This window comes from Mytilus californianus, unplaced genomic scaffold, assembly GCF_021869535.1.
Source record: "Mytilus californianus isolate M0D057914Y unplaced genomic scaffold, xbMytCali1.0.p SCAF_1, whole genome shotgun sequence".
Taxonomy (NCBI): Eukaryota; Metazoa; Mollusca; class Bivalvia; order Mytilida; family Mytilidae; genus Mytilus; species Mytilus californianus.
In genome coordinates this window covers 26668376-26796208 of record NW_026262581.1, presented here as the reverse complement: position 1 = coordinate 26796208, position 127833 = coordinate 26668376, and the positions used below count along the sequence as shown (strand labels likewise).

Here is a 127833-nt window from a genome sequence, read left to right as displayed (position 1 = left end):
AGACTGATCCAAGCAGCCAAGCAGGTCTGGAGTATGACTTAATCATCCAGGTTCTCAGTGGGAATGTATTATCTCCTATCATGAAATATTGAGTTTTTTTGTCATCGCCGGGCAGTGGGTCCGGTTACGGCGCGGAATATCAAGGTTGTTTTCCTCAATCAAAGTCCTTAATTCAGATCGGACGCATTTTCATTAGCACTAACAATGACCTATATAAACTTGTAGTCTGCGTCGATGAGGGCCAGTAGAATGATTGAGAAAAATCCGTTGTAGCTGTAGTACAGTGTACCAGAATCCTTTGGGTACTTTATCTTCACGTGTTTGCCAACCAGTGCTCCACATGCATGAGGAAAGTTTCACTTGGCTCGGAAGTCATCGGAAATCTGTTGCCACTGTACGGGTATAACGACGGCTGGCATCACCTCTTCCGAGTACTCATGTATTACAGCTTCCAAAACTTCCGGAACGAATCGGGTTGAGATCGAGTATAGTTGATTTAGTCTAGCTAGTCGAGTAAAGATCGTGTAGAGATCGTGAATATGTCTGGATCATCGAATAGATATTTAATTAGTGGTCGGGTTGAAGTCGTTAAGAATTCGTTAAGGAGTCGTAAATGGTCGAATTGGAGTCGTGTGCGGTGTGATAGCGGTCGGATAGAAGTCGTAAACAGGCCCGAACAAGGATTTAGTCACGTTCGGTCGTGGAAATGTGTGCAATTGGGATCATCGAGTTGATCTGATCGGCAGTGTGAACCTAGCTTTAGCGCTGTCTGATCACAAACGGGATCCATAATCGGCACTGTGTGAACGCCACATAAAGGGGCATTTGCTGTCAAATTCGTCTTATTTATAACATACTAAAACGTCTACCCAAAATGCAAAAAGTCTTGAATAAACAATTAACAATGAATTGACTCGATAATATGTATCAGCATTTCGAGTGTATTTTAGTCTAGACGCCATCTAATCAAACATCGAGATGACCTCCGAAGACTGCCGAAGACTGTCGACGGTCATATAATCCGATATAAACATAAATATAAATAGATAGGGAGCACGTGCAATTAGATTTTTCTAGGTCTGTTTGATTTCATAGTATAGTTTGAAAAAATATATAACTCATGGTTTTACCTGTATAAGAATGATTTTTTGTGAATCGAATCAGTGAACAAAATGGTTCAACCTTGTTTCTCTTTATTTGTTGGCACTCGTTTCCTTTTAATAGCTGAACACGCTTAGTACTTGCGTAACTCATCTTCAGCTAAGGGGTTAAATTGAAAGTGACATGAATACGGATTGAATGAGGTTAAATTATTGACTTGCAAGTGAATAATACACCAGCAATGTTTTTGAGCTTATTTTGACAAATTTGGACCAAACTGACTGCTTATTACGAAATACTATTTCTCTTTTATTAATACTTGAATCAATCAGAATCGTAATTCAATTCTTTGTCAAAATCGTAGCTAATGTCCTTTTAAGCGATATTGATTTTAAAATTTTCAAATGGAGAAGAAGGATACATGGTATATGAAAAAATCTGTACATGCCAATGAAAAGCAAAAGCGCTTTTGTTGTAGTTCTTTATCTGAAAGTCACATGTCAAATTGAGGCCTTCAACACGGAATCAAAGCACACACATCACTGATAATTGAAGACCTGACTCCTAGTGCCGGTTAAACTGTATGTCTGTTCATTAAACAAATACTATGGGTGTTTGGCGGTGCCTAATAGTGCACGCAACCTTTAATTTTAAGCAGATTAATTTTGGAAATCATATTGAAGATTGCCTGTTATAAGACTGACATGCTTCTTTTTTTTTTAAATTATTATCATTCATAAAAAAAGATAAGAGATCAACTTAGTAACTGTACTTTGTACTTTTCTCCATACTTTTAAGTCAATAAACAACGCGATGTGACAGGCTGTTTAATGAAAGTAATTTGTCGATAAAAGGTTTTGAGACTGAAATGTTAGATGATTTATGACTTTAAAAGGAAAGTCATTAATCATTGAACATTTAAGGATTTTTTTAAGTTTAAAAATTGAACGACAGGGCCTCATTTCAATGGAGGCTTGGCGAATGCCAAAGTGGCGAGTCACTGAGTAACTGACTTATTGCATAAAACATTTTAAACGGACAACATTAATACAAAATGCAAATGTACGTGGTCAATTGCAACGTTAACACTAAAGAAACTAATGTTTAATGCATATTATCGCCACAGCTCAGTGTCAGAGTTCCTGGCCCACAACATGCACCCAATTTGTGCCACAAAGTATATAAATAAGCTCATATATTTTAATTGTAAGAGTTCACTTCAAGATAACCTATCGTTAGCCTAGCCTGAGATTACTGGAAAAAAATAATCAACCATGAATAAACTGAAAATGCCAAAATATGTTTCTCCTACAAAAAATGTCCTATTTGAAATTGAACTATGAAAATTATACCAAGCGTATTTGAATCCTGTTAGACACACCGTACGTCCTTCAACAATGAGCAAGCCTCATATATTATAGTTAGCTATAAAACTTTAAGACCAAGCTTGACAAAAAGAGCAACAATTCAAAAGAGAAAATCAACGTTGTATGATAAAAATAAAAGAAAAAAAACCAAATAACAGCAACCAACGACAACCACGGCATTTCAGGCCCCTGACTTGGGAAATATAGAAATGCACATACAGAATGTGACGGAGTTAACCATTTTTGTAGGAAACTTAACCCTATAAGAACATACTGTAAAAACCAGTTAAAAAGGATCCACTCTTCGTGCAGATTGGCAAAAAAAAAAATGATTTGTTTGTAGTCTAGTAGAACATTGTTAATTTATTACATCAAATTGGGCCTTTAACTAGCTTAAAGATACTGCAAGTATACTCTGAGATCGGTAGTGTGTGTCTGTTGCCATTTTGTTAGAGGTTTTGTGATTGGTACCGATCTGAGGAGTCAAGCCTGTTTTTCTGATCTTTATAGTTTGTTGTAATGTTGTGCTTTAACATCTCGGTCCTAGGTAAGCGGAGGCTCGGACTAACACGTCACATCCTTTATGTGTATGTAGTCAGGTGGTTGTCGACAGTCTTGATTTAATATATAAAAAAGATGTGTGGTATGATTGCCAAAGTTTTCATTTGTTTATTAATATCGGGAAGTTGTATTTGCGTATTTTTCATGATAGAAACAAGTGTTTTCTTTGTTTCACCAGCAAACCGGAAGATGACTTGATAAGTTCGGGTCAAACTTATCAACGTCGGTTCATTCATTATGACGTCGGTGATATGTCCGAGTCAAAGTTATTAAGGCCGGGTCAACGTAGATGACATATAGAATCATGTGCAAAACAGTGTAGCCGAGACCATTGATTGGCGCGCTAAAATATCCCATTGACTGGGTCAGATTAGGTGAACGTTCGTCTGTAACGCCCACAACTCACGACGTATTTATTATAAACATTTAAACTGTGGGGTTGCCAAAGGGTCTCAGTATATATACGAACTACAGTGCACAGTATATTATATACATATTTTATTTGCGATCATAAAATGTACGAAGTCGTCCATTACTATGTAAATTGGGTCGATTAAAAAAAAAGCTGAATATGTTTCTGTTGCCAAGGGTTTTTCACAAGTATAGTAATTAGCAGAAAAGATCATCAAACTATACATTTTATACTGAACTGCGGCCAAGCTTAGCGAAAGGTCGTGCAACATAATCAGTCAAACAAACTTTATTAGATTAACTCGTTAAGGAACGATCGTTTTCATTGGTCAATTCAAACCTTCGACCTCACACCTGCGAAAATAGAACACGCGTACTATAAAGCTGAATGGACTGATCAGTATTCACGTAGCCGGTCAAGGTCGTTAAAAACTTCCATCGTCGTATTCACGTACTTTATTGTGTTCTTGATTATCCCATGGCAATTCTAGCTTTTATACATGTGCATGTAAAATTTTAAACTTTAATCTTAACAGTCACGTCGAAATATTTAATTCAACTGTCTCCTCTCAATTGGTTCTGGACTAAGGGAGCTACCATTTTATTTTGATTGGGGGTGGGGAACTTGGATGAAACATTTTGTCCTGCATTTTTTTTTAGTTGTTATCTCTGTCCTGTCTTTCTATTTTTCAGTCTGTTAGGTCCTGACTATATTTATTAGTTTATCCTGATTTTTTTACATAAATCGTCATCCTGCCTTTTTTTTGTCAAGTTGCTCACCCTGCCTTATCTTTTATTCAATGGACTTGATGAGTTATCGTTGTACTTGAAATGAAACCGTACTTAACTACAAAAATAACCAAATTACATACTAAAGATATTGCTCGATTTTTATAGTAAATGGGTTTGTGTTATAAACTGTCATGTTCATTATTCATATTCTTTCATAAGTTTTAGGATAGTGTGATTTTTTTTCTGATTTAGTTTACTTGATTTTGAAAAAAAAATCCTGAAATTCTAAGTAAATTCAGAACATGTAAACAGCCATGCTTTGTTTAGAGAAAAAATGGAGATTGCAAACCATGGCACAGTGGAAGGAAATGTACTTTATAAACTCCAGCGATATACTTTCTTAATTTATAATTAACTGTTTTGCTATCCTCGGTTGAAAATTATATATTGTAAATATTTAAACAGTTGCATAGAAAACAATCAGTTTTAAACAGTGTGGTTATTCACTAAATGTATTGATAAAAGGTGACTCCATTTTTGTACATACTTTTACAGTAGTCATCCTTAATTTCTTAATATTTCGTTTATAAGTTTATCATACATGTATGATTTTGTATTTCATTTTAATACGCACGCATGCCACACGTTACTTTGGCGGATAGTTCAACAATGTTATGCAAAGCTCTATTCTTACGGTATGAAATTAAAGGATAAATTTTCAACCAATTAAAATCGAAAACAGTACATTTATATAGTTCCTTATAAACTACGACATTTCTCACAAGTATTTATTTATTTTTTAGTTCCACACATGCAAAAATAAAATCTTCGCCGATGAAACATTTCAAACCTTTTTACACCAACATGCCTTCACTGAATTCATTTGAATTTCGTGGTGACCATGATAGTACATTGCATAGTACATCTATATTCACGTGCACACATGATACGATCTTTCGGGGACAATTTGCTCGTTTATGACACGTCATTTCTGAATGACCAAACGCTTAGCTACTTTATTTTCGTCTTATAGCATGAAAACAATAAAAGAGGAATGCGCAACCCATCACAAATTTGAAATGGATCAGTATTATGAGATCCTTATTATAAGTAACTACGACATTGTCAGGATAATAACCTAGCGTCAATATGAAAGAAATTAAAGTGGTTCATACATTCATCCGTATAAAAGCGGCACATGTATTTTATTTTATCCTTATATTTTTCATAGTGCGGTACAAGCGCTGCATGCATAAAGAATATTACTTAACACAAATTATTAGTATAATATTTCGACCCCACTCTTTGAAATTCACAAAATACTTATTTAATTATTTCGACCAAAAATCATTGTTTTTTACGTTCGTAGTAACGTAGTACATTCCATTGTCGGTCACCTGTATCAATTCACGTGCACACTACAATTGTTGTTGTATTTAAATCTTTCGGCCAATGAAATGAGACGTTACAAGTTGTTTGTTTGTGATACGCCAGAATGTTATCAATGAATTATCAATCGCTAAACTTGACTGCATTTCAGTGACCTATTCAAAAACGTAAATGCAAATTTCATAAGGCTTGATCCAAATAGCCTTTTTACTGTCTAATAACTTGCAAGTACGAAAAAGACAGGAAAGAAGTATATTTTGTCTATATGTTTTGTGTTTGCACACTTTTTAAAGTTGATCATGCATTCGTTCTAAAATAAAATTTTGACCTGATAAAAGTTAAAAGATGACATAATTGGACAACCGCAATTGTCAAATCGCTTTGACGTCCAAAAAAAAAGATAATAATCAACACATCCATTGTAACTTTTAAAGCCAGTTAAATCCTTTTTTTGCTGAAAGAACGTCCGACATCATAAAAATTGATTATCAAAACATAACAAAAACACAAGTAAAGAACGTTTAAGTATTCAATTTAAATCAAAACACAAAGGTTATTCCTGATTAGTTTTTCGAATTATTTTATTTAGGCGTTGAGACCCTTTGGTGACCCCACAGTTTAAATGTTTATTATAAATATGTCGTGAGTTGTGGGCGTTACAGACGAACGTTCACCTAATCTGACCCAGTCAATGGGATATTTTAGCGCGCCAATCAATGGTCTTGGCTACACTGTTTTGCACATGATTCTAGTAACGTCTTGAAACTCAAATAGGGAACCATGTATTTTAGGTTTTAAGGATATTGCTTATGTGCGGATTTGGTATAATTTTAGAGATAGGATTAATTGAGTATAGCGCTATAAGGTTTGGGTCCAATAAAATAGATGAAGGTCCTTCGTTTATTCAAATTTGCGTCTTTTTTATAAGATGTTATTTTAGCCCGTTGATTTCTTCTCAGATTTATTTGAGTACTCAACCACCAATGCTTCTTTACTTATTTGACATATATCATTGACAGTTCATACTCACTGAATTTGCAATATAACATTCAAAGTTGGTGACCAACTACTAACTTTAAAGTAAACGTTTGAAAAAAATGTTTAATGACAATTTAGATAATAACGCAACAAGTGTCATAGAGTTGTGGTCTGTTATCTATTTCCCGTACAAAGAGTTCGACTATAAACGTAGAATGATTACAGGTATGTGTTAATTTGTTGGCCTGAAACAAATTGATTATTCAGAAAGCTCGTTCATTATCATATTTAGATTGAATAACTCCAGTTGAAATCAAGCGATATCCACCACTCACTCGTAATGAAACCTATAATCCCAAAGGGTGTTGATGCAATAATTTGTAACGTTATAAATTCATGCCATGACATACCAGTCAAAGTCAGTTGTGAAGCCTTTATTTTGAATTCAGGTTTTACACATTATGGATAATTATACACAATGATTTGAGCTTAAGGATGTTCGCTACTCTGTTTCAAAATAACAAGCTTTTTAAAAGACTGTTACAAATTTAAAGTATATGAATAAAGAAACTAAAAAAGCACAAAAAATTGAAGGGTCCGTGTGCTTGTTTCCGAGATATAAGCCATTGAAAATTTGGCGGGAAATGATTCTCTCTAGACTTTTCATACATTTAACATTGAAACCTTTTTTCTTTCAAATACTATGAAAAAATAACAAGGATTTTATAAGATTTTAAAATATTGCTTTTTTTTAACTATATGCAATAAAATAATGAAAAGAAAAGTAGGGGTTATCGGGCAAAATTTTTATTGGCATTACATGGATAAAACTAGAGGATTTCGAATATCTGACAAAAAATCAAAAAAATGAGTAGCAAACATCCTTAAAAAGAGGTGGAAGATACCAAGGGGACATTCAAAACTCCCAATTCGAAAAAAAACTGACAACGTCATTGCAATAAAATAAAAAAAACGACGAAAAAAAAGAACAAATCAACAAAACACCACATAGAAGACTTAAGATTGAGCAACACGAACCCAACCAAAAAACGGGGGGTAAGCAGTTCCCGCTCCACATGTGGCATCATTCGTGTCGTAAAAATGCTATTGATTACCAGTTTGTGTGATATATATAGCTTTATCAGTAATCAGTCGTAAAATATCTCAAAACTATATGCATATAGTAGCAAATACTGAAAGATCCTTTTGATTATGAGGTCACTAGTCGTAGGTCAAAACCAGCTCAATGTTTGTGATCTTTAAATAAAAAAATCAACCAATCGTCCTATTAGTTGTATAAGAAATTCAAATCAGGTAGTCCTAGGGAAATTTTGCACATCTTAGCATTTTGATTGATCGAGATTTGATGGTTTAGAAGTCATAGTAAGAATGTTTTCTTCATCGCGAAATACATTTTATATAAAAAATAAATAGATATGGTGTGATTGCAAATGAGATAGCTATTCACTTAAGACCAAGAAACGGGTGTAGTCAGCTATAGGTCACCACACGGCCTTCAACAATAAGTAAACCCCATACCGAATTTTTAACTATAAAAGGCACCAGTATGAAAAATGTAAAAATAATGCAAACGAGGAAACCAACGGCCTTTTCTTTGCTGAAACACAAACGAAAAACAAATATGACAGACAACTACTGATTTACAGGCTCATGACTTGTCAAAAAGAGAACAATAACACTTTTTATATTTTAATAATACTCAAATCGTCGATCTATCTATTAACCGCCGCATTTTTGACTAGGACATTTACTTTTCAAGCATTTTGCCCAAGGATAATACATTGGCTGGTCTCGACATAATTGATAGCAATCGCTACAATTCCGTCGAGGTGGTGGTTGGTATCGGCAGCAACTTTTGTAACAGCTCCAAAACGCATTAAACATAGGTCGACCCCGGCACTTCTGGCTGCATCCGGTACAACTTGAAGACCTGCTTATGTCAATTACTGCAATAATCAATACAAGAACCAAGCTTGCATGCAGTTTCATCTGAAAAGTAGTACGAACTTCTCTTAAAACATTTTAAATAACAAAATTAATACAGGATAAATATTACAAGAAAATGATCTGAGAAGTTTCTAGTTCACAGTCCCGTCATGTTAACATCTTTGTCTTGTCTAGTGTAAGTGTTGACGATGTTACATATAGGATATTTTTTAAAAAAAACATGCAAATTTTATATGAAATATGGTTGGAGTTTTTTAAATCAAAAGTCTAGCACAAGGATTATAATAACTTCTGTTCTTGCCCTGCATTAGTAATGTTGAAATTACAGCTGCCTTGGATATATTTTTAATTTGTTAAATGTAACGAAATGATAAAAAAAAAACTCTCTTACCATTACAATTCAAACTTCCAATAGTGACAACTGTTGTTAGATGGAATGGATATATTGTTTCGTGACATGTCACATATTTTATTAAAATTAAAATTGTATCAGATAGCAGATGAAAAATTAATAAACATGTATTGGTATACTAAAACGGTTACTACAATGATTATAATATTAAAGAAAGATAGAAAATGACTGACATCAACATTATGTTTAAGTGTGGACACGTATCAGTGTGGATAAGGACTGTTGGTGGGTTTGAGTAATGGTACATTTGAACTTCACACTGCATTTGGCATTATATGAATAGTAATAGTAGATTCATGATATAGTTGAAATCTCCGAAATGCGTATCTCTTTAGAGCAGGACCAACAGTTTTTTTTTAAGTGTTGGCTAAACTTGACTACAATATTTATTTAGTAAGGTTCATCACCTTAGTATCATTTGTACATGATTTGATTTTAATGTGAAATATTGTTCATGAGAAGGAGCTTCGTGGATGTATTTCTCATTGGATAGGTAACCATAAAAGAGCTCACCTTGAGTTACAGTTTTGGAACACAAACTCATTATTTGTATATGATCGGCCTTGTATCATGTGTTCGAGATTATGTTTAAACGTTTGTGGGGGTTATTAAGAAGAAGCTATTTCATTTGCAAGTTTCCAAGACAGTTCTATTTTAAATTTTGTTCCGATGTAGTGGCTAGCTTTGTTTCGGATAGGCGCTAAATCAAAACAAGTAGAGGGACATACTAGGTTCATTAATTTGAGCATGCATGTTGTTTTTTAAATAAACCATGAAATTGTTGTCAATGTGAGTTGAACCTTTTCATACGCAAATACACATCTTACAATCTTTCTTAGCATCAAATATACCTGACCTATAATTTATAGTTCCTTGGGAAACTGACATCATCTCGAAAATGTAAACCTTTTAGTTTAAAATAAGGTCAATGTCAGATGAAGTTTGTAAAGCCATAAAAACCTTACAACCAATCTATAGACCGAATTAAGTTATAGTCCCTAAGAAACTGACATACTAGTAATCATGGAAAACTTAACGTTGACCACGACTAAACCATGACACGAAGTGAAAGTCAGATGAATTGTGTGATGGAAGTCTTGAGACCAAGGTCTTCCCACAGGTATCACATAAACATAACATAATCAATGATCCGTGAAAGTGAGGTCAAGGTCTAAAGAACCCTGCACAAGAGAGGCGGAATATACCAAAGAAATATTCAAACTCATAAATCGAAAACGAACCGACAGTGCCAAGGCAAAAAAAAAAAACCAACAAAACAAAAACAAAAACGACCTAAGACAAACAATTCAACAAAACACAACGTAGAAAACTAAACTGAGCAACAAGAACCCAAGTGACAAAAACCGGGGGTGATCTTAGATGCCCCGAAAGGGTGAGAAGATACTGCTCCACATGTGGTACCCGTCGTGTTGCTCTTGTAAGTACAAACCCGATGACAAGTCTAATTCTTTGGGTCACATTCGAGAGAGAGGACGGGATTGTTATTACAACAAATTGGACATGTCCGTCGTCATCTGTGTAACCGATATTCCAAAATGGTCAACCATTAAACTCAACGTTGATCAATGGATCGTGAAATTATGTCGTCAGATCTGAGACTACTATAACAAAATATAGTACAGCTGAATTACTTACAGTATCTGAAAAACATTGACCGAATCACGAAAACTCGAGGAAAAGAACCATGAAAATGATGTTAAGGACAATGGTTGTATGTCAGAGGAAAAATTCAGACCATAATACACTTTTAAATACGATATGGATTACCAAGCCCTAGCCTTCTACATTCTTCACATGAAAATTTAACCAAAAAAGCCAACTGCCAATTAGCACTCCTGTCTTGCATTTAGTAAGTTTCGTGGCAGGCAAGACAACAAAATTTCTGGTTGTTTTTAAGCAGACATTGAACCATACAAATCATTTCAAGATCAACAGACGTATTCCTGACAGAAACTTCAAATCATACGGCATCTGTTTGTCAGCTATGGTTATCTAGCTCTTCTCCAATATGAAGATTTAAAACTAAAAGACAAAGACCACCTCCTGACCTATATTAACAGCTCAATTGCTGGCATTCTGCAACAGGACCAAAACAAAATCCACTAAATGTTTGTGTATCTGACCGGTCTTATAGGTTTTGTCAATTTAGACAATTTGGAATGGATGACATATCTTTGATCATCTCAATTAAATGTATTCACTACTTTTCTTGACTACGGGCTAATTAGAGCTTGACAAATTGTATAGACACGTGTCTATTGTTATGTTGACCTTTAGAGGTCTTCTCGATCTTTTGTGTTGTAGTTGTTAGGTTGCTATTTCAAAGAAATATATACCCCAAACCTCATTTTAGTCATATTAGCAACTAAGATAGTTTCTTTTAAGTTTACTTAACAATAAACAAATGGTGATTCTGTTTATAATCACTCTTTGTGTTGATTTTTTTTCACAAACATATCTCGCTTTGTGTTCGACACTATTAATACTTTACAATGTTGTAAATCAGAGGATCACTCTAAACCACCAGCAATCATCCCTTTTCTCTTTGACTTAATCAACATTATCATCTGTGTGGGTGACTTTCAACTAACTCACCAAATGTGTACTGTACTTCAAAAATCAAGAGTGTACACACTGAAATGTCTCGCCTGTTGTACTGACCATGATTGATTAAATGTTGAAATTCTTAAAAATAAAGTTTTTACTGCAAGTATCACATAAACTTAACACTATTAATGGTCGATGACAATAAGGTCAAGGTCCGGTTTACCCCGGCAGACATACATATATGTGTACTGTACTTCAAAACTCAAGAGTGTACACACTGGAATGCCTCGCCTGTTGTACTGACCATGATTGATTAAATGTTGAAATTCTTAAAAATAAAGGTTTTACTGCAAGTATCACATAAGCTTAACACTATTAATGGTCGATGAAAATAAGGTCAAGGTCCGGTTTACCCCGGCATATACATATACACCTTTTATTCTTTCCATACACCAAATATAGTTGACCTTTTGCTTATAGCATCAAAGAAACAAACCAAGCTGTGAAAATTTAATATTAACCAATGAACGGTTATGAACCATGAAAATGAGGTCAAGGTCAGATAATACATGACAGACAGACATGTAAACCTTACAATCATTCCATACATGTACACCTTTTTAATCTTTCCATACACCAAATATAGTTCACCTATTGCTTAAAATATCTAAATAAACAGTTAACACAGGGACATGTTTTGCCTATTTGTTATTTTGATAGTAAAATGCAAATGTTGAAATTAAAATAGCAATTATTATACTTTAACATGTAAGTTATGCAAAATGTCCAACGTCAACGAACCATGACCGAAGGAACAGGACCAAGCAATCTCCATGGAAATGAGATGTGCCAATGCTAATACATCTGCAGACTAAATATCATTGACCAACCACTAGTGGTTCCCTATAAACTGACCTAATCACAATCTAATACAAATAAACTGAGCAAAAGTTCAGTCAATAGACCATGAATGAGGGGCAGGGCCAAATAATCTCCGTGGAAATGAGATGTGCCAATGCTGATACAACTGCATACCAAATATTATTGACTTACCACTTGTGGTTTCCCATAAACTGACCTCATCACACACTAATACATTGTTGACGCCGCCGCCGCCATTGCAGGATAACAGCATACCTATGTCTCGCTTTTTGACTCTGTCAAGGTGAGACAAATAACCAGGCTTAACAAGGAGTACTGAATATTGACCAACGAACCATGAAAATGATGTCAAGGACAAATGATACCTGCCAAACAGACATGAACACTTTACAATTATTCCATACACCAAATATAGTTAATATATTGCTTATAGTATTTGTAAAACAGACCAAAACACAATACTGTGACTTAACATAGACCAATGAAAATGAGGTCAAGGTCAGATGAAACCAGCCAGACTGACAATTACCAATTACAATCATTCTATACACCACATATATCTCTCAACTCTATACATGATGTAGTTGACCTACTGCTTATAGTATCTGAGATACATGTACAGACCTAATCATGTAGCTTGAACCTTGATCACTGATACATGAATTGAGGTTGTTGTCAGGTGAACCCTGTCTGGCAGACATGTAGACATGGCAAGGAACCCATATACCAAATATAGTTATCACATTGCTCATAGTCAGTCAGAAATTCACATTACAAAATAAAAGAAGAATGTGTCCATGGGATACAGATGACCGTGCATGTAAATTCAGCTATTTTCAATTTTTAAAGGGACATAACTTGTGAACGGTGAAAGTGACGCCACCAAATGTATCTGGTGGTAATAAGCATTGTGAATAACATATAATTGAGGCAAACTAAATTTAGAGTGCGGAAACAGCAAATTTAGCAATTTTACTCCAGAACGGTGAAAGTGACTCCAACAGATTTCAATCTTGATATGTATTTGGTGGTAATAAGCATTGTGTATAAGATTCATAATATTTGGTTGAGGCAAAATATAAAGGAGTTATAATATCTAGAATTTTTGAAATTAGAAAAATATACCATGGCAGGGTGGTCAAAATACCATGGCTAAGTAAAATTTTCAAAACATCTTTTCAAGCATGTAAAATACATACAAACAACTTATTGGAGTATTATTACTATGTAAAGGAGTTAGAATAGCTAGATTTTTTGAAATTAGAGGTGTAAAAGGGGGGTCAATATACCATGCCAGGGGGTCAAAATACCATGGCTAAGTAAAATTTTCAAAACATCTTTTGCAGCATGTAAAATACATACAAAATACTTATTGGAGTATTATTACTATGTAAAGGAATTATAATAGCTAGAATTTTGAAATTGGAGGTTAAAAAAAATATAAATATAGTATGTATTTAACATGCTTGAAAAGATGTTTTGAACATTTTACTTAGCCATGGTATTTTGACCCCCCTGCCATGGTATATTGACCCCCCCTTTTCACCTCCAATTTAAAAAAATCAGGCTATTTTAACTCCTTTACATAGTAATAATACTACAATAAGTAGTTTGTATGTAGTTGACATGCTGGAAAAGATGTTTTGAAAATTTTACTTAGCCATGGTATTTTGACCACCCTGTCATGGTATATTTTTCTAATTTCAAAAATTCTAGATATTATAACTCCTTTATCATGTTTATATAGTAATAATACTCCAATAAGTAGTTTGTATGTATTCAACATGCTGGATAAGGTGTTTTGAAAATTTTACTTAGCCATGGTATTTTGACCCCCATGCTATGGTATATTGAACCCCCTACTATACACCTCTAATTTCAAAAATTCTAACTATTCTAACTCCTTTATATAGTAATAATACTCCAATAAGTAGTTTGTAAGTATTTAACATGCTGGAAAAGATGTTTTGAAAATTTTACTTAGCCATAGTATTTTGACCCCCTGCCATAGTATTGATGCATTAACCCCCTCCCCCCCCCCCCCCCCCACTTTACATCTCAAATTTCAAAAATCATATCTATTCAAACTATTTTACATAGTTATAATGTTGTAAATAGTATTTGGTATATATGAAACATGATGGACAAGATTTTTTTTAATTTTTTCTTAGATACAGTGTTTTTACCTACTCCCCCACCCCCTTGCCATGAACCCCCCTTTCTATACACCTCCAATTTCAAAAATCAAATTATTTCAAAATACTTTTCAAAGTTTTAATACTCTAATTAATATATGTTACATATAAGTCATATTGTTTAGATGTTACAATTTTACTGAGCCATGGTAATTTGAACCCTCCCCCTTTTTCACCAAGGGAAATTTAACTCCCTTTATATGTTAGGATTTCAAATAATCAAAGCATTCAGGGTACATGGTCTAGTCATAATACTTCAATAAGTATTTTGATTGAAATTTTGTTGGTAAAGACTTCAGCATGTTCAGAGCACTTATACCAAGCCATGGTATATTTTTTTCCTACCATGAAAATTTACCTCCCCTCTTGATATGTCTGATTTTCAATCTGTAATAAGCTATAAAATAATGTATAATGCTCTAATAATTATCTAGAATGAAAAAAACAGGGGGGTTCAATATACCATGGGGGTCAATTTTCCATACGGGGGGGGGGGGGGGGGGGGGGTATCATTTTACCATAGCAGAATTTTGACCGGAAATACAAGGTTAGAACCCCCAAAAATTAAAGACTTTATATTAATCCCATTGAAATTGGATATAAGATTTGTATTTATTTTCAATTGAAGATTTCTTGCTATTGGGCAATACTTAATTAATCTGTTAAATATAATAATTTACACATCCTGTTTGGTGTGTATCTCCTGCCATATCAGTATTTGTTGCTTTTATATATAAATCAGAAATAATCAATGTAAAAATGGAAAATTTGGGGGAAAAAAACATAAAAATTATGAAAAAAAAATTCCCCCAAAAAATTTGTTTTTGGTCTTTTTTTGCCCCTAATTCCTGAATGTTTGAGACAATAACCCCCAAACTCAATCCCAGCCTTCCCTTTGTGATATATGGAACCTTGTGGTACAATTTCAGAGAGATTCATACTCTAACACACAAGTTATTGTCCGGAAACTACAAAAATGCTTGTTTTTGGCCCCTTTATCCTAAACTGTTGGTACCATAACCCCCCAAAATCAATCCCAACCTTCCTTTTGTGGTATTGAACCTTCTGGTAAAATTTCATAGATATCCATTCACTTAAACTAAAGTTATTGTACAGAAACCAAATGTGTCTTTGGACGACGACACTGATGACATGATAGCTTTATACGAACGCAAATTTCTTACAAGTAAAAGTACTGGACATGCTGGTAGGTCCTGAACATTTCAGTGTAAAGTCAGATTAATGTTTGACTATTTTTTGGGGGAAAAGAGTCCCAAAAGGTGCAGAAAAGGGACTTGGATTGTACTTTTTTTTTCACAAGGCCCTAGTAAACCAAAGTCCTGGATCTGCCTGTGACTGCCTGCATCTATATATATTACACATACAAATGTCATTAATTATTTATAATTTTAATAGGAAGGAAAATACATCAAGATTTTGCAACTTCCTGTTGTACTTGAGGACTTGAACGTTTATTTCTTGATGCCTGCTTTGCTGCTTTTTTAGCCACTTTTTCTTCATTTCTTTTCATTTCCATAAATTTGATAAACTCTGGACTTCTAGGCTTAACAGCATAGCCGTAATATTCTTCAGCCAGTTCCATCATTTCTTTTCTCTTGATCTCGGCTTCTTCTTCTTTTTCTAATTCTTTCTGCTGTCTGGCATTGAAATCTTTGATTAAAGTGTCCATTTTAGCCATACCTTTTTCTACTTTTGTTAATCTGTAATAAATACAAAACAGAATTGAATGTTAGTCTTGTAATCGTTAGTACTTATTTATTTAATATTTTCATAGTTGAACCCCGTTCTAAAGACATGTAGACCTTGCAAGGATCCCATGTCATATACCACAAAACGGCACAATATATAATAAGTGAGAAATTCACATGACAGCTAAACTAAACATTTTTAAAGTCAGTCGCTGAACCATGAAAATGAGGTGAGGACAATTGGCACTTTCATAACATAATGCATCTGTATACAACAGGTACATGTAAAATGTACATGTATGAAGCATCCAGGTCTTTTACCCCCTGAAATATATAATTTTAAACAAGCAAGCAGTAGCTGCTGCAGACAAAAACTGTGAGTGAATCCTTGAAAGACCCTTAACTGGCAAAAAAGGCACATAGGAGGTGCACAATATATATGAAATACATGTATACCATTAATACATTATTGTACATTGAAATAATTCTCTAGGTTTCATTGAAATCCTGATGGTCCATGTACGTGTACTAGTTTAAGACGTGTTCGGGAAATAAAGTGTCAAGTACATGTAAGAATGAGCAAGTAAACAAAATAACATTAACAGGAGATACATCAAATTAAATAAGCCTTAGTGGCAGTATAATCAATTCAATTCATTTTAGGGGAATTTTGTCATGTCAATTAGGTACAGTGCATGGCCATATGTATTCCTCACTTGTGATTTTTCACAACATATTTCATATAATTATGTGTATTCATACATGTATTAAGAGAAAACAAAAATAATTGATGAAAAAAATACGACCAAATAAACAAATATACTTTAAACAATTCTGTGTCTTTTAGACTTTAAACAATTGGTTTGTAAAACATTGTAAAAGTTCAACAATAAATGCCTTCATAATAAAATTTGAAAGAATTTATTTTAGATGTTTTATATAAAAAAAATTACAATGTTATAGGATTAAACACATTTTTTCTAGAGGTTATAATTATTGATGTGTAAACTGGGGGGATTAACTCACAAACTGAATAAACATGATAAAAGTTGAAGGACTTTTATGTAAAATATGTGAGTCAGCGACCCAGTTTACACATCAATAATCTCTAGAAAAAATGTGTTTAATCCTTATAACTCTTAACCCCAAACATTTGCAATTTTTTATTAATTTTTGGTACATTAATTGGCTACTATTTACCATCAAATGCACAATTGACATTTCATAACTAAGGAGTACGCCACCATATTGACTTTCTGAAATCCATAAATGTTCGATTAATGCAATAGAATCTAAAATGAAATAACATCTACCTCAAAAACTTCATTTTAATGAGATATTATTTAAATTTGAAACATACAAGAAACGGAATAATCTTCATCTTTTAAGAGTTTTCATTCCCATGATGTCAAGTTTTCCCATGCCGTTAATGTGCCAAGCTCATTCATGAAATTTTGCGGAATTTTATATTATTGTAAATTTATACATTTTCCAACATGTCCAAGCTTTAATGCGTTATTTCTTTTTATTATTCATTAGAATAGAAATAACAGTTATGTATTTGTTTTTTCAATCTCAATTTGCTTGAACACCTTGATCCCATGCATTTGTATCGCACATGAATAGATCACAATGAAGGTAAATGTACAAAAATAGTTTCGGCAACATGGTCTATTGAAGTGTATACCAAGGGAAAAAATGCTAAGGAACCAATCCAATTCAAGTATTTGTAGATACATGTATGCAAATCATATAAGAATTATATAGTAATCAAAGTAGCCCTGTGACAAATCATACAAAAAGATAACTTTCGAATTTATGCACTTCTCTTTCCTGTAAATTTCCTATGTCACAATACTTATGTTATTACATCACAGTAAGAACTGATTGTTGATGACATCATTTACGCCAATTGACCTTGGGTGAACCGGTGTAATTCATTAAAAATAAAACTTGAGATTGGTGTATACTTTTGGCCCAAGAATCCGGGTCCGTTCGCCCTGATTTGTGTTTGCCCTAGTACCTGTTCGCCCTAATACTCGTTCGCCCTGAGTCCGTTCGCACTTGAATTTTTATTTTATTTTGTTGTCTTGTTGTACATGTATATTATTATTTGAAAAGAGTATGTTAAAGTTTGTTGAAAATTTTGCTGAATATTTATGCTGTATTACTGCTACCAAAATAATATTTTCCTTTGATCTGCACTGTAGCGTACCAGGAATTCAAGGTATTTGATATAAAACAACTGAAGACCATGTTATCTGCATATATTTATCTCTATTGATAAATGTTAACAATTTCAGAACTATCATTAACAGTCATAACAAAATCCAATTCGAACTTCACATCACAAACCAGTTATGTCCTTAATTTTTTACACTATTATTTTTAAAGAGCACATATTTTTTATATCGGAAATGTGTCAAAACGAACTTGAGATCAAAGAACCCAAGATGTGTGCGAATCAAAAATCCCTTTTATGGTTGTACTTCGTACATCGTTGTTTTTACTCATTCCAAGCTGACTAGTTTATTTTTAAAAAAAATTACTTTCATTATTAATCCAACAAAGATAATTAGTATAAAAATAAGTGAGCTCAAAAACATCATGATTATACCTAATCAGCATTCTAAATAATTAAAAGTGGGAGAAACAGATATCATATGTCACCCTAAATTACAATCGACAGCCATTAAAATTAATTCTAAAAAAAATAAATTTAAGAATGAAGCCCATTAACAATGATTAATGCTCCAAAACAAGCCATTCATTTTTAAACATTTCCATGTTTTTTCATAATTTCGAGAATATATATTTTCTGTAATATTGATCATGATCATATAAATATCTGAATATGTTTATTAAACCTTAATACCACTATATTAATTTTGTTTAAAAGTAGGGCGAACGAACCCAGGGCAAACAGACTCTATGGGCGAATGGACTCAGGGTGAACGGACCCAGGGTGAACATGTAATCAGGGCGAACAGACCCAATACCCTTTTGGCCAAGCACTGTATGTACTTGTACAAAAATGTACACTGACAGTTCTATGTCTCATGTCATGAAAATCAAATGCTTACACATTCATATTGAATTCAGCTTCCTTCCTCTTTTCTTCTTTAAGATCTGCTAACATCTGTTGAAATGATGGTTCAAAAAACTTATCATCTTCTTTGATCTCTTCGAGCTCCTCTTTTGAAGGCCAACAAACCCCGGCATCAATGTCAATAGCACTACCATACTTAGCATAGAGTTTTCTCAGAAATATTTTTCTTTTAGTGTTATCTTTAAAAGTCATTTGTTCAAGTCGTTCCCGATCTGGTAATTTTCCATGTTCCTTGTCTTGAAGGTATTGTGGCAAATTTGAAAAATTTCTCAACCTTTCTATCACGGACTCTTTTTCTTCGAATGTTTCTAATTCATCTGGGAGTGCTTGTGGTTCTGGTGCCTCTGCGGAACTGATATGTCGACAATATTGTTTGTTCCTATATATTTTTTGCAGTAACCGAGTGCTATTACTTTTTGTCAAGAAATTAGTTAGCGAACTAATTTTCACCATGGAAGCTGCCATTTTTAATATGGGAGACAATCCATTTTCATATGAACGATAAGTTAAAAGCGCGCGGAATTTAAATCACAAGAACAAAGTAATAAAAGTCGTTGCATGCCTGTATATTGATAAATCTGATCGATTTTGGACTTTGAAGATGTTATTGTTCTCTGTCGATTTCGAACGACTAATAACAAATTGTCTATTGAAACAGGAAGGTGGCAAAACGTATCAAGAGAAAACCGTTTTTGTCTCCGCTGTAACAATCGACAAATTGGAGACGAATATCATTATATATTCCAATGTACTATTTTTCGAACAAAAACCGTGAAGAGCATGTACGGTACCTCATATTTTGTAAAACGTCATAATACAGTTGAATTCACTGAACGTACGTCGAGTACGCGAAAACCCGCAGTCCTGAACATGCTGGCTTGAAAAGCTTTGTTCATTTATGAGGGTAGGAATGCCCTTTACCGTCAGGCTTCAAACGGCCATGTTCGGCTACCGTTAGCGTCAATTTGGTTAAAAATTTTACCGTGATTCGTCAAAATATCCTTATCGTGATTCGTCAGAGGTCTCAAATTATTATCGTTACCGATATTTTTGTAAAAATATTAACGTGATTCGTCAAAATTAGTCAATTTTTTTATCGTCTCAAAGAAAGTGTACATTTTATCGTCATGCATCAAAAATTACCGTTTACGTCATTTGGCAAGAAATTTTACCGTCATTCGTTATGAAGATGCCCCCATTACGATCCTCATTTATGAAAAAGTATTAATACTTGTGGTTGTCCTTCTGGCTAGTGACTTTTGTAACTACTCTCCCTTGTTTTGTATATATTGTAAATAGTTATTGTTGTTATCTCTGTACTGATGTAATGTATTGGCTTTATGAGAATAAAGATATATATATATCGATATAGCATAGATATAAAGACAAGGGACAGCACTCGTCAGTCTAGGTTTATGATTTTCTTAAACTAATTAATTATTTTATTAATATCGTTTTTTTAGTAACCTTTGACTTGGGACTATTATACTAACAATATATTATGTCCCAGATTTGACGAACAGAAAAATGAATGAAATATGTGAAATATATTCTTATAATTTTCTTGGTTGCTATCCTTGCAAAATAAAGAAAAGACATAGAAATAAAGGCAAGTAACATATACCTACCGATCACAGAGTATCAAAGCACCGTCAGTTGCAGGCAAGCACTGTTACAGTATAAAATTATAAAAAAGCAGAAACAAGAGACACCGAAGAGCCTGTGTTGCTCACCTGCATGAGTCTTATGTGTATCTTAAAAAAATGGCCACACTTCAATATCATGGAATAAAATATAATTCATGTCTAAAATTCTCTTTTCTTGTTAATAATTTTTGTTTAGTTTCCCCTAATATAGTTTTGCCAAAAAATGGAAATATGGTAAAAAAAATCATCATCTTGTTTGGAGAACAACTCCGAATTTAAAAGGAGTAAACTAATAATTTCAGCTATGTGAAATATTTGTAGATTATGTCTTGTCTTGCTGATCATTTTTATTATTTAAAGTTCTCTCTAACTATTATAATTCTCAAGATAATTTGCAAAAAACGCAACAAAAAATGGGGAAAAAATCGTCATTAAAGGGCAATAATTCCTATAAGGAGTCGAAGGACAATTCCGGCGATGTTGGGTTATATGTAGATCTTATCAGACTTGTTGATCATTTTAGACATTTAAAGGTTTTCTCTTTTTATTTTAGTTTTCAAGATAATATTCAAAAACACAAAAAATGGTAAAAAAAAAAAATCGTCATTTGAGGGCAATAACTCGTCTAAGGAGTCGACTGAAAATTTCGGCCAGTTTAATTTGTAGATTTTTGTCTTTCTGATAAGTTCTGTTATTAAAAGTTTCTTTTTATCCATTATTGTTCTCATGGAAATAAAATTGATCCTGATAACTTCAGAGCAATAACGTTAATTAGCTGTCTAGGAAAATTTTCACATCAATTATTAATTCTGGGTTAATTTTTTTTGTCAACGAAATTTTCATAATTCCATATAATCAAACAGGATTTCGAAAAAGGTCACTCTACAGCTGATAATTTGTTCGTATTTGTTCGTATATCACTTCATCAGTCTTTTGGAAAAAAAATATTTTGCACATTTGTCGACTTCCGCAAGGCCTTCGACACTGTATGGAGGAGTGGTTTGTGGAAAAAAAATTGCAGAAGAGTGGCATAAAGGGCAATTTTTTTACTGTTATATGTTCATTATGTATATTAATATAAAATCATGTGTTCAATATAACAACGACCAGTAAGAATATTTTCAATGTCTTACTAGTGTTAGACAGGGTGAAAATTTGTCCCCTCCCTCTTTTCTATTTTTCTAAATGACATAGAACAGCTCTTTACTGATCATGAATTAGGTTAATATTTTTCAAAATTACTGTGAATTATGGAAACTGGAAATGAATGTTACAAAAACGAAAAAAAAATGATATTTAGCAAACGCAAAGTGTGACGAAAATTTGAATTTAAATTACAGGGCAAACATATAGAAATAGTCGATACCTACTCATATCTTGGTCTAATATTTAAATGTAATTGAAATTTTTTAGAAGCACAGAAAAGACTTATTAACCAAGCACAAAAAAGCCTTAAACAGCTTGTATAGAAATATAAGAAATCATTCCATTAGATCTACAGCTAAAACATTTTGATGCCATGGTGAGAGTCTATTTTATTATATGGTTGTGAGATTTGGGGGTTCGAAAACTTGAAAACTTTAGAACAAATTCACTTAGGTTTTTGTAAACGAATTTTAAAAGTAAGGTCTACACATCGCATTATATGTTCTATGGAGCATTAGTCGGATTTCCATTAGAAATAAATTTAAAGTTAAAATAAGAATGGTATCATTTTGGAGAAAAATATTGCAGGGTAAATAAGTAAATGTAGTAATATGTATAGATTATTATTTTAGTTTAAAGCAAAATTGTAGTCAGTCCTTCAAATGGTTGAATTTTATTGTATCAATATTAAATGATACAGGATTAGGATATTTATTTGTCAATCAAGATAGTTCTGACTATAAAGATCTTATAAAACAGGTTTTACAAGACCAATATATTCAAAAATGTTATTCTAAAATTATATTAAGATGTTCAATTATCTTCCCGTGGTGTATTTTATTCATGTTTTAAAGAACTTTTAAGTTTTGAAAATTATTTAATAAAGATGCCGGAAAACGAAAGAATCTGGAAATAAAATTAAGAACATCTAACTTAAAAAATCCCATTCAAACTGGGCGTTGGCATAATCCAATCATTTGATTCCTTGCCTTACGTTATATAGTAGCACCAGATTGCTGTGTCTTATATATTCTGCCATTCTATGAATTTCTCAGATTTCTAAATGGTAAAAAATAACTTTCTTTTCAAAGTAGCCAGTCAGGCGATCATTCGATATGTTTTAGCTAAAAGTTTATAAAAAGTTTCGTAGATTTTTGTTTCTATCTACGGAAAATGAGAAAGTTGATTTTTTTGTGTTTAATTTGAATTAGATAAGGCTAAACAAAGTCACTGACCGACTCTCTTTTAACTGCGTGCATATGCTTCTAGTAATGTCATTATCTTGTATGTCAACAACATGAGTTCACAGAAGTGTTTTGTCATGTGGATGTAGGTATGGAAAGCGGACTTCAGGAGTTTTTTTGTTATTTGTTCGTCCCAAAATTTCTTAAAATGAGCATTTTTGGGTTACGCAAACTGAAGCAGCACAGAGGGCCAATTTTGTTTAGTTGCGTGCCTTTGAGCCAACATCAAAGAAACAAAATTTAGACATCTCAACTGTTGCTTTTCATAGGTTATTCAACAAAACGTCAAACATAATCATTTTTGTCTGTGTTTACACATTTTCAACGATCACCATGTAGCACAGATCAGGACCAATGCACCAGCACAAATCAGGACCAATGCATGCGCACCAGCACAGAATATTCTTTCCAGGACAACCTTATCAACCATGGTGTTGCTCAGTCTATAATTTGCTATGTTGTGTTTTGTAAACTTTTTTTGTCTTTTGTACGTTTATCCGAGGTTTTTTTGCCGACATGCCGTTGTAAGCTTGTCTGACATATGAGTTTGAATATCCCTTTGTTATCTTCCGTGTCTTTCGAATTAGGTTAAGGCTTTTCAAATATTTCGACGTCGGGCATCAGAGAAGATACATTAATTGTCGAAATGGACATCTGGCGCAGTAAAATTCGTACTGTTAATGCTATTATTTATATATTTATGCAAAATTTCTTTAGAAAAAAACTTTGACAGTCTGTTTTCATTATAAAAAAAGTTTGGGAGGGAAAATGTTGCACAACTAACTCATGATGTACTATCAAACCAAACTACGAAAATCGCCCCAACCAGGCAGTAGAAAAAAGACGTCCCGTGGTTAAGCGACGAAAACTTGGAAGAGATAACAAGGACTTGATATCAGTCGCCAATGTAGTTGAAACAAAATACAAATTGATATTCTTTTGGAACGAAAAGTGTGGCTGCACGTACTAGAAAAAACTCCTTCAAGTTATACCAGGACTTAAAAATTATAAGAGATACATAATCCTCATACTAATGGTCTTAGTTATCTTATCAATTTCAAAACAATGAAATAACAGAGATGATGTTTGATGACTCCTGGACAAAATCGGTATTTGTGAGAGAACCGAGAGAGCGAATATTGTCATGTTATCTAGAGAAAGGATAAGACAATTTTCATATGATATATAATTGTGATCGCACCGAGAAATCATTTTTAGAGGTTCTAAAAATTGGTAAGACCTGCAACGATCCCCATTGGGAGTCGCAGGTAAGGGTCCCGAAGTATTTCTATAAGAATATGATGATTGGCAAAATACCTGATATTTTAACCTTTACTGAAAAACTTGTAAAAATAGGAGCTTGGAATGAAAGCGTTAAAATTTGGATATATTCAAAAGACGGTAAAAAGAAAACAAGGTATCATGCGAAAAAAGCTAATGATAAATTGTTTCAATACTACAATGATAATAAATATTCAAAATATGATTTTTAAAAGGTATGCAGATGATTATGAGGTGTTTAACTTTAAAAAGAAATACTTTAAATTTGACGAAAATCTTCAGAAAAATTAAAACACTATCGAACATTGACATATGATGGACAATTATTTTGTTTATTCTGTTGAAAAATAAGTTGCACATTTCTCATGTTATTGGATTTCATTTCAAATTGCCTTTTTTATATAATGAAAACGGACTATCAAAGGTTTTCTTCTAAAGAAATTTTGCATAAATATATAAATCATAGCATTAAAAGTACGAATTTTACTGCGCCAGATGTCCATTTTGACAATTAATGTCTCTTCTGTGATGCCCGAGGTCGAAATATTTGAAAAGCGTACACCTAATTCGAAAGACACGGAAGATAACAAAAGGATATTCAAACTCATATGTCAAAGACAAGCTTACAACGGCATGTCGGCAAAAAAAAACGTAGATAAACGTGCAAAAGACAAAATAAGTTTACAATACACAACATAGAAAATAAAAGACTGAGCCAATGAAAAGCAACAGTTGAGATGTCTAAATTTTGTTTCTTAAATGTTGGTTCAAAGGTACGCAACTAAAAAAAAAATGGCCCTCTGTGCTGCTTCAGTATATATGTTTGATTAAGGAAATGGATAGGAGGTACAAGAAGACAAAAGATTCCGGACAAGAAGGATAACGAACAGACCTCTTTCAACTGATTTTTATAGTTCGTTCTTTTGTTGTACTGTTACACTACTGTCCCAGGTTAAGGGAGGGTTGGGATCCCGCTAACATGTTTAACCCCGCCACATTCTGTATGTATGTGCCTGTCCCAAGTCAGGAGCCTGTAATTCAGTGGTTGTCGTTTGTTTATGTGTTACATATTTGTTTTTCGTTCATTTTTTGTACATAAATTGGGCCGTTAGTTTTCTCGTTTGAATTGTTTTACATTGTCATTTAGGGGCCATTTATAGCTGACTGTGCGGTATGGGCTTTGCTCATTGTTGAAGGCCGTACGGTGACCTATAGTTGTTAATTTCTGTGTTATTTGGTCTCTTGTGGAGAGTTGTATCATTGGCAATCATACCACATCTTCTTTTTTATAGATAAAAGATGATGTGACAGCTGGTTTAATCAATATTCAATTTTCGACTTGCTCAATATTGATTTGAATGTTAAGGAATATGGTGAGGATTTGAAAAGCGAGTTGACCAAATTTCGAGGACGTTTCGGTAAGTTTTATATTCTTCTTAAAAACTTTACATCAGTCATATTGGATATCAGTATATGACTGTATTATTGGCCTCGTCCTATCGATAAGCGGAGCGAAGCTTCCTTGTGGGAACTAAACGACGATAAACAAATGCCAAACTGGATACAGCCTATTTGGCCATGTAGTCAAGTCGCTAGGCAAACTGTATACTGGGTAGCGATTGAAGTCTCAGAAGCTTATGGAACGATACTTACATGTAAAAATAAAGAGATGTGGTATGATTCCAAATGAGACAACAATCCACAAGAGACCAAAGGATGTGGATGTATAAGTAACTATAGGTCACTGCACGGTATAAAAGGACTCGGCATTACAAAAAGTAAAATATATAAAGTATCTGTAAATTGACGATGAGAAAAAGACGGAGAAAATAAATATTTGTTTATTAAGAATATTACCAGTGTGGGGCTAGTTTTGCTTTAAGAAATCCGATTTTAATTTAGTCAGCATATATTTAGCTCAATAAATTCGGAGTATGTATGTGTACAACTTCAAAATAAATGTGTTACGTTTATATAAAAAAAATAATTGAGGAAAGACTTTAAAGACTGAACAAAGTTAAGTGTGTTGTGTCTAGTATCATAATAACTATTGATAAAAAAAAAAAACAAAGACGCAACTTAACAATACGAATAATTGATGAATACTCGCAGGAAATACAGAGTCCCTAAATGAGGGTCTGGTTGGGGGTTTACAGAATAGAGAATAAATGGCAAAAAATATAAAGAATAGAGAAAAAAGGACCGAAAAAAAGAGAAAAATGGGGTGCTAAAGTATAAAAAAAAAAATAGAGAATAATGGGCAAAGAGTATAAAGAATAGAAAAATGGCCTAAAAATTAAAGAATACAGAAATGAAGGATCCCCCATCCAGACCCTTCTAAATGTCATTATCGTATTATCGGTAGGAGTATACGTTTTTTTTCAATGCACGTAGACGATTAACTGACCTGTGGTATATGTGGACTAACCGACAAATTAATTTTGTTCTCGTATCTACTAATACATCTTAAGTATCCTTACTTTTTGCCAGAACATACTTGTTTTATTCTATTGTGTCAATAGGAAAATTAATTGCAATAACAACGGGGTCTTAATTGTATGCACTACATGTAGCATAACTCTTCTAATATTTTAAGAATCCACACTTGTTTCACAACAGTCCTTCAACATTAACTTGGGCAGAGATGTCAAGGAAAAATAACAAATCTAGCGACAAACCATTATTTTTATGGACTTTTATGTAAATTTGGATTTTCGTTAGAGACAAAAAAAAAATCATTCTTCATCATATTTTTTTTCTTTTTTTATCATATTTTTAGCATTAATATGATAGTTTTAGTACATATGTAACTAGCGGATCCGGAAGTAAACTAGCCATATATTCACACCCAGGCTTCTGTGTCATTTGGTCTCTGGTTGAAAGTTGTCTCATCAACAAATGGAAGTTTTTAACAACCTTGACTGGCTATACAGCCCTTGCACGGTCGGTGTTGTCTCATTGGCAATCATACCACATCTTATTTCATATGATAACCCATTTCAGCCCTATGTGACGTCCCTTGGTCGGGCTGATATGGGATTATCAGCCTGGGTGCGTTCGAACATCGGAAGTATATGATAAAGATATTTTAAATTATACATGTCCTTTTCCATATCGACCCGAGTATCATCCCTCAACTAACGCCCCAGGTTTATATTGGGGTCTCGGGACGATACCCGGGCCGATATGAAAAGGGCCGTGTATCAATTTTTATGTAATATTCGGGCGATTTTATTTTACAAAATAAGATACATGTATGCTCGTCCTAAATCAAGATAATTTTTTTAACTCGTTTGGCTTTTCTTTTCCAATAAGCAAAATTGTACTAATTCTACTAATCTGTCTAAGTTTAAAGCGAGGAATAATTCTGTATTAGAGACTTTATCTGTTGTCTTGTCATATAACTTAACCTAAAGTTAAACTCTCATTCTTCTGATGTAGTTGTTGATGATTGCTGCACAATCCCTCCTTCAGTCTTTTCTTATTCATTGTTTATCGTTGGAAATTTAATGTCTGTGTATGTTTTGGTTTATTTTCTTTTTTATCCAACATAACTATGTTAATTATTTGGGTGATTTTATCATCTTTTGATCAGTAGTTTTTATTTTTTCATCCCGTGACTCTTTCTATTCTAGTTGTAGGCCTACTGCAATATAAAATAAGGAGAAGTGATATGCTAGCCAATGAGAAAACTATCCACAAGGAACGAAAACGTGCTCGTTCAGATCCTCAATCTGTACTCCTTTGTTATCATCTGTATATCAAAAAAGTAATATAACAATCTTCCAGAGTGATGAATTTTATAAAATTAAGGAGATGTGGTATGATTGCTAATGAGACGACTATCCACCAAAGTACAAATGAAGTGGACATGGTGGATGTAAGCAATTAAAGGCAACCGTATAGCCTTCAATAATTATAAAAACCCATACCGTATAGTCGGCTATAAAAGGCCCCGACATGAAAATATGAAACATTTCAATTGAGAAATTTACTCTATTTTTGTTATGTAAAGATCGGAATTTTAGAATTCCCTGGGCATTATGGAAACGACCATAAGATATATTCAAGAGTGTAGGAGGGGATGAGGGAGGGGGATTTTTAAAATGACTTTTCTGCTATTTTGTCCTAGTAAGAACTGAAAAAGAAAGTCGAAAGATACCAAAGGAACATTCAAACTCATAAGTCGAAAATAAACTGTTTTAACACCATGTCAAAATAGAAAAAAATAACAAAAGACGAACAACATTATACAAAACACAACATAGAAAAATAAGACTCAGCAACACGAACCCCGCCAAAAACCGGGGTGATCTCAGGTGCTACGGAAGGGAAAGCAGATCCTGCTCCACATGTGGAACCCGTCGTGTTGCTCATTCAAGTACAAACCCATTAACGTCTAATTCGGTAGGTCACATTCGGGGGAAAGAGGACAGTATTTTGGTTACGACAATTGGAGTATCCGTCGTCATCTGTGAAACAGATATTCCTTAAACGGTCAACCAACTCGTGATTTACGTTCGAAAATATATAACTTGGACAAAAACATGAGGAACATATTTTTCCAAACAAAATGTTGGAAATAAATGTGTATACAAAAATGAAAAAAAAAAGTCTTCGCAAAGCTGCGCAAAAAAGCGACACTCGCAAAAACTGAGAACGAGCATTTTGTTAGAAGAAAATCCTCCTGCCTCCCCTCTCCCACTCATTCATATCACATGATCGTCACCTAAAGATAAGAGTACCCTTTATAAAACTATCATAGATTGCTTTTTAACAAAAAACCAAGAGTAGGAATCAGCGAGGTCGTTGATACAAATTAGAATTTTAAAACTTAACGGGTTTATGAATACTCATGCTACCTATATATATGCAGATGTTTAACGGCACATGGCAATTATAAAGTTTTTGGTAGGATTTTATGCACTCACGGCAAGCCCGCTTCCAGTAGACCACCAGAATGAACAAAAAACATTAGAGAAACAATTAAAAGATGAAAAACTGTATATACTGAAAATTAAAAAAAAAAAAAAATTCCATTAAAATGAACTATTTTATCAAATAATTTTAATGTATATATACTTAGAACTAATACATAAGTGGAATGAGTAAACACATTACAAACCGGATTTGTTTCAACATATCACTTTCTGAACTATTGTATAAAATAATTATTATATATATAAATATATACTTATGACTAATTTATAATAAGTCTGATGCATAGTAAATAAATTGTCAACCGGATTCTTTTGTCTGATACAGATCACCTATATTATGCCAATGATAAACAACCTAGCAGTGATATGTGACACAACACTGCTCAAAATCTCTCATTTGTCACATGTATTTAATGTGTATGACTTAAAATTTTGTGTTTTCTTCACTTAAACTTGTATCCGAGTCATTATCATTTTGTTCACTTTTCGGAGATTGTTCTTCTGTTTCTCCTACACTATTAGTTTCCTCTATCGATGATTCTTTTTCAATGTCATCATCATTGACGTGTTCGTCATTTTTGTGTTCATTTTTATCACTTTTTGAATTTATTGACGAACTATCCGAAACTAGTTTATTTTCTGAACTTGCCCCTGATCCATTATCCGTAACTTTATCAAGGTCAGTATAATGTTTTTCTACACTGTCTTTAACCTCAACACTTTCAGCTCGATTGCGACCATGATGTTCATCATCACTAATACATAACTCGTCTTTTTCGCATATACTTTCTAAGTTTTGATTACTGATATTATTATCTGCTGTAGTATCTGGAACCACAATATTTATACCACCATTTTCCTCTTTTAGGTTGTCAGATAGATCTATCGTCACGAAGCCATCTTGTTTGTCGGGTAATTCAGCAAATACATTCTTATTACATTCCTCTGAATCTGAGTATCTCGGGGATTTTATCACATCTCCTGTAACTACCTAAAAATAAAAGAAAATATTTTCACCCAATAATTATTATAAGTTTACATATTAATAATATTTCCATATGACGGCTCTATGACGCCAAATAGTTGCATTACATAAACTCATTCGTCTTTGTGTTTTTTGTTTTTTTGTTTTCTTTTGTTTTGTTTTTCTTTTTTTGGGGGGGGGGGGGGGGGGGTGTTTACAGGTATTTTTTAAATAGATTGTTTAACTCTTAATTTCTTGAAAAAAATAATGATTTGTTTCTGACGAGAAGTTAAAATTTGAATAGTTTTTTATCTATTGAAAAAAGCAACATTGATCTTTAAACAAGTTCTGCTTCCTGTATGCTATTGAAAAATGGTTTTTGTCATTATTAAAATTGAAAAAAGGTGCTTCCCGACAACAACAAAAACCAATACCCCTCCCTCCCCTCCACACACAAAACTTGTGTGGTCGGTGCCCAAAATGTCGCATATTGGTGAGCTGGTTTTAGTCAATCCGTACTGCACGAGTATTCATACCAAATCTAAATACATGATGAATTATAATTGGAAAACTTTATGTGAAAAATAAATAAATGTGAAAGTTAGAATGCGCCTTTCTTGGAGATAACTAACCCAAAAGTTTTGGTTATTTTTTTTTTAAATCTTATTGGTCAAGTCTCAAATTGTATTTTGGACATTATTTAAGACTAGCGACACTTGTGCATATCTGAGTCCGTAAGATTTATGAAATTTGGATCGTTTGCAACAAGTTACGACTCTCAAGCTATTTTTTTTTATCAATGAGTCAATATCACTGTAGGTGAACTTATAGTTCACAAGGAAAGACACCACATAATAGTTATAACTTCAGCACTTATGTCCTATATTGATTGGAATTTACACTTCGTGAGAATGTAAAGCTTAAAATTGATGTAAAAGTAGAAAAAATCTGAATGGTTAATATGTTCAGTTTCATCTTTGACGCTCTTTTAAACCATCCACCTGTATATAATTATGAATAAAAATACGGAGATGTGGTGTGATACCAAAATCTTCCAGAGACCACATGAACTGGCTGTAGTTCACCATACGACATGCGCCAATGAGCAAAACCCATATCGTATAGTAAGGCACATAAGGCCCCGACATGACAAAATATAAAACAGTCCAAACAAGAAAAACAACGATTTGTTCTTTTCTTTTCCGAACTTTTGTCAAACTAAAACACGATAAACTCGGGCAGCATTGCTTGAAAGTAAATACCTTGCCATTGATAAATGTTTATCATGCTTGAAAAATAGTGTATAAAGTTCAATGTTCTAAACTTCACGACGTGATACAGAAAAATCCTCATTTGTTCTGTTGCATGCCGGTATAATAAATGTGTCTACTTTCACAACAGGTGTAATTTGTATGTAATGTCTAGTATTTATACCCTTTAGCAACTGGTTGGATATACCGGTATACTTTTACTATAGGTGTATATATTCGTCATGTAATACGATTGTATAATTAAATCGAACAACGCAAAAAAAGGCAAAGTGCAATTCCTTGATTTGCCGAAGGCCGTACGGTAACCTATAGTTGCCCGCATCTGCGTCATTTAGTCTCTGGTAGGTATTAGTCTCATATTACATTGACATGATGCCACATATTCTTATTTTTATATTGACTGGATTCTTGGATTTAACTTGTGACCTGGACAAATTCAATTTATATAAAATAAATAGCGCACCCAAGGGCCAAGAGAAATAAACAGCGCACTCAAGGACCAAGAGAAATAAACAGCGCACCCATGGACCAAGAGAATGAAGACGAAGAAAAATTTAGCAGTCCACTATTAAAACACTAAACAAAAAACTAAGGAAATGAGCTCAACTTAATATTTAGAACCCTTGGTGCAACAATTTCGTTATAAACACCAACCCTCTGTCACATGACCCTGATAGAAATCAAAAGCCTTGGAATATCTTAATAACTCGCAGTTGTAACTTATGCAAAGTATAAGTGTTGTTTATACAGGCGGATTGGTTTCTTCCATGAGATGGGGCAGTTTATCCCATTATAAGGTCAAAGGTCGTGCCTAATTTGGTCTGCCTGATTATCAGGGATTATGTTCTTAAATTACATTTGCAGGCTGCCGGCTTCTCAGTTTTGATTTAGCTGTTGAATACAAAGGACGTTAACTCTATATATATATATATATATATATATTGTAATAACTCGCAGGTATATAATAAGATATTTATGATATGCTATGTAGCAATGCGTTAGAAGAATAGAAATATCACAATCGTAATGTTTAAGTCATTCTTTTGAGTTAAAGTTTAGTTCTCATCCAATCCTCACTGTCAATGTCTCGGTTATAGTGAAAAAATACCTAACTCTGCTTTTGTTATATTTTATTGCAGGCCTAAAAGATAGCTACAACTATCATAGTCACCAAATGTGTATTAATTTGATTTTTAGTTGTTAATTTTGAAACTCGAGTAACAATGTTGAAATTTGAGTTTTAAGAAATGTGCCAAAAGATAAAAAATAAAAAAAATATAAACAAAGAAGGTTTAAATTGGTCATTTGGGTCTTTGATTTCAGTAGAAGTTAAAATATCAAAAACCCAAATTTATTTTGAAAAATTGTTAAGCGTTACACGAAAAGCTAGACAAAGCGATATAATTATTCACTATCTCAGTTTCAGTCATAACTGACTACTGTTACAGATTATTTTTTTGTAAGATTTTGTCTATAAACCATTAAAAACTAATTATGTATTTCATACAACCTTCATATGAAATAGTTTCAACCTATTTTTGACATACCATTGTCGTTAATTACAAATGAAGAATTTAATAAAAATTGTTTTAAATATGATTTATTGAAATATGATTTTTCACTGAGTTCTATTTTTTAAACACGTGCAAGTAGATGGAATCATTATTAAGACTAGTTTTTCAATAAATTTGTTAAAACATTAAATTGTTAATTGTATTAAAGAATCGCTATTGTTTGTATTTATCTATTTATTGGGATAATTTTCCATTGCTTTGTTTTGATTTTTTTTAAGCAAGAGGTCTGATTTGTATTGAATTATTAAGAATAACAACAAACGGGAAAAATTTATTGCATCCATAATGCATCTCATTTAGTACGGAAATTTGGATATTACTTACCGGATTATCATTAAAACTGACTTTTCCTCTTTCTTTCCTCCTCTTTTTATAGCTTCTCCTACAAATAGAAATACAAATTTGATATAATGTACCCCGGTCAAGTACAAATTAATCAATGCAGAATAAAAAGGGGGAACAAAAACTTGATTTTAACCCCGCAACATATGCATGTGCCTGTCCCAAATTAGAAACCACGTCAGCAGTAGTTGCTCTTTGGTATGTTTTAACAAAATGTTTTTCATTTGTAGAATTTGTAGTTGATGGCAGATATTTAATAGTCTCTAATAAATCAATACTCTCCTTTCTATATGTTCTAGTGATTTAGAGCTTGACTAGCATCTAAACTTGTTTGTTATTTAAACTGTATGTGGACCTGTAGTGGTTTCTTCCTGAGTTACTCGATAGATGTCTCATTGACTCATATCTAACATTTCATTTTATCAATATTGTGTTGATAGAAATAAGAAGATGTGATATGAGTGCCAATAAGACAACTCTCCATCCAAGTCACAATGTGTAAAAAGTAAACAATTATAGGTCAAAGTACGGCATTCAACACGGAGCCTTGACTCACACCGAACAACAAGCTATAAAGGGCCCCAAAATGACGCTGTTTGTTCAGTGCACGAATTTCAAGGGTTTCTGATCTCTGTATATCGGTCCACAAGCCTCGTTTTCAAGTGGAGAAGAGTAGAGAACCTTTTTCCTATCACTTTCACGGTGGGTATATAGTTCGCTTTCTTAAATTATAAAGAATAATAGGTTATACTGTTAGAAAAAAACATGAGAAAAAAAAAAGAAAAGTAAAGACGTCTGTGCTTTTGGTAAATGTTTTTTCCTTTGTATCGATCTGATGAGTTAAGCTCTTTTCTACTTGGAAATCATACCACATCTCCTTATTTTTATAATGAGAAAAAGAAAAAGGAGAAGAAGAAAAGCAAGTCAACTGTTGAAAATACATTCTTTAGAAAGTTGTTTTCTTGTCAAAAGTTTCGTTTTGAAAAAAAAAAACTGTTGTAGAAAGCTTCAGATTTTGAAATAGCTAATTAAATACATTTGAATATCTGTAAATATCCCTTTTTCGGCTTTTGCTCCAAATGGTTTATATATATCGGCTTTCCAAAACATCTTGCCATGTGCATATAAAAGATAAAACAACCAAGAGATACTAAAACATAAAGATAAAAAGATGAAAACTGACCCATTTTTCAAACCTCAGATGTGTCCATGAAGGAATAAGTAGAGACAAAATAAAATAGAAATAAAAACGTCGAGACTAAATGAGGTCAGGGCAATCATTATATTTATTTTTAACACTGACTGAGTATGACAATGATTTTCTCAATAAGGCGAGGGTCGAGATCGTATTAACCATTTTAATATAGAAATTATCTTTTTCAAAAACTTAAGTACTAAAAAAGCCCATACCTAATTCGCCGTTTCAGAATAAATAAATTAAGTAATCTCAATTGAATTGTTACCAACCGACCGTGCAAGACCCTCATGGGTAGTCAAGGTCGTTAAAAAACCCCGCGTCGTCGAATATTAACATAATAATTGTAGCTTGTGACAAATATAAATCATGAACGAGCATAAACCGGATTTGAATCCCCCCCACCCTATCCTCAGACCCAAATAATGTTTAATAAAGGATCTGATCTTTTCATTTTATGCAGAGTTTAGGGATTTACCAGGTCTAGGACACATAGTTTTTCATTATCAGAAAAATTTCGATAAATAGGATTCTCTTTAGTAATTTCATTAAGATATTTACATGATTTACACGTAATAATATTAACGGTACCAACTTTATTGCACCAGATGCGCATTTCGACAATAAATATCTCTTCGGTGATGCTCGATGACAAAATATTTGAAAGTCCAATACCTAATACAAACACTGAAGAGCTGATAAAAAAAAGACCAAAAGTAATAGCCAAACCCGGACAAAATGTTTCTTTGACAGTATATATGGCACGCCTGAACCACTTTTATAGATAATCCTAGATTATCTCAGATAAACTAGGATTATCTCAGATAAACTAGCATTATCTCACTATTTTACATTAAGCTCAGATAAACCGGGATTATCACGATTTTTTTCAGATAATCCCGATTTATCTCAGAATTTTAAGATAAACCGAGATTTTCTCAGCTTAATGCATATTTGAGATAATTCATTATATTCCTCACAAAATTAGATAAATAATTAACTGGAGAAAATCCGGGATTATCTGAAAATTCTGAGATAATCCGGGATTATCTGAGAATTTTGAGAAAATCGATTAACTGAAAAAAAGTAGCCAATAGAAAGCCACGACACATTGGAGGAAAATTTCATGGTCATAAGGGATAAGATATAGATACAATGGTGCATCTATACAGATAGAGAAGATTGAAAGATTACGCTCTTACGGGAAACGTTTTAGAAGTTTTAAATTTCCAAATTTGATAAAAATAACAATTGATTTATTCAGGATGTACATGTATGACAAGTGTATCGATAATAATGAAGATCAGAGGGATCTAGAATTTAGAAGTTTGTCTTGAGAGGTTTTTTTTAAGAGAATTTGAATGTTATATCCGTATTTGTCTTTATGAAGATAGTGAAATATGTTACATAAATCTGGTATCCGCATAATTAACTAGGACAAATAACTAAAATGTTGAAATAAGTTAAGCAAAGTTGAAATACACCATTTCGAAGTTCTAATGAGTTTTCTTTTAGAAAGTTATAATCTTTAAAAAAAAAAAATCACGCGCCGTTTTTCTTTCCTTAATTTTCCCTATTAAAAGAGTAAAATATGATGCAGGAATTTATCATCCATTTATTGCAAAGTGTTACATTTTAGTACTTACTTGGTAAGTTGTATAAACTGTTTGTTGTCAATTAGATAATCTAATCATGATAATGACAAATGCCCAATACCTGAAATATTTATTACCTTACAACTCTATTATATTGTTAATCAGTTTGTTTTTTAACGACACGTGGCCAATGCATAATTAACCTTTAAACAAACGCTGTTAAAACGGGGTTTTGATCCCTGAAGGACGCCACACTTTGCAATGAATTAGATCTATATTTGTTAACGTTTTCAAATTAAATAAACTGAATGGATTTCTTAAAATTCCCAAATGGCTTTAATATTAATAGTATTACAAACAAAACGAAACGTTTATTTAACATTTTTTGCAACTTTTATCTTTATTTTTGTTCTAAGAAAACCTTTCTTGCTTGGTTAACTAGTATGTGTTGATTACCTTCACTAATTACTAAAGATCAGACGACCTAATTAAGTATTTGTATAGACCTAATCAACATGATAATTGGTATCGAATATGATCATCGGTCATGCATGACATATTCCAAATAACGGCGCGTGTTAATAAACACTTCAATAACTTCTGAAATATTCAATTAATTTTATTCAAACAAAAATATTAAGATAAAAAAATAAATAATTTATCGGACGCATACCCTCAACGCCCACTAAAATATCTATTACATGTCCTGAGTGCACTCAGGAGGCCCTGAGCGGTTTTAAAACGTACCGCAAAATTATTACTTAAAATAATTTTTGTTGACTGTTAAATGAAATACATTTCAATTCATGGAGTGTCAGTGAGTTATAATATATTTTACAAATGAGGGCCCCACTTTGGTAGTCCAACTTGAACACATTGAGCGATCGTATATATGCAATCAGGAACAGATGTATCCACGAAATTATATTAACATTTTATGAACTTGCCTGCTTAAATAAATCATGTTTTAGTTATAACATACACTTTTAATGTACTATTATTTATAAATCAATGTTTAAAATTCACATATATGTGCTTAGATTAAAACTTCATGTAATATTTTAATACTTTATTCTTGTAAAATTTTTCCTTAATAAATACTGTTTAAACTAAGATTAAAATTTCATGTGTCATACGGTCATTCCAAGTGTCATTCGGTCATTCGTGTTACGTATCTCCAGTACTTCTCTATGGATAAGAGCTAAAACTACCAAAAACAAGTTCACCAGAATTAATCGAAAACTTCCAGAAAAAGCTACTAATAAGCTTATACTCTCATTACCAACTTATGTAGCAGATGTTACTATCAACATCCTAAACGGAATAATACCAGTAGAAGCCCAACTACATATACGAGTACTTGGACTATTGAACAACATCTGTAATCAGCCCGAAAAAAGAATAGATAAATTGCTAGCTGACGACAACTTAAACTGAAAAATAGCCAAAGTTCTAGTTGCGTGTCGCTATAAAACATATGCCCAAGAAGTACGATCTACAAAATGGTACATGGACAACACCGTCAAAAAAATATTATAGACCTCCAACATCAAGAAAACAGTACAGAGCTACTAGTCTAAGAGTAACTTCAGTAAACAGCAACACTGTATTCTAGCTTCGAAGGTCGTACGGTGACCTTTAGTTGTTAGTTTAAACATATTTTATTGTTCAAAAATGACAAATGGATTAGACACACGTTTTTCAACTTAGTAACGTCTTCTCCTATTGTTGTCAATTTCTGTGTCATATGGTCTCTTGTGGAGAGTTGTCTCATTGGCAATCATACCACATCTTCTTTTTAATTTCCAAAACGACGAGTGTAAAAAAAAAAAGCAAATATGCAAACATACAGCCTGATTTAAATTTACAACAAAAACAAAATGAAATACAGGAACAAAGACTCAATGACACAATATGTCATGACGGAGGAAGGCACATGCATATTTGGAAGGGGCTAAAAAAAGGTCTAGTGCCAAACCATACCTTAAACTGAAACTGTACACATGGGATAAGACCGAAGTCAGAACTTAAAGTAAAAATTTGTTGAAAAAGGTCCAGGGTACCGTTTCACAAAGCCTTCGTAAGTCTACGTGTCAACATACGTAAATAAATCGTAGGTTTTACAGCCGTTTCACAAAGCCGTCGTAAGTTAAGATGAGCGTAAATAATACGTAAATCCTGGCGTAACTTACTACAGCTATACCCAGTCGTATCTCGATCATAGTTTGTCCGCGAATACGAATTAAACCATATCTAAGATGGCTTTATTCTCGATCAAGATGCCGCAAATGTTAGAAGACGAAGAAGAATCTTCAATATTAGAACCACACTTTCTTCGTTTGATCATTTTGAAAATGAAATGGATATTATATCCAGATACAGACTGGATAGACACAGTATCAATTAAATAACATTGGCAATAGAACCAGATATAAAACATGATACAAATAGGTCCCATGCACTTACTCCTGAAACGCAGGTTTTGTTAGCTTTGCGCTACTCACTGGTTCTCCGGTAAAGCGCCCATTTTATTTTGTCCCACCGTAACAAAGCAAAACTAACGACTTCGAGTTATATACCCGTAGCTTGTTATACTTATATCTGAGATTTTTAAATGTTGTATCATGATTTTGACATGATAAGATCTTTTTGTCTGTATCAACGACATATAAATATTTGAATCTACATTTTAAATTGATACAAAAAATCAAAATTCTCTGATCTATAGATTTTCATAAATGGAGTCTAAAATATATCCATAATAAATGCACTGTATCAAATGCATATATGAGAACAACTACTTATAAACTGCTACGCGTCGCATACTATGTATAGAGACATGCATCATAAATCTAAGTTAAAAGACAAATTGAAAAAAAGGAACTTTAAAAGCTTTCTTTGACAAATTTTATACTAACTTCATTTTAACAAGTTTAAATTACATTTTCTAAAATAGAGCCAAGAACTGTTTGTAATGTTGTAAATTTAATTCGTTTGAAATTTTTATTCAAATACGCTATTGAAGATAACTAAGCGCCAATAGAATACAATAATTTTGTATTTTATAAATTAGTGTCTTCGATAATGAAAAATTCTTCATCGAACAGTCTCATTATCATGTCGGTATTCGAAATGACTCGTTTCATTGTTATTACAAAAAATAGTTCATAATAACATGACAGAGTTTTTTTTGCTTCAGAATGTTCTAGATAAATATACAAAAAGCAAAGTTTAGACAATGTACCCTCATAAGCCTGGAAGTGGCTAGTCAAATATAGTTAACAGCGTTTTTCTCACAATGATGTTCTACCTCCATAAGCCTGGAAATGTCGTGGCGGGTCACATATAATCAATCCTTCTGACTTCATAAATTTTGTTAGAGAGTCGGCTGAATTAAGACGTTATATGATGAAAATTAATTAATTTCCTTCCGTGAAAATGCATCGCATGTACAATAGAAATGAATCTCCCCTACAGTGAAAATTAAAGTCTAGTATCATTATTCGACAGTAAACATGAATCGCATAATGAAAACAGCATAGTGGAATTTAATTCAATATCAACAAACTGAATAACAAAACCTGTTTTAAGTTATATAACATTAATAATTATGTTAAAAGGTACATTTTTCTGCAAATGAAACTTAACTGCTGCTTTTAAATCTCTTGCGCGCTCTGTTCGTGAACTATTCTTAATATTTATCTATTTGTGTATCAATTTTACACCTGGATGGCTGTAGGCGCGATGAAAACCCGTCCGCATCTCATACCTATATCATGAATTTATAAAAACAGTACACATTATATCTTATTTCTTATTCTATTCAAAAATCATGAATTTGTCGTCTGTTTATTTATCATTCTACATTAGAAATTCATAACGGATACAGTGAAAATGGTATTTCAGGATTCGCACATTATATACACTGGTTTTGTTTATTTTTATTGGACTTTCATTTAATTCTTTTCAACGACAACGCATGCAACTTCTTATTTCTCGTTTGAAAATTCTTCTCTTGCTCATAAATCTGCATGAAATATTTGCCACTGTACGTTCAGAAAACAGCAATCAATCAATCATATCTCCTCTAAAATTGCAGTACTATAATAACTTTAGACATTATCAAATAATTGTTAAAAAAATCGTTTAATTCTTTGATCAGATATAAACACGTCTCGTCACTCTCCTATATATTATTTCAAATTTCCGATACAAAGAAAAAAAGTATTATTGAATATCAAAGGAAGTAACCCATCAAAGATACAAGGCTTGTGTTTCGTCTACAAATGAAAAACATACGAACACACCCACTCACCTGATTCACTCGTCCTCACAAATATAAAAAAATCAAAATAAAGAAACAATTATATACAAAATAAAGGATAAGGTCACCCCGGATGCCGCACAAATGTCAAGGCAACGAACGAGAAACCGGAAAGGACATACTTGGATTCCAAACCGATACCGCTAAATGCCCAGCTGTATTCCTGGTAGAGGAAAGACGAAAATCCTACAATAAAGCATCTCGGAAAGAAGCTACCGATCCATTAGGGGAACAACAGCTAAAACCCTCAGACATCAAATAGATTGGTCTGATAGTTTCCCACATGGAAACTTCTTATGGATTCCATCTGACCACATGACTCAAACAAACCTGAAAATATCTGCAGAAACTTTCCTCAACAAAAAAATATAATCCAAAACATAAAATATAAGATGTAAGGATAACAATATTTATCCATGAAACCAATTTGGCAAAACAATTTCAATGATGTTGAAGGATTCTCTCTGCAAACATTTTCACGTCCGCTCTCATCGGCATGCTCGACTCATCGATCTGTGAAAGAAGAGTGTGCCATATTCCGATGTAAATAAACTACGATTCACACCTCCTGTTTACAGCTAGAGTTCCGTTTTACGATACACTTACGATGATACACAGTGCGTAACTTGCGATCAACTTAGTAGTCCTTTACGATGCCTTTGTGAAACACACGTAACGGGAACGTAGAACCACACGTAAACGGATCGTAAAATGATACGGTGATCGTAAGTTAAGAAGGCTTTGTGAAACGGTGGCCAGATCAACACAATACAGACAAAAAAAAGTATACCAATAAATAGGACACAAAAGAACGATCTGATAGTACTAGCATTTTATAACCTAGTTCAACATGTTCAAAGTCAGTAAACTTTGAAAGATCATACAGAGTGGTGATAGATATGCAGAGTGGTGGTAGATGTACAGAATGGTGATGTATAAACGAAGTGGTGATAGATATACAGAACGGTGATAGATATACAGAGTGGTAGTAGATATACAGAGTGTTGATAGATATAAAGAGTGGTGGTATATATACAGAGTGGTGATAGATATACAGAGTAGTGATAGATATACATATTGGAGATAGATATGCAGAAAGGTGGTAGATATACAGAGTGGTGATATCTATACAAAGTGGTGATAGATATAAAGAATGGTGATATATAAACGAAGTGGTGATAGATATACAGAAAGGTGATAGATATACAGAGTGGTAATATATATACACAGGGTGGTGGTAGATATACAGGATGGGGATAGATACACAGAGTTGTGATATATATACACAGTGGTGATAGATATACAGAGTGGAGATAGATATGCAGAGTGGTGATAGATATACAGAGTGGTGACAAATATACAGAGTGGTGATAGATATACAGAGTGGGGTTAGATATACAGAGTGTTGGTAGATATACAGAGTGGTGATAGATATACAAAATGGTGATAGATATATAAATTGGTGATATATATGCAGAGTGGTGGTAGATATACAGAGGGTTGAAAGATATACAGAGTGGTGATATATATACAGAGTAGTGATAGATGTACAGAGTGGTGATAGATATGCAGAGTAGTGGTAGATATATAGAGTGGTGATAGATATACAGAGTGGTGATAGATATACAGAGTGGTGGTAGATATACAGAGTGGTGATAGATAAACAAAGTGGTGGTAGATATATAAAGTTGTGATGGATATGCAGAGTGGTGGTAGATATACAGAGTGGTGGAAGATATACAGAGGGGTGATAGATATACAGAGTGGTGATAGGTATACAGAGTGGTGATAGATATACAGATTGGTTGTAGATATACAGAGTGGTGGTAGATATAAAGAGGGATGGTAGATATACAGAGTGGTGATAGGTATACAAAGTGGTGATAGATATACAGTGTGGTGATAGATATACAGAGTAGTGGTAGATTAACAAAGTGGCGATATATATACAGAGTATTGATAGATATACAAACGAGAGATAGATATTGTGGAAATAGATATACAGAGTGGTGGTAGATATACAGAGTGATGGAAGATATATACAGATTGATGATAGATATGCGGAGTGGTGATAGAAATTCAGAGTGGTGATAGATATACAGAGTGGTGATAGATATACAGAGTAGTGATAGATATACTGAGTGGTGATGGATATACAGAGTGGTAATAGATATACAGAGTGGGGGTAGATATACAGAGTGGTGGTAGATATACAGAGTGGTGATAGATATACAAAATGGTGATAGATATATAAATTGGTGATAGATATGCAGAGTGGTGGTAGATATAAAGAGTGGTGGTAGATATACAGAGTGGTGATAGATATACAGAGTGGTGATAGATATACATAGTGGAGATAGATATGCAGAAAGGTGGTAGATATACAGAGTGGTGATAGATATACAGAGTGGTGATAGATATACAGAGTGGTGATATCTATACAAAGTGGTGATAGATATACAGAATAGTGATTTATAAGCGAAGTGGTGACAGATATACAGAAAGGTGATAGATATACAGAGTGGTGATATATATACAGGGTGGTGGTAGATATACAGGACGGGGATAGATATACAGAGTTTTGATATAAATACACAGTGGTGATTGATATACAGAGTGGAGATAGATAAACAGAGTGGTGATAAATATACAGAGTGGCGATAGATATACAGAGTGGGGGTAGATATACAGAGTCGTGGTAGATATACAGAGTGGTGATAGATATACAAAATGGTGATAGATATATAAATTGGTGAAAGATATGCAGAGTGTTGGTAGATATACAGAGTGTTGAAAGATATACAGAGTGGTGATATATATACAGAGTAGTGATAGATATACAGAGTGGTAATATATATGCAGAGTAGTGGTAGATATATAGAGTGGTGATAGATATACAGAGTGGTGATAGATATACAGAATAGTGATTTATAAGCGAAGTGGTGACAGATATACAGAAAGGTGATAGATATACAGAGTGGTGATATATATACAGGGTGGTGGTAGATATACAGGACGGGGATAGATATACAGAGTTTTGATATAAATACACAGTGGTGATTGATATACAGAGTGGAGATAGATAAACAGAGTGGTGATAAATATACAGAGTGGCGATAGATATACAGAGTGGGGGTAGATATACAGAGTCGTGGTAGATATACAGAGTGGTGATAGATATACAAAATGGTGATAGATATATAAATTGGTGAAAGATATGCAGAGTGTTGGTAGATATACAGAGTGTTGAAAGATATACAGAGTGGTGATATATATACAGAGTAGTGATAGATATACAGAGTGGTAATATATATGCAGAGTAGTGGTAGATATATAGAGTGGTGATAGATATACAGAGTGGTGATAGATATACAGAGTGGTGGTAGATATACAGAGTGGTAGTAGATAAACAAAGTTGTGATAGATATATAAAGTTGTGATATATATGCAGAGTGGTGGTAGATATACAGAGTGGTGGAAGATATACAGAGTGGTGATAGATATACAGAGTAGTGATAGATATACAGAGTGGTGATATATATACAAAGTGGAGATATATAACGTGGTGAGAGATATGCAGAGTGGTTGTAGATATACAGAGTGGTGGTAGAAATAAAGAGGGATGGTAGATATACAGAGTGGTGATAGATATACAAAGTGGTGGTATATATACAGAGTGGTGATAGATATACAGTGTGGTGATAGATATACAAAGTGGTGATAGATATACAGAAAAGTGATATATAAACGAAGTGGTGATAGATATACAGAATGGTGATATATATACAGAGTGGTAGTAGATATACAGAGTGTTGATAGATATACAGAGTGGTGGTAGATATACAGAGTAGTGATAAATATACAAAGTGGTGATAGATATACAGAGTGAAGATAGATATGCAGAGTGGTGATAGATATACAGAGTGGTAATAGATATACAGAGTGGTGATAGATATACAAAGTGGTGATAGATATACAGAATGTTGGTAGATATACAGAGTGGAGACAGATATACAGAGTGGTGGTAGATATACAAAGTGAGGATATATATACAAAGTGGTGATAGATATACAGAGTGGTGGTAGATTAACAAAGTGGCGATATATATACAGAGTATTGATAGATATACAAACGAGAAAAAGATATTGTGGAAATAGATATACAGAGTGGTGGTAGATATACAGAGTGATGGAAGATATATACAGATTAGTGATAGATATGCAGAGTGGTGATAGATATACAGAGTGGTGATAGATATACAGAGTAGTGATAGATATACTGAGTGGTGATAGATAAACAGAGTGGTGATAAATATACAGAGTGGCGATAGATATACAGAGTGGGGGTAGATATAGAGAGTCGTGGTAGATATACAGAGTGGTGATAGATATACAAAATGGTGATAGATATATAAATTGGTGAAAGATATGCAGAGTGGTGGTAGATATACAGAGTGTTGAAAGATATACAGAGTGGTGATATATATACAGAGTAAAGATAGATATACAGAGTGGTAATATATATGCAGAGTAGTGGTAGATATATAGAGTGGTGATAGATATACAGAGTGGTGATAGATATACAGAGTGGTGGTAGATATACAGAATGGTAGTAAATAAACAAAGTTGTGATAGATATATAAAGTTGTGATAGATATGCAGAGTGGTGGTAGATATACAGAGTGGTGGAAGATATACAGAGGGGTGATAGATATACAGAGTAGTGATAGATATACAGAGTGGTGATATATATACAAAGTGGAGATATATAACGTGGTGAGAGATATGCAGAGTGGTTGTAGATATACAGAGTGGTGGTAGATATACAGAGTGGGGGTAGATATACAAAGTGGTGGTAGATATACAGAGTGGTGATAGATATACAGTGTGGTGATAGATATACAAAGTGGTGATAGATATACAGAAAAGTGATATATAAACGAAGTGGTGATAGATATACAGAATGGTGATATATATACAGAGTGGTAGTAGATATACAGAGTGTTGATAGATATACAGAGTGGTGGTAGATATACAGAGTAGTGATAAATATACAAAGTGGTGATAGATATACAGAGTGAAGATAGATATGCAGAGTGGTGATAGATATACAGAGTGGTAATAGATATACAGAGTGGTGATAGATATACAAAGTGGTGATAGATATACAGAATGTTGGTAGATATACAGAGTGGAGACAGATATACAGAGTGGTGGTAGATATACAAAGTGAGGATATATATACAAAGTGGTGATAGATATACAGAGTGGTGGTAGATTAACAAAGTGGCGATATATATACAGAGTATTGATAGATATACAAACGAGAGAAAGATATTGTGGAAATAGATATACAGAGTGGTGGTAGATATACAGAGTGATGGAAGGTATATACAGATTGGTGATAGATATGCAGAGTGGTGATAGATATACAGAGTGGTGATAGATATACAGAGTAGTGATAGATATACTGAGTGGTGATAGATATACAGAGTAGATATAGTTATAGTAGGAACTTGCTGAATGTCTTATAGTAATGGCAAATACATGTTGAATGTCCTATATCTAAAGCAGGTACTTGTTGAATATCCTATTGGTATAGTAGGTACTTGTTGAATGTTCTATATAGTAGTATATAACAGGTACGTGTTGAATTCCTATTGTTATACTAGGAACTTGTTGAATGTCCTATAGTTATAGCAGTTCCTTGGTGAATGTCCCAAAGCTATAGCAGGTACTTGTTGAATGTCCTATAGTCATAGATGGTACTCGATGAATGAGTGGAGATAGATATGTGTGTAATGCAGAGTAGTGGTAGATATACAGAGTGGTGATAGATATACAGATTGGTGATAGATATACAGAGTGGTGATGAAAATACAAAGTGGTGATAGATATATATAAAGTGGTGATAGATATGAAGAGTGGTGGTAGATATACAAATGGGTGATAGATATAGAAAATGGTAATAGATATATAAAGTTGTGATAGATATGCAGAGTGGTGGTAGATATACAAAGTGGTGATAGATATACAGAGTAGAGATAGATATGCAGAGTGGTGATAGATATACAGAGTGGTGACAAATATACAGAGTGGTGATAGATATACAGAGTGGGGTTAGATATACAGAGTGTTGGTAGATATACAGAGTGGTGATAGATATACAAAATGGTGATAAATATATAAATTGGTGATATATATGCAGAGTGGTGGTAGATATACAGAGGGTTGAAAGATATACAGAGTGGTGATATATATACAGAGTAGTGATAGATGTACAGAGTGGTGATAGATATGCAGAGTAGTGGTAGATATATAGAGTGGTGATAGATATACAGAGTGGTGATAGATATACAGAGTGGTGGTAGATATACAGAGTGGTGATAGATAAACAAAGTGGTGGTAGATATATAAAGTTGTGATAGATATGCAGAGTGGTGGTAGATATACAGAGTGGTGGAAGATATACAGAGGGGTGATAGATATACAGAGTAGTGATAGGTATACAGATTGGTGATAGATATACAGATTGGTTGTAGATATACAGAGTGGTGGTAGATATAAAGAGGGATGGTAGATATACAGAGTGGTGATAGATATACAAAGTGGTGATAGATATACAGTGTGGTGATAGATATACAGAGTAGTGGTAGATTAACAGAGTGGCGATATATATACAGAGTATTGATAGATATACAAACGAGAGATAGATATTGTGGAAATAGATATACAGAGTGGTGGTAGATATACAGAGTGATGGAAGATATATACAGATTGATGATAGATATGCGGAGTGGTGATAGAAATTCAGAGTGGTGATAGATATACAGAGTGGTGATATATATACAGAGTAGTGATAGATATACTGAGTGGTGATGGATATACAGAGTGGTGATAGATATACAGAGTGGGGGTAGATATACAGAGTGGTGGTAGATATACAGAGTGGTGATAGATATACAGAGTGGTGGTAGATATACAGAGTGGTGATAGATATACAAAATGGTGATAGATATATAAATTGGTGATAGATATGCAGAGTGGTGGTAGATATAAAGAGTGGTGGTAGATATACAGAGTGGTGATAGATATACAGAGTGGTGATAGATATACATAGTGGAGATAGATATGCAGAAAGGTGGTAGATATACAGAGTGGTGATAGATATACAGAGTGGTGATATCTATACAAAGTGGTGATAGATATACAGAATGGTGATTTATAAGCGAAGTGGTGACAGATATACAGAAAGGTGATAGATATACAGAGTGGTGATATATATACAGGGTGGTGGTAGATATACAGGACGGGGATAGATATACAGAGTTTTGATATAAATACACAGTGGTGATTGATATACAGAGTGGAGATAGATAAACAGAGTGGTAATAAATATACAGAGTGGCGATAGATATACAGAGTGGGGGTAGATATACAGGGTCGTGGTAGATATACAGAGTGGTGATAGATATACAAAATGGTGATAGATATATAAATTGGTGAAAGATATGCAGAGTGGTGGTAGATATACAGAGTGTTGAAAGATATACAGAGTGGTGATATATATACAGAGTAGTGATAGATATACAGAGTGGTAATATATATGCAGAGTAGTGGTAGATATATAGAGTGGTGATAGATATACAGAGTGGTGATAGGTATACAGAGTGGTAGTAGATAAACAAAGTTGTGATAGATATATAAAGTTGTGATAGATATGCAGAGTGGTGGTAGATATACAGAGTGGTGGAAGATATACAGAGGGGTGATAGATATACAGAGTAGTGATAGATATACAGAGTGGTGATATATATACAAAGTGGAGATATATAACGTGGTAAGAAATATGCAGAGTGGTTGTAGATATACAGAGTGGTGGTAGAAATAAAGAGGGATGGTAGATATACAGAGTGGTGATAGATATACAAAGTGGTGGTAGATATACAGAGTGGTGATAGATATACAGTGTGGTGATAGATATACAAAGTGGTGATAGATATACAGAAAAGTGATATATAAACGAAGTGGTGATAGATATACAGAATGGTGATATATATACAGAGTGGTAGTAGATATACAGAGTGTTGATAGATATACAGAGTGGTGGTAGATATACAGAGTAGTGATAAATATATAAAGTGGTGATAGATATACAGAGTGAAGATAGATATGCAGAGTGGTGATAGATATACAGAGTGGTAATAGATATACAGAGTGGTGATAGATATACAAAGTGGTGATAGATATACAGAATGTTGGTAGATATACAGAGTGGAGACAGATATACAGAGTGGTGGTAGATATACAAAGTGAGGATATATATACAAAGTGGTGATAGATATACAGAGTGGTGGTAGATTAACAAAGTGGCGATATATATACAGAGTATTGATAGATATACAAACGAGAGAAAGATATTGTGGAAATAGATATACAGAGTGGTGGTAGATATACAGAGTGATGGAAGATATATACAGATTGGTGATAGATATGCAGAGTGGTGATAGATATACAGAGTGGTGATAGATATACAGAGTAGTGATAGATATACTGAGTGGTGATAGATATACAGAGTAGATATAGTTATAGTAGGAACTTGCTGAATGTCTTATAGTAATTGCAAATACATGTTGAATGTCCTATATCTAAAGCAGGTACTTGTTGAATATCCTATTGGTATAGTAGGTACTTGTTGAATGTTCTATATAGTAGTATATAACAGGTACGTGTTGAATTCCTATTGTTATACTAGGAACTTGTTGAATGTCCTATAGTTATAGCAGTTCCTTGGTGAATGTCCCAAAGCTATAGCAGGTACTTGTTGAATGTCCTATAGTCATAGATGGTACTCGATGAATGAGTGGAGATAGATATGTGTGTAATGCAGAGAAGTGGTAGATATACAGAGTGGTGATAGATATACAGATTGGTGATAGATATACAGAGTGGTGATAAAAATACAAAGTGGTGATAGATATATATAAAGTGGTGATAGATATGAAGAGTGGTGGTAGATATACAGATGGGTGATAGATATAGAAAATGGTAATAGATATATAAAGTTGTGATAGATATGCAGAGTGGTGGTAGATATACAAAGTGGTGATAGATATACAGAGTAGAGATAGATATGCAGAGTGGTGGTAGATATACAGCGTGGGGAAATATATATACAGAATGGTGATAGATATACAGAGTGATGATATATATACAGGGTAGTGGTAGATATACAGGATGGGGATAGATATACAGAGTTGTGATATATATACACAGTGGTGATAGATATACAGAGTGGAGATAGATATGCAGAGTGGTGATAGATATACAGAGTGGTGATAGATATACAGAGTGGGGTAGATATACAGAGTGGTGGTATATATACAGAGTGGTGATAGATATACAAAATGGTGATAGATATATAAATTGGTGATAGATATGCAGAGTGGTTGTAGATATACAGAGTGTTGAAAGATATACAGAGTGGTGATATATATACAGAGTAGTGATAGATATACAGAGTGGTGATAGATATGCAGAGTAGTGGTAGATATACAGAGTGGTGATAGATATACAGAGTGGTGGTAGATATACAGAGTGGTGGTAGATATACAGAGTGGTGGTAGATATACAGAGTGGTGGTAAATATACAGAAGGGTGATAGATATACAGAGTAGTGATAGATATACAGAGTGGTGATAGATATACAGAGTGGAGATATATAACGTGGTGAGAGATATGCAGAGTGGTGGTAGATATACAGAGTAGTGGTAGATATAAAGAGGGATGGTAGATATACAGAGTGGTGATAGATATACAAAGTGGTGATAGATATACAGAGTGGAGATAGATATGCAGAGTGGTGGTAGATATACAGAGTGGTGATAGATATATAGAGTGGTGATAGATATACAAAGTGGTGATAGATATACAGAATGGTGATATATAAACGAAGTGGTGATAGATATACAGAATGGTGATAGATATACAGAGTGGTAGTAGATATACAGAGTGTTGATAGATATACAGAGTGGTGGTAGATATACAGAGTGGTGATAGATATACAAAGTGGTGATAGATATACAGAGTGAAGATAGATATGCAGAGTGGTGATATATATACAGAGTGGTGATAGATATACAGATTGGTGATAGATATACAAAGTGGTTATAGATATACAGAGTGGTGATATATATACAATATGTTGGTAGATATACAGGTTTGGGACAGATATACAGAGTGGTGGTATATATATACAAAGTGAGGATAGATATACAAAGTGGTGATAGGTATACAGAGTGGTGATAGATATACAGAGTGGTGGTAGATTAACAGAGTTGCGATATATATACAGAGTATTGATAGATGAACAAACGAGAGATAGATATAGTGGAAATAGATATACAGAGTGGTGATAGATATACAGAGTAGTGATAGATATACAGAGTGGTGATAGATATACAGAGTAGTAATAGTTATAGTAGGAACTTGTTGAATGTCTTATAGTGATGGCAAATACATGTTGAATGTCCTATATCTAAAGCAGGTACTTGTTGAATATCCTATTGGTATAGTAGGTACTTGTTGAATGTTCTATATAGTAGTATATAACAGGTACGTGTTGAATTCCTATTGTTATACTAGGAACTTGTTGAATGTCCTATACTTATAGCAGTTCCTTGGTGAATGTCCCAAAGCTATAGCAGGTACTTGTTGAATGTCCTATAGTCATAGATGGTACTCGATGAATGTCCTATTGATTTCCCGTGTGGGTTATGGTTACCAGAAGTAGAGGTATGCATGGTATCTAAAATTACCCTTAGCACTAGACCAGTAAACGTTTTGAAGCATTAAGGTAGAAGGTGTCTGGTTTGTCACAACGACCACTATTACTATTACCGGCTGTCGGCCATGATAATAGAGGTAGAGATAGAGTTAGGCATTGACCTCTAAAATGGACCAAATCATTTATACATTTTAAATTATAAACCAAATTCATGAAAGAATCCCACACAGTGATTTTTTTCTGAGACTTATTTTTCGACATTCCAATACACTATGACAGCATGTTTTTTTTGGTCTCGTAAACACCACAAAGGACCTACTTTGAGCACAATGTAGCAGAAAGGACCTACTTTGAACACAATGTAGCAGAAAGGACCACAAAGGAGTTTATAAGAGCACAAAGGACCTTATAATCACTGTTTTGTAAGGAAATAGTATTTTTTTTAAATCTGTGTTTCAGAAATGTCAATATATGCTTTGCTTTATCAAATTTCATTTTGGACAAAAACAAAGAATCTACAGAAATGTTCTTACTTTGTGAATCTTAATTTGTTGTGAGGAACAAAAAGTGCACATGGTGCAATAAAAAAAAAGGTGCAATAAAAAAAGGACTGCACAGCTGTCTTTTGGGTATATGTTTCGTTGGGCTGTTTGATGAAACAGATAATATACCTGTCTAGATAACCTCGATATGTAATTGTAATAAAAGTTTATCATCATTCCGTGAAATATATGGCCGTGAAGAATATATTTATGAAAAACTCTCTGAACTTTATACCTTCTAATAAAAAATTTGACAAAATGGTTTCTATTTCTCCCTTTTTTACATCAACAAACGATGAACGATGTCTTTGGTCGTCGCTTGTGTAAATGTTTATTAAATAAATATTATTGTATTTGATAAAGTTTATATGTTTTTAAAGACTATATTTTTTAACACCGAAATTTTGAAAATGTCATGTTTTAAATACTATCATTCAATACACTAAATATAGTTGACCTATTGCTGATAAATTCTAAAAAACAGACTTATTGCATATAGTATTAGTAAAATTAAAAAAGAAAACATTATTTTGTGCATTCGTCGACTTTGAAAAAGCGTTTGACACGATTTGGCGAGACGCAATGCTTTTGAATAATATGAATGGATGTATGTATAATGTTATTGTAAATATGTATCAAGGTACTAAGTCATGTATGTATTTCATATAACAATTCCGTGTCTGATTTTTTCCCATGTAATAATGGGGTTAGACAAGGCGAAAATTTATCGCCATTTCTTTTTTCTCTTTTTTTGAATGATCTTGATTCATTTTTCCAAACCTGTAATATAGAGGGCCTAAAATCAGTCTCAACAGAGCTTGAAGAAAAACTTGACATATTTTTAAAACTTTTTATTATTCTGTATGCTGATGATACTGTGTTGATGGCCGAATCCGCAACTGAACTCCAAAAACTATTAGATTGTTTTCTAGATTACTAATACACAGATGTATGGAGGCTAAAAGTAAATGTTGATAAAACAAAAGTCGTGGTTTTTTCAAGGAGACGACCATCATGTAATTTTCAATGTTTCTTTAATGAAAAAAAAACTGGATATCGTTGATGAATTTAGCTATTTGGGCATAATTCTAACAAGAACAGGTAATTTTAATAAAACGAAGCAATCAATGTAGAAAAGGCTACTAAGGCTTTTTACGAAGTGTTAAGACTAGGTCGTCTACATAATCTTTCTATATGTAGTCAGTTGGACTTATTTGATAAAATGGTGAAATCAATATTACTGTACGGTTGTGAATTATGGGGTATTGGAAATAATGAGATAATTGAAAAGGTACAACTAAAATTTTGTAAATTATTATTAGGTCGGAAAACATCAACACCCTCTTACATGATTTATGGGGAGTTTGGAAGATATCCTATAGACTTGGACATAAAAACTAGATTGATCTCATTTTGGGGGGAATTAAATTCTGGTAAAGAGACAAAACTATCATATACCCTATATGAATTGTGTTATCACATGTCTATTAATGACAATGTGCATTTTTCATGGTTAAACAGAGTAAAGACTATTTTAAATGAATGTGGTATCCCCAATGTGTGGGAAACGCAATCTTTTATGAATTGTAAATGGTTAGTTTCATTCATCAAGGTCAGACCTAAAGATCAGTTTGTACAAGTCTGGCATTCTTTGCTTGAAAACTCACCAAAAGCACTTAATTATAAACTTTTTAAAGATTTTTTTGGAAAAGAAGATTATTTTGAAATTCTTGGGAACAAACTGTCTATTGATTTTTGTAGATTTAGGACCACAAACCACAAGCTCCCTATTGAACAGGGTAGATGGAATAATATAGTTAGAAGTAATAGATTGTGTCTTCTATGTAATAAAAATAACATTGGTGATGAATTTCATTACATATTAGAATGCAAATACTTTGAAGAAAACAGGAAACATTGTATGTCACATTATTATTTTAAAAATGCAAATACTGTTAAATACAAGCAGATTATGTCTTCAAAACACAAATCAGAACTGATTTAAACTTTGTAAATTTATAAAGATTATCAACACAGGTATATGTGCTCCTGGCTAAAATGTACTTCATATATTGTCTGAGCAATAGTTCTGTTTGTTCTGTCTTATTGTAAATATTGTACATAAATGTCTTCTCTATACCTATGTACATGTATATAGTTTATTGAGAATAAAGAAAAAGTATGAGAAAAAAAGACCAAAACTCAGAAACTTAATTTTGACAACTGAACCATGAAAATGAGGCCAAGGTTAGATGACACCTGCAAGCTAGGCATGTACACCTTACAATCATTCCATACACCAAATATAGTAGACATCTTGCATACAGTATAAGAAAAACAGACCAAAACACAAAACCTTATCTATAACCACTGAACCATGAAAATGAGGTCAAGGTCACATGACACCTACCAGTTGGACATGTACACCTTACAGTCCTTCCATATACCGAATATACTTGACCTATTGCTTATAGTATCTGAGATATAGACTTGACCACCAAAACTTAACCTTGTTCACTGATCCATGAAATGAGGTCGAGGTCAAGTGAAAACTGTCTGACGGACATGAGGACCTTGCAAGGTACGCAAATACAAAACATAGTTATCATGTTACTCATAATAAGAGAGAAATTATCATTACAAAAAATCTTAACTTTTTTTTCAAGTAGTCACTGAACCATGAAAATGAGGTAAAGGACAATGGACATGTGACAGACGGAAACTTCGTAACATGAGGCTTCTATATACAAAGTTTGAAGCATCCAAGTCTTCCACCTTCTAAAATATAAAGCTTTTAAGAAGTTAGCTAACGGCCCCCTATGTCGAGCTTTCTGCGACAAAAGTCGCAGGCTCGACAAAAATTCAACTGGTTGTCTAAAAAGATAAGTCCTTCCTTAAATATATGCTAGTTTTCGAGTCAAAAGATATTATTAGAATAAAATATTTGAGAAAAAGATTGAACAGAAACCATAAGAATATAAATCTTTCAAAATTTCTTTTTCGTGCCTGAATTAAAATATTGTTTTGAACAGTCTTAAACAAACTTTTATTACTTTTTTCCTGTTACTGTGGATTCATTTATTTTCGTGGGTATCAATTTTCGTGGATAGAGAAAAAAAGACGTTTCGTGGTATACGTAAATTCGTGGATCGCTGATTACAAAAAAAATAATAAAAAAAATACGTAATTCGTGGATTTCTTTTTGATTTTGGAGATCATATTACCTCCTTGGTTTGATCAATAATAAAACAAATCAAAGTACTGAAGTACTGAACATCGGATGACCACAAGTTCTTGAGGATGGTCAAAAGCACTTGTCTCAGAAAAAAAACAACATATCTCTTTACCTGAAACTGAGGTTAATGTACAGAGATATATTTTTTTCTAGACAAGTGCGTGCGAGTATGATGAATAAATGACAGGAAATTCAACTTCACCGTAATAACTATTATATTGTAGTGATACAAATCAGTATACACTGATTTGTTGTTATATATTATATTAAAATAACAGTTACATATATATATGATTTGCATCCGTTTGTATATCATTCTATTCTACTGTTCTAATAATAGTGCAATGCAAGTGCATGGTGGACACTTTTCTGTAAAAATTCGATACGAGTAGGCATTCATATTTTCCCGCAAAAACAATTACAGAGTTACCGGTCCTGTCGCAAAACGTTCTTCGAGATATTCTTCCGCATGCTTTAACACAATTTTTCGGTACGTGTGCATTGATATTATCAATGATTTTTTACTTATATATATATATCTAACTACAAAACATTTTCACATTATTAATTTATGTTGTAAACAAAAATATTTTTATCAGTATTCATTGAAGAGATGTATTTATATCAAATGACAAGGAATGTTATTTTGCACTCGTTTATGTGCGCATATTTATCATGTTTATAGATCGGTTACAAACCCAAAACTAATTTACATAATGGAAATCTAGGCGATAGCAATACATCGGAGTGACCTCAAGGTCATCGCGATGTAACAAAAAAGAAGGAATTCATTGAAAAAGTTTTGAATTGTCAAAATCCTCGCTTGGTCATTCTAGGTTAAAGTGTTCATTGAAAACTTCTATTACAATAATGGACAGAGACAACTAGTTATTTGTTTGTTTTACAAATTATAAATTCTTGTCGTAATTTTATAAGGCATTCAAAACTCTATGATTGAAAGCTCATTTCCCTTATCACGATATAATAAACAGTCATATAAGTAAAAGGTGTGAAAATAAATGTTCCTGTCATAAACAATATTACCTACGGGCAATATCCCCGTACTTAATCCTATTGATTTTCAATCACCAGTAAACCAAACTATGACACGGTAATTAACAACTTGCAGTTATTTTCCATGAATACTTTGAATCAATTTTAAAAAGTAAATTATCACTGATATTCGATATATTTATTATTGATTTAATCAAAATACTTGTATCTTCTTTCAATAAAAACACGTGTTATGTTACAATGTTTATCGCTAGTCAACACTATACTAGAACTGCATAACATAACCGGAAATAAACATCCGACTCCATACACATTTCTTGGGATTATTCTTCGTTGAATTCTTAAATTCGTGGTTCGCTGTGACCCACGAAACCCACGAAAATTGGTATACCACGAATAAAAATGAATCCACAGTATGTGAACATTTATTGGGGGCAGTTGTTATATATTAGCACTATAACAGGTAAAGCTTTGACAATCTTGTCACCTGTAATTACATTTACCTGTAAGAATAAAACGTTTTGGTTCAAGATTTAGAAACAGAACGAAGAGGTTTTCTCCTGTTTCTTGCCACGGGTGTCATTCGGTTTATCGAGAGAAATGATAGTGAAAGAATATTTTACGGTGGTCAAGTATTGCGAGACGATCGTGGAATCTCTGGTACCGGATCGTGAATGTAATTAAATGTAAATTCTACTTCAGAATGTGTGAAAAAATCGCTGAATTTTCAAAATGCGGAACAAATCCGAACAAAAAATATGTCTGTCAAAATGATTCAACTTCCTCAACATTACTGTGCAATAAGATAAAGAAAATATGCAGTACTTTATGAAAAAACATAAAAGGCACAATGCATGTCTATGGGATTAATTAAAAAAACACGTTTTATGTACCTATAATGGTCATATTTCAATATATCATGATATATTTGAAATTTAATCTTTGTTGTGTCCGAAAGTACAGTAAAATAAAAGTATGCTCTTCCCTTAAAATCGTTCATTTGTTTATGAAAACCTTGAATTTTGTAGATTTTTCATCAAACTTGATCGTGATAGATCAGGCAACGCATTATTTTGATCGTGAAAGATAATGCGTGACCAGACTTAATACTCAAAAATCAATATTTCTTTTACCATTTGATATACCTGCAACTGGTTGAAGCCAGTAACTTTTTTGATAAGAACGAACATGAAAGCTATCATTTGTTTTTTAAATTCAACACTTTACCTCTAAAGTTAAAAAAATTTAACTTAAAACGTGTCTAAATCAGTGTGAAAAATTCAGCTCTGAGAATCGGACTAGTACAAATCAGGCAGACCGCCATTATTTAGCCAATAATATGGGTATGCAACGTTCAAACCAAAAAGTTAACCATCAACCAAAAACTTATAGCAAAAACAGCATCTTTCATGAAAAATTTGAGATTGAACGATAACCAACATTTTGTTATATGTATCTTTGTATACAACGTAGCAGATGTGGATTGATTTCCAATGAGACAACTATATATTACAGAATAAAGAATACCAGAGCGCAAATGCTGAAATGTCTCGTCTGCTTTACTTATGATAGTATATTTGTTGAACTTCTGTAATATTAAGGGTTTTACTAGAAGTGTCACATACTCTTAAAATTGTCAATGATTCATAAAAAGAGGTCAAGGTCAGATGAACCATGACATACAGATATCTACAAAAATCCCGTACACCAAATATAGGTGTTCCGATGCTTACAGTACCTTAGAAACTGACAAATGTAAAAGTTATGTTTGGCCAATTAATTCGGAACATGAGGTCGAAAGTATATGAACCCTGACCGACAGTCAGACACAGACATCTTACTATCATTCAATATATCAAATACAATTGACGTCATATATGAAACATGCAGACAGACATGTACACCATACATCAAATACCGTGGCCCTATAGCATACAGGTATGCAAGCTTTATAAATATAATGGGCATAAAGATGAGAATTCAAAGTTATAAATACAAAATAAAACATCTTAATGTATAAAAAAAACAATACTTAGGAAGGACGGACAAATGGACTGGTATTGATACAATTTACCCTAGTCTGTGTGGTATTATAAGATATTAGATCCAATGGCATTGCACGATTATAGCCCTATTCACCAGCAAAAGAGACCCGGGTCAGTCATGCCAATCTAGTTTTTTTTAATACCAATAACAAATATTAATTATCATATAATTGAAGAATAATATGAACGTCTTCGTAGCATTAAATCTTTTACGATCCTTTTCACGATCTTCATAAACCAGTACGTGATCTTTCACGATCCGAAATATCAGTTTTGTGTAAATATTTCTTTTTTTACCAAGTTTCAGATTATGTTTATACAAAATAACTATGAGAACCATTTGATGCATTCAAATAGAATGCCCTTTTTCGAAGAAAAATAGTTTATTTTATTGGAATTTGTGAAAAAATCATGTTTGTTTACATTTTTGATGTCACTGAAATGTCGAGGAGCAATATGCCTTTTGTTGTTTTGTAAAAACTATGTACTTTTAGAAGTGGATTTTCTCACATACTGATCATAATGTTCGACCATTTTGACAGACAGTTTTATTTTGTTGTAAATTTGTCCGTGTAATTAATTAAATTAGATTATTTAATAACTTTTCATATAATTTCTTTCACGATCCGGTACCAGAGCTTTCACGATCGTCTCGCAATACTTGACCTCCGTTAGATATTCTTTCACGATCATTTCTCTCGATAAACCGAATGACACCTGTGTTAGCGAGTACACACACATTTTGTATTCAGACAATGTACATTTATTGTTTATATCCTACAATTAATAACTGGCGCTTTAAGGTTCGTGGCATATAAACTCTTATGTATTTAATTATTTTGAAAACAAAATGAAAATTATGTCTAATGAATAACCATGATGAAATAATTGTTTTTTCCATAATTGAATCGTGCATTTGTGTATTGGATTACTTAGTTGCCTTCTTTCTAGTGCTATTTATTTTGTTTACTGACAAATGACGAAATAACGCAATAGTTAAAATTAAATATTTTACAAAACTTTGTCACGATTAAAAAATTAAAACCGACTGAATGAATTAAAATATGAGAATTCAATGATTATCGATGTCGAAATTAGCCGTCGGTAATAAACAGTCAGTTTGTGTAAAAGAAATAGCTACCAAATTTGTTAATTACGTATGTACAAAGTATATGTATATTGTATATAATCAGCCCTTCTGTATATTACTTGTTTTTATAATTGATTCAACAAATTTCGCTTGTCCAGGTGTCAATAACGGTGATGTTCACACCACGAGTAGTGATAAATGACACAATAACAGCGATCGATCAGTAAAAATTGCGTGCCGTATGCTGACTGTCGCCCCTCCTCTGAAAAGGACGCTAATTTTTATATAAAGTCTCGCAAAATTATGACCCATATTTTGGCACATCCCCGTTCACCCAATAATAGGAAGTAAATTCGTCACCATCATGGTTTCAAAGAGAAAGTAAAACGTTAATTATAAACGCCGGATTCAGTGGCGTCCAATTAAAACACTCGTTACATTGTTCTTTTGTATATTTAGAATCCGAGATAAACCTAGATTTTCTCGAGAAATGAGATAATTCATTATCTGAAATTGAGAAAATTAATTATCTGGAGATAAATTAGGATTATCTGAAAATCGATCAGAAAAACCTAGATTTTCTTAATATTTTGAGATAAATCGGGATTTTCTCCAGATAATGAATTTTCTGTATTTTCTGAGATAAACTAGGATTTTCTCGAATTTGAATTAAGCTGAGATAATCTTAGTTTATCTGAGATAAACCGGGATTATCTGAGATAATCCTAGTTTATCTGAGATAATCTAAGATTAATTAATAAAAGTGGTTCAGGCGTGCCATAAGTATAGCTGATATGATAAAATTTCTTTTCATATTGTAAGTTTTCACAGGTAGGCAAGAAACCTTCTTTGGTTTCGAACTAAATTGATATAACCACTAATTCTAAATTTGTTAAAACTGCGTCTAATTTTAAACTTCGGATATATAAGATAAAATTCTTGAACATTATTGATAATTATGAATATCTTACGATGAGGCTGAGATGTATATATAGTTGATGTTTATGTGTTTTATATTATGATATTCATATCTGGCATAGTAAGGTTAGCTGTTAGTAGCTCTTTGAGTGGATGGATGGATGGTTATTTAATATCCAGTGGCAAAACTAAATGCATAATCAGGACGAGAACATAATAATGTGATATAAATATAAAACCTGATTTGTACTAGACCGACACACTTGAGCAAGATTTTTAACGTGCTAGTTCACAAAGTAACAGTCCACAGAAAGACATGTCCCTTACCCGGACACATTATTCCGACTCTGAGCCGACCAGTCTTTGTTCTTTGTTCTTACTCCTTAATGCCCTTTGAACAGGTTTATATAAGCTGGAGATCTTAGTACAGAAAAGTCCCATTTGGTGTCAATATGACGTCATAAACAGGTCGAAATTTACATATTTTGCATAAAACTGGCAATTTCACGCATAGTTTATGGTCGAAATATATATGAGCAACATTCCCAGCCCCCCCCCCCCCCCCCCCCCCCCCCCCCCCCCAAAACAAAAAAATATGTTTTACCTTCATTAACTTCTTAGTAAAATACATATTCTGTAGCAAAATATCTCTTTGGGTAAAGCTGTTGCTCATAATGAAATATGAATGACATTATCTCATAATGAGGCTATTTTGACAGATTTTTGCTGTTTTGCACTATACATAAGAAGTTTGAAGCACTAATGCCAATCTATAAAATAAAATTCAAAAATATAAATACTGATGTCCGACAGCCTAATGTCTTATGAACATCTGAAAGATTAATAAATCTTTGATTTTCGAAATCAGGAGGCCAAAAATGTATCCTTATCATTCCACCGTTCCTTCGTTTTATTTTATAACTATAATTCCCCGAGAAAAGTAAAACTTATATAAGTTTTGGCTTCTCTTTATAGGGACATCTTTTAGTTTTCCTTGGACCATCCTTGACCTCTCTTGCAATCTTTTATGTTTTGAGTAAGTTTTATGAGTAAACTCTTACTATTGAGATAAAAATGTTGCGGCTAACTATTGTTGTGTTGTAAAAAAAAAAATAACAGTATTTACTAGACCTAACCAGTTGATTGTTTTTTAAAACTTGAAATCAGAATTTTAAAATAAATAATCTCCAAACATGGTTTTAATGAATAATACATTTGTACATAGAAAGGTCAACAGGAATATTAAAAAATATTGGACAGTACAATAAACCACACAAACAACAGACTCCTCCGGAAAAAAAAGTTGTACAAATAAAGAACAACGCATGGTTAAGATAGCCTTACTCGGTACAGGCAACAGTTGAAAAAAGGGGGGTTAAAATAGTTTTATGTTTTAGATTTACTTCATATTTCCATTCTCATTTTGCTCTGAATATCTCTATTATATTCATGTTTCAAGGCGTTAGGACGAAGTCGTCTTAAATATCAACATAAGATAACTTCGGATGGAGATGAACATACAGTATCATGGTCACCTTATAGCCTCCGTTTTATAATGTTTAGCTAATATTTTAATAAATGTTTATCAGATTCAAGGACAACTTTGAAATTCACAAAACTTTTAGGAGCAACATAACTGTTAACAAAGTTTCATTTTGTGCAGGGAGGGTGAGATGTAAAGAGGAACTCATAAGATGCCTTAACATTGCTCCTTATTTTAGTTCATTTTAGTATATATCTTTTAAGAGGGTCTGGATTGGGGTTTTTCATTTCTGTATTTTTATGTCGTTTCTCTCTATTCTTTATATCTTTTGGCCATTATTCTCTATTCTTTATATTTTGTGGCCATTATTCTATATTCTTTATATTTTAGCACCCAATTCTTTCCCATTCTTTATTTTTTCAAACTATTTTTCTTTATTCTTTATAATTTTTGTTCTCTATTCTGCACCAGTTGCCCATTATTCTCTACTCTGTAAACCATTTCTAGACCCTCATACAAAATACTTACTTTCTCCAGTATTTTTGATAACAAACACATATTCCGACCATAATGGCCACAAGCACTATAGGCACAAGAATTCCGATAACAATCGTCAAATCATCCGAACGTTCCGTATAAGTAAACGGCGTAGATGTCTGTAATTTTGATGTTATATCCCGAATATCCGTGTCATTAGTTCTTGATTTAAATTTCACAGTACTTGAAGAAAGATTTCCAGTTGTATTAGTTAATTCTGTTACTGATACTCCTTCGGTAACATTTAAATTGTATGACGATGTTGTTTCATTTAAATCGGTAACATTTAAATTGTATGACGATGTTGTTTTGGTAAAATCGGTAACATTTGAAAGGTATGACGATGTTGTTTCAGTTACATTCGTCAGAATTGTTGTTATCGATGTCGATGTTGAAAATGTGTTGTTGGTGGCAATTGCAGCATCGGTAATATTCTTTTCAGTGGACGTTACTGATATTGTTGATGTTGAAGTTGTTGTCGTTGAAGCCATTTTAAGAGGATTTTATCAAAGTTGGAACCATTTTCACCTGAAAGAGTTCAAAATGAAGATTACAGTTTTACAGTAAAATTGAGATAAGAAGGAACATGAAGTGTATGTACATGACAAATCAAGTGACAATACATGTTCGTTAATATATAAGAAGGAACACGAAACAATTGAATTGTTTCATATTTTTCAAGTCGGGGCCTATTATAGCTGACTATACGGTATGGGTTTTTCTCATTGTTGATAGCCGTACGGTTGCCTATAATTACTTACATCCACTTCATTTAAACACAGGTTGATACTTGTCTCATTTGCAATCATATCACATCTCCTTGTTTTTATATGGTGTGTATTTCTATTAGACACCATAGAAAATGAAGTGTATGTACATAAGATTACATCGGACATCGATTGTATATACATGAGATATTGAAGGACATGGAGTAAATGTACACGAGATAATAAGGGACATACGTGTGTGCATAGAAGATAACAAATGACAAAGAGCGTATGTGCATGAGTAACAAGGGACATGGAGTGTAGGTACATGAGATAACAAAAGACATGAAGTTTTTATGCATGAGATAATAAGGGACATGAAGTGTATGCATATGTGCATTAGTAACAAAGGACATGGAGTGTATGTGATTGAGATTACCAAGGACATGAAGTGTATGTACATGAGTAAATAAGGGACAAGAAGTGTATGCATATGAGATAATAAGGGACATGAAGTATAAGTATATGAGACAAGAGGCTCTCAAGAGCCTGAATCGCTCACCTGTAATTTTTTGCTTAAATCTTTCATCAATGATTATTTTTGCTTTTCAATATATATTAATGAGTGGCTTAAAAATGCCATTTCAATGTTCTTTGTATCTGTCATATTTTCTTCAAAAGCAAACAATGCATTTTACCCCTATGTTCCATTTTAGCCATAGTGGCTATGTTTCTTGACGTACAAGGAAATAAAATACAAAATTTATACTAGATTCTCTGAAACTCATTCAGCCCAAGTTTGGCTGAAATTGATTCAGCAGTTTCAAAGGAGAAGATTTTTTCAAAGTAAGCAAACTAGATGAACAGATTGTGAAAAGTTTCTTTAAAGAGGTCAATTGACAATTTTGGTCATTAAATTTATTTAAATGCTTTAGTTTTTGAGATATAAGCCAAAAACTGCATTTTACCTCTATGTTCTATTTGTAGCCATGGCGGCCATGATTTGACAAAACAGAAAATAAGACACAAAATGTTTTCTAGGTACCCTAAGAATCATTCAGCTTAAATTTGGTTGGAATTGGTTCAGTAGTTTCAGAGGAGAAGATGTTTGAAATAGTTTACACCGGACGGACGACGACGACGGACGACGACGGACGCCAAGTGATGGCAAAAGCTCACATGTTCCTTTCATCACTAACTTATAAAGACGCATTGATATTTTGGAAATATTAAATATAAATGGTCTTTCTAAGCCTACGAATTTTTGGTTTTCATTTGTTAATAGTTTTAAAAATAAACTTGAAAAGCATCTATTTGGCAAAATGGTTGAATCAATGCACCTTTTTCAAACTGTAAATCAGAGCTATGCTTTTCAAGTTTATTTTTAAAACTATTTACAAATGAAAACCAAAATTTCGTAGGCTTAGAAAGACCATTTGTATTAAACATTTCCAAAATATCAATGCGTCTTTATAAGTTAGTGATGACTTCAGTGTTGGTGGAATGCACGTTTGTGTTAGTAAAGGGGCAAGATTCATTTCAACAAGACAAAGGTCGCATGCACATGAATGTGCCGATTATAGAATGTCATTATTTTACAAGCCAATATACGCTTGTCTCAGTAAGATTGATTTAAGTTTTCAATTGATGAGGTAGAAGATAGTCAAAACTAAATAAATGATGATATTGTTCAAAACCATCGACAATAGTCTCTTTGGACATTGCATTTTCTATTTATTGCGACATAAGAAGTAAAAGTTATGATAACCTCAACTTTCAGTAATAGGTTGGTTGATTCCCCATTTACTTGTTTCATTAACAGGTTCAAATGAAGGAAGTTGTAAACACTGATGAAAGGTTAACATTAAACAATAAAACAATAAACTAAAAAAAATGATTCATTTTACATATTTTATACCTTAACACCAAAACTATATTTAGCGCTACTTTTACAGTTGATGCAGACAATTTGTTTTCTAAATAAAATTTGACTTTGAAAGACTTCTTTGACCAAAATGAATCAATTTGCATCTGAAAGATAATATATAGCTCTACCTCCAACATAGTTTTGGTTTTTGCTGAGAATAAATGTATATTTGTTAGAGAGAAATTCCAAATTTGCCAAAATCTATCAAAATTGCATTTCTTACTCGGTCATATATTCAAAAATAATCCTAACTGCTGTTAGAATTTATATAGTATACACATTAAACTGCAATCTGTAAAATTGAGTAAAGATCTAATAACTCTTTTGAAAATTCCCCTTGAAAGAAATAAATTAGGTAAAATTAGCCCTACCGTTTTCAATTACTAGTATTATGAGATGATAATAAGAAGAAACTGTTATAATTTAAAATCCCATTCACTTTTCGAATTAGCTTTGTACATGTATACATGTTGAATACACATTTTCTCTAGAAAACTGACACGCACGAGAAAACATGCTATTAATATTGCAAATATATACTGTCGTAGTAACATTGTTATTACATGTATGTGTAGATATATAGGTACAATAAAGTTATTACATAAAATTTGACGTCAACACACTGACATACATTATTAACCTGTCAAAAGACTATCCAGACAAAACAATAAAATATACATTGTATGTTTATAAATTCCGGTCACTCATATATTTGTAGGGATGATTGTTAAGCTTGTAAACCGCGAAAAAACGCCGACTCATTTACTTCGTAATAGTCTTTACAATCAGTTGCTGTTTTTCTACATATTTCAAAAAAAATCCTACAAACATGCATTTTACAATACAAACACATGATACACCAAACCACGCACTTCATATCTGAGAAACAGGCTACATGTATATATGCCCTCAATTTTAGAATTCATTCATACATTTTTCTATTATTCAAAATTATCAGTAAATTGTGTGCTCTACAAGGATCACCAGTCTTTCTCCTTTCATCTGATACATTAATTACTAACATATATGATACATAGTTTAAGATGTACCCTTATGCGTAGGAACTATTTTGTTTTAAATATGTACTACTTTCCCAGTATGTTTTTTTTAGCGGGCTCGAGTAGGTGGTGTAACATCTTACAAAGTCTATCCAAATTATTTTTGCAAAGAATTCCGCTCAAGCCGGTGCTAGGGGCCGTCTTAAACTTGCAGTGAAGTGAGGATTTTTTTTTTTGCTTCGTGTTGAAGGCCTAGGCCTCACTGTGACTTTGAGATGAAGAACAGCAATAAAAGCGCTCTTCCTTTGCTTTTTGTGGGTTTTTTTTACTGTGCATGTACTGATTTTGTGTCATGGATGGATACCCCATATCCTTTGTTTTTCTATTAAATACAGGTTAATTTACAAATAATCAATGTTATATTTTTTATACTATACCAAGGATTATGCATCCTTGACTATACGAATATCGTCTCCTCTATTATGAACAAACAAATAATATTTACATCACAATATCACTTTAATAGTGTTCTCCTCGCGGTCCGCGTTCAAGCAATGCAGATTTCATAGAAAAACATTGAGAATTTAAAAACTGAATATAAATGTCCGCTGAAAACACAATATATACTTCATTGTCGAAACTTATATAATAATCAATGTGTACTCGCTACGATATAAGTGAAAATCTTTTACGAGTCTCGCTTTTCTTCCTGTTTCTCAAGCTCTTAATGAAACACATATATATTTTCCGACAGTGCAAGTTTATTGTGTGTATGCCATATTGCTATCGCTCCTGACATATTTCTTGTCCTATATAATTGGTTAACATCGCTATGAAGCCATCATCAGTTCCCTAATATGGTTAGCACTCTGTATAAAACTAATCGGCGTAATGCAATTGTGTCTGTTTTACTCGATTTTGGGGTATTGTCTCCATTTCTTTTCGGTTCAAAACAGCCTCGATCGAACATTGCAGGGATGGTATGTATTATGGGAATTGTTTCCAATACATGTTTGTGACTAGTTAGTTTTAGAAATATGTATCGAATGAGGGTTAGAAACATCACCCAGCTTGATTGAGATTTTAAGCATTATACTTATTACATTTAAAACAGAACAACATTCAGTTTAATATTCAAATGGTCATAAAGTATAGCAAGCGCAGATGGATATATCTCGTGTGTTGTCTCCCATATAATTATCTGTCTTTTTATTAGACTATTGACTAATGTGTGTTTTATCATCATTATTTAGAGGATGTAGACAAGTCATAAAATCTCTCAATAAGAGGAGGAATAACAGTAACTGTTACAGTACACTTAATCATTAAAATGATTTCCCCCTTTATATAGGAAATCTTCATTGAACCCACTTCAAAATCTAAATTTAGCTCGAAAATTGATAAATAAAAAATCGAAATACATTGTTTAAAAGCTGCCGAACTTTCCATTTGATAGGAACTCGTGTCCCTTATGAGTCTTTCGCTGAAGAAACATGATTATCGCATTTTAAATTTTAAGCGTTGATGAATTTAAAAAAATGAACTATGACCTTTTCTTATTCTTTACGTGTTTTACGGACTTTTTCATTAATCATGTATATATACATGTACATGTGTATAGCGTTAGTCAACAAATTAATATGCGTATTGTCAACATGCATGTATATTATAATCAATAAGCATATAATATAATAGATATGTTTTATGTCAAGTAATAACATTTTGTTGTATAGGAACAAGCATGGCTGACCACAAAACCAAAAGAAGATAAAAGCATGTTAGTTTTATCCTATATAAAACAATGATCTCATTACACAGTGATTTGCATGTTTATCATACGCCCCAAATCACAAATACTGCCGGATAACTTCTATAACGACTTGTTTCCTACATTATATTTTTTCCTGACTCACATATATACGACGTGTGATTTCTATTTTTCTTTTTATTTATGATGGAGGAAATAGAAATTAACCCATAAAAATCATTTCTATGTAATTAGATAAAATTATGTCAGATTGACTAAAGCATTAAATGCGCAAAGATTACAATTACAAATTCCATTTCTGCAAATATATGATAATCATCAAACGTTCCAATACATTGGAACTATACCAAGTGTTTATGTATTCCGATGCATTCATCTCGGTCTGCTTTGAGTACCAAATAACTTTTTTATCAATTGAAACAGTGTCAGGACAAATAACAGTGCATGTGGACAAATTATATTTTGAATTATTTCAGATGTAAATGCCGTATATAGAAATAACACTTCCTAAATTTCGTGCGTCCGAAGCACTTTTCTAAAGTTTATCTTCATCAGCAAAACATACACATTTGAAAATCTGGGGTGTATAATAAATACCTAGAATCGACCAAAGGGACCCGAAAAGTACAGTATTGAATACGAACCTAATGCAAAGTGTGTGTTAAATCCTTGTTACATTATACTAGATTACAAGTCCTAAACCTCGATATAACAATATATTGTGTAGTATCTCCCAACATATCTCAATAAAAAGGTATACTTACGACATGACTATACACTTGTTTTGTCAACTATTTATTACTAATGACCTAAGGTGACAGTTAATTACAATAACAAATTATAATGCTCGAGGATACACTCCTACGTGTAATTATACAGTCTATTTCATTCGATTTGCAATAATTTTTTAAAAAGTATATTAAATACTTTATGCAGAGTTGCATAGAAAGATATAGTAAAATAAACGGAAACTATATTTATAAATTCCATGCGTCTGTAGAGCTTTTCTGGGTTTACCTTCGTCAGGAACGCTCAAAGCTGAATGTGGAAAGCCAAGGATGTATAAGAACCGAAACAGTTACAGAGCTATATGACCAAAAGACATAAAATAATAGCTAAATCCATAATTTGTACATTGTTTGCCACGATGTCGTGATTTTTTTTACTCTTGACGTATTCTATAAATTTTGTTACGTTAACTAACTAACGCGGAATTGTAACACAGTGTATCAATTAAATGATTTACACTACATGTATAAAAAATAAACTTACCAATTCAAAAAATGTCGTAACATCAACGTATTCCTATCAGAAAAATTTAATTATACATTCATTAAAACTTTCAATGAAATATTAAAGTAGCATTTATGAAATGAAACCGGAAATTTTAACCAATCTAGATCTAGCACACTCACTACCGATTTCCTGTGAACTTGTTACTATCAAAGTAAAAATGTACCGGTTTTCAAGCATTTACTTGTAGAAGTAACTTCGATAATTTAATATTTTTACTAATGATGTCAAATTTGAAGACCTTCGTTTCTTTGAACATGTATATGTAGAAATTAAATACATGGGAGCGCACAGTGACAGTTTCCGGTTATACGTTTATCATTGAAAAATGATTATTAGTAAGTGCAAAAATTGAGGCTTTCGAAGTTTCATTAAAGAGGCAATCAACATCAGAAAATATGCCAAGCTCTCAATAGCCCCGATCTATAAAAGGTAAGAATAAATTTTACAGACTGCCTGAGATCCGACATCAACACCGAATGATAAACACTATTCAGATATCATGACAAAAAACAACCACGGACGAGTTTCCTAACTTGGGACAAGCACATGAACATGATGCGGGGATACAATATAATTGTTTTTACAGTAAATATATTAACATCAACCAGTTCAACGTTACTTTACCAAGATTTTCATTTAGAGTGTAAATATAGGTCTTCGAAGAAACAAACGCTTGAATCATTATGCAAGTTTTTCCAAAATCTTTGCCTGCTTTGAATCATTTCAACTCTACCAAAGATCAACATGTAATTCTTATAGAGGATTAGTAACAAACAAAAAAGGAAGACAAATGAAGTGGATTTGTGCTATATTATAGTGTTCTTAACTAACTGAATGGGTCGAGGATCAATACATCTGATTGATCATTTACAAAGGACCAAAAACTGCCTTTTTCTCAGCCTTTATTTAAATCTAATTATTCTAAGTCTCCATGTAAACTATGAAACTTACCGTTAAGATGTAGGAAATAATATATTAACACATCTTTTCTCAGTCACGATGCATTTTTTGTCAATACTGATGGGATATTTTTATTTTATATCCAATTACTTATTACATCATATCTACGTATACTAACGCAAGTTATTTGACTTAGCAAATAACCAGTATATAGTGTTCATGCACTTTTGGTTGACGGATGTAGAACGATGACTGCAACACGGACAAGTTGTAGTATTTTAAACTTGTGCATATCATTTAAAGTGTTAAATACAAAAATATATCTTTTCCATCTAAACAAGTCTGATGAGGCTTTAAACATTTGTCACCGGAAGCGACTATCCCATATTAGCCAGTGAAAAAAAATAAAGGCTTTTTCCGTATTTACCGATAGACCCGATTCGAAAATCCATAATAATAGCAGGGTAACGCCATCAGCATTACACAAGATGATTTATCCGAATAAAGGTTGAATTAATCAGTAGTTATTAATCAGTCGCCGATGGTATCATTAGCTCAGTAGTCAGTACTGACATGATTTATAACAAATCTTTCTTAAATTGTCCGTTATAAATTTACAAATTAATAAGAAACTAGGTTTAAACACCCACAGTGACAGTTGATCTTAGATGGATTTGGCTATTATTTTAGGTCCCTTTTGATCATAAAGCTCTTCAATTGTTTCGGTTATAATACATCCTTTGTTTTAAAATGTTTGGCTTTGAGCGTTCTAAATGAAGGTAAATCCAAAAAAGCGTTTCGGACGCATGCCATTTAAACAATACATACAATACAATAATAATGCTTTAATCAAAAACCCTCTGTCACATACACATTTGATACAAAAAGTAAACATATATAAAATACAGTCACATTTTTACCAAAAGATCAAAGAAAATATTTAAAACAACTCTAAAACGGAATACATTAATAATTACTAAACGTTATAATACTTTAACTAACTTTGAAGTGTTGTTTTAATTCTTTATCAAACCTCAACAGTGAAAAAAATCCGTTTGTTTAAAGTCATTTCTTACCCAAAGAAACCATTTCGCACTATACATTTGCTATTTCGTAACATAAGAAAAGACCGTTGTTTACCATTCACAGCCATTTCATACCATATTGCCAACTGCATGTATACCATGCCATGGCTGTTATATTGAAAAAGCCTCCTTAAATTATTTTTTGTCATTGATATGGTCATAATTTTAAATTAACTGTTTACAAAACTTTGAATTTTTCGAAATACTTAGGATTTTCCACAACAAGAAAAGATTACTTCAGATGTATTCGGCAAAATCATTGGGAGTTTTGGGTCCTCAATGCTTTTCAACTTCGTACTTTATTTGGCCTTTTTAACTTTTTAGCGTCACTGATGAGTCTATTGTAGACAAAACACGCGTCTGGCAAACAAATTTTCAATCCTGGTATCTCTGATGAGTTTATTTGTTATGCAATGTTGTTTTCACAAAAACAATTTCGTTTATAAGATACAAGAAATCAGAAATATTGGACAGTACAATGTTCCAAAGTCCACACATTATCACCAATAAAAAACCAAACCCCTAAAATACCAACGAACAAATCATTTGAACTTTGGTGGATAGTTGTCTCATTGGCAATCATACCACATCTCCTTATTTTTAAAAAGACACACTAGATTTGTAATTGCTAGCAATAACGGATGGCACCCTCGTTCGCCCATTGCCAGGGTAACGGTAGCCATTTTGAATTTCCAAAGTCAAAGAGGGCATCTACACATGTCAATTAACATTATTGTGAAGTTTCATTAAGTTTGGAGCATTTTGAAATTTTTGCTGTTTAAATGGTAACGGCAGCCATTTTGGAAATTCCAAACTCAAATGGAACATCTGCATATACCAGTCAATATTTGTGTGAAGTTTCATTAACTTTGGAGCATTTTGATTTTTGGACATTTTTACTGTTTCAATGATAACGGCGGCCATCTTGAAAATGCCATACCCCGATTGTAAATCTGCACATGCTGGTTAATATTATGGTATAGTTCCACAAATATTGGTTGATAGAATTCCAAGATATCAGCTGGACAAAAAAAGTGGAAGAAAAAAATAAGAAACTAGATTTGTAATTGCTAGCAATAACGGATGGCACCCTTCCCCCATTGCCAGGACAACGGCAGCCATTTTGAAAATTCCCAAGTCAAAGAGCGCATCTACACATGGAAATAATCATTTTTGTGAAGTTTCTTTAAGTTTGGAGCATTTTGATATTTCGGACATTTTTGCTGTTTCCATGGTAACGGCGGCCATTTTGGAAATTCCAAAGTCAAATATCATTTCTGCATATGACAGTCAATATTTGTGTGAAGTTTCAATAATTTTTGAGCATTTTGGTTTTTTGACATTTTTGCTGTTTCCATGGTAACGGCGGCCATCTTGAAAGTGCCAACCCCCAATTGCAAATCTTCACATGGTGGTTAACATTATTGTATAGTTCCATCACCTTGGGTCCATTCAATTCCGAGTTCCAGAGTGGACAAAAAAGTGTGGAAGAAAAATAATAATAAAAATAATAATAAAAAAAATAAAAAGAAACATAGAATAACAATATGTCACCCCAACTCCGTTGAGGGTGCCATAAAAAAAGAAACGTAGAATAACAATACGTCACTCCAACTCCGTTGAGGGTGCCATAATAACAACGAACAGCACATGGCCCAAATTGTCTGACTTGGTACAAGAAAAAAAAATAGTACACGTAAATAGGTATCAAGAAAACAAAATTTTCCACCAAGATCATGGATAAAATCCATATACTAAAAAAATGATTTGCTAATGGTGTAAATTATATAAAAAAAAAAGAGAAAAGGTAAGCAACTGCCCACAAGACAATACATAGAAAACTATAAAGACTAAGCAATACGAACCTCATCCAAACAACGGTGGCCTATAATTGCTATATCCACGTTATTTGAACTCTGGTAGATAGTTGTATCATTGGCAATCATACCATATCTCCTTATTATTTTATTTTTAAGTGATCAGCCAACTTTCTTCTGATGTCTTATGAACACCGATAAGTTGTTATTTGGTAGGTTTTATATTTGTTTTTGATTTTTGAATTCATGGAACAAAACAAAAAAGAAACATTATCATACTTTCATTTTTTTTCCAGTCTATTAAAAGCTGCTGTAACCCAGATCTTTGATCAAGTAATTTAAAAATCAATAAGGGTCTTTCTCACCACAAGAAGGAATAACCTTTCCCAAAAATTTCAGACTATTAATAAGTGCTGTGGCCTTGAACTTTTACCAACTGACAATTAAATCTACAAGGGTGTTGTTTTTTTTTTACGGGTCATTATCAAGCTAAGTTTGGTGAAAGGAGTAGGCCCGGTAAGACCCCTTTTTGGCCCCAAAATATAGCATTTCGAAAATTTGTTAAAAATGTAAACTTTTTGTCTAGATGCATGATTTTTTTAATTAGTTGTTATTGACTTTGAACTAGCAGTCAGTAACTGCGAGTAATGTCAGGTCTGTACTAAGTGTCTTTTTGTTGTGGGGATGTATAAGTAACCTGCCACGTCCACTCTGTGTTTTTGTTAGATGTATTTCTATTTGTATCCATCTGATGAATTAAACCTTTGTCAACTGATTTTTATAGTTTATTCTTATGTTGTACTATTACACCATTGTCCCAGGTTAGAGGAGGGTTGGGCTCCCGCTTACATGTTTAACCCCGACACATTCTGAATGTGTCTGACCCAAGTCAGGAGCCTGTAATTCAGGTGTTGTCGTTTGTTTCTGTGTATCATATTTGTTTTGCGTTCATTATTTTGTACATAAATTAGGCCGTTAGTTTTCTCGTTTGAATTATTTTACATTTGTCATTTCGAGGCTATTTATAGCTGACTATGCGGTATCGGTTTTGCTCATTGTTGAAGGTCATACCATGACCTATCGTTGTTAATTTATGTGTCATTTTGGTCTCTTGTGGAGAGTTGTCACATTGGCAATCATACCACATCTTCTTTTTATATTTTAGGTATTTATTGGAAAGAATGATACTTTTGTTACATAAATATGGTCTGCTGTTGACAATACAATGCACATGCATCAGGTACTACCATAATTAATTCATGAAAAATTACTGAAATCTTCACAATCTAGCATTTGTGCTTACTCTTAGACGGTTTTTGTCTAAAATGGAAGTGGCCGCACTTGTGTTCAGTCTTAATATTTAAATATATGTTGTATTTGATGATGATACATAGCATATTTATATAAAGATTTAGACTGAACACAAATGCGGCCACTTCCATTTTAGACAAAAACCATCTGACAAGTGACGTTTTGTGGCATATTTGATAGACTTTTCACATTTAATTTTGAATTAAGGCGTCTTTTATGACCAACTCAGTTCAAATCTTTTACATAAACTAATTGAATCGACTGAAGCAGACACTCAAGTGTTTAAAAAAATGTCAAAAATCTTTCATCAGATGTACTTTAAATTTAAGGCCAAAATAAGCCATTACCAGACCTTCTCCTTTGAACAAATTGTTCAAAAGATATCGAGAAACAAAACATTTTGCCCCAATTTTAGTTCATCAGTTGCTACTGTGAACTTGGCCTTTGATCCAGTAGCCTCAAAATCAACATTGGCCCACTATCCCATCTATCTAACATTTTTAAATTTGGTAAATTTCAAATATATGGTTCAAAAGATAACATCTGGAAACTAAAAAGTTAATAAAATTTCAGTGTTTCAATAGCTGCTGTGAACATTATATTTGACCTATTTACCCCGAAATCAATAAGATTCTTCCTCGTCTAATGGTTCATTGTCAATATAAAAATTAGGATATGTGTGAGGATTACCAGTGAGGTAACTATCCAACAGAGTCTAAATAACATGTTGGTGTAAGAGATTGTTTGTCCAATATGTTTACATCCGGGCAGTCAGAAGCTTGGAAAGCATTTATGTTATAATAAGCCAAGTTCGACTCCGTCTCAACTCAGCTCAAAATGGTCAAGGTGGTCAAGTCTTAAAATATCACAAGTTTTATATGGTCAGGCTAATAACGCATTTGCTTCCTATACTTTTTGCTATTTTCATCTAGCGTATTTTTAAAATCGTTTCTCTGCTTCTGACACCTCTTGTTTGAGGGTATCTGTATTTCCAAGCTTTAGTTTTCTTTTGCGTTTACGAAAGTTTTGACTTGTGACCTACATTTATCGTTAAACATAGCTTTATTTTCCTTTGGCTTCTAATTAGAAGATTTTCGCTTTCGTGTATCTCGTACGACACCGGCAGTTGTTTTTAGCTATAAACAAAAAGATAACACAATTTGATTACAAACGAATTAATTTTTAGCTCACCTGTCCCGAAGAGCGAAGTGAGCTTTACTCATTACTTGGCGTCCGTCGTCCGTTGTCGTCGTCGTCGTCGTCCGTCGTTATTAACAAAAATCTTCTCAGAAACTACTGGGTTAAATTTAACCAAACTTGGCCACAATCAGCATTATGGTATCTAGTTTGATTTTTTAAAAAATGTGTCCTATATACCCGCCTACCAACCAAGATGACTACTTATAGGAGTTATTGCCCTTAAATGACAAATTGAACCATTGTTTTTTTTTATTTTTGCCTAATATCTTGAAAACTATAATAGATAGAGAGAAACTTTAAATTGCAAAAATGATCAGCAAGACAAGTTCTACAAATATGACTGAAACTACTAATCCAAATTTAACCAAACTTATCCACAATCATCATTAGGTTATCTAGTTTAAAAAAATGTGTCCGACGACCTCGCTTGCCAACTACGATGGTCGACATGGCTAAAAATAGAACATAGAGGGCAAAATGCAAGTTTTGTCTATTATTTTGAAAACCGTTATAAATAGAGCAATTCTGACAGGAGTAAAAATTTTCACAATGTTAAGCTCTACCAATTACCCATATAAGCCAAACTGTCAGACGACTTCTTATAGGAGTTATTGCCCTTAAATGACAAAATTTACCTTTTTTCATTTTTGCCTTTTATCTTGAAAACTTTAATAGATAGAGAGAAACTTTAAATTGCAAAAGTGATAAGCAAGACAAGTTCTACGAATAAGTCTAAAATGGTCGAAATCATCAGTCAAATCCTTATTAGAGTTATTGTCCTTTGATGACGAATTTTACCAGTTTTTGCGTTTTTGCCTTATATCTTAAAAATTATAATAGATAGATAGAATCTTAAATAAGCAAAAATGATCAGCAAGACAAGATCTACAATTAGGAAAATTGTCGGACGACTTCTTATAGGAGTTATTGCCCTTTAATGACGATTTTTACTATTTGTTTTGCTTTTGCTTTATATGATAAAAATTATAATAGATGAATAGCCTGTGAAACTTTAAATCACAAAAACTATCAGCAAGGCAAGATCTACTAACAGATCAAATTTTGCCGATATAGTTAGTAGACAATTACTCTTTATAGAAGTGATTGCCCTAAGATGAGGATTTTTTACCCTGTTTTGTGTTTTGAGCAAAAACTAAAGAAGATAGAGTGAAGTTAAACAGACTAAATGATTAGCAATACAAGATCAACAAAACAGATATTTTTGTCATGAATTCTATTATCGTCTACAATGTTGGAGAGTGTCCTTTGTTGAATATGCACATAGACCAAGGTGAGCGACACAGGATCTTTAGAGCCTCTAGTTATTTATCTTATCTGAATTGACACACAAGATTTCTTTGAAATCAGGATATAATACGTGCATTCTTTCTATATATAGTTAGTTACATGTAACAAGTATAAGATATGGTCTAATCATATCAGTGTTGCGTTATTTGAAAATAAAAAACAAATTTCACAAAATCATTTGTACAACAACGCTGGTATTTTTACATGCTATTATCCAGATTAAGTTTTATTATAAACAATACGACCATTTTATAACAATAAACAACTCATTACTGTTGCATAATTAACCAGAACGGTTTTAACACTATCCACATCATAAGAACTCCTAAGCTTGTTAGATTATCCCGTATAAATTTTAAAAAATCTTGTTTGTGCTCATTTGTTGCGATCTCGACATCATCTGATTCATCTACAGTAATGCCATTATGAAATCGCCCAATAAACAAATATATTAAAAAAAAAATTGGAAAAAATACGGCATTCTTTTAAAAGTTAATCAAAAGAATCCAGTCAGTTCTTTTCTATGGGACAGAACGGTGGAGAATTTTCCAATCACACATGAAAAGGCTTTCCTTATTTTATAACACCTGCAATCAGTGTTGTATAGTGACGGACATTAAACGGAAGAGATGGTGTTGGATTGATCATGTATTGAAGAAAGGAAATGAGGATATCACCAAGATTGTGATGGACACCTGATGGTAGACGAAAAAAGGGAGACAGAAAGAGAGCTGGCGTAGAACGGTAAAAACTGAGATGAAAGACCTTGGGAATACCTTGAAGGAGATTGAGAAGAAGGCAAAAAACAGGAAAATGTGGCGGGGACTGGTTGAAGCCTCAAGTACTGACAGGTACGAAGAGTATGAGTTTGTGAGAAAGAATCTAGTCGGTGAAACGTTGTTTTCTTCCTTATCGTTTGGCTTCATTTTGGAAAGCATGTTATAATGCCACACGGAGAGATTTTAACTTATATACCTATAGTATATTGTAAAATAATACTGCAATTACTGAAGTGAAGAAATCTAGCTTCTTTAAGGCGCTTTGCTGTTGTATTATGGCTAAACCTGTGTACATAAACAAACTCAATTACATAATAAGTACCGAGTTCTCTTTGAATAAAAGTTCTTGCAAGTTCCTGTGTGTTCTCTGTTCGCACTTCACACTGACCAGTAAACTAAAGAACCATTCGTTTTTTTACTCAAGTTATAATAATTTTAATTTCCTTGAATTTTCATGTTTGATTTTGTCAGTTTGTATGGATTTCCTTCCTATTTTTTTTAATTTACCTTGGAGTTTGGTATTTTTGTTACTACATTTTGGTACATCAATCGCTTGTATTCGAACATAAATCTTTCTCAAAAGGTATATCCTGAGTAATGTCCTGATTAATAACAACTTTTAGACAAAGAAATTGCTATATAACTAAACTTATAATTATCATAACCATTTTTATGCATTAAATATTCATAATAAATTTCACGTTCTGAATATCTAGTTGGATTTACACTTAACCGATACAAGTAGTAAGGCCTACACTGATTATAAACAACATGTTACGTGACATCGATTTTTATCAATGGGAACGTAGAAGTATTTAGTTTTCGTGTTGAGGACATCAACACCACACACCTAGTTTAGCTAAATGTGAGACGGCCTAATCGTAATAAACAGATTATTTTAAAACCATGACTACATTATGGTAGAGGTAATCAAAACAAGATAAACACTTTAAACTGTCTTTTTTTGTAAATCGTTTGTTTTCTCTCGTTGATGAAATGATATTGAATGTTTCGGATTTTTAAGGTAAGAACGTAAAAAAAATGTAAAGTAATGTTTCCATTAACGACCGTCATTTTTTGTAAAATAATTGTTATAACATATTTCATAAGGTATCGAGTAATCATCTGCAAGTTATTTATATCAGTTTCATCAGGCCTATTCTCGAATATGCGGATACTGTGTGGGATAACATAAAATTGAGAATGGAAATGGGGAATATGTCAAAGAGACAACAACCCGACCAAAGAGCAGATAACAGCCGAAGGCCACCAATGGGTCTTCAACGCAGCGAGAAAATTCCCCACCCGGAGGTGGTCCTCAGCTGGTCCCTAAATTAAATTGTGTACTTGTTTAGTGAAAATGGACGTCACACTAAACTCCAAAACATATAAAGGAACTAAAATTAAAAAAAAAATACAAGACTAACAAAAGCCAGAGGCTCCTGACTTGGGACAGTCGCAAAAATGCGGCGGGGTTAAACATGTTTTGTGAGATCTCAACCCTCCCCTATCCCTCTAGCCAATGTAGAATAAAAAACGCATAGCAATACGCTATATATAACAACATACCTTTCTTATTTGAAGGACACACTAGAAAGCATCTAAATAGAAGCGGCTCGTATCGTCACAGGAGCCACCAAACTTTGTTCTAAAACTAAACTTTTTTTATGAAACTGGCAGGGTACCTCTTAGTGAAAGAAAATCCAGATATAAAATTATCAAATTTCACGAAATTATTCATGATTAAGCTCCTGATTATCTTTTTTTTTAACGACATTATATATTTATTCACCAAATAATTATGCTTGTTACATTGTTACACCATGAAACCAAGCTTTTCTTGATGTATCATGTTATATTCCACTGATTACCCAGGTTGGTAATCAGCTGCTGGTATATATGTATATATTATAATAATATGTATAAATTTCTTGAAATACAATTGAACAACATTTTAATGCATTATGTTTTATTCTATTCAATCGTCTAAACTTCTTTTTAGTGACTTCAGTAATGGATTAAATTTCATTGTTCTGTTTTCGTTATATCTTTTAATGTATTATCTTTGTAGTCTCGTATCTCAACAACTTTGCCAAGTTTATAACTATAATACTAGAAGGGCATTTAATGTTCAAAACATGAACTGTAGAACTTCTTTTTATTAAAATTCCTTCCTACCATCTGTTATTCGTGAATGGAACAGCCTTCCACAAGATGTAAGATGTAATCTATCAAAAATCACACTTAAAAGTTATTTAAATCGTGATATTATGAAAGTCCCTTCATATTATTATACTGGTTGTAGAAAAGGCCAAATACTTCACGCCAAATCCGGTTGAACTCCAGTGGCTTAAATGAACACCTTTCCCAGAACAAATATTGTTCTTTCCAGCATCTGTATATGTGGACAAGTTGAGAGCACAAATCACTATTTGCTAAAATGTCATAAGTATAGACTCATTAGGACACAAACCATTTCCACACTATCAAGATATATTAATATACAAACATTATTATCAGGCAGTGAACTCATCAGTGATGAGGAAAACGAAAATATTTTAAAAGTTCTACAAAGTTTTATTTTGGAAAAAGAGAGATTTGGTTCATAAACTTTTATTTCTATGTCGAGTTAAATGTTGAATCTTTATAATTTAACTTTATTTACATATTTACACAGCTACATGTTAGACCACAATTAGAAATGAGTTGATCACATTTTTCGATCACACCACAAAATAAACATGTAATGTAAATTGAAAATTATATTATAGCGGGTTTCTTTACACTATGTTCCCAAATGTTGTCATTTTGTTAAGGGAGACGGATTTATATAAGTTCTTCTTGTTTCCGAATCCCTGTATTTCTATTGTATAATTGTAATTTGTGTCCTTTTGAAAAATAAAATATTGTTTAAACTAACATATTTCAGTACGTTGAAAATATCATACTTTGTTATTTATTAATTCTATGTAAAGATAAATGCAATAAATATAATTTTTATTATATTATATATATATATACTATTACGGGCTCTTTGAAGAGGATAAAAGATGTATCAGACCTCAGTTAAGAAAATACATGCAAGCTACTTTTCAAAATTTTATAATGAACGATAACAAATACTAATTAAAAACCAATTGTTCAAAGAACAATTGAAGATCTTTCCAGATCAATTTTCCAAATAATTGAAAAGAAGCTACTTCTGGTTTACTCAAAGCTACTATTGGCGTCCAATCATAGGTTTCGTCATACTGATTCAATAATCATATGGTTTCTATAGACTTTTGCCTGAAATAAGGGAGATAATTGCCAATTTCCGGTTTAGGAAATGTCACTTCCGGTCTCATATGATAGCTTTGTTTACACTGATTCTAAATATATATGGTTTTTATATGCTTTTGCCTGTAAAAAAGGAGATAATTGGCTACTTCCGGTTTAGAAAATGTCACTTCCGGTCTCATATAATAGCTTTATTCACACTGATTCCAAAAATATATAGTTTGTATATACTTCTGACTGTAATAAGGGGGATAATATGCTACTTCCGGTTTATAAAATGTCACTGCCGGTCTCAAATGATAGATTTATGTATGACCATTCAAAAAACATATGGTTTCTATGTACATTTACATGAAATAAGTGCAAAAATTACTACTTCCGGTTCACTCAAGGTCACTTCCGGTTGATATTTTTCAAGGTCATATGTCACCCAACATTTTGCAAACGATCTTATGGCTTTATCATGTACCAATCTGAAGAAATAATCAATTTACCTTAAAATATAACATTTCAGGGGCAATAACTGTCTCAGACCAAATGTATCATATCTTCATCACAATATAACAAACATTTTGCACTAGTTCTTTTATATATAACGTCGTAAATATCGGACAAAATGCAAAAACAAGCAAAAGACAAAATTCAAAACATGACCTTGACCTTTGACATTCAAGTTGACTTCATTTTCTAAGTTAGGATCGAAGGACCTCAAATAAAAAGACCATAGGTTTATACGGCTTACAGTTTATGAGTTACAAATACATAAAGACAAATTTATTTGATAAAGGTAGATAACTCCTATAAGATAGAATCGCTTCGATCCAAATTAGCCAAAAATTCCTGAGGATGCAACGAACAATTTAGAAAAAGAATTTTGTCGAAATCTTTTATTTTTGTTTAGAAGGAGATGCACACACTTGATAAACAGTGAATAGGGAGATAACTCTTTCAAAGAAAATTGTTCGGCTTAGAATGTGTGAAAATAAAAAGCGCATAAACTGTATGATACTATATAAGAAATATCTTAGCAACATATTGCGAAACAAAAATTTTAGGCGTGAACAAAATTTGGCGGAAGAAAAAAATAGAGGCTCCCAAGAGCCTGTGTCGCTCACCTAATTCTATTTTGGTTTGGGAAATCATGTAATCCTCATAAGGAACATTCATGGCATGTGGTTCTCTAAAAGAAAAAAAATGTATGTATTTCCCATAGGGTCCTTTGTTAAACTAAGTTCCTGCTGGTGACCATCTTGGATGATTGATCGCCTATAAAGTAACAGCACTTGGTCAACACCTCATAAGGAACATTCAAGCCATGTTTGGTTTCATTCCATTCAGTGGTTCTCTAAAAGAAGACATTTGTATGTATTGTCCATAGGGTCCTTTGTTTAACTAAGTTCCTGCTGGTGGCCATCTTGGATGATTGATCGCCTACAAAGTAACAGCACTTGGCCAGCACCTCATAAGGAACATTCATGCCATGTTTGGTTTTATTCCATTCAGTGGTTCAAAAATGTAAAAAAGTTAATGACGACGACGACGACGACGACGACGGACGACGGACGCCAAGTGATGAGAAAACCTCACTTGGTCCTTCGGGCAAGGTGAGCTAGAAATGATAATAATCAGAACAAATACAACAGAAAAGTGAAAAGACCTAATTATTTCTCATAGACGAAGCACACGTTATTGCGTCAATTTGACAAAATCATATACAGACCACCACAATGATGAGGAATTCTTATAAAAAATCATGTCAGGTAAGCTAAAAATCTGTATATCTATAAACCCATTAGGTATTACCGGTTCTAAAAATCTATAGAACTTGATCTCATTTTTTATGAATGGTTCATAAATCGACAGAACTTTAATCAAAACGTCAACATTTTGCGTGTCAGACGTAACAATCTATACGTTAAATAAACTTTAAAGGCGTGTTTTTTACTCTTCATTACAATTTGAAATTCGCCAAAATTTGCAAGAATGTTCTATGGCATATTTCGTTTCTGATTTCATTATCGAATTAACGCTGATTCAACGGCCAAACTAATTTTTGGCAACAAACGAATAGTTTTCACAATGGTCAGATTGTTGAAAATGTTGAGATAAATTTTTAAGGTTTTTTTTTTATAAAGTTAAAACGTTATTAAAATATTCATATCACAGATAGAAACGGAACGGTATTTCGTTAATTTCTTGCAAGAATGTATAATGTCGTATTTTTGACGCTTTTACAGGTAAAATGTCAGATGCGACATCATTGTTTAAAAATATTCGATTTCCAGAATATAAACAAAGTGATTTCCATAATTGTACCTGCACACTTTAAAACGACTACATACTTTTTGATAGTTCGCTTATTCAATAAAAGTTAGTTTTTTAACAATTCAATGTCTTGCAAATTGTCCAATAAACCGTTTTTGTAATTTTGAACGTTAACGTTATTGGTTTGGGAACCTATTAATGTTTTTTTTAGAAATCAAATGAAAAAATTTTATATACCTTATTTCAACTTTTTTTTAAATTTATAAACACTTTAAATTAAGATTCTGGGATTGTCTGTTTGTATTTCTCAGACAGTACGGTTCGACCTCATTTTTTTTTATGTAAGAGAAAAAACAAGAACAAAGTATATGCGATATGGAATGGATGAAAATGAAGATAATAACAGCAACGTTTAATTTTAAAATAATTTTAATAAACGAGTTCATCATAATCAAATTTAACGACGACAACGACGGACGACGGCGCCAAGTGATGAGAAAAGCTCACTTGTCCCGTTAGGCCAGATGAGCTAAAACAGACTTATCTCTATGCGGCAGCCATTGCGGTGACTCCAATAACGATTTCCGCCATATTGTCCTACTCGTAGATCTTGTCTCGCTGATAAGTTTTGCTTAATATTTAAGTTTCTATCTACCTATTACAATTTTTAAGATATAAATAAACTCATCATATTTGAAAATCCAAAACCTAATACAAAAGTTGAAGAGCTCATATATTTTTAGATATTTATCTAAAAAGTTATTCTCATTGTTATGAAAAAATACGTCATACTTCGTTTTATATATTCATACAATCAACAATTAAATATGTAAACAACTTACCCTCAGTACGATAAGGACAAGAACGCATTAATTGGTAAATATCGTCATCAAGGGGCGATAACTAGTATAAGAAGTTGACTGACGATATCGACCATGCTAGACTTATTTGTAGACCCTGTCTCGCTGATCATTTTTGCATTTTAAAGTTTCTCTCAATATTTTTTAAGATGATAGGCAAAAATGAAAAAAAAAGGTAAAATTTGTCATTCAAGGGCAATACCTCCTATAAGAAGTTATCTGACAGTTTTGAGGTAATTATAGACAATTGGTAGAGCTCAACATTCTAAACATTTCTGCACCTGTGAGATTTTCTCTTTATTTATAACGGTTTTCAAATAATAGACAAAACTTGCATTTTACCTCTTTGTTCTATTTTTAGCCATGTCGGCCATCTTGGTTGGCAGGCGGGGACACATTTTAAAAACTATATAACCCAATGATGATTCTGGCAAAGTTTGGTTAAATTTGGATCAGTATTTTCAAAGGAGAAGATTTTTTAAAAGTTAACGGACGACGACGACGTACGCCAAGTGATGAGAAAAGCTCATTTGGCCCAGGTGAGCTAAAAAAAAGTATAATCGTTATCATAAAACAGACATGTCATTTTATCTGTATAATATCAATGAAAAATGCAATTACAAAAATGTTCACTTAGAAACTTCAACGTCGTACGTCCCAATATTAGTTTTTGTTCCATAACTTTAGTTTGCCTCACCCAAATGTTATGAAACTTATAGCAAATGCTTATACCACCAAACACAAATTAAGTTAGAAATTGGGTGCCATCACTTTACCGTTATTGAGTTATTTCCATTTACAAATTAAAAAAAATGCCAACTTTGCCAATTCCTTCATCTACCATTACCAAACATAGATCAATTTCAAATTTGCGTTGCGTCTCTTTCACTGTTCTCGAGTTATGTCCCTTTATAAATTGCCGAATTTGCCGTTTTCGCACTCCAACTTCACTACATTTACTCTTGCATATTTACAAGCGGAGACATCTGTGTCCCATGGACACATTCTTCTTTTTTTCAACTCAATTAACGTACGTAAAGGACCAAACCAAAACGAAAAAAAAATATGCACTGAATATAATAAAATAATATTCACAGGATCAAGATTTGTGTTACTGGCATGCTATACAGGAATTGTATGACAAATTGTTGCTTTCCTAAAATTAATGTTCAATTTTCATGAAATGCACACAAATAGATGTTCTCTCTTCGTGTAAAGTTTTTACTTTTTGGTGTTTGTCATCTGGATTTTGATTTCTTATTTTTTGTCATTGTCATTGGATGTGTAGGTTAAAGATCTACAGAACTTATGTTACTTCAATTCATTTACACCGAGGGTATCAGCAATCCAGTAGTCAGCACTTCTGTGTTGACGAATTATCATTTATATGGTTATTATTAAAAATTAGCTGTTTACAAAACTTTGAATTTTTTGAAATACTAAGTATTTTTACCCCAGGAAAGATTACCGTAGCACTATTTGGTAAAACCATTTAGAACTATGGGTCCTCAATGCTCGTCAACTTCGTGATTTATTTTGTTTTTTAACTTTAATGATTTGAGCGCCACTGATTAGCTTTTGAAGATGAGACGAAACGCGCGTTTGGCGTGCAAATCTCAATCTGGTATCTGTGATGGGTTTATTTATGCCTACATAGAGGAATAGTGTCTCTAGTCTTCTACTATGATGTTAACTTGCAATTTTTGCAGTATCATTACATACGTATACTGTGTTATTAAGATTTGCTGTTAAACAGTTTTGGAATTTATTGTAAATTAAGGAATATATCTCCCTTATGCAAAGCTCTTGATCCTTGTCCTTTTTTATTTATAAGCTCTTCATTTTTAATGAGTTTTGGATTTTAAAAATATTTTGACCTCAAGCATCAGTGGAGAGAAAATATGCATCTGGTGGCAAAACATTGGTCCTGTTTATCTTATTATTACCACTGGGTCGATGCATTTGCTGATGGACTGTTGGTCCCCGATGGTATCACAAGCCCCGTAGCAAGTACGTTGGTGTGTTATTCAAATTTGCTGTTACAAAATTGTAGAAATCATATTAATTAAGGAATTTATCTCACTCATGCAAAGCCATGATTCCTTGCCCGACTTTGGCTATACCTTTTGTCCATTACAAAATTAGCTAATAAGGTCTTATTTTTGTTTTGGATTTTAAAATATTTTGGCCTCGATCATCACTGATAGACATTTATTGTGGAAATGCGCATTTGGTGCAGAAAAATTGCCACGTTAATGTTATTATTGTATCATAAGCATATGATTGAGAGTATTCCTGAAAAGTGCAATTTTGTGACCATCATTGGACAAAATTGTAATAATTTTATGAATTTTATAAAGCATGTATTTGATAAAATTCGATGAAAAACAAAGACAATTCTGTTATATAAGTATTGACTTGTTAAAAATACATTTTCATTCTGAATTCTTCACTAAACTGTTCATTCTCCGAAAACACTTTGTTGAGTTTGCAACATGGAATACATTTATTCTAAAGGCACGGTGCTTTCTGGATAATTCATTAAAATAGATTTATTTTTAAGATCATTAATATCTTTTGCATGTTTAAGATAGACGCAGTATACATTTATTCTACACCAACAATGAGTAATATAATTTATGAAATTATTTTATTTTGAAAATGTTTTTTTTTCCATTTAGGCAGAAACATAAAACAAATGTATTCCTGTTGCACTGCATACTGGTCATAATAATCTATACAATAAATTTGTTTTGAAGTACAATCTTTTTGTAAAAGCGGCAACATATAATACAATTATTTTACACTTGCAGTGCGTTCTAATTTATAATATCAAAATATATTTGTAAAGAGCAGGTTTAGGTTGAGACATTTGATACATTTGTTCTACTATAACACTGCTTTTTAATAATAATAATATGTATAAATAAATGGGGAATTTGTCCATTGGACACAAATGATGCCCCCGCTTGCATATAACGTTATAAAGGGACATAACGCAAGAACGATAAAATGACGCTACCCAAATTCATACTTGGTTTTCCCGTTTGAATTGTTTTACACTAGTAATATTAGGGACCCTTTATAGCTTGCTGTTCGGTGTGAGACAAGGCTCCGTGTTGAAGACCGTACTTTGACCTATAATGGTTTACTTTTGTAAATTTTCACTTGGATGGAGAGTTGTCTCATTGGCACTCATACCACATCTACTTATATCTATTGATCTGAGTATATTTGTAATAAGCATTGTGTATAAGTTTCATAGCATTTAAGTTCTAGAACGGAAACAAAATAAGCCATTTTTCGGAAACAAAAAAATCAGCAATTTTTCTATTAGGTTGAGGCAAACTTAAGTTAAAGAACGGAAAAGACAAATTCAGCATTTTTTTCCATTTGTAAAGGGGCATAACTCTGGAAAGGTAAAAGTGACGCCACCAAAATTCAAACTTGATCTGTGTTTTGCAGTAATAAGCATTGTGTATAAAATTGATAACATTTGGTTGAGGCAAACTTAAGTTAGAGAACGGAAACTAAAATTTCAGCATTTTTTATATTTATAAAGGGCATAACTCATGAACGGTAAAAGTGACGCCACCCAATTTCGAAATAGATCTGTGTTTTGTTGTAATTAGCATTTTGTATAAGTTTTATAACATTTGGTTGAGACAAACTAAAGTTGGAGAAGGGAAACCAATTTTGGGGACTTACGCGACGGACGGACGGGACGGACAAGAGTAATACCTAATGCCCCCTTCCCCTAGAGGCGGGGGCATACAAAAGTATTTTGAAAGATCATATATCTGTATGTTTAGGTTGAGAGACAGAATACATGAATTCTACATTTACAGTGATTTCTGTTTACAATAATTTATTTATTACTTTCTTTTGGCGTAAATGCTACAAAAAGGACACAAAATTATTGCAAACTAATATGATCTACCCTAGGAGTAGATGACTTTAGCTGCATTTGGCAAATCCTTTCGGAATTTTGGATCCCCAATGCTTCTCAACTTCGTTTTTGATTCGGTCTTTTTAACCTTTTTGATTCGAGCGTCACTGATTAGTCATTCGAAGACGAAACGCGCGTCTGGCGTTCACAGTTTCAATCCTGGTATCTATGATGAGTTTATTATATACAAGATACTGAAACAAATTTTAAAGTGACAATTACATTTCTCTGTTTGAGTGGAAAAAGTTGTTAGCACTTAAAATACATGCAGGATATCTTTAGAAACATTGTCAAGTTAAAAAAAAACAAAGTAACGTTCAGTGTGAATAGGTTGCTGTCTAATTGACGTATACACTGAAGTACGTCCATTATTCATTTTTCATTATTCAAAATTCAATAATGAATAATGAAATAGTTCACTATTCACTATTCAATGTTAAGTGATGAATAATGAATAATGAAATAATTTATGTTTCATTATTCAAGTTGAAGCGATGAATAGTGAAATAAAAATAAAAAAATTGACTGTGACACTATAGCTATATCCCGTATTTCTAAATTAGTCTTTTTGGTGTTATCTAACAAATATTCAAATTGATATCAGAAAAAAATAAATAAAAACACTCTTTAAATTTTAATTTGATTTATTTATCTGGTTCCTAGTTTCGGAGGATAAACTAGTGGGTTTTCCTAACTATTTTTAACAGAAATTCCTTGGTTCAATGTATGGACGACCTGAATACCAAAACATATATATATATATATAAATTAAAATACTCCATGTGGTCTTTTTTTATTTTCACTGGACCTTTGCTATTCTTCATCCTCTAATTATAAATATAACAAGTCGGTTGTTCAGCAATGACCATTAGAGGGGTTACGGAGGACCTAAATGCCAAAATACGCGTGAAAATTAAGAAATAGCCAATTTTGAATAATGAAATGGATATTTTGAATAATGGAATGGACTGCTGCGACCCTTTAGCCCCTAATTATAGATATACCTTGTACCTCATTCGAAAGCTTATTAAGAGAGAAACAAAAGGTATATAGTCAATATGTTCCGCAACGCATATTAGAGGAGAAACGAAGGACCTAAATATCGAATTACGCGTGAACATTAAGAAATAGCTTATTTTGAATAATGGAATGGACTGCTGCAACCCGTCAGCTCCTAATCACGGAAAAATTTATACATCACATGAAAGCTTATTGATAGAGGAATAAACTGAGTATAAACGATATGTGCCGCAATGACCATTAGAGGGGTTACGGAGGACCTAAATGCCAAAATACGCGTGAAAATTAAGAAATAACCAATTTTGAATAATGAAATGGATATTTTGAATAATGGAATGGACTGCTGCGACCCTTTAGCCCCTAATTATAGATATACCTTGTACCTCATTCGAAAGCTTATTAAGAGAGAAACAAAAGGTATATAGTCAATATGTTCCGCAACGCATATTAGAGGAGAAACGAAGGACCTAAATATCGAATTACGCGTGAACATTAAGAAATAGCTTATTTTGAATAATGGAATGGACTGCTGCAACCCGTCAGCTCCTAATCACGGAAAAATTTATACATCACATGAAAGCTTATTGATAGAGGAATAAACTGAGTATAAACGATATGTGCCGCAATGACCATTAGAGGGGTTACGGAGGACCTAAATGCCAAAATACGCGTGAAAATTAAGAAATAGCCAATTTTGAATAATGAAATGGATATTTTGAATAATGGAATGGACTGCTGCGACCCTTTAGCCCCTAATTATAGATATACCTTGTACCTCATTCGAAAGCTTATTAAGAGAGAAACAAAAGGTATATAGTCAATATGTTCCGCAACGCATATTAGAGGAGAAACGAAGGACCTAAATATCGAATTACGCGTGAACATTAAGAAATAGCTTATTTTGAATAATGGAATGGACTGCTGCAACCCGTCAGCTCCTAATCACGGAAAAATTTATACATCACATGAAAGCTTATTGATAGAGGAATAAACTGAGTATAAACGATATGTGCCGCAATGACCATTAGAGGGGTTACGGAGGACCTAAATGCCAAAATACGCGTGAAAATTAAGAAATAGCCAATTTTGAATAATGAAATGGATATTTTGAATAATGGAATGGACTGCTGCGACCCTTTAGCCCCTAATTATAGATATACCTTGTACCTCATTCGAAAGCTTATTAAGAGAGAAACAAAAGGTATATAGTCAATATGTTCCGCAACGCATATTAGAGGAGAAACGAAGGACCTAAATATCGAATTACGCGTGAACATTAAGAAATAGCTTATTTTGAATAATGGAATGGACTGCTGCAACCCGTCAGCTCCTAATCACGGAAAAATTTATACATCACATGAAAGCTTATTGATAGAGGAATAAACTGAGTATAAACGATATGTGCCGCAATGACCATTAGAGGGGTTACGGAGGACCTAAATGCCAAAATACGCGTGAAAATTAAGAAATAACCAATTTTGAATAATGAAATGGATATTTTGAATAATGGAATGGACTGCTGCGACCCTTTAGCCCCTAATTATAGATATACCTTGTACCTCATTCGAAAGCTTATTAAGAGAGAAACAAAAGGTATATAGTCAATATGTTCCGCAACGCATATTAGAGGAGAAACGAAGGACCTAAATATCGAATTACGCGTGAACATTAAGAAATAGCTTATTTTGAATAATGGAATGGACTGCTGCAACCCGTCAGCTCCTAATCACGGAAAAATTTATACATCACATGAAAGCTTATTGATAGAGGAATAAACTGAGTATAAACGATATGTGCCGCAATGACCATTAGAGGGGTTACGGAGGACCTAAATGCCAAAATACGCGTGAAAATTAAGAAATAGCCAATTTTGAATAATGAAATGGATATTTTGAATAATGGAATGGACTGCTGCGACCCTTTAGCCCCTAATTATAGATATACCTTGTACCTCATTCGAAAGCTTATTAAGAGAGAAACAAAAGGTATATAGTCAATATGTTCCGCAACGCATATTAGAGGAGAAACGAAGGACCTAAATATCGAATTACGCGTGAACATTAAGAAATAGCTTATTTTGAATAATGGAATGGACTGCTGCAACCCGTCAGCTCCTAATCACGGAAAAATTTATACATCACATGAAAGCTTATTGATAGAGGAATAAACTGAGTATAAACGATATGTGCCGCAATGACCATTAGAGGGGTTACGGAGGACCTAAATGCCAAAATACGCGTGAAAATTAAGAAATAGCCAATTTTGAATAATGAAATGGATATTTTGAATAATGGAATGGACTGCTGCGACCCTTTAGCCCCTAATTATAGATATACCTTGTACCTCATTCGAAAGCTTATTAAGAGAGAAACAAAAGGTATATAGTCAATATGTTCCGCAACGCATATTAGAGGAGAAACGAAGGACCTAAATATCGAATTACGCGTGAACATTAAGAAATAGCTTATTTTGAATAATGGAATGGACTGCTGCAACCCGTCAGCTCCTAATCACGGAAAAATTTATACATCACATGAAAGCTTATTGATAGAGGAATAAACTGAGTATAAACGATATGTGCCGCAATGACCATTAGAGGGGTTACGGAGGACCTAAATGCCAAAATACGCGTGAAAATTAAGAAATAACCAATTTTGAATAATGAAATGGATATTTTGAATAATGGAATGGACTGCTGCGACCCTTTAGCCCCTAATTATAGATATACCTTGTACCTCATTCGAAAGCTTATTAAGAGAGAAACAAAAGGTATATAGTCAATATGTTCCGCAACGCATATTAGAGGAGAAACGAAGGACCTAAATATCGAATTACGCGTGAACATTAAGAAATAGCTTATTTTGAATAATGGAATGGACTGCTGCAACCCGTCAGCTCCTAATCACGGAAAAATTTATACATCACATGAAAGCTTATTGATAGAGGAATAAACTGAGTATAAACGATATGTGCCGCAATGACCATTAGAGGGGTTACGGAGGACCTAAATGCCAAAATACGCGTGAAAATTAAGAAATAGCCAATTTTGAATAATGAAATGGATATTTTGAATAATGGAATGGACTGCTGCGACCCTTTAGCCCCTAATTATAGATATACCTTGTACCTCATTCGAAAGCTTATTAAGAGAGAAACAAAAGGTATATAGTCAATATGTTCCGCAACGCATATTAGAGGAGAAACGAAGGACCTAAATATCGAATTACGCGTGAACATTAAGAAATAGCTTATTTTGAATAATGGAATGGACTGCTGCAACCCGTCAGCTCCTAATCACGGAAAAATTTATACATCACATGAAAGCTTATTGATAGAGGAATAAACTGAGTATAAACGATATGTGCCGCAATGACCATTAGAGGGGTTACGGAGGACCTAAATGCCAAAATACGCGTGAAAATTAAGAAATAGCCAATTTTGAATAATGAAATGGATATTTTGAATAATGGAATGGACTGCTGCGACCCTTTAGCCCCTAATTATAGATATACCTTGTACCTCATTCGAAAGCTTATTAAGAGAGAAACAAAAGGTATATAGTCAATATGTTCCGCAACGCATATTAGAGGAGAAACGAAGGACCTAAATATCGAATTACGCGTGAACATTAAGAAATAGCTTATTTTGAATAATGGAATGGACTGCTGCAACCCGTCAGCTCCTAATCACGGAAAAATTTATACATCACATGAAAGCTTATTGATAGAGGAATAAACTGAGTATAAACGATATGTGCCGCAATGACCATTAGAGGGGTTACGGAGGACCTAAATGCCAAAATACGCGTGAAAATTAAGAAATAACCAATTTTGAATAATGAAATGGATATTTTGAATAATGGAATGGACTGCTGCGACCCTTTAGCCCCTAATTATAGATATACCTTGTACCTCATTCGAAAGCTTATTAAGAGAGAAACAAAAGGTATATAGTCAATATGTTCCGCAACGCATATTAGAGGAGAAACGAAGGACCTAAATATCGAATTACGCGTGAACATTAAGAAATAGCTTATTTTGAATAATGGAATGGACTGCTGCAACCCGTCAGCTCCTAATCACGGAAAAATTTATACATCACATGAAAGCTTATTGATAGAGGAATAAACTGAGTATAAACGATATGTGCCGCAATGACCATTAGAGGGGTTACGGAGGACCTAAATGCCAAAATACGCGTGAAAATTAAGAAATAGCCAATTTTGAATAATGAAATGGATATTTTGAATAATGGAATGGACTGCTGCGACCCTTTAGCCCCTAATTATAGATATACCTTGTACCTCATTCGAAAGCTTATTAAGAGAGAAACAAAAGGTATATAGTCAATATGTTCCGCAACGCATATTAGAGGAGAAACGAAGGACCTAAATATCGAATTACGCGTGAACATTAAGAAATAGCTTATTTTGAATAATGGAATGGACTGCTGCAACCCGTCAGCTCCTAATCACGGAAAAATTTATACATCACATGAAAGCTTATTGATAGAGGAATAAACTGAGTATAAACGATATGTGCCGCAATGACCATTAGAGGGGTTACGGAGGACCTAAATGCCAAAATACGCGTGAAAATTAAGAAATAGCCAATTTTGAATAATGAAATGGATATTTTGAATAATGGAATGGACTGCTGCGACCCTTTAGCCCCTAATTATAGATATACCTTGTACCTCATTCGAAAGCTTATTAAGAGAGAAACAAAAGGTATATAGTCAATATGTTCCGCAACGCATATTAGAGGAGAAACGAAGGACCTAAATATCGAATTACGCGTGAACATTAAGAAATAGCTTATTTTGAATAATGGAATGGACTGCTGCAACCCGTCAGCTCCTAATCACGGAAAAATTTATACATCACATGAAAGCTTATTGATAGAGGAATAAACTGAGTATAAACGATATGTGCCGCAATGACCATTAGAGGGGTTACGGAGGACCTAAATGCCAAAATACGCGTGAAAATTAAGAAATAACCAATTTTGAATAATGAAATGGATATTTTGAATAATGGAATGGACTGCTGCGACCCTTTAGCCCCTAATTATAGATATACCTTGTACCTCATTCGAAAGCTTATTAAGAGAGAAACAAAAGGTATATAGTCAATATGTTCCGCAACGCATATTAGAGGAGAAACGAAGGACCTAAATATCGAATTACGCGTGAACATTAAGAAATAGCTTATTTTGAATAATGGAATGGACTGCTGCAACCCGTCAGCTCCTAATCACGGAAAAATTTATACATCACATGAAAGCTTATTGATAGAGGAATAAACTGAGTATAAACGATATGTGCCGCAATGACCATTAGAGGGGTTACGGAGGACCTAAATGCCAAAATACGCGTGAAAATTAAGAAATAGCCAATTTTGAATAATGAAATGGATATTTTGAATAATGGAATGGACTGCTGCGACCCTTTAGCCCCTAATTATAGATATACCTTGTACCTCATTCGAAAGCTTATTAAGAGAGAAACAAAAGGTATATAGTCAATATGTTCCGCAACGCATATTAGAGGAGAAACGAAGGACCTAAATATCGAATTACGCGTGAACATTAAGAAATAGCTTATTTTGAATAATGGAATGGACTGCTGCAACCCGTCAGCTCCTAATCACGGAAAAATTTATACATCACATGAAAGCTTATTGATAGAGGAATAAACTGAGTATAAACGATATGTGCCGCAATGACCATTAGAGGGGTTACGGAGGACCTAAATGCCAAAATACGCGTGAAAATTAAGAAATAGCCAATTTTGAATAATGAAATGGATATTTTGAATAATGGAATGGACTGCTGCGACCCTTTAGCCCCTAATTATAGATATACCTTGTACCTCATTCGAAAGCTTATTAAGAGAGAAACAAAAGGTATATAGTCAATATGTTCCGCAACGCATATTAGAGGAGAAACGAAGGACCTAAATATCGAATTACGCGTGAACATTAAGAAATAGCTTATTTTGAATAATGGAATGGACTGCTGCAACCCGTCAGCTCCTAATCACGGAAAAATTTATACATCACATGAAAGCTTATTGATAGAGGAATAAACTGAGTATAAACGATATGTGCCGCAATGACCATTAGAGGGGTTACGGAGGACCTAAATGCCAAAATACGCGTGAAAATTAAGAAATAACCAATTTTGAATAATGAAATGGATATTTTGAATAATGGAATGGACTGCTGCGACCCTTTAGCCCCTAATTATAGATATACCTTGTACCTCATTCGAAAGCTTATTAAGAGAGAAACAAAAGGTATATAGTCAATATGTTCCGCAACGCATATTAGAGGAGAAACGAAGGACCTAAATATCGAATTACGCGTGAACATTAAGAAATAGCTTATTTTGAATAATGGAATGGACTGCTGCAACCCGTCAGCTCCTAATCACGGAAAAATTTATACATCACATGAAAGCTTATTGATAGAGGAATAAACTGAGTATAAACGATATGTGCCGCAATGACCATTAGAGGGGTTACGGAGGACCTAAATGCCAAAATACGCGTGAAAATTAAGAAATAGCCAATTTTGAATAATGAAATGGATATTTTGAATAATGGAATGGACTGCTGCGACCCTTTAGCCCCTAATTATAGATATACCTTGTACCTCATTCGAAAGCTTATTAAGAGAGAAACAAAAGGTATATAGTCAATATGTTCCGCAACGCATATTAGAGGAGAAACGAAGGACCTAAATATCGAATTACGCGTGAACATTAAGAAATAGCTTATTTTGAATAATGGAATGGACTGCTGCAACCCGTCAGCTCCTAATCACGGAAAAATTTATACATCACATGAAAGCTTATTGATAGAGGAATAAACTGAGTATAAACGATATGTGCCGCAATGACCATTAGAGGGGTTACGGAGGACCTAAATGCCAAAATACGCGTGAAAATTAAGAAATAGCCAATTTTGAATAATGAAATGGATATTTTGAATAATGGAATGGACTGCTGCGACCCTTTAGCCCCTAATTATAGATATACCTTGTACCTCATTCGAAAGCTTATTAAGAGAGAAACAAAAGGTATATAGTCAATATGTTCCGCAACGCATATTAGAGGAGAAACGAAGGACCTAAATATCGAATTACGCGTGAACATTAAGAAATAGCTTATTTTGAATAATGGAATGGACTGCTGCAACCCGTCAGCTCCTAATCACGGAAAAATTTATACATCACATGAAAGCTTATTGATAGAGGAATAAACTGAGTATAAACGATATGTGCCGCAATGACCATTAGAGGGGTTACGGAGGACCTAAATGCCAAAATACGCGTGAAAATTAAGAAATAACCAATTTTGAATAATGAAATGGATATTTTGAATAATGGAATGGACTGCTGCGACCCTTTAGCCCCTAATTATAGATATACCTTGTACCTCATTCGAAAGCTTATTAAGAGAGAAACAAAAGGTATATAGTCAATATGTTCCGCAACGCATATTAGAGGAGAAACGAAGGACCTAAATATCGAATTACGCGTGAACATTAAGAAATAGCTTATTTTGAATAATGGAATGGACTGCTGCAACCCGTCAGCTCCTAATCACGGAAAAATTTATACATCACATGAAAGCTTATTGATAGAGGAATAAACTGAGTATAAACGATATGTGCCGCAATGACCATTAGAGGGGTTACGGAGGACCTAAATGCCAAAATACGCGTGAAAATTAAGAAATAGCCAATTTTGAATAATGAAATGGATATTTTGAATAATGGAATGGACTGCTGCGACCCTTTAGCCCCTAATTATAGATATACCTTGTACCTCATTCGAAAGCTTATTAAGAGAGAAACAAAAGGTATATAGTCAATATGTTCCGCAACGCATATTAGAGGAGAAACGAAGGACCTAAATATCGAATTACGCGTGAACATTAAGAAATAGCTTATTTTGAATAATGGAATGGACTGCTGCAACCCGTCAGCTCCTAATCACGGAAAAATTTATACATCACATGAAAGCTTATTGATAGAGGAATAAACTGAGTATAAACGATATGTGCCGCAATGACCATTCGAGGGGTTACGGAGGACCTAAATGCCAAAATACGCGTGAAAATTAAGAAATAGCCAATTTTGAATAATGAAATGGATATTTTGAATAATGGAATGGACTGCTGCGACCCTTTAGCCCCTAATTATAGATATACCTTGTACCTCATTCGAAAGCTTATTAAGAGAGAAACAAAAGGTATATAGTCAATATGTTCCGCAACGCATATTAGAGGAGAAACGAAGGACCTAAATATCGAATTACGCGTGAACATTAAGAAATAGCTTATTTTGAATAATGGAATGGACTGCTGCAACCCGTCAGCTCCTAATCACGGAAAAATTTATACATCACATGAAAGCTTATTGATAGAGGAATAAACTGAGTATAAACGATATGTGCTGCAATGACCATTAGAGGGGTTACGGAGGACCTAAATGCCAAAATACGCGTGAAAATTAAGAAATAGCCAATTTTGAATAATGAAATGGATATTTTGAATAATGGAATGGACTGCTGCGACCCTTTAGCCCCTAATTATAGATATACCTTGTACCTCATTCGAAAGCTTATTAAGAGAGAAACAAAAGGTATATAGTCAATATGTTCCGCAACGCATATTAGAGGAGAAACGAAGGACCTAAATATCGAATTACGCGTGAACATTAAGAAATAGCTTATTTTGAATAATGGAATGGACTGCTGCAACCCGTCAGCTCCTAATCACGGAAAAATTTATACATCACATGAAAGCTTATTGATAGAGGAATAAACTGAGTATAAACGATATGTGCTGCAATGACCATTAGAGGGGTTACGGAGGACCTAAATGCCAAAATACGCGTGAAAATTAAGAAATAGCCAATTTTGAATAATGAAATGGATATTTTGAATAATGGAATGGACTGCTGCGACCCTTTAGCCCCTAATTATAGATATACCTTGTACCTCATTCGAAAGCTTATTAAGAGAGAAACAAAAGGTATATAGTCAATATGTTCCGCAACGCATATTAGAGGAGAAACGAAGGACCTAAATATCGAATTACGCGTGAACATTAAGAAATAGCTTATTTTGAATAATGGAATGGACTGCTGCAACCCGTCAGCTCCTAATCACGGAAAAATTTATACATCACATGAAAGCTTATTGATAGAGGAATAAACTGAGTATAAACGATATGTGCCGCAATGACCATTAGAGGGGTTACGGAGGACCTAAATGCCAAAATACGCGTGAAAATTAAGAAATAGCCAATTTTGAATAATGAAATGGATATTTTGAATAATGGAATGGACTGCTGCGACCCTTTAGCCCCTAATTATAGATATACCTTGTACCTCATTCGAAAGCTTATTAAGAGAGAAACAAAAGGTATATAGTCAATATGTTCCGCAACGCATATTAGAGGAGAAACGAAGGACCTAAATATCGAATTACGCGTGAACATTAAGAAATAGCTTATTTTGAATAATGGAATGGACTGCTGCAACCCGTCAGCTCCTAATCACGGAAAAATTTATACATCACATGAAAGCTTATTGATAGAGGAATAAACTGAGTATAAACGATATGTGCCGCAATGACCATTAGAGGGGTTACGGAGGACCTAAATGCCAAAATACGCGTGAAAATTAAGAAATAGCCAATTTTGAATAATGAAATGGATATTTTGAATAATGGAATGGACTGCTGCGACCCTTTAGCCCCTAATTATAGATATACCTTGTACCTCATTCGAAAGCTTATTAAGAGAGAAACAAAAGGTATATAGTCAATATGTTCCGCAACGCATATTAGAGGAGAAACGAAGGACCTAAATATCGAATTACGCGTGAACATTAAGAAATAGCTTATTTTGAATAATGGAATGGACTGCTGCAACCCGTCAGCTCCTAATCACGGAAAAATTTATACATCACATGAAAGCTTATTGATAGAGGAATAAACTGAGTATAAACGATATGTGCCGCAATGACCATTAGAGGGGTTACGGAGGACCTAAATGCCAAAATACGCGTGAAAATTAAGAAATAACCAATTTTGAATAATGAAATGGATATTTTGAATAATGGAATGGACTGCTGCGACCCTTTAGCCCCTAATTATAGATATACCTTGTACCTCATTCGAAAGCTTATTAAGAGAGAAACAAAAGGTATATAGTCAATATGTTCCGCAACGCATATTAGAGGAGAAACGAAGGACCTAAATATCGAATTACGCGTGAACATTAAGAAATAGCTTATTTTGAATAATGGAATGGACTGCTGCAACCCGTCAGCTCCTAATCACGGAAAAATTTATACATCACATGAAAGCTTATTGATAGAGGAATAAACTGAGTATAAACGATATGTGCCGCAATGACCATTAGAGGGGTTACGGAGGACCTAAATGCCAAAATACGCGTGAAAATTAAGAAATAGCCAATTTTGAATAATGAAATGGATATTTTGAATAATGGAATGGACTGCTGCGACCCTTTAGCCCCTAATTATAGATATACCTTGTACCTCATTCGAAAGCTTATTAAGAGAGAAACAAAAGGTATATAGTCAATATGTTCCGCAACGCATATTAGAGGAGAAACGAAGGACCTAAATATCGAATTACGCGTGAACATTAAGAAATAGCTTATTTTGAATAATGGAATGGACTGCTGCAACCCGTCAGCTCCTAATCACGGAAAAATTTATACATCACATGAAAGCTTATTGATAGAGGAATAAACTGAGTATAAACGATATGTGCCGCAATGACCATTAGAGGGGTTACGGAGGACCTAAATGCCAAAATACGCGTGAAAATTAAGAAATAGCCAATTTTGAATAATGAAATGGATATTTTGAATAATGGAATGGACTGCTGCGACCCTTTAGCCCCTAATTATAGATATACCTTGTACCTCATTCGAAAGCTTATTAAGAGAGAAACAAAAGGTATATAGTCAATATGTTCCGCAACGCATATTAGAGGAGAAACGAAGGACCTAAATATCGAATTACGCGTGAACATTAAGAAATAGCTTATTTTGAATAATGGAATGGACTGCTGCAACCCGTCAGCTCCTAATCACGGAAAAATTTATACATCACATGAAAGCTTATTGATAGAGGAATAAACTGAGTATAAACGATATGTGCCGCAATGACCATTAGAGGGGTTACGGAGGACCTAAATGCCAAAATACGCGTGAAAATTAAGAAATAACCAATTTTGAATAATGAAATGGATATTTTGAATAATGGAATGGACTGCTGCGACCCTTTAGCCCCTAATTATAGATATACCTTGTACCTCATTCGAAAGCTTATTAAGAGAGAAACAAAAGGTATATAGTCAATATGTTCCGCAACGCATATTAGAGGAGAAACGAAGGACCTAAATATCGAATTACGCGTGAACATTAAGAAATAGCTTATTTTGAATAATGGAATGGACTGCTGCAACCCGTCAGCTCCTAATCACGGAAAAATTTATACATCACATGAAAGCTTATTGATAGAGGAATAAACTGAGTATAAACGATATGTGCCGCAATGACCATTAGAGGGGTTACGGAGGACCTAAATGCCAAAATACGCGTGAAAATTAAGAAATAGCCAATTTTGAATAATGAAATGGATATTTTGAATAATGGAATGGACTGCTGCGACCCTTTAGCCCCTAATTATAGATATACCTTGTACCTCATTCGAAAGCTTATTAAGAGAGAAACAAAAGGTATATAGTCAATATGTTCCGCAACGCATATTAGAGGAGAAACGAAGGACCTAAATATCGAATTACGCGTGAACATTAAGAAATAGCTTATTTTGAATAATGGAATGGACTGCTGCAACCCGTCAGCTCCTAATCACGGAAAAATTTATACATCACATGAAAGCTTATTGATAGAGGAATAAACTGAGTATAAACGATATGTGCCGCAATGACCATTCGAGGGGTTACGGAGGACCTAAATGCCAAAATACGCGTGAAAATTAAGAAATAGCCAATTTTGAATAATGAAATGGATATTTTGAATAATGGAATGGACTGCTGCGACCCTTTAGCCCCTAATTATAGATATACCTTGTACCTCATTCGAAAGCTTATTAAGAGAGAAACAAAAGGTATATAGTCAATATGTTCCGCAACGCATATTAGAGGAGAAACGAAGGACCTAAATATCGAATTACGCGTGAACATTAAGAAATAGCTTATTTTGAATAATGGAATGGACTGCTGCAACCCGTCAGCTCCTAATCACGGAAAAATTTATACATCACATGAAAGCTTATTGATAGAGGAATAAACTGAGTATAAACGATATGTGCTGCAATGACCATTAGAGGGGTTACGGAGGACCTAAATGCCAAAATACGCGTGAAAATTAAGAAATAGCCAATTTTGAATAATGAAATGGATATTTTGAATAATGGAATGGACTGCTGCGACCCTTTAGCCCCTAATTATAGATATACCTTGTACCTCATTCGAAAGCTTATTAAGAGAGAAACAAAAGGTATATAGTCAATATGTTCCGCAACGCATATTAGAGGAGAAACGAAGGACCTAAATATCGAATTACGCGTGAACATTAAGAAATAGCTTATTTTGAATAATGGAATGGACTGCTGCAACCCGTCAGCTCCTAATCACGGAAAAATTTATACATCACATGAAAGCTTATTGATAGAGGAATAAACTGAGTATAAACGATATGTGCTGCAATGACCATTAGAGGGGTTACGGAGGACCTAAATGCCAAAATACGCGTGAAAATTAAGAAATAGCCAATTTTGAATAATGAAATGGATATTTTGAATAATGGAATGGACTGCTGCGACCCTTTAGCCCCTAATTATAGATATACCTTGTACCTCATTCGAAAGCTTATTAAGAGAGAAACAAAAGGTATATAGTCAATATGTTCCGCAACGCATATTAGAGGAGAAACGAAGGACCTAAATATCGAATTACGCGTGAACATTAAGAAATAGCTTATTTTGAATAATGGAATGGACTGCTGCAACCCGTCAGCTCCTAATCACGGAAAAATTTATACATCACATGAAAGCTTATTGATAGAGGAATAAACTGAGTATAAACGATATGTGCCGCAATGACCATTAGAGGGGTTACGGAGGACCTAAATGCCAAAATACGCGTGAAAATTAAGAAATAACCAATTTTGAATAATGAAATGGATATTTTGAATAATGGAATGGACTGCTGCGACCCTTTAGCCCCTAATTATAGATATACCTTGTACCTCATTCGAAAGCTTATTAAGAGAGAAACAAAAGGTATATAGTCAATATGTTCCGCAACGCATATTAGAGGAGAAACGAAGGACCTAAATATCGAATTACGCGTGAACATTAAGAAATAGCTTATTTTGAATAATGGAATGGACTGCTGCAACCCGTCAGCTCCTAATCACGGAAAAATTTATACATCACATGAAAGCTTATTGATAGAGGAATAAACTGAGTATAAACGATATGTGCCGCAATGACCATTAGAGGGGTTACGGAGGACCTAAATGCCAAAATACGCGTGAAAATTAAGAAATAGCCAATTTTGAATAATGAAATGGATATTTTGAATAATGGAATGGACTGCTGCGACCCTTTAGCCCCTAATTATAGATATACCTTGTACCTCATTCGAAAGCTTATTAAGAGAGAAACAAAAGGTATATAGTCAATATGTTCCGCAACGCATATTAGAGGAGAAACGAAGGACCTAAATATCGAATTACGCGTGAACATTAAGAAATAGCTTATTTTGAATAATGGAATGGACTGCTGCAACCCGTCAGCTCCTAATCACGGAAAAATTTATACATCACATGAAAGCTTATTGATAGAGGAATAAACTGAGTATAAACGATATGTGCCGCAATGACCATTAGAGGGGTTACGGAGGACCTAAATGCCAAAATACGCGTGAAAATTAAGAAATAGCCAATTTTGAATAATGAAATGGATATTTTGAATAATGGAATGGACTGCTGCGACCCTTTAGCCCCTAATTATAGATATACCTTGTACCTCATTCGAAAGCTTATTAAGAGAGAAACAAAAGGTATATAGTCAATATGTTCCGCAACGCATATTAGAGGAGAAACGAAGGACCTAAATATCGAATTACGCGTGAACATTAAGAAATAGCTTATTTTGAATAATGGAATGGACTGCTGCAACCCGTCAGCTCCTAATCACGGAAAAATTTATACATCACATGAAAGCTTATTGATAGAGGAATAAACTGAGTATAAACGATATGTGCCGCAATGACCATTAGAGGGGTTACGGAGGACCTAAATGCCAAAATACGCGTGAAAATTAAGAAATAACCAATTTTGAATAATGAAATGGATATTTTGAATAATGGAATGGACTGCTGCGACCCTTTAGCCCCTAATTATAGATATACCTTGTACCTCATTCGAAAGCTTATTAAGAGAGAAACAAAAGGTATATAGTCAATATGTTCCGCAACGCATATTAGAGGAGAAACGAAGGACCTAAATATCGAATTACGCGTGAACATTAAGAAATAGCTTATTTTGAATAATGGAATGGACTGCTGCAACCCGTCAGCTCCTAATCACGGAAAAATTTATACATCACATGAAAGCTTATTGATAGAGGAATAAACTGAGTATAAACGATATGTGCCGCAATGACCATTAGAGGGGTTACGGAGGACCTAAATGCCAAAATACGCGTGAAAATTAAGAAATAGCCAATTTTGAATAATGAAATGGATATTTTGAATAATGGAATGGACTGCTGCGACCCTTTAGCCCCTAATTATAGATATACCTTGTACCTCATTCGAAAGCTTATTAAGAGAGAAACAAAAGGTATATAGTCAATATGTTCCGCAACGCATATTAGAGGAGAAACGAAGGACCTAAATATCGAATTACGCGTGAACATTAAGAAATAGCTTATTTTGAATAATGGAATGGACTGCTGCAACCCGTCAGCTCCTAATCACGGAAAAATTTATACATCACATGAAAGCTTATTGATAGAGGAATAAACTGAGTATAAACGATATGTGCCGCAATGACCATTAGAGGGGTTACGGAGGACCTAAATGCCAAAATACGCGTGAAAATTAAGAAATAGCCAATTTTGAATAATGAAATGGATATTTTGAATAATGGAATGGACTGCTGCGACCCTTTAGCCCCTAATTATAGATATACCTTGTACCTCATTCGAAAGCTTATTAAGAGAGAAACAAAAGGTATATAGTCAATATGTTCCGCAACGCATATTAGAGGAGAAACGAAGGACCTAAATATCGAATTACGCGTGAACATTAAGAAATAGCTTATTTTGAATAATGGAATGGACTGCTGCAACCCGTCAGCTCCTAATCACGGAAAAATTTATACATCACATGAAAGCTTATTGATAGAGGAATAAACTGAGTATAAACGATATGTGCCGCAATGACCATTAGAGGGGTTACGGAGGACCTAAATGCCAAAATACGCGTGAAAATTAAGAAATAACCAATTTTGAATAATGAAATGGATATTTTGAATAATGGAATGGACTGCTGCGACCCTTTAGCCCCTAATTATAGATATACCTTGTACCTCATTCGAAAGCTTATTAAGAGAGAAACAAAAGGTATATAGTCAATATGTTCCGCAACGCATATTAGAGGAGAAACGAAGGACCTAAATATCGAATTACGCGTGAACATTAAGAAATAGCTTATTTTGAATAATGGAATGGACTGCTGCAACCCGTCAGCTCCTAATCACGGAAAAATTTATACATCACATGAAAGCTTATTGATAGAGGAATAAACTGAGTATAAACGATATGTGCCGCAATGACCATTAGAGGGGTTACGGAGGACCTAAATGCCAAAATACGCGTGAAAATTAAGAAATAGCCAATTTTGAATAATGAAATGGATATTTTGAATAATGGAATGGACTGCTGCGACCCTTTAGCCCCTAATTATAGATATACCTTGTACCTCATTCGAAAGCTTATTAAGAGAGAAACAAAAGGTATATAGTCAATATGTTCCGCAACGCATATTAGAGGAGAAACGAAGGACCTAAATATCGAATTACGCGTGAACATTAAGAAATAGCTTATTTTGAATAATGGAATGGACTGCTGCAACCCGTCAGCTCCTAATCACGGAAAAATTTATACATCACATGAAAGCTTATTGATAGAGGAATAAACTGAGTATAAACGATATGTGCCGCAATGACCATTAGAGGGGTTACGGAGGACCTAAATGCCAAAATACGCGTGAAAATTAAGAAATAGCCAATTTTGAATAATGAAATGGATATTTTGAATAATGGAATGGACTGCTGCGACCCTTTAGCCCCTAATTATAGATATACCTTGTACCTCATTCGAAAGCTTATTAAGAGAGAAACAAAAGGTATATAGTCAATATGTTCCGCAACGCATATTAGAGGAGAAACGAAGGACCTAAATATCGAATTACGCGTGAACATTAAGAAATAGCTTATTTTGAATAATGGAATGGACTGCTGCAACCCGTCAGCTCCTAATCACGGAAAAATTTATACATCACATGAAAGCTTATTGATAGAGGAATAAACTGAGTATAAACGATATGTGCTGCAATGACCATTAGAGGGGTTACGGAGGACCTAAATGCCAAAATACGCGTGAAAATTAAGAAATAGCCAATTTTGAATAATGAAATGGATATTTTGAATAATGGAATGGACTGCTGCGACCCTTTAGCCCCTAATTATAGATATACCTTGTACCTCATTCGAAAGCTTATTAAGAGAGAAACAAAAGGTATATAGTCAATATGTTCCGCAACGCATATTAGAGGAGAAACGAAGGACCTAAATATCGAATTACGCGTGAACATTAAGAAATAGCTTATTTTGAATAATGGAATGGACTGCTGCAACCCGTCAGCTCCTAATCACGGAAAAATTTATACATCACATGAAAGCTTATTGATAGAGGAATAAACTGAGTATAAACGATATGTGCTGCAATGACCATTAGAGGGGTTACGGAGGACCTAAATGCCAAAATACGCGTGAAAATTAAGAAATAGCCAATTTTGAATAATGAAATGGATATTTTGAATAATGGAATGGACTGCTGCGACCCTTTAGCCCCTAATTATAGATATACCTTGTACCTCATTCGAAAGCTTATTAAGAGAGAAACAAAAGGTATATAGTCAATATGTTCCGCAACGCATATTAGAGGAGAAACGAAGGACCTAAATATCGAATTACGCGTGAACATTAAGAAATAGCTTATTTTGAATAATGGAATGGACTGCTGCAACCCGTCAGCTCCTAATCACGGAAAAATTTATACATCACATGAAAGCTTATTGATAGAGGAATAAACTGAGTATAAACGATATGTGCCGCAATGACCATTAGAGGGGTTACGGAGGACCTAAATGCCAAAATACGCGTGAAAATTAAGAAATAACCAATTTTGAATAATGAAATGGATATTTTGAATAATGGAATGGACTGCTGCGACCCTTTAGCCCCTAATTATAGATATACCTTGTACCTCATTCGAAAGCTTATTAAGAGAGAAACAAAAGGTATATAGTCAATATGTTCCGCAACGCATATTAGAGGAGAAACGAAGGACCTAAATATCGAATTACGCGTGAACATTAAGAAATAGCTTATTTTGAATAATGGAATGGACTGCTGCAACCCGTCAGCTCCTAATCACGGAAAAATTTATACATCACATGAAAGCTTATTGATAGAGGAATAAACTGAGTATAAACGATATGTGCCGCAATGACCATTAGAGGGGTTACGGAGGACCTAAATGCCAAAATACGCGTGAAAATTAAGAAATAGCCAATTTTGAATAATGAAATGGATATTTTGAATAATGGAATGGACTGCTGCGACCCTTTAGCCCCTAATTATAGATATACCTTGTACCTCATTCGAAAGCTTATTAAGAGAGAAACAAAAGGTATATAGTCAATATGTTCCGCAACGCATATTAGAGGAGAAACGAAGGACCTAAATATCGAATTACGCGTGAACATTAAGAAATAGCTTATTTTGAATAATGGAATGGACTGCTGCAACCCGTCAGCTCCTAATCACGGAAAAATTTATACATCACATGAAAGCTTATTGATAGAGGAATAAACTGAGTATAAACGATATGTGCCGCAATGACCATTAGAGGGGTTACGGAGGACCTAAATGCCAAAATACGCGTGAAAATTAAGAAATAGCCAATTTTGAATAATGAAATGGATATTTTGAATAATGGAATGGACTGCTGCGACCCTTTAGCCCCTAATTATAGATATACCTTGTACCTCATTCGAAAGCTTATTAAGAGAGAAACAAAAGGTATATAGTCAATATGTTCCGCAACGCATATTAGAGGAGAAACGAAGGACCTAAATATCGAATTACGCGTGAACATTAAGAAATAGCTTATTTTGAATAATGGAATGGACTGCTGCAACCCGTCAGCTCCTAATCACGGAAAAATTTATACATCACATGAAAGCTTATTGATAGAGGAATAAACTGAGTATAAACGATATGTGCCGCAATGACCATTAGAGGGGTTACGGAGGACCTAAATGCCAAAATACGCGTGAAAATTAAGAAATAACCAATTTTGAATAATGAAATGGATATTTTGAATAATGGAATGGACTGCTGCGACCCTTTAGCCCCTAATTATAGATATACCTTGTACCTCATTCGAAAGCTTATTAAGAGAGAAACAAAAGGTATATAGTCAATATGTTCCGCAACGCATATTAGAGGAGAAACGAAGGACCTAAATATCGAATTACGCGTGAACATTAAGAAATAGCTTATTTTGAATAATGGAATGGACTGCTCCAACCCGTCAGCTCCTAATCACGGAAAAATTTATACATCACATGAAAGCTTATTGATAGAGGAATAAACTGAGTATAAACGATATGTGCCGCAATGACCATTAGAGGTGTTACGGAGGACCTAAATGCCAAAATACGCGTGAAAATTAAGAAATAGCCAATTTTGAATAATGAAATGGATATTTTGAATAATGGAATGGACTGCTGCGACCCTTTAGCCCCTAATTATAGATATACCTTGTACCTCATTCGAAAGCTTATTAAGAGAGAAACAAAAGGTATATAGTCAATATGTTCCGCAACGCATATTAGAGGAGAAACGAAGGACCTAAATATCGAATTACGCGTGAACATTAAGAAATAGCTTATTTTGAATAATGGAATGGACTGCTGCAACCCGTCAGCTCCTAATCACGGAAAAATTTATACATCACATGAAAGCTTATTGATAGAGGAATAAACTGAGTATAAACGATATGTGCCGCAATGACCATTAGAGGGGTTACGGAGGACCTAAATGCCAAAATACGCGTGAAAATTAAGAAATAGCCAATTTTGAATAATGAAATGGATATTTTGAATAATGGAATGGACTGCTGCGACCCTTTAGCCCCTAATTATAGATATACCTTGTACCTCATTCGAAAGCTTATTAAGAGAGAAACAAAAGGTATATAGTCAATATGTTCCGCAACGCATATTAGAGGAGAAACGAAGGACCTAAATATCGAATTACGCGTGAACATTAAGAAATAGCTTATTTTGAATAATGGAATGGACTGCTGCAACCCGTCAGCTCCTAATCACGGAAAAATTTATACATCACATGAAAGCTTATTGATAGAGGAATAAACTGAGTATAAACGATATGTGCCGCAATGACCATTAGAGGGGTTACGGAGGACCTAAATGCCAAAATACGCGTGAAAATTAAGAAATAGCCAATTTTGAATAATGAAATGGATATTTTGAATAATGGAATGGACTGCTGCGACCCTTTAGCCCCTAATTATAGATATACCTTGTACCTCATTCGAAAGCTTATTAAGAGAGAAACAAAAGGTATATAGTCAATATGTTCCGCAACGCATATTAGAGGAGAAACGAAGGACCTAAATATCGAATTACGCGTGAACATTAAGAAATAGCTTATTTTGAATAATGGAATGGACTGCTGCAACCCGTCAGCTCCTAATCACGGAAAAATTTATACATCACATGAAAGCTTATTGATAGAGGAATAAACTGAGTATAAACGATATGTGCCGCAATGACCATTAGAGGGGTTACGGAGGACCTAAATGCCAAAATACGCGTGAAAATTAAGAAATAACCAATTTTGAATAATGAAATGGATATTTTGAATAATGGAATGGACTGCTGCGACCCTTTAGCCCCTAATTATAGATATACCTTGTACCTCATTCGAAAGCTTATTAAGAGAGAAACAAAAGGTATATAGTCAATATGTTCCGCAACGCATATTAGAGGAGAAACGAAGGACCTAAATATCGAATTACGCGTGAACATTAAGAAATAGCTTATTTTGAATAATGGAATGGACTGCTGCAACCCGTCAGCTCCTAATCACGGAAAAATTTATACATCACATGAAAGCTTATTGATAGAGGAATAAACTGAGTATAAACGATATGTGCCGCAATGACCATTAGAGGGGTTACGGAGGACCAAAATGCCAAAATACGCGTGAAAATTAAGAAATAGCCAATTTTGAATAATGAAATGGATATTTTGAATAATGGAATGGACTGCTGCGACCCTTTAGCCCCTAATTATAGATATACCTTGTACCTCATTCGAAAGCTTATTAAGAGAGAAACAAAAGGTATATAGTCAATATGTTCCGCAACGCATATTAGAGGAGAAACGAAGGACCTAAATATCGAATTACGCGTGAACATTAAGAAATAGCTTATTTTGAATAATGGAATGGACTGCTGCAACCCGTCAGCTCCTAATCACGGAAAAATTTATACATCACATGAAAGCTTATTGATAGAGGAATAAACTGAGTATAAACGATATGTGCCGCAATGACCATTAGAGGGGTTACGGAGGACCTAAATGCCAAAATACGCGTGAAAATTAAGAAATAGCCAATTTTGAATAATGAAATGGATATTTTGAATAATGGAATGGACTGCTGCGACCCTTTAGCCCCTAATTATAGATATACCTTGTACCTCATTCGAAAGCTTATTAAGAGAGAAACAAAAGGTATATAGTCAATATGTTCCGCAACGCATATTAGAGGAGAAACGAAGGACCTAAATATCGAATTACGCGTGAACATTAAGAAATAGCTTATTTTGAATAATGGAATGGACTGCTGCAACCCGTCAGCTCCTAATCACGGAAAAATTTATACATCACATGAAAGCTTATTGATAGAGGAATAAACTGAGTATAAACGATATGTGCCGCAATGACCATTAGAGGGGTTACGGAGGACCTAAATGCCAAAATACGCGTGAAAATTAAGAAATAGCCAATTTTGAATAATGAAATGGATATTTTGAATAATGGAATGGACTGCTGCGACCCTTTAGCCCCTAATTATAGATATACCTTGTACCTCATTCGAAAGCTTATTAAGAGAGAAACAAAAGGTATATAGTCAATATGTTCCGCAACGCATATTAGAGGAGAAACGAAGGACCTAAATATCGAATTACGCGTGAACATTAAGAAATAGCTTATTTTGAATAATGGAATGGACTGCTGCAACCCGTCAGCTCCTAATCACGGAAAAATTTATACATCACATGAAAGCTTATTGATAGAGGAATAAACTGAGTATAAACGATATGTGCCGCAATGACCATTAGAGGGGTTACGGAGGACCTAAATGCCAAAATACGCGTGAAAATTAAGAAATAGCCAATTTTGAATAATGAAATGGATATTTTGAATAATGGAATGGACTGCTGCGACCCTTTAGCCCCTAATTATAGATATACCTTGTACCTCATTCGAAAGCTTATTAAGAGAGAAACAAAAGGTATATAGTCAATATGTTCCGCAACGCATATTAGAGGAGAAACGAAGGACCTAAATATCGAATTACGCGTGAACATTAAGAAATAGCTTATTTTGAATAATGGAATGGACTGCTGCAACCCGTCAGCTCCTAATCACGGAAAAATTTATACATCACATGAAAGCTTATTGATAGAGGAATAAACTGAGTATAAACGATATGTGCCGCAATGACCATTAGAGGGGTTACGGAGGACCTAAATGCCAAAATACGCGTGAAAATTAAGAAATAGCCAATTTTGAATAATGAAATGGATATTTTGAATAATGGAATGGACTGCTGCGACCCTTTAGCCCCTAATTATAGATATACCTTGTACCTCATTCGAAAGCTTATTAAGAGAGAAACAAAAGGTATATAGTCAATATGTTCCGCAACGCATATTAGAGGAGAAACGAAGGACCTAAATATCGAATTACGCGTGAACATTAAGAAATAGCTTATTTTGAATAATGGAATGGACTGCTGCAACCCGTCAGCTCCTAATCACGGAAAAATTTATACATCACATGAAAGCTTATTGATAGAGGAATAAACTGAGTATAAACGATATGTGCCGCAATGACCATTAGAGGGGTTACGGAGGACCTAAATGCCAAAATACGCGTGAAAATTAAGAAATAGCCAATTTTGAATAATGAAATGGATATTTTGAATAATGGAATGGACTGCTGCGACCCTTTAGCCCCTAATTATAGATATACCTTGTACCTCATTCGAAAGCTTATTAAGAGAGAAACAAAAGGTATATAGTCAATATGTTCCGCAACGCATATTAGAGGAGAAACGAAGGACCTAAATATCGAATTACGCGTGAACATTAAGAAATAGCTTATTTTGAATAATGGAATGGACTGCTGCAACCCGTCAGCTCCTAATCACGGAAAAATTTATACATCACATGAAAGCTTATTGATAGAGGAATAAACTGAGTATAAACGATATGTGCCGCAATGACCATTAGAGGGGTTACGGAGGACCTAAATGCCAAAATACGCGTGAAAATTAAGAAATAGCCAATTTTGAATAATGAAATGGATATTTTGAATAATGGAATGGACTGCTGCGACCCTTTAGCCCCTAATTATAGATATACCTTGTACCTCATTCGAAAGCTTATTAAGAGAGAAACAAAAGGTATATAGTCAATATGTTCCGCAACGCATATTAGAGGAGAAACGAAGGACCTAAATATCGAATTACGCGTGAACATTAAGAAATAGCTTATTTTGAATAATGGAATGGACTGCTGCAACCCGTCAGCTCCTAATCACGGAAAAATTTATACATCACATGAAAGCTTATTGATAGAGGAATAAACTGAGTATAAACGATATGTGCCGCAATGACCATTAGAGGGGTTACGGAGGACCTAAATGCCAAAATACGCGTGAAAATTAAGAAATAGCCAATTTTGAATAATGAAATGGATATTTTGAATAATGGAATGGACTGCTGCGACCCTTTAGCCCCTAATTATAGATATACCTTGTACCTCATTCGAAAGCTTATTAAGAGAGAAACAAAAGGTATATAGTCAATATGTTCCGCAACGCATATTAGAGGAGAAACGAAGGACCTAAATATCGAATTACGCGTGAACATTAAGAAATAGCTTATTTTGAATAATGGAATGGACTGCTTCAACCCGTCAGCTCCTAATCACGGAAAAATTTATACATCACATGAAAGCTTATTGATAGAGGAATAAACTGAGTATAAACGATATGTGCCGCAATGACCATTAGAGGGGTTACGGAGGACCTAAATGCCAAAATACGCGTGAAAATTAAGAAATAGCCAATTTTGAATAATGAAATGGATATTTTGAATAATGGAATGGACTGCTGCGACCCTTTAGCCCCTAATTATAGATATACCTTGTACCTCATTCGAAAGCTTATTAAGAGAGAAACAAAAGGTATATAGTCAATATGTTCCACAACGCATATTAGAGGAGAAACGAAGGACCTAAATATCGAATTACGCGTGAACATTAAGAAATAGCTTATTTTGAATAATGGAATGGACTGCTGCAACCCGTCAGCTCCTAATCACGGAAAAATTTATACATCACATGAAAGCTTATTGATAGAGGAATAAACTGAGTATAAACGATATGTGCCGCAATGACCATTCGAGGGGTTACGGAGGACCTAAATGCCAAAATACGCGTGAAAATTAAGAAATAGCCAATTTTGAATAATGAAATGGATATTTTGAATAATGGAATGGACTGCTGCGACCCTTTAGCCCCTAATTATAGATATACCTTGTACCTCATTCGAAAGCTTATTAAGAGAGAAACAAAAGGTATATAGTCAATATGTTCCGCAACGCATATTAGAGGAGAAACGAAGGACCTAAATATCGAATTACGCGTGAACATTAAGAAATAGCTTATTTTGAATAATGGAATGGACTGCTGCAACCCGTCAGCTCCTAATCACGGAAAAATTTATACATCACATGAAAGCTTATTGATAGAGGAATAAACTGAGTATAAACGATATGTGCCGCAATGACCATTAGAGGGGTTACGGAGGACCTAAATGCCAAAATACGCGTGAAAATTAAGAAATAGCCAATTTTGAATAATGAAATGGATATTTTGAATAATGGAATGGACTGCTGCGACCCTTTAGCCCCTAATTATAGATATACCTTGTACCTCATTCGAAAGCTTATTAAGAGAGAAACAAAAGGTATATAGTCAATATGTTCCGCAACGCATATTAGAGGAGAAACGAAGGACCTAAATATCGAATTACGCGTGAACATTAAGAAATAGCTTATTTTGAATAATGGAATGGACTGCTGCAACCCGTCAGCTCCTAATCACGGAAAAATTTATACATCACATGAAAGCTTATTGATAGAGGAATAAACTGAGTATAAACGATATGTGCCGCAATGACCATTCGAGGGGTTACGGAGGACCTAAATGCCAAAATACGCGTGAAAATTAAGAAATAGCCAATTTTGAATAATGAAATGGATATTTTGAATAATGGAATGGACTGCTGCGACCCTTTAGCCCCTAATTATAGATATACCTTGTACCTCATTCGAAAGCTTATTAAGAGAGAAACAAAAGGTATATAGTCAATATGTTCCACAACGCATATTAGAGGAGAAACGAAGGACCTAAATATCGAATTACGCGTGAACATTAAGAAATAGCTTATTTTGAATAATGGAATGGACTGCTGCAACCCGTCAGCTCCTAATCACGGAAAAATTTATACATCACATGAAAGCTTATTGATAGAGGAATAAACTGAGTATAAACGATATGTGCCGCAATGACCATTAGAGGGGTTACGGAGGACCTAAATGCCAAAATACGCGTGAAAATTAAGAAATAGCCAATTTTGAATAATGAAATGGATATTTTGAATAATGGAATGGACTGCTGCGACCCTTTAGCCCCTAATTATAGATATACCTTGTACCTCATTCGAAAGCTTATTAAGAGAGAAACAAAAGGTATATAGTCAATATGTTCCGCAACGCATATTAGAGGAGAAACGAAGGACCTAAATATCGAATTACGCGTGAACATTAAGAAATAGCTTATTTTGAATAATGGAATGGACTGCTGCAACCCGTCAGCTCCTAATCACGGAAAAATTTATACATCACATGAAAGCTTATTGATAGAGGAATAAACTGAGTATAAACGATATGTGCCGCAATGACCATTAGAGGGGTTACGGAGGACCTAAATGCCAAAATACGCGTGAAAATTAAGAAATAGCCAATTTTGAATAATGAAATGGATATTTTGAATAATGGAATGGACTGCTGCGACCCTTTAGCCCCTAATTATAGATATACCTTGTACCTCATTCGAAAGCTTATTAAGAGAGAAACAAAAGGTATATAGTCAATATGTTCCGCAACGCATATTAGAGGAGAAACGAAGGACCTAAATATCGAATTACGCGTGAACATTAAGAAATAGCTTATTTTGAATAATGGAATGGACTGCTGCAACCCGTCAGCTCCTAATCACGGAAAAATTTATACATCACATGAAAGCTTATTGATAGAGGAATAAACTGAGTATAAACGATATGTGCCGCAATGACCATTCGAGGGGTTACGGAGGACCTAAATGCCAAAATACGCGTGAAAATTAAGAAATAGCCAATTTTGAATAATGAAATGGATATTTTGAATAATGGAATGGACTGCTGCGACCCTTTAGCCCCTAATTATAGATATACCTTGTACCTCATTCGAAAGCTTATTAAGAGAGAAACAAAAGGTATATAGTCAATATGTTCCGCAACGCATATTAGAGGAGAAACGAAGGACCTAAATATCGAATTACGCGTGAACATTAAGAAATAGCTTATTTTGAATAATGGAATGGACTGCTGCAACCCGTCAGCTCCTAATCACGGAAAAATTTATACATCACATGAAAGCTTATTGATAGAGGAATAAACTGAGTATAAACGATATGTGCTGCAATGACCATTAGAGGGGTTACGGAGGACCTAAATGCCAAAATACGCGTGAAAATTAAGAAATAGCCAATTTTGAATAATGAAATGGATATTTTGAATAATGGAATGGACTGCTGCGACCCTTTAGCCCCTAATTATAGATATACCTTGTACCTCATTCGAAAGCTTATTAAGAGAGAAACAAAAGGTATATAGTCAATATGTTCCGCAACGCATATTAGAGGAGAAACGAAGGACCTAAATATCGAATTACGCGTGAACATTAAGAAATAGCTTATTTTGAATAATGGAATGGACTGCTGCAACCCGTCAGCTCCTAATCACGGAAAAATTTATACATCACATGAAAGCTTATTGATAGAGGAATAAACTGAGTATAAACGATATGTGCCGCAATGACCATTAGAGGGGTTACGGAGGACCTAAATGCCAAAATACGCGTGAAAATTAAGAAATAGCCAATTTTGAATAATGAAATGGATATTTTGAATAATGGAATGGACTGCTGCGACCCTTTAGCCCCTAATTATAGATATACCTTGTACCTCATTCGAAAGCTTATTAAGAGAGAAACAAAAGGTATATAGTCAATATGTTCCACAACGCATATTAGAGGAGAAACGAAGGACCTAAATATCGAATTACGCGTGAACATTAAGAAATAGCTTATTTTGAATAATGGAATGGACTGCTGCAACCCGTCAGCTCCTAATCACGGAAAAATTTATACATCACATGAAAGCTTATTGATAGAGGAATAAACTGAGTATAAACGATATGTGCCGCAATGACCATTAGAGGGGTTACGGAGGACCTAAATGCCAAAATACGCGTGAAAATTAAGAAATAGCCAATTTTGAATAATGAAATGGATATTTTGAATAATGGAATGGACTGCTGCGACCCTTTAGCCCCTAATTATAGATATACCTTGTACCTCATTCGAAAGCTTATTAAGAGAGAAACAAAAGGTATATAGTCAATATGTTCCGCAACGCATATTAGAGGAGAAACGAAGGACCTAAATATCGAATTACGCGTGAACATTAAGAAATAGCTTATTTTGAATAATGGAATGGACTGCTGCAACCCGTCAGCTCCTAATCACGGAAAAATTTATACATCACATGAAAGCTTATTGATAGAGGAATAAACTGAGTATAAACGATATGTGCCGCAATGACCATTAGAGGGGTTACGGAGGACCTAAATGCCAAAATACGCGTGAAAATTAAGAAATAGCCAATTTTGAATAATGAAATGGATATTTTGAATAATGGAATGGACTGCTGCGACCCTTTAGCCCCTAATTATAGATATACCTTGTACCTCATTCGAAAGCTTATTAAGAGAGAAACAAAAGGTATATAGTCAATATGTTCCGCAACGCATATTAGAGGAGAAACGAAGGACCTAAATATCGAATTACGCGTGAACATTAAGAAATAGCTTATTTTGAATAATGGAATGGACTGCTGCAACCCGTCAGCTCCTAATCACGGAAAAATTTATACATCACATGAAAGCTTATTGATAGAGGAATAAACTGAGTATAAACGATATGTGCTGCAATGACCATTAGAGGGGTTACGGAGGACCTAAATGCCAAAATACGCGTGAAAATTAAGAAATAGCCAATTTTGAATAATGAAATGGATATTTTGAATAATGGAATGGACTGCTGCGACCCTTTAGCCCCTAATTATAGATATACCTTGTACCTCATTCGAAAGCTTATTAAGAGAGAAACAAAAGGTATATAGTCAATATGTTCCGCAACGCATATTAGAGGAGAAACGAAGGACCTAAATATCGAATTACGCGTGAACATTAAGAAATAGCTTATTTTGAATAATGGAATGGACTGCTGCAACCCGTCAGCTCCTAATCACGGAAAAATTTATACATCACATGAAAGCTTATTGATAGAGGAATAAACTGAGTATAAACGATATGTGCCGCAATGACCATTAGAGGGGTTACGGAGGACCTAAATGCCAAAATACGCGTGAAAATTAAGAAATAGCCAATTTTGAATAATGAAATGGATATTTTGAATAATGGAATGGACTGCTGCGACCCTTTAGCCCCTAATTATAGATATACCTTGTACCTCATTCGAAAGCTTATTAAGAGAGAAACAAAAGGTATATAGTCAATATGTTCCACAACGCATATTAGAGGAGAAACGAAGGACCTAAATATCGAATTACGCGTGAACATTAAGAAATAGCTTATTTTGAATAATGGAATGGACTGCTGCAACCCGTCAGCTCCTAATCACGGAAAAATTTATACATCACATGAAAGCTTATTGATAGAGGAATAAACTGAGTATAAACGATATGTGCCGCAATGACCATTCGAGGGGTTACGGAGGACCTAAATGCCAAAATACGCGTGAAAATTAAGAAATAGCCAATTTTGAATAATGAAATGGATATTTTGAATAATGGAATGGACTGCTGCGACCCTTTAGCCCCTAATTATAGATATACCTTGTACCTCATTCGAAAGCTTATTAAGAGAGAAACAAAAGGTATATAGTCAATATGTTCCGCAACGCATATTAGAGGAGAAACGAAGGACCTCAATATCGAATTACGCGTGAACATTAAGAAATAGCTTATTTTGAATAATGGAATGGACTGCTGCAACCCGTCAGCTCCTAATCACGGAAAAATTTATACATCACATGAAAGCTTATTGATAGAGGAATAAACTGAGTATAAACGATATGTGCCGCAATGACCATTAGAGGGGTTACGGAGGACCTAAATGCCAAAATACGCGTGAAAATTAAGAAATAGCCAATTTTGAATAATGAAATGGATATTTTGAATAATGGAATGGACTGCTGCGACCCTTTAGCCCCTAATTATAGATATACCTTGTACCTCATTCGAAAGCTTATTAAGAGAGAAACAAAAGGTATATAGTCAATATGTTCCACAACGCATATAAGAGGAGAAACGAAGGACCTAAATATCGAATTACGCGTGAACATTAAGAAATAGCTTATTTTGAATAATGGAATGGACTGCTGCAACCCGTCAGCTCCTAATCACGGAAAAATTTATACATCACATGAAAGCTTATTGATAGAGGAATAAACTGAGTATAAACGATATGTGCCGCAATGACCATTAGAGGGGTTACGGAGGACCTAAATGCCAAAATACGCGTGAAAATTAAGAAATAGCCAATTTTGAATAATGAAATGGATATTTTGAATAATGGAATGGACTGCTGCGACCCTTTAGCCCCTAATTATAGATATACCTTGTACCTCATTCGAAAGCTTATTAAGAGAGAAACAAAAGGTATATAGTCAATATGTTCCGCAACGCATATTAGAGGAGAAACGAAGGACCTAAATATCGAATTACGCGTGAACATTAAGAAATAGCTTATTTTGAATAATGGAATGGACTGCTGCAACCCGTCAGCTCCTAATCACGGAAAAATTTATACATCACATGAAAGCTTATTGATAGAGGAATAAACTGAGTATAAACGATATGTGCCGCAATGACCATTAGAGGGGTTACGGAGGACCTAAATGCCAAAATACGCGTGAAAATTAAGAAATAGCCAATTTTGAATAATGAAATGGATATTTTGAATAATGGAATGGACTGCTGCGACCCTTTAGCCCCTAATTATAGATATACCTTGTACCTCATTCGAAAGCTTATTAAGAGAGAAACAAAAGGTATATAGTCAATATGTTCCACAACGCATATTAGAGGAGAAACGAAGGACCTAAATATCGAATTACGCGTGAACATTAAGAAATAGCTTATTTTGAATAATGGAATGGACTGCTGCAACCCGTCAGCTCCTAATCACGGAAAAATTTATACATCACATGAAAGCTTATTGATAGAGGAATAAACTGAGTATAAACGATATGTGCCGCAATGACCATTCGAGGGGTTACGGAGGACCTAAATGCCAAAATACGCGTGAAAATTAAGAAATAGCCAATTTTGAATAATGAAATGGATATTTTGAATAATGGAATGGACTGCTGCGACCCTTTAGCCCCTAATTATAGATATACCTTGTACCTCATTCGAAAGCTTATTAAGAGAGAAACAAAAGGTATATAGTCAATATGTTCCGCAACGCATATTAGAGGAGAAACGAAGGACCTAAATATCGAATTACGCGTGAACATTAAGAAATAGCTTATTTTGAATAATGGAATGGACTGCTGCAACCCGTCAGCTCCTAATCACGGAAAAATTTATACATCACATGAAAGCTTATTGATAGAGGAATAAACTGAGTATAAACGATATGTGCCGCAATGACCATTAGAGGGGTTACGGAGGACCTAAATGCCAAAATACGCGTGAAAATTAAGAAATAGCCAATTTTGAATAATGAAATGGATATTTTGAATAATGGAATGGACTGCTGCGACCCTTTAGCCCCTAATTATAGATATACCTTATACCTCATTCGAAAGCTTATTAAGAGAGAAACAAAAGGTATATAGTCAATATGTTCCGCAACGCATATTAGAGGAGAAACGAAGGACCTAAATATCGAATTACGCGTGAACATTAAGAAATAGCTTATTTTGAATAATGGAATGGACTGCTGCAACCCGTCAGTCTTTGCGCTGGTCTGATACCCTGTTACTTATTCGCTACTTATTTGTTCCTTATTCGATTTTTTTACGTTGTACCTTGTTAATGCTTTATTTCCTTTTCTTTTCTTGGTTTTTGTTCTTGGTTCGTAGAGGTGAAATTGCCCTATTAGCGCGTATGTATCTGTTTTTGCGCTCGACTGATACCATGTTACTTATTCGTTCCTTATTCGCTTATTATACATTGCCCCTTTTAATGATTTTGTCTTATTTCTTTTCATGTCTTTGGTGTTGATATAAAAAAGAAGATGTGATATGATTGCCAATGAGACAAATCTTCACAAGAGACCAAATGACACAGAAATTAATTATAGGTCACCGTACGGCCTTCAACAATGAGCAAAGCCCATACCGCATAGTCAGCTATAAAAGGCCCCGAAATGACAAATGTAAAACAATTCAAACGAGAAAACTAACGGCCTAATTTATGTAAAAAAAATGAACGAAAAACAAATATGTAACACAGCAACAAACGACAACCACTGAATTACAGGATCCTGGCTTTGGACAGGCACATACATACAGAATGTGGTGGGGTTAAACATGTTAGCGGGACCCCCCCCCCCCCCCCCCCCCCTTCCTCCCTAACCTGGGACAGTGGTGTAACAGTACAACATAAGAACGAACTTTAAAAATCAATTGAAAAAGGCTTAACTCATCAGATGGATACAAATAGAAATACATCTAACAAAAACACAGAGTGGACGTGGCCGGGTACTTGTACATCCCTTTTAGTTCTTTTCATGTATTTGGTGTTAGTTCTGTTTTTACAGAGTTAGAATAAGCCCGTTAGCGCATATGTACCAGTTTCAACGCTCGACTGATACCTTGTTACTTATTCGCTAGTTATTTGTTCCTTATTCGCCTTTTATACGCTGCACCTGTTTAATGCTTTCTTTTCTGTTTTTCTCTCTGGTGTTAGTTCCTAGTTCGTAGCGGTGAAATTGTCCTATTAGCGCATATGTACCCGTTTCCGCGCTTGACTGATGCCCTGTTACTTATTCGTTCCTTATTCGCTTACCCATATCCTTTTTTTTTTAAATGGTTGTAGGATTATTCTAACTTGATTTTTTTTTTGCATGATTGGAATGAAACATTTACACAAGCAATATATTAAACTGGGAAGGGAAGTTATATAAAAATAAGGAAATGTGGTATGATTGCTATCCTTCAAAGTTCAAACGAAGTGGATGTAAGCAATCATAGGCAACTGTACGGCCTACACCAATGAGGGGAAAAACATACCATGTAGTCGGCTATAAAAGGCCCCGACATGCAAAAATGTGAAACAATTCAATTGAGAAAACTAACGGCCTATTTTATAACAAAACAGTTTACAATAAAACAAATATGACAGACATGAACAAACGACAACAACTGAAATAAAAAAACCCTGACTTGGGACAAGTACATAAAGAATATGACGGGTTAAAACATGTTTGTAAGCGCTCAAACTCCCCTAACCTGGGTAAGTGGTGTTACATCACAACATAAAGCATCGAAATAAGAGTACTCGCAGTCACTCAAACCCAATTACCAGTAAAAGATAAATTATGTTATCCCAGACTTATATATCAATCATAACATCCAACATATTTAATGTGAAGACGTCATAAACAGTCTGAGAAATGCATTAATTACCCTGTGCAATGCCCAAATATATGTTAACAGTATCGACAGGGTGTAGGAATATATATAGAAATATAATTATATTTAGTTTTCATGGTTCAATTTTATCAAAAACAAACTCAATGTTAATACCAATAAAAACAATCTTTAAAGATTTTTCTACTGTGGTAAATTTATAACCTTTAATGATAAGTTTATATATAGGATCAATTAGTTTACATTGATCGTATTTAAATCTACGGGCTTTATAATCAACATTGTCGTAAAAATTAGGATGCGGTATTCCACTTTTAATAAGAACTCTTCAGGTACAGCCAAACTTCTAAACTAAATATTGAATTTGGATAAGGTTTTAATTGATTTTTGATAACGAAATCTCTGACTTAATAATATATCAGTTAAACATGAATTACGTTAATTGAAATCTAAAACATGACTACAGACATGGGCAAAGAGAACATATTGTGAAAAATACACACCGTAAGTAGGGGCGAAAGGAACGCCACCATTCTTAAGGCGAAAATTAACAATAAATCGTCTCTTTTGTCGTAAATTTTTGTATAGAGTTTCCGTGTGGAACTGAAATATCCGAATCTAGATAAAGAAAAATATTGCTGTATGTATTAGATTTATTCAAACTAATTACCTTTGGGTGAATTCAGTAAAATTAGAAAATTCTGGATTATTTAAAGCAAAACGGATTTTAACAGATTTTGGCCATAAAATGTGATTCATAACAATACAACAACAAGTCTACTATTAAAGGGGCGCAATTGGTACCCATCGGAATACCTACATAATTTCGTTAACCTTTATTGCCGAAACGTACATATATGTTGTCAAGAAGAAAATTTAAAGCTCTAATCATCTCATCACAGTTCCAGTAAGCATATTTGATAGAAAAGCAAAGGATATGGGTTATCCATCCATGACACAAAATCAGTACATGCACAGCAAAAAAGAACCAAACACACAAAAAGCAAAGGAACAGCGCTTTCATTGCTGTTCTTCGTCTCTTCAAATCACAGTGAGGCCTTCAACACGGAGTAAAAGATAAACTCTCACCTTACCGCAAGAGTAAGACGGTCCCCAGTACCGGTTTGAATGAAATTCTTTGTAAAATACTTCGGGTAGACTTTGTAAGATGCAACACCACTAAATCGGGGACGGTAAAAAGACATACTGAAAAGCAGCATATTTCCCGTTTTCATTACAGAAGAACCTTATATGATTTGAAGCAATTAAGTCTATGACCATATTGTAATATAGTGTATAGAGTCGAAAATATCATAACTGTCAACCGAATTGAACGGACCATCAAAAGCACGTAATTTATCCAAAACATCAAAATAGTTTATAACACTCCAAAATAGTTAATTCAATTATTTTCATATGCTTTTATTACAGAAATTAATAACAAGTTTTTTAATAAAAGTAAGGGGACCAGTTAACAGCCAAGTAAGATTAGAAGTAGAACATTTACTAAAACCCGAGAGGAAACGAAATATGCACGTTTTTGTTGTGTAGTTTAGGATGCCAATACATAGTAGGGACTTTCAAATTGTCAGAGGAGTCCTTTAGCTGTGCTGTGGTAGCGACAAGGTTATTTACTATTTGACTCTGTATGGAGCGCACGGCCTTGAATGTAGTTGAATGAGTAATTTCATTCTTAAGGACTTCCGTGTAGTATATACGTCATACCACCACCACATCGTTGGCTGGTTTGTCGGCCGGTATGAACACAAAATGCTTTGCGATTACTTCAATTGTGTTTTAGTCCTATAATTGGAAGTATTACTTACTTTTGTTTATTTCTAAATTATTTTCAAAATGTGATATCCGGATATCTACAATATTCAGACATTTTAATATTGAAATAGGAATCAAGTGACTTTTTGTGAGATTTCTCTTGTTTATACCAATTTTCACGATAAAATGAAAGAGAATCTTAAATGACCTGACGACACACTTTCCAATTTATTTTCGACGGAGGACAATATTTCTATCTTTTTAATCAGAATGTTTATACCTTTTAGGAGCATTATTTTCTTTACTGACGTTTTATTTAACTGACTTATAATTAAAAATTAAACTTGTACTGGATTTTTGTATACGTATGAGAAATTTTAGGTGGTTCAAAATATGGAGGTATAATGTTTTGAATGGTAGAGTCATTAAAAAAAACTAGAAAAAATAATGTATATGTATTTTTTTTTTTAGAAAATACCTTTTATGATCTTCGGGTTTGTTTATTCGAGGGAACAGTCTATGGTGACAAAAAGCTGTAATGATACGTGAACACATATATTTTGGACTAAAAAACGATTTTTTTCATACTCGTCATAAATATTATGTAATTTTACTAATTGGCATTTGACCCAGTTTGCATACTAATTGATGTCTACCATTGTTTTTAAACATAATTATATACGGGATCATTTATCGTAGAATTAGAACGATGTTTATTTCGTTGATTGTGGTTAATGCGATTGGCATGAGACCCATGATTGCGTTGTCTTTTATCAAAAATAATAATGATATCAATGAAGTTTTCGATATGTTTCCTTGGTCAATGATATTGTCATTAAGACCTAGGGAATACGCTGTCTGTAGTCGTTTAATCCAAGACAGTTTGCAACTTTTCCGGGAGTCTGTTAATTGTTAATGTGAGTGGCTTGGTTGTTTCTGGACAGTTTGAAGTGGTTATAATTTTGATAATTTAATTTTGTTTTTCTAAATGTTGGTAAATTAAACTTTTGAATTTGTTAGGTCTACGGAAGGGATATAGATGTTTTTTCGTGTTCGTTTGAAAAACTCACGTTTTGCCCTTCATGTTGAATACCACATTTCGGTTTTGACCATGTTACAAGATATATGAAGCTTTGGGTTTTCAAGTTATGTCATGTGAAAAGGAGAGAGAAACAATTCTTCCGTTCACTAATGACCGAACAGTATTATCTGAGGAGAATCTGGAGCAGGTTTGTCATTTTTCTGGCATTGCACGGTAATATTTGTGGATGTCCACGTGCCTTTTTGTTGAATAATCTAGCTGCAGAGGCATCGCTTCTTTTAAAACAACTGTGTAAGCCTGTTCATTTTTGGGTCTATAGAATAAAGGTATGGTTACCGTCTTATGTTAATCAAAGAAGAATATTATTTAACTAGTGGTTCTAAAGAGCCTGTGTCGCTCACCTAGGTCTATGAGCATCTTCAACAAAGTTCTAGAATAGAATTCATGACAAATTTTTTTTTATCTTGTATTGCTGATCAATTTTTTTGTTTACAGTTTCTCTCTTTTTTCTTTAGTTTTAGCCCAAAACACAAAAAAAAGATGAAAAAATAACATTTAAGGAAATCACTCCTGTATAGAGTAAACCAACGATTTCGGCAAAATTTTACTTATTTGTAGATCTTGTCTTGGTGATCATTTTCAGTGTATATAAAGTGCGAATCCGGTTAGTTCATTTTCACTGTCGTATGCGAGTATGTCTATTGGAGAAAAAAAGATGATGGGAAATACTGCGTTTGTTTACTCGCAAAATAATTGATTTGAAAGTATGTTTTAACACAATTTCATTAGAATATAACTTTTTAATGTATAAAAATAGGATTAAAGTCCAAAAAAGTGTAACTAAAGCAGCTGAATCCATAATATTGATTACTGAATGCGATTCATTTTAACTATAAATGCGATTCTGATGTGGATTTTTTGGAGGTGCGATGAATTTTCATTGTTGTTTTATATGATAATTCGACATGCAACAACTGAAAATAGTCTTTTAATGACTTTAATATTAATGATATTTACAATTTGAAATGCAAGCTATTTGCAGATGCTTAGCTTACTTAAATTACACGGGTATAACCAACGTATGGTTGATTCCGGACGTTGTGCGTTGTATACCGTTCGTCAATTTTTTTTTCAGTACGTTCGTTGCGTGTTTTTGTCAAAGGTCTGTACCGTTCGTTAGTAAAACATCGAGAGCAAAATTAGCTGTTTCTATTGAAATACCTATCTTTTATTTTTTGGTAGCAAGCATTTGAAACTACTTAAACTATTTGACATTTCTAACATTTCATATTGAAGATTAAATTAAAACAACCTGAATTTTGTATTTGTTTGACGTGAAACACAACTTACTGGAGCTAGAGAAGCCCACTCATCGGCAGCGCCTGATTGCAATCCAGTTTTTTCAGAAATTCAGTATTTTGATCTTGAGTTCAAAGGTCAAGCTTATACGAAGGTCAAGGTAATATGCGTCACATCGCCTTAAGATGATACACGTTCATATCATGCATATTCAAATATTTTTGGTGAGTTTGCTATTAGTGTGTCATGGATCCGAAAATATACTGGAGTAGAACATCAATGACTATAACGTTTTTTTAAAGCTTTGTAAGCTTTGAAAATTTGTCACGCCGTTTCATACATATTTCCTCCATATTGATAGGCTTTTGCACAACGAACAGTACAAGAATGTACAACGAACGGTTCTAAAGAAAGCAAACAAACTACAAAGAGAATAAATCGTACAGTGCCAAAATTCTGAGGTCAGTTTTTCAAATAAATTTCTGCAAATAGAATAAAACAACGGGTTTCTCATTCGCATAATGTATTTTAATCAACAACAAATCACAAAATACACGGTAGCATTTAGTGTAAGAGCCAACCAACTATGCTATATTTGTAGTTTAATCAAGTTTGAGTTACACAGAGTGTTTGTTTTTATCGATGTTTACAAGTAATTCACAGACCTGTCTATTTAAAATAGTCACATGGTGTTCATGTAATATAAATAATATATAATGCTGTCAGGGACAGTAAACTTTGATTTCATAAACATCGAATACTTAACTGAACAGTACGTCAATTAGTCTTTGGTGAAAATATTAGGACGGTCTATCTACCAATATCGCTTTGCGATGCAGCGATTAACGTCCGGAATCAACTGTACGGCGGTTATACCCCGAACTATTTAAACATGTAATAATAAACTGTATTCAATATATCCTCGCATTCTTACAATTCCGTATTTGCTTATTTGTAACAACGATTTATAAGAAATTCAAACATAAATTAAGGTGACTCAACTGTTGCTCGAACTTTCTTTACTGTATAAGATGTATACACAATGGCATGAGAAATATCAATTATCCAGTCATCCAAGCGTCAAATGTAAAGCAATTGTTTGTGCGAGATGAAAACGTTACCTTTCATTCAATCGTGAAATGAAGATCGTCTTTTGAATGCTCTTTGTTATCTAAGATGCATCCATTAGAGCTATTTTCCTAATGCTTGTAGTTTAAAGGTTTGGTTGGCTTGCTTGCTTTGTTTGTATAAATGTTTGCTCAACTTAAATTCAATGCCTAAGCAAACATTTATACAAACAAAACAAGCAAGCCAACCGCACCTTTAAACTACAAGCATTAGGAAAATAGCTCTAATGACGTTTTATTTGTATGTGGTGTAGATTTAGACCGAAACCGAAAACTTTGCTTTTTCGGTGACGTGGATTGCCTTAACTGTCCAAGAAATATGTATTCAATGATGGCGTGTCATATGAAAGGATAAATTTTATCCTACATATAGATTTGAATCTGGACCAATTATTACAATAAATAGAATGGACAATATTAGCAAAAAATGCTATTTTTTGGAATTTATTGATATATTACCCCAGACTTTCACTCATAAAGTATGCATATATAATCAATCCTTCTGACTTCACAAATTTTGCTAGAAAGTCGGCTGAATTAAGACTTTATATGATGAAAATTAATTAATTTCCTTCTGTGAAAATGCATCGCATGTACAATAGAAATGAGTCGCCCCTACAGTGAAAATGAAAGTCTAGTATCATTATTCGACAGTTAACATGAATCGCATAACGAAAACAGAATAGTGGAATTTAATTCAATATCAACAAGCTGAATAACAAAACCTGTTTTAAGTTATACAACATTAATAATTATGTTAAAAGATACATTTTTCTGCAAATGAACCTTAACTGCTGCGTTTCAATCTCTT

General features: G+C 33.7%; 2 protein-coding genes and 1 long non-coding RNA gene across 5 annotated transcripts; all 3 read right to left on the bottom strand.

Moving 5' to 3' along the window:
• Positions 1-8233: 8233 nt before the first annotated feature.
• LOC127718098 (uncharacterized) lies at positions 8234-8996 on the bottom strand. Its single transcript, XR_007989568.1, has 2 exons — positions 8899-8996; positions 8234-8549 (listed from the first exon to the last, which is right to left on the bottom strand). It is a non-coding gene; the product is annotated as an uncharacterized LOC127718098 (long non-coding RNA).
• A 6961-nt stretch (positions 8997-15957) lies between these two features.
• LOC127718054 (growth arrest and DNA damage-inducible proteins-interacting protein 1-like) lies at positions 15958-19857 on the bottom strand. Its single transcript, XM_052223961.1, has 2 exons — positions 19357-19857; positions 15958-16285 (listed from the first exon to the last, which is right to left on the bottom strand). Exons 1-2 carry the CDS (start codon positions 19845-19847, stop codon positions 15994-15996), a joined length of 783 nt encoding a protein of 260 aa, XP_052079921.1. The 5' UTR covers positions 19848-19857; the 3' UTR covers positions 15958-15993.
• Positions 19858-29744: 9887 nt separating this feature from the next.
• LOC127718017 (serine-rich adhesin for platelets-like) lies at positions 29745-69373 on the bottom strand. Of its 3 annotated transcripts, none has more exons than XM_052223918.1 (4): positions 69226-69373; positions 62545-63081; positions 33773-33830; positions 29745-30630 (listed from the first exon to the last, which is right to left on the bottom strand). In XM_052223918.1, the coding sequence occupies exons 2-4, from the start codon at positions 63042-63044 to the stop codon at positions 30064-30066; spliced, it is 1125 nt and encodes a 374-aa protein (XP_052079878.1). In that variant the 5' UTR covers positions 63045-63081; positions 69226-69373; the 3' UTR covers positions 29745-30063. The 3 variants fall into 3 exon arrangements, with proteins under 3 accessions (XP_052079878.1, XP_052079885.1, XP_052079871.1); XM_052223925.1 differs by lacking the exon at positions 69226-69373 and adding an exon at positions 68598-68666; XM_052223911.1 differs by lacking the exon at positions 69226-69373 and adding an exon at positions 65559-65676.
• Between the last annotated feature and the right edge of the window lie 58460 nt (positions 69374-127833).

What these genes read in the sequence shown, in the direction of transcription:
- LOC127718054 (XM_052223961.1), bottom strand. Translation starts at nt 19,847, where the DNA reads ATGGCAGCTTCCATGGTGAAAATTAGTTCGCTAACTAATTTCTTGACA. An exon ending in GCTGAATTCAATATGAATGT is followed by an intron (nt 16,286 to 19,356) that starts GTAAGCATTTGA and finishes TATTTATTACAG; the next exon opens with ATTAACAAAAGTAGAAAAAG.
- LOC127718017 (XM_052223918.1), bottom strand. Translation starts at nt 63,044, where the DNA reads ATGGCTTCAACGACAACAACTTCAACATCAACAATATCAGTAACGTCC. An exon ending in TATCAAAAATACTGGAGAAA is followed by an intron (nt 33,831 to 62,544) that starts GTAAGTATTTTG and finishes TTCTATTTGTAG; the next exon opens with GAGAAGCTATAAAAAGAGGA. An exon ending in TCAGTTTTAATGATAATCCG is followed by an intron (nt 30,631 to 33,772) that starts GTAAGTAATATC and finishes TTTTATTTTTAG; the next exon opens with GTAGTTACAGGAGATGTGAT.